The following is a 144,179-nucleotide window of genomic DNA, read 5'->3' as shown; positions in this document are numbered from 1 at the left end:
ACCAGCATTTCACCTCAGGCAACCCGACCACCAGGCCAGGGCAACGCTTGTACCCATTGTATTACTGAGGGATGCCAAGAAGTACTAGGAGTCGAACCCCAAACCTCCCGTATGCGACGCGGATGCTAGCCGAAGGAATGCCCTTCGCAAGCACTTATGAGGGTTCAGATAGCCAGTCGCGAGCAGTAACACAAAGCTGCAAAACGTCAAAAGTGCATGCTGTTGGGCGAATCGGTCGTACATGGTTAAGCAAGGGTACCTTCACCCTCACTTTGCAAAATTCACTGACCCCCCCACGCCCTCACCCTCACAATCGACAGTTTTAACATTAGAGTTGCATTTTAGCATAGCCGATAAATGCCGATGTTGCTTAGTCGCATTAGGTACAAATTATTGTTCATTGCGTCCGCTTTCAGCTGTGTACAGCCGCATGGATCTTTTAAGCTTTGCACTCCGAAGTTCTCAGTATCCAGGAATGGTCACCAGAAATAACAGAGGTACTGCGCTTATGTTGTACCGATCCATGGAAAGAGCCGGGTCAGTGCAGTAGTTCGTCCGGCAACGGCTAAAATAAACTGTGCCAATTGTGACAAATAATCTGTACCGGGCCGTGAAAAGCACTGCATGCTCTCATGTCGCCCGAAGTAGCCCCTCAGAAATGAGTGCCGGGAGAGTTGCAGCTTGAAAACTCTTCCGGCTGCCAGCCCAAGAGACAATACCTGAATTAGCCGTGCCAACCTGCCTATCGATGCACACTCCATAAGTATGGGGAGTGCGCTAAACAAGGCAAAACAAACAACAAAACCACCAGGCGAAAATCCACGCCAGTGGCCTTTCTTCTGAAATAGTAACCGCGAAAAAACGTCCCTAAGCAAGCACCCTTCGAGAGACACCGAAGGCACAAAGCATCTGTCAGCACAGCGTAGCGAGGCCGCGAACGAACGAGCGCCAGTTAGAGCGCAATCATAGTCGGGAAGCGGAGACGCGGGGGAGGTACAAAAGCCGGGCTAAGGAGGCGGGGGGTTATGAAGTAGAGAAAATTTGAAAAGAAAACTTGAAAAATACGGAGAGTGGAAAGGTGGAAGAACAACCCTCGAAAGAACAAAGCCCTGGAAGGCCAAAAACGTCGACAACTAAGGTCGTTGGAAGGAAAAAAAAAGCGCACGGAAATAAAGAAACGACAAAGAAGAACCTGCATTCGATGGTCACCCATGATAGCGAAACGTACGCCTTTTGTTTTGCAGTGAGGGTGATCGAAGGTGCGCTCACGCTGTTGTTTTTCGCGCAGTTAATTTTGAAGGATTTTATAATTATCCAAATCAGTCGATTGATACTTTTTCTGATTATGGAGAAGGTTCCAAATGCCCCAGGCAGTCGCCTCCAAGGGGCTCTTGATCAAAAGTTGGTCAAGCACTTGAGGATACGTAGGTTGTTTTTAATCTCATTTTGAGACCAAGTAACCTTTTGTAGACAATCAAAATTGAGTTTTAGCGTTCAAGAACATTTTCATCCAATAGAATTCGCTTAAACTTATGAACAGTCAAGGCGATCGAGCTCACGCTCGATGTACAGCTCTTTTCCTCATTGCTTGAATAACGCGAAAAAAAATGCTGAAGAAATGGGAACACCAAGTCACAAAACAAACTCTGCACTCTTAGTGAAGGAACGCGAATGCCTTGGCCTTCTTATGATCAGCGGATCAGCTGGGTGCGGAGGGGATTGACACCATGCTCCCAAGCACCCTGTTCTACGCATCAGCGTGTGTAGCCCCTATCGACCGCGTGTGCAGTATCACCGCGCTCGGGTGCCCGTGCAGGGGCAGAGTGATGAGGGGGGGGGGGGGGGGGTGCTGAAGAGCCTCTAGTGAACACCCCACCGAATAAGGGCCGTCGTACGATCGTTTTTAAGCGGCTTCCGCCAGGCCCGCTCGGCGAGCGGGCGAGCGGATCCGCCCCGTCCGGCTAGCGAATAGAAATTTGGTCAACTTCAACTTGCGGGCGGGCGAGCTGGTCCGGCCGGCGACCGGATTGCAGCTGCTTTTTCCGTGACGTCAGTGACGTCTCGAGGCCCTCCGCCTCGGTTCTGCCCTGCCGGGGCAAAATGGCCGTCCGTCGACTGAACTGGGGAGCGCGGCTTGGGCAGTGGCAGCGAAGTCGCGAAGCATATTATATTGCCCACATTTTGATATTACCAGTGTTCAGAGTGACTGCGAACTTCGCCGCGTTCAGCAGTGGCGAGCGACAGTTCCCCTAGTTGAATTGTGTAATCATCTACGCTGACAGAGTTGACAGAGCGCCTCTTCAAACCGACGCAACACCTGTGCAGTGGCGATGTCACAAAGTGTTTATTTCGAGCTGTCTGGGTTTGTTGCAGGCGTTTTGTAATTCCTGCTGCGAGTTATATTCCTGTGCGTGCGCAAGTTTCACAGCATAGCGACAAGTGTCTGCCTAGTGAATGTGATTATGGCCGGTGCGAGTGCTTTCCTGTCAAGTCAGCAATATGTTCACCTGCGAAAAACTCGCGACGCACGCCGTTTTCCGAATGCTGAAATGAACTTAGAGCTGTGCAGCTGGTCGCGTCCGTTGAGATGGCTGCAGGGATCGCGACCGAGGCGAGCCCACGACGTTGTTTCTGCTACATAGTCAAGTCAATTTTATTTACATCATTATGATGTGGGAAGGCTCAGGCAAAAAGCGAACGATTTTCGCTTGAGGGAGCCCGAGCTCCCTACATGGCGTGCAGCAAGGGCAAAAGTTTTAAAAAAGTACAAAATCCACACACACTACATAACAGAATATAACACAAGAAATTCAGAACAATCGATATAAACTCTTGGTACATGCTCATTATTATGCAATACATAGGTGTTAACAGAGATGCAAAAGTCATTCTTGTCACACTTTTAACGCAAAGGGAATACAGCGGCTTACAAAAAGTGATTTTTTAGTGTTTGTGTACTAGATGTCTCAAGAGAAAAACGTTCAAATATTAACTTATTTAGCAACCTTGGAACTGCATGACGCATCATCTGTAGACCATGTTCTGTACGGAAAAAGGGATTGGTTCAACGTTAGTGTTTTCGAAACGAGTATGGCGTTGAGTTTGATTCGAGGGACGACAATGCTATCAAGAAGTTGTCACTGTGAGAAATGTATTTTTTTATATCTTATAGCTAAGAAAAATTCGTATAGCTTATGAACGGGCATGTTTTTTAATTGCTTAAACTGTTCTTCGGTATGTGCGAGGTAGTCAACTTTTGCTATGTAACGTACTGCTTTCTTTTCCAGCATGTGTATCTTGTGCAGGTTAGTTTGAGTAGTAGTGCCCCAGACAAGGAAACAGTTATTAACATACGACATGAATAATGTGTTGTATATTATTAATTTAATCGATACGGGTAGATAGGAGCGAAATTTGGCGAGAATTCCGACGCACTTTCATAAATTGGTTAAAGTGGAGCTAATGTGAGGGTTCCAGCTCATGTTCTTGTTAAAGAGAATTCCTAGTGTTTTTACTGTGTCTACCACCTCTATAATAGAGTTGTCTATTTTTAGCCTAAGATATTATGTAACAACACTCTGCCGGTAATGAAAAAGTACCGCTTTTGTCTTCTTACTATTTATTATCAAGGAATTTGCTGCGCTCCACGATTTCAACTTTTCTAGTGCACAGTTTATGTTTGAAATGAGCAATGGAATGTTATTGCCCCTAAATAAGAGACTCGTATCGTCTGCATACAGAAGTTATTTTAGAAGGTTGCTGATATCTGTTATGTCGTTTATGTATACAATAAACAGCAGCAGTCCTAAAATCTTCATTGAAGAACACCAGTGGTTATAGGTTGAAGGGCTGAAACATGCTGATCTATTGTTACACATTAATATCGATGCTGTAGGTAGGACTTTAGTAGACGAGCTGCAGTGCCACGGATTCCATATCTTTCTAGCTTAAGTAGTATTTGATGGTTTAGGCGATCAAATGCCTTGGAGAAATCCACAAAAACACCTATGCACATCTTCCTGTTTTCAAGTGCGTCGGGGATTATCTCTTTTTGCATTAGTAAGGCTGTTTCAGCGGACCTGTTCGGGGAAAACCATGTTGTGACCGATTAATGAGGTTAAGGTTATTGCAGAAGTTCATGAGTCTTTTTATGAATTACTGTTTCTAAGCCCTTAGAAAAAATCGGCAAAATAGAAATAGGTAGATAGTTGGACATATCATTTTTATCGCCACTCTTGAAAAGTACAGTTACTCTGGAGATCTGCATTAATTTGGGAAAGCAACCAGTTGAAAACACCAGATTATATGTAAAGTAAGTAGGGGGGCAATAACGTTCAGCACATATTTAACTGGAATAATTTGTATGCCATCAATATCACGTGATTTGCCATTTTCAACGAGTTGAATATATTACATGCCTCGCGTTCTTCTGTCGGATCAAAATAAATGTTGTGGTTATTTCTAGGAATTGTGCTGCTCAGAGATTGAGTGTTTTGAGAACTGCTGACATCTTTAAAAAATTTGTTAAATTCTTCGGCAAGTTCTGTGCCCTGTATGCGGCGGCCCTGAAAAACGAGATCTTTGATGACTGGCGACGGTGGGGTTCTGTTTAGCAACTTGTTTAGTTTTTTCCATACGTCTGCACTATCTTTGCAGTATTCCTGTTGGGACTGATGCTGCAGGAAACGCTGCTTTTAATTTTTCAGAAAGGAATTCAGCTTATTTATATATTGCTTAAATATTTTTAAATCTAAAAGTGACCTTGTTTTGAGAAACTTTCTATATAATCTAGCCTTCTTTTTGTGTGTGCGACTTGACACGATCTTGGCCGCACGACCGTCGCAGTGTTTTCTGCTGCGACAGCAGCAGCGTCGCCAGTCTTGTGCGTCTTGGTGCACCATACAGTAGTAAGTTTTAGGATCATGGGTGCGCAGGTTGCGACAGTGTGCTAGCGGCATTATGTGGCCTGTGTGAAAAAATCGATGTGCAGTGAAAATGTCAGTTCGGGGCACCGTCATTTTGTGTGTGCGTGTGTGTGTGTGCCACAAATCAAAGGTACCAAAGTGGAATAAGCTGTCTCTGTGCTTTTGTTGGAGGCCTGTTTGCCAACTCGATTTTGTCAGTGTCGAGCACTTGTTCAGCAGCAGCGCTTAATGCTATCAGCTGCACTCGTTCATTTGATGAGTCATTATCGAAGCCTTGAGCAAGAGATGTAATCCATGCACATTTGCATGTTTATCTGCTGCCATCATTTGCCTGTGACTGCCTATGAAGATGATTATTTGCCTGCTGAGTGATAGCCCTGGTTGGCCTGCAAGAACTTGTGTGCTGGCAATGTAGTATGCTTCCGAGATTTTCCTAGCCCTCCTCGCATTTTCCGCTGGCCGAAATTTATTTGGTCATAAGTAAATTTATAATTGTACTTTCCTCACTTATCAGAGAAGTTGCCTGCAACACTTATCCGATCGCATCTGTTTCATGGTCATGACAGCAGTATTCCTGTACCTGCTCTCAAACAACAGTTACAAGCCTTTTTTAATTCTCTGATTTGTGCTATACACTGTTGCATGGTGGTTGGCTCTACAATACCAATGCTTACTCATTCCTGCGCGCCCTGCAGTATTCATGCAACTGTGGATCAGTCAAGGCTGACACCAGGTATAAATTGAACCAATTTCTTTTTTGCTTGGATTGGCCTAAATGGTTGTGGCGATTAGCATTCGCAGATTCTCCACTTTGCACTGGAACCAAGATCTGTTTCTGCCTAACGTGCACACCAGAAACCAGAGCATTGCATTCTTCGTATCACAGTGCGCTGCGTTTAAACGTAGTGTTGTGGGCTGCGGGGTGTCATCTCTGAGGCTATAAAAGTTGTAAAGGAAGCAAGCGGTTCTGTTCTTTTGTTTTCAGTCGATTTATTTGCTTTGTGAAATGAGTAGAGTGTACCAGGTAGTGAGTGGCTGAGCCGTGGTCATGATTTCGATACTAGAAAGAGAAGTGCTTTGGCAACTAGAAAGTGTGTGAGCAGGAGCAATCAGTGTGCCTGGCAGTTCTTGCGCTTAAGGTAAGAACAGTATGAAGAACCCAGTGCAACAAATGGGTATGATTTAGTCTGTGTTTGGCTTGTCCAGTCAAATCAAAACATTTGTAACACTCTTTGCGCTGTACGTTATTGTCTTGTTAGCAGAGTTGAGATTTTGTTCACTCTGCTCTGCAGATGAACACGAGAAAATAAAATTCAAGGCGGCACTTTGTTGACCAAAAGTGCAATGAGGTGAAAACCTTTAGTGCTATGTTGCTGCTTGTGTCACTGATGTGTGGTTAAGATGTTGATTAAGTACACAATTGTTTGCGAATCTTAAATGCTGGAGACGCTGGAGGGCGTTTCAGGGGCATCCGTCTGCTTCGACGCCTGTCGACAAACACTCTCCAGCGTCCTTACGCTAGACCTATATTAGTGTCGGCAGAGAAAAAAGGAGTGCTACATATGAGTTGGCAGGAAGTAGCGTGGTCGTCTGCTCGCTCGGCTTTAGATCGCAAGGATTGTGGTTCCAATCCCGCCGTGCACGATTTTTTCTCTCTGATGATGTCCGCGGTGCGACATGACATGAGACCAGTCATGAACTGAGACCAGACAAGGTCATGGCTGCATGTATGAGTCATTGAAGGCTTTCGCCTCAATACTTACAATAATGGGCTGTATGCATTTTCACCCTGCCCAATGTGTGATCAGCGAGTTTCTGTCGTAGTGAGGCGTACATGCATTCAAAAAGTGTAGTCCCCAGAAAAGATGACTCTAATTCCTGTCCATATTCATGTGTCCTGTACTACCGAGGCATGACTGTATAGATGAAGTTATGGATAATTATTTAGTTCCCATGATGTCAGCAGCAATAAATTTCTGCATGCCCTATGTGACACAAGAATTAAAGTCATCTTTGAAAACTTTGAAAGCTGATAGAAGAATGCGTTTTGTGGCATAGGGATCTTGTGGTTGAAGAAAAATATTTGCCTTCACCTGACATCGCTTTTAAAGAACGCATTGCAAAATGAGCCTTGTAGAGGTGGTAAAACTGCATTAGGAACACAGATGATCGGAAAGAACACAACCAATGCACAAGGTGGCAGTTCTAGCTCTGTTGGCCGCCAGTCACCCAGGAGTGTTAACATATATTTCTTGTACTCTGTACAGACAGTTTCCTGCCTCAGCACAGTTTGCCCTCTAGATGCGTCCTACCAATGATCACCCAGCACCTGTCGCCCTATTTCTGCTATTGGTGCGTGCTGCAACCATAAATTATATTATGTACTATTTCTCTGCTAAATTGTTTTTCTCCATTAAGTTGTTTCGTCAGAATTGGCACGCGTTTAGAAAGCATCCCTGTAATAGTCAACATGCTCTCGTTCTTCGTGACATGCACTTGCAACTTGACTGCAACTTTCCTCTTGATTTTTTTTCTGGGTTTTGAAAAAGCATGTGATAGGATCCCTCATTATGTGTATGCTGATTCAGTCATGCTTTAACTTGCATCTAATCACTCTGAATTGGATCCATTTGTTGCCAGTCAGGCGTCGATAATTTGCCCGTACTAATTCTTACTCATCTGCTTTTTTTCTGCAATTTCGGGCATCGCGCAATGCCTTGCCTTTGGCCCTCAGCTTTTTTATTACATATATTACAACCTCCCCTTGAATGTTTCGTCTAACAAGTCTTGATTGGTAACACTGTGGTCTGCCATCTTTCTATTAATACCAGTGTTTCAATTCTGCAGAGCATTCTTTTGCATGCACTTGAATAGTGCACTTCCAAATGTTACGAAGAAAGTGTGCACTAACACTTTTTATTGTCAGCACAACTAAACTGTGCGTACTTATAAGGACTTGCTGAGCAGGGAATATTCACTGCATACTCGTTCAATTACTCGCCATTTAATAATGCGCACTGTGTAACGTGCTCTCACCTATCAGTCCTTGTACAATCACTCACAGCCCAGGACGTTTACCCATGTCCTTAGCATTATCATCTTCTAAATCTCTTTCAAAACTCCCGTGTAGCTTCAAGTTGGGCATTGTAACTCTATATGCCAGAAATAAAGCTTCAGAAATCAAGCTTCCTGGGATGAGTTCAAACCTGAGCCGCTTGTTTCATTTTCTCGGACTATTTTTCGAGGTCCAGTGTCACAGCACTAAATGCGCATCTTTAAATCTCTTAATCTCATGCCGAAACTGCATATTTTTTTGCTCCTTACCAACACACCACCAGCTAATCTGTTCCAATTCATTGTTCCTTCTGCACTGGTCGCACTAACACTCTTAGCTCATGCCACTGCATCTCAAGATTCATTTTTGTTCACGCCAAGAAAAACTGCAATTGTCTTACACCCAAAAAGGCTGTGCGACTTACTGCTCTTCGAAGTGGTCACTACAGAAGTGATGCTATAAATGACGTACTCTTCGAGCTCCTACCTGGCACATAATTTCAAAGCCCGCCACTCAAGTATGTCATTTAGCACCACTAAGGTGTGATACAACCTAAAAATGGTGTGCAGTCGCTCGGTCACCTCGGCAAACCAATACAATGCGGTCTTATGCATAACGTGGTCATCAAGACCTTTCTTCGTAATTTATTTCAAGCAATATCGGGGCAGATGTACACAATATTAGCATTTGGGCTAACCTGCACACTGCACAAGCTAGCTCTATCTACCTACATTCGCACACTGCAAAGGTAAACATGCATTAGCGCGCCCATATGTGTTAACCAGTCTTTCCTTTTTGCTTGTCTGTTCTGTTCAGCTAAGCAACGCACAGACCTCGTAATGTGGCTCAGTGAAGTTTGTACATGTGTATGTTTAGGCATGTAACTTTTATATATTCGCGTATAATGAGGATAATACTAACTGAGCAGTTGGTTCATATTAAACTTAAAAGCGGTCATCATTAGGCTGCAGCACGTGCACTGACATCGCACAGTATACAGACCTCTGGAATTTCGCCTCCATCGAAATTCGACCGCAGCGGCCAGGATCGAACCAGAGTCCTTCGGGTCAGCAGCGAAGTGCCATAACCACTGAACCACCGCTGCGGCCATGGAGAACGTATGCATGTATGCCCGAAACATACCTGAATAGTTTATTCCATCCGGCGCCATCATACATCTCGTTCTTGAAATCCTATACAAAGCATTCCATCCCAGCAGCAGCCAGGATTTGCAATGTAAACCTTCAAAATCGGTTCTTGCATTCCCTTAACCTGTTAGCCGGTGCACTTTCTCCTGTATCTAATTATGTATACATTACTACGGAAGGCACATGTAGGCTTTTCTGCAGTACTGAGCAACCGCTTTGTTTTTAATTCATGGGACAGTTAAGAATAATCCTTTGTGGCCGCAAGCACTATACGCCACCTTGTTTCTGTAGATGTCAACATTGATTGCCCCTCAAAAGAACTCCCCACACTTGCTTACAATGCTGCATACCCGTTTGCACAATGTTCGTAGAAATGCAGGTCAGGAAGCACTGGTAAGAAGAACTGGCCTGCCTGCTATCACTGCAGAATAAAAACCGAGCACTTTATCTCTGTGATGCACACCGTTGCTACTTTAAAGCATCGCAGTGGTATTTCTCTTCCGGCTTTCGCAATGGCCCGAAAAACATGACCAACAGAAATCCGTATTGTTGCTTAGTCATTTTTCTGCGAGATTGCATGCACTTGCAGTTACCATTGCTCTTCCATGTTCCCTAAAAGTTGGGAACCTTGTGATGTCCTCATATATAGATGCATTCATATTTGACAACAACGTAATAAATATGGTGAATTTTTCATGCATGCATAATACACACATACACATTTTGTTTATTCGGAGGCAGCAGTGTGTTTGTTGTCATTTGGCAACACATACGATGATGCAGATAGAATTGAACTGTGGCAGGAGTAAACAGGGACACAAGAAGAATGATACGCAGGTGATACTGGATTTCCAACAGCTGAAGAACCAAGCTGGGCAAAAGTGATCTGTGACAGAGTATTATTAATGGTCATGAACAAGCAGTCCACATCAGCAGGAGCAGATGCCTTTTCTACAGATGCAACAACCAATGTTGCCTAGGTGACCTTGACGTCAGAACCGATAGTATGGACAAAGCCCCCGTGCAATTCCCTTCTAAGAACGCGCAGGCATCTGCTGTACACTACTACTTCTGCAGGACAGTCCAGCAGACAATGTTCGTGGCATCGTTTTGGACAGTTAGCAGTATCAATGAGGTGTTTGTTGTGGTTTGTCTCTTTTGGTGTTCCATGCTAGCTATGCGGATATGTCCCTAGAAGAAATATTTTTGTTTGCATTGAGTTCGCTTCCAAAGTAAGTCAATAAGCAATGTTCAGTTTATATTTTTGGTTGTCAGATGTTATCGCTGGACACTACACAATTTACTTAGTATGTGAATCAGAAACATAAAATTTCGATCACAGAAATTGCAGCATATTCAGATGTTTATTATGTGCCAAGCATTTATTTTTAATTTGTGTCATGACCATTCCACTCAGAGGTCACCCTGAGAAGAAAAATGCATGTCACAAGGCCACCCTCCTCAAAGCTAACAAAGCATTGCCGGATATACACCATTACTTTTTTACTTGCAGTTATGCCGTATGCAGGCAGCCAACTTCAGTGTTAATGTACTTCACTCAGGATCTTGATTTGCTTTTGGAAACAATGGAACTGACTATACGCATGTACTTGATTGCATAGAAGTTCACCAGCTAAAAATAATGAGTCATATTCGCTATCACACAGCAGCGCAGAGAACCGTGTGGAACAAACCCATGGATACAGACAAAGTGCAGGAACCAGTGTGTATAGATATGTAGTGTATGCTGTACGTACTGGTTCTTACTTCAGAACGCTGGCCCCCCGTGACATACTTGCCAGTTACCGCCTAGCAGCTGTTGCCCCATTTTCATCAGTATATATGTTCAGTGTTCAAATGAATGCGCTTTAATTAGCATTCAACAGTGCAACACTGCATACAATAATTGCCACTAGGTGTCAGCAGTTCACCCATGATGGCTGTCACTCATCCTGCTTTTCGATTATAACCTCAGGAATGCCTTTAGGTACGGTCCCTACGCCTTTTCGCACATCTCTCCTATTAAGAGGACGGTGCTTGTGATTGGTTCCCTCAGCTCATCCACCAATAACTCTTCCCTCTTGAGGCTCTTTACTGGTACATGTTCCTCTGTAATCTCATTTTCCACCTGTCTTATAGTTGCCCTCTGAGCTTCTCCCGATAAATGCAGGCTTCAACTGTTTTTTCAGTTATTTCATTACCTTTTGCCATTGTATGACCGTTGCAGCATTCCTTTTTGAGAGTTTGACATTCTTTGTTTTAAATGTTCCTTGTAGGCGGTGTTGGCATTGCGCGCATCCATCTCGGCATCCATGGGATCGGTACGCGCTACTGATACCGCAGCTATGTGCTTCCGAATTCGCTCACGCTGTCATGTACAGATCGCAGCCTGCCTTAATTTCGAGTGCTACTGCATTGTACATGCATCCATCTCCTCCCCTTCCATCTCGTGCCCCACTAGTACGGAAGCCCTTCCCAGCGGTTCAACACGCGGGCACAGCGGGAAATCAAGGCATCAAGAGGTATATCCACGAGTCGGTCCGCTTTGACACCAGTTCGCCGCGTGACGCCACCGTTTAGAGTGCAATGTGCTTCGTCCTGTTGCCGGAGAAAGTGTGGTTTTCGTTGAATATTTCATTGTCATCTCGCGCTTGCAATCTCAACGCAAATCGCACCGCCCTCGTGGTATACGCAGCAGCGCCTGCGCATGTTTTGCCACGGCTGCCTGTATAGCAGACAAATTTTTTCTGCGCTTTGCGCATGGAGCAGTACTCTGCGTGCGGAAATGAGGTTCTTGGTGACGATTCAGGAAAGCGGGGAAGCAACGCTCTCTCTGATGATATAATAACTACGCTGCAGCTGGACGATTGTGTCGGCCGCGAAGAATTGTGCGACTAATTGCCAGTTCGCCCTGTTTGTGTTGGCCATGTAACCACGCAAAATCCCTACACAAGAGCTATTCGTCTGGTAACTGACGAGAGCCGCCGACAACAGCAAGAACTTCAACACGCACGCCGTGGCGATGCCGAGGCTAGCCTAGGTGCAGATCGCAGAGGAACGCAACAAAGTACCACGTGACCACGTTCTCGCGTTGCTCGCGCCGGCTAGGCTGCCATCAGCCGGAGAAGGCTATTGGACAGACGGCAATGTCGGGCGCGCCAATCGGCATGCTGGGACCATCCGCTTCGCTCGCAAGCGCCAAAGTGATCGTACAACGCCTTTCCGCCTCACGTCCGCCCGGCGGCCGAAAACTGGCGGCCCGCTCGCCAAGCGGGCCTGGCGGAAGCCGCTCCAAAACGATCGTACGACGGCTGTAAGGAGGACCGTCCATAGAGCGCGTCAAAAAGAGCAGTCGTCCAACAAAAGAATTTGTACCCGGGCAGCTAAAATACAATTCTTGTTTAGTCGTCCTGCCTGCGTCCATGCGTGTTCTAAAATCATCTGCGGCCGAAACGGGACACTTAAGCTACGATAAGCACGAACTTTGTGTCACACCCTCACTTTTAGCACGCCCATCCTTTCCTCCCTCATTCTCACCTCAACTACTGAAGCCCTGATGAGGGTCCCCATGCCTGGCCGGAACGTTGTGTTATGTTGGGTTTAATGACAAATAAGCATCCAAGGCTATCATATGCCAAGCTCAAGGTGTAGAAAAATTGCTTTCTGGAGAATTTTATAATTATGTGTAAGAAAAAACAACGGCTGTGTACAGGGTCTAGAATGTTAGTTCGTAATACCTAGTGAAAACAAAGAAATTTTATAAAACGTTAAAAGTAAAGCTTTATAGAAGGTCGGGTAACCTCATCGTCCATCCTTGGCTGGGCAGGCATATCTAGGCTCCCAACTAATCAAATAAAACCCTCAGCCTTCCTCTCAAGGAAGAGAAAATGACTGACGAAATCAAGAAAAGCGCTGAGCTAGAAGTGAGCATTTTTCAAGAAAACCTGCTTCTTTTTATACCATAACACATGGTTTATGATTTATGAGGGTATAATGTCCCAAAGCGACTCAGGCTGTGAGGGACGTCGTAGTTCTCGGCCTTTTGGCTAAGATCATCCGTAGTAGTTTGAAGGACTCGGTTAATTTCGTCCACCTAGAGTTCTTTAAGATGCATTGAAATCTAATATTACACGGGCTTCTAGCATTTCGCTTCCGTCGAAATGCAACCGTCGCGGCAGGGATCGAACCCCCGTCATCCGGGTAAGTAGACGAGCGTCATAATCACTGAGGCACCGCAGCAGCTCCTAAAAACATAAGGCATGTCAAGAACTGCATAATCACCTAATAGCACGGTTGGGTGAAAGGGGATTGTAAAATTGAGTAGTTTTGAGGCTTTAGCACTTACAGTAGGCATTCCCAGCATTTTTCCGTTGTGTTTTTGGTTGCTTGTCTGTCTGCTGGTCTGTCTCTCAGAAGCCGGTTTTGTTGCAGGCTGTTCAACGGACCACCGGGTGGTGGGCAACCTGCCCACGATCCGGTGAGCTTATATACATATTGCCATAGTCCCAATCAATCCAGTTGCGCCATACCGCGGTCGAACTGTTTTAGATGGGACTTGCCATGCCTTGCGCTCTCGAGGGGCTAGAGGTTTTCTTCTTCCTCGCTCGAGCTCCCTGCTGTCTTGCACGCCTAGCACGTCAAATTAAACCTGGTTTTGAGTGCTTTGACCGTTTATCGGTGACATTTGGTGGAGGTGCCGGGTAACGATCCATTTACGCTGACTTCTAGGACACTCTTGACGTCAGTTCTCAACGCGTGGCTACGACACCAGTCCACAAAGCGAGCCGCCGCCTGTGAGGCCTACAACCAGAGTTCGACCAACTCGCAAGATTAGCAAGGGCCATGACGTCCGCATCGGCTAGCCAGACAAGTCAGCATTCCGGGAATGCCCCCCCCCCCCCCCCCCGTTCGTCCTTCACACGCCTCGGTCGCTTCCATCATTCCACGGTGAGAGGTTTGAGGACGTCGAAGACTGGTTGGCCAGCTTTGATTGTGTGGCGGGCTTCAACGAGTGGGACGGCGAGGGCAAATTGCGGAACGTGTGCTTCGCACTACAGGACTCGGCCAAGACGTGGTATGAGAACCACGAAGCTTCCTTCACTAACTGGGAGATCTTTCGCCGAGAGCGCTTAGCCACGTTCAACACCAGCGAACGAAAGGAGAAGCCTGAAATCGCCTTGCAATCGAGGGCGCAGCAGCCGAATGAGAGCGTCGCCATGTTCATCGAGGACATGACGCGACTCTTCAATCGCGCCGACCCTGCTATGCCCGTGGACAAAAAGGTACGCCACCGAATGCGCGGCGTCAAAGGGCAATTGTTTACCGGACTGGTACGTGACCCGCCAAGAACGGTGGCCGACTTTGCCAAGGAGGCAACAAGCATGGAGTGTTCTCTGCAAGAACGGGGACCGCACTACGGCCGCCATGCTAGTGTAGCAGCCGCTCACCACTGCACGCCCCCGTCGTTAACCACTGAGGAGCTTCGAGAGCTTATGAGGAGCCTGGTGCGCGAAGAACTCGAGAAACTTCGCTTCGAAGCTCCACAGGCCAGCGTCGCTGCTATACCGGACGTGGTTCGAGATGAAGTCCGGCGAGCTGTTCAGTCGCCACCAGCCCCGCAGCCAGCGCCCTATGTGATGACATACAGTCAAGCACTACAAAGTCGTCCTGGGCCAGTGAGTCAAGCCTTTTCTCTCGTCACTCCTGTGCCTTCACTGCGGTACCCAACTGCAGCTGTACCCGTCGGACCGCAGGAGCCCCTGTCCACCATGAGCAAAGTGCGCGTTTGGCGTACGCCAAACAATAGGCCGCTCTGCTACCACTGTGGGTAGCGAGCCCGGCCACATCCTCCGCCACTGCCCCTACCGCAGAATGGGCTTAAGGGGGTTTTCACCTGACGCACCTCGACCACGCTACGGAGAGCGGCCGCGGGACATCGAGCAGTATCTGTCCGATTACGTGCAGCCAACGACCTCGCGGCGACGCCAGTCCCGGTCGCCATCCCCAAGGCGGTTTTCTTCGCCAAGCCGCCCGTCTTTCTCTAGACAGTTCAGAGGCGCGTCCTCGCATCGGGAAAACCGAAGACGGCGTCCCCCGGGGGTAGGGCCGCCACTTTTGGATCAAGTCAAGAGCCTCCACCCGACGATTCGCGGCAACGATCCGACCGACGACGACGTCACCCGACGACCTCAACGACAACGACATGCTGTGACCGACTGGTGTCTGCCGAAATCCCAGTAATCGCTGATAATCGCAATGTGACCGCACTTGTGGATACCGGCGCTGACTTTTCTGTAATGAGCAGTCGGATAGCTAAGGCGCTCAGAAAGGTGCTGACCCCTTGGTCTGGACCCCAGATCCGCACCGCCGGCGGCCATGTGGTTACGCCAATTGGCGTTTGCACGTCACGAATCCAGATCCGCGGTGCTACTTTCCCTTGTTGCTTTGCTGTGCTACCGGAGTGCTCCAAAGACCTGATACTTGGTTTGGATTCCTTTCGGGAGTACGGTGCTGTCATCAACCTTCAGGAGCTTGTCGTGTCATTTTCCACTCAACCCCCTATTGACGGCGATCCCGAGCCACGCGGGACTAAGTTACGCGTCTTTGACGACCACGTATTAATCCCGTCAAGAGCTAGCATGTTTGTTACCGTAGATTACGACAACATCACTAGTACTCATGGCATCGCTGAAACCAGCATGTCGCTGCTCCTTGGTCGGCATGTCTGTGTTGCTCGCCGAATTGTCGAGCTGAACAATGGCCGAACCGAGCTCTTGGTAACCAATTTTGGCTGTGAACCTCAGTGTTTGCCTGGGAAACAGTTATTGCGTATTTTGAAGAACTCAGCGAATTCGCGGGACAGTACGCTTTGTACGAAGCCTCGGCATCAGTGGAGGCACCGACCACTCCCATAAAACCTGACGTGAACCCGAACCTCCCGTCTAATCAGAAACGCTGCCTCGAAAGCGTTATCCAGTCTTTTTGTGATTACTTCGCCTCGACCTCTAAGGTTAGGCAGACGCCGCTCACTAAGCACCGAATTATAGTCGACGCCAACCAGCGGCCGTTATGTCAGCTGCCTTACCCAATCTCTTCAAAGGAGCGTGATGCCATTCGCCGCCAAGTTCAAGAAATGCTCCAGGACGACGTGATAAAGCCGTCAACGAGCCCGTGGGCATCGCCTGTTGTTCTAGTAGCAAAGAAAGATAGAACCTTACGGTTCTGCGTTCATTACCGACGTTTAAACAAAGTCACAAAAAAAAGATGTTTATCCTCTGCCGCGCATTGATGACTCCCTCGATCGGCTGCGCCACGCCAAGTACTCCTCATTGCTAGATTTACTCAGCGGCTATTGGCAAATCGAGGTGGACGAACGCGACCGGGAAAAGACCGCCTTTATTACACCGGACGGTCTGTACGAGTTCCGGGTGCTCCCTCTCGGTCTGTGCTCGGCTCCTGCAACCTTCCAGCGGATGATGGATACCGTTCGTGCCGATCTGAAATGGCAGTCCTGTCTCGTGTACTTGGATGACGTTGTCATCTTCTCTGACACGTTCGAAGAGCACCTGAGACGCCTGCGCGCTGTGTTCGAAGCAATTCTGTCGGTCGGTGTTTCCCTGAAGCCCGAAAAGTGTCACTTCGCTTTCGAAGAGTTGAAGTTTTTGGGCCACACCGTGAGTGCTAAAGGGGCTAGCCCCAAACCCCGATAAGAGACCCGCCGTGGCTGCTTTTCCTGTGCGAAGTGTGCGCGGCTTTCTGGGTCTCTGCGCCTATTATCGGCGTTTTGTGCAGAACTTCTCCCAGGTCGCTGAGCCCCTCACCCACCTCACGAAAGATTCCAAACCGTTCTTCTGGGGTCTGGAACAACAGAAGGCCTTTAAAGACCTCCGAAATTGTCTCCAAAGTACGCCCATCCTTGGACACTTCGACGAGTCAGCCGCCACTGAGCTGCATACGGACGCCAGCAACATCGGCCTCGGTGCGGTCCTTGTGCAGTGGCAGGATGGTATCGAACGCGTAATCGCATACGCGAGTCGCACCTTGTCACGATCTGAGGCAAACTATTCCACTACCAAAAAAGAATGCCTGGCCATTGTGTGCGCAGTGACCAAATTTCGCCCGTACTTATATGGCCGCCTTTTAAGGGTCGTCAGTGACCACGACTCGCTGTGTTGGCTGGCGAACCTCAAAGATCCCTCGGGACGGCTTGCACGCTGGAGCCTCCGCCTTCAAGAGTTCGATGTCACCATGTCACCATCAAGTCCGGTAGGAAGCACAGTGATTCCGACTGTCTGTCTCGTGCTCCTATCGAGGACAACCGAGCTGATCCCGACGACGATTCTATTTTTCTCGGCGCCATCTCCAAGTCCATTCTCACTCAACACCGAAGGGACGACAGTGAACTACGGCCTCTCACTGAGTATCTTGAAGGAAGTGCTGCGTCGCCCCCGCGAATCTTCTCAAGTGGACTGTCGTCATTCTGTTTGCGCGATGGCGTTCTGTATAAGAAAAACTACAACCCGACGCAAGCTGCCTATTTGCTCGTCGTACCTGCGGCCTAGCGCGACGAAGTTCTGCAGGCGTGCCATGATGACCCATCTTCTGGTCACATGGGTTTTTCCCGCTCTTTGGCCCGGATACGCCAAAAGTACTTCTGGCCCAGGGTTGCTTCAATTGTCCAGCGTTACGTCAGAGCTTGCCGCGAGTGCCAACGTCGCAAGGCGCCGCCGACAAAGCCAGCTGGACTACTTTAACCTTTTAATCCGCCACAAGCCTCCTTCCACCAAGTCGGCATGGACTTGCTCGGCCCATTTCCGGAGTCCTCGCTGGGTAACCGCTACATTGTGGTCGCCACCAACTACCTGAGCCGCTACTGTGAAACTAAAGCTCTCCCTCGTGGTACCGCTGACGAAATTGCGAATTTTCTCGTTCACAATATTGTGCTTCGACATGGTGCACCTTCCATCGTTTTAACTGAAGGGGAACGGCGTTCACCTCGGCACTTACGCAGGAGGTTATGCGCCTGAGCGGCACCAGTCACACCAACACAACCGCTTACCACCCTCAAACGAACGGCCTCACCGAACGGCTCAACAAGACGATCGCCGACATGATTTCCATATATGTTGACGCAGACCTCCGCAACTGGGACGCCATACTCCCTTAAGTCACATTTGCCTATAGCACTGCTCTACAAGAAACGAAACGCTTCACTCCATTTCGTTTAGTGTATGGTTGCGAAGCCACAACCATGCTGGACGCCATGTTGCTCCCGACTAGTAGTACCTCATCTGTTATGGGTGCTGCCCAATTCGTTCGTCACGCCGAGGCCGCCCGCCAACTCGCCCGACAGCGCATCCGGCACCAGCAAGCCCTCGACGCTCGCCTCTATAACCTCCACCACCGAGATTTTGGTTACCGGCCCAGCGAACAAGTCTGGGCTTGGAGCCCAATACGCATTCGTGGGCGCTCCGAAAAGCTTCTGCGCCGATATTTTGTCCCCTACGAGGTACTCCCCCAGGTCAATGAGGTGAACTATGAAGTTCATTCCCAGGGTACAGTTCGCTCCTCTAGACGGCCGGCCCCCGAAGTCGTTCATGTCGCACGGATGAAGCCGTACCACGCCCGCTAGCCCTTCAGGCGTGTCCACACCAGCCGCCGGACACATGTGCCGTCCCTTCCCTTCCTGCTTCTCATTGTTGCGGCACCGAGTCGTTGCCCTTCAGAGAGGGGGAGTAATGCCACACTCCCAATCAATCCAGTGGCGCCATACCGCGGCCGAACTGTTTTAGATGGGACTTGCCATGCCTTGCGCTCTCGAGGGGCTAGAGGTTTTTGTCTTCTTCCTCGCTCGAGCTCCCTGCTGTCTTGCACGCCTAGCACGTCTAATTAAACCTGGTTTTGAGTGCTTCGACCGTTTATCGGTGACAATATAGCAACGTGCCCAGCATGCCAGGTGGCAGCTCAATCGCGAGAGGCAGCTTGGTAGGAGCAACCCGAGTCGCAACCCAGTACAGCCAACCCAAAGTCCCACCGATGATAGCACCTGCCACTGCACCACTGCACCAGGAGTGGTATAAGTACACCTCAGGACCTCCGAATGTAAAGGAGAGAATGACCAAAATGAACATAAACTCGCTATCGCTATGCGAACAACTGTCATCCTTGAACACGGGATCTAAACACCAGAACCGCAGTGAAAACTGAATTGGTAGCGCGCCTAATTCGCATATGGCCTAACAACGCAAATCAGCCATCATTTTTTCCTTAATTTGTCGAGTTTTGGGCATCAGAATAAACTAACTTACATAAGGTTTATCGCCACATTTTTCACATGCAGATTTGCTCTGTTGTGTCAGCAGGAAACTGTAAGGTGTGTGTGCCCGGTGCAAATACGAATGGAAATTACTTTAATAAAACGTTCCTGCCGCCTACAGGTCTTCCATTCACCCAGGACGGGCTATACAAAAGTGCAGCTTGTTAACTTTGATCTCCCATGAAGCCTTCCATTGCGCTCTGTTCATTTTGTACAAACTTCATGCAGTGTTTATGAGGTATGCATACTAGTTTTATTTTACCATTACGGTCATTTGCGGGAGCAGCCTCACTGCTCTCGTTGCCCAGCAGAACTTTATTGTAAATCCTGTTTAACAGCTTATTAGATTATGTATTATGTCTCCTATTATGGGTTGAACTGCATTTTTTAAAATTTAGTGTGTAATTACCCTGACGGAGTCAGTGCAGATTATACTTTTTTCAATGTTCTTTAATTTTGCTACAGCTGCAGCTATGGCGTAACATTCTGCCATGAAAACTAATGCGCACTGATGCGGCCTGACTACTTTCTTCAAGTTTCCATCAGTTACCACACTCCAAAAGTAGAGTGCTGTTTTAGAACCATATGTGTAGAAATCTGTGTACATCTCGTATTTTTCACTTACTACAAAAAGCTCTTGCTATATACATTCATGTGGGGATTGTTTCTTGTGAATGTTTGTGAACTTAAAATCCCAGAGTAGGAAAATTTGACGAAGGTGGCAGCGGGTATGGTGTCCTTGCAATAACGGGAAGTGCGGCCAGTATGTTTATTTCTTGGCATTTTTTCATGAAAGCGGAGGAGGGGTGGTTTGACTGCTAGAGGTTTGCTGGTAAATAGGGATAAAAACGAAAATTAGTTGTTTGGGAATAGGAAAGGGCGCAGTCTCTGTTTCACATCTCGGCGGACACCTGAACCGCTCCGTAAGGGAAGCATAAAGGAGGGACTGACAGGAGAAAGGAAGAAAGGTGATCTGGTGCGCGTTTAGTAACTATGGTGTAACAGATACTTCGGTAGAGACCGTAGTATCAGTACGTTTGCACAGGTAAGCATTGTTCTACTGTCTGTGTGGAGCGGTTCATTTGTTTCTACATAGACTATTTAAGGGGGATGCTCTGTATGCACCACTTGAGGGACGAAAACCTAGGTTTTGTAGTGGAACCAGCCTTTTAAGGTATGGTCACCTCGCAGACCTGTACACTGCGCATCCGTAGACTAAGAAACAGCGTACTACGGAGCGATAGATGTGCAGAAGGCACATCCTATCAGACCCCCAGCGTTTTTTGTGAGAGTACTCTAAGTATATTGAGGGGTTGGGCCGCCTTATTTTTGAGAATGTGTGTGTGCAGTAGGAATGTGAACTTTCTGGGAAAAGTTAGTCCTAAAAATTTTTGTTACTTTACTGGAGATACGGTTTCATTCAAGTGGAGGGTGGGATCAATCAGTCTGCAAACCCCATTGGAGCGAGAAAAGAACAGCTGTTTTTTTTTTTTGGGGGGGGGGGGGGGGTACTTATCCATTTCTGTCTGCCTAAATTGCTAGTTTATTTAATCTGACTTTTATTTGTCTTTTACAAGTTGATAAGCTAGAGGATGTGCATGCAGTTTTAAGGTTATGGACATAGCCTGAATACATATTGTACTGTGCAATTATTCTGAATAATCAATTTATTTTTACTGCGAAGAGTGTAGTATTAAAATGCACCCCTGAGGCACACCATTCTCCTCAGTGAAATTCTTCGAAAGGGTAGACCGATACGAACTTCATATGAACGACTTGACTGAAATTCGCTCAATCACTTCAGTATTCTCCCACGCACCCAGCAATCTCCAACTAGCAAGTATGGATCCGATAACTGCTCTTAAAGGTTATCTAACTCATGGAGCGTTACGGCGGTTCAAGATATACGGTACAAAGTGTACTTGTTTTGTAAGCAACCAAAGTGGCTGTTACCGCTTCTAGTCTAGTTTGCAGTTTAAGCGCACGAGCTTCGACATCCGGTTTTATTACCATGGCCAAGCGTGCTCAGAACCTCCTCGCGACCTCTCGGTAATGGCGGCAGACTGCATATTTCATAGGCGCATCTGTGTGCCGAGGACCTAAATTGGTTTCTTGTAGACATAAAGCAGCCGGAGAGATTGAGTTGAAGATGTATTTTATGATATTAGTGCCATTTAATGGTCCTCTGCAGTTCGATTGTTTTATGAAACCCATCATTAACGTTAAGTGTCTATGAAATGGAATCCAGATTAACTTGATTTTGGGCCTGTGACTCGCAGCCTCCGTTTTCTTGACCAATCTAATGAATCCCGCCGCCCCTCCGATGTGGACTGCACAGGGCTGCCTTGGGTCGTGTCCATCGCCTCTGCAGATGCGATGGACATGTCCGATGGGCATGACCCATGGACGCGACCGATGGAAGTTCGTTTTTTGCGGGGAAGGAGAACGTGTTTTTCGGCGCAAATTGCTTTCTCGCTTCTTAGAATAAAATGCTTTCTCTAGCTTTTAGTGGGATTATTTCTTTTTCCTTGTTGCAGGACAAACACGCCTATGAGGACCCAGCGTGGTCTCCTTCGCGGTTTGCGTAGCGTGGCGCACGTCACACTCCTCAGAAGGGTGATCCTTCGTAGCGCATTTCGTGCAACTTTTGCGGCCGCAGCAATTCTGTAAGCCGTGATCAAGCGTCTGGCAGTTGAAACATCTGCGGGCATTTCGTATGTAGTGTGTGACGTTTACTTTCAAGTATCCTACTTCGATGGTTTCAGGAAACGTGCTGGTGTTAAATGTGAGAAGGAGGTGTTTTGTGCCTGTTCCTTTGGTGTAATTCCGGATCTTGATCAACTTCTATGACGTTTTGGTCGGTGAGCCCTTGAAGCATATCTGCTTCTGCTGGGTTTGGTTTAGGTTTATAGTTTATGGGGGTTTAACGTCTCAATGCGTCTCAGGTTGTGCTATTAGGGACACCTAAGCGAAGGGTTCAGGAAATTTCAACCACTTGGGGTTCTTTAACGTGCACTGACATCGCGCGGTACAGGTGCCTGTAGTGTTTCGCATAGAAAAAACTGCGATTGGCCATTTCTTATTTCTTGTAGCCTGGGCACGAGACATCTCTTAAGCGCTTCGACACATGGAACTGGGATGTGATTCTGGCATATCTTCTTTCTCCTCGACTATGGACGGCATGGGATTTGGAGAAAGTTACCTTCTTTTTTGGGGAAAAAGTCAGCTGCTTCGCACCGGCCTGTTTTGAGAGTGCGATCATTTTTGTTTATGGGGTGAGCCATGAAGAGTATATTTTATTCGCTCACGGTGCCAGCCGCTCCCAATGCAGCCTTACAAAGGGACGGGACAGCAGCAACCTGCAAGCAAGCCCTGCCCACGCCATCTGTACACCCCAACTATAAGCTAATATGGCGTAACACAGGGTAGTTAGCCCCGCATGATTAACCCTAGCTTCCAGGAAACAAAAAAAAACAAGAATGGAGCAGGAGACACAGGTGTTATAAGAAAGGGATAAAAAATTGAAACATAGAGGTAAGAGTAAGAAAAGGCCCCTGCCGAATTCCACCAGTTGGGTCAGGCAGGGAATGTCGTCTACAGGAAGCTGGGGCCAAAATGTTGTGTTGCCTCCGCCGGGAGGTCCAAATACCACGGTGTAAGAATAACATACTGAGGTGTTGACACTCTCCCACGTCGCGCGCGAGAGTGCCGCCTGCCCGCGGCCACAATATGTTCGGCGGGAGGGCGAAGGGTTGCCATGGAAACCGGTCGCTAACTTAGAGGGCGCTGCGAAAGGCGGGCCCACGCTGGGCGGCTCGGTCCGGCGTGGCGCGGCACTGCGCATGTGTTTTTGGCACATATCGGAGCTTGCGGCTGCGCTGCTGTGCGGTTTTAGCAAGTTCTTTTATTTTGCACCAAGACCTTGTGTTTGGCTATCGTCGGCAGAGTAGCCCACAGGAGGTGAGTGCTGCGCTGAGTGCTGCGCAACTGGAAGAAAGTGCTTCGTGCCGAACTGCAATTCAGGCTACGGAAATGTGCGGAGTGTGTGCCATTATTCAAAGCTGCGCCCGACAGTGTTCTTTTGGAGAAGTGGCGCCGTGCGATTCCTAGGGCAGACCGGACGTTAATGCCCACTGACCATGTCTGCGCAAAGCATTTTGCAGAGGACGCGATATTCCGGGCATATTACGCGGAGCTCGATGGAAGAGTGCTACTTTACGCGGAAAAGAAGCCCGTGCTTTCCAGAGGTGCAGTTCCTACATTATTTCCGAACTTTCCCAAGTATTTCAAGTGGCCAAAGAGACATAAAAAGCCACCTCGGAAGAGGAAACCTCCTGCGCAAGTATTCAAGCTACGTCAACCGAAAGTAAACGAAAATGGTGCGATGCAGCCTCTCCAAGATTCCTTGCCTGCTGCGATGCCTGCAGGTCCGGAAACAGCCCGATGGTGCTTCACAAAATACACCACATCGCCGTTTAGCCTCCAGTTGAAAGGAGCTTATTGAAAATTATGACCGTCCTATGAAAATTTGCATCGGAATAAAAATACTGTTTTCTCAAGCTTTCGTGTTGGGTTATGGTCTATGATCCGATGCACCCTTTGATCCCGTCTGGTACACTTCCAGCGTGATAAAGTTTTTACCTAAAACTTGAGTCGCAAATAGCCGCACTATACTAGTGCTCTGCATCTTGAAAATTAGCCCATTGAACGAAACAATGTTTTAACGGTCTTCATATCGAGTGAAGAAGCAACGATAAGCGTGAAGCAAAAACTGTCCGGTGCAATAATTTTCTGCCCTTGTGAGCGAAAAAGGGCACCAGGATGCCAAGTTATGTTTTTTTATGATTATATCTATGATCAGATAGATTGAAACATCAATTGAGTGAGGAGGCGAAACATGAATGAGCTTCGAGTGTTGCTCGACGTAGGCCATATCATTAACTGCTTTACACAAGATAATTTCATGCAAACAAAATTTAAGACTGCCACACTACTGATTTTAATTTCCAGCAACGAATTTCTTTCGCGTTTTGAATTCAATTCACGCCACCAAAGCGAAAAGGGAGCTTGGGCAGCGGAATCTCAAGGCGCCAGAACCCCTCAACTGGGCCTGTTGACATCGGCGCCATCTGTCGGCTTGCAGCCGAACTGCAAAGCGCGCTCCGCCGCGACCGAACATAATCGGGACGCTCCAGTGGGCGCAGTGTCAACACCTCAGTATTCTTGCACCGTGCCAAATACTCGACATTGGCTCAATCACCAGGATCCCCCTTTTCCCCGCACACATTACTGTTACGCATCGCAAAAGTTGGGTGCTGAGGTCCGTGGGGTCGCTCATCACACACAAACATCATTTTTAAGATGCCCCCTGCTGGGTTGTGTCCAAACGTATTGCGCAGGTCCCGGATGTACGTGGAAGCGTCATGGATGAACAGCAGGAACGAAGGCGAGACGAATTCTCCAGGGGAGCGCAGGGGAACGCCATGGACTTATTCAGCAGAACAGTAGCCCACGTCAGCCTTCTTTGCTGAGCAGATGCCAAGAAAGAAGAGAAGGCGGTCGGAATAGCGATTCCTTGGCTGATAAGTGGTGTGGGAAGCCTTCAGTTGTTGGTGGAGTCGTTCCACTATATGCCAATCGCTGAAGGATTGTGGGAGGTCATAAGGACGCTTTGGAGGCCCGGAAGTTGGCAAGAGAGGTCAACAGCGCCGATTGAAACTGGCAGCCTCGGTCGGTGGTGATGACAGAGGGGCACTCAAAACGGGACACCCAGCCTGACATGAAGGCTGTAGCAACTGTTTGTGCCTTAGAGTGAGTAATGGGCAACGTCTCGGGGCAGCAAAGAAGTGAGGCCTCTTACCTGTGAGCAGGTAAGAGGCCCGACGTGATCACTAGTGGCGACCAACAGGGTCTATGAAGACATAGGTAAACCTCGCCTCAGGAGGCTGCAAAGGAGAGGCAGGCGTGATAGTATGCTCCAGAAGGTTAAACTAGGAAGGCAGTATGCCGGTGAACTTTGACGCGCTAGCATTGAAGGCAAGTTCGTGCTCAGCGACGAAAGTCGGGATTGATGCTTGGCCAAAAGAAGCGAGCGATGTCTAGCTTCTTCCTCGCACAAATGCCAGAGTGGCTCATGTGAAAGAGTTGGTCCAAAATTGCGCGACGGAAAGCCAAAGGCATGAAGGACCGCGGCACGGCAGTGTATGTCTCGAATGCCATTAACGTGAGGGGAGACAGAAGCGGATTATCTGCTAAGGACAGGGACGTGGATGAGGAGCGAAAGCGATGCTGCTCTGGGTCGTTGCGCTGGGCGGCTGCTAGCTGCTGCATGTCCACTGGTGATTGGCACGCCAGGGCACCGTCAGCTGCTGCGGCATTTTCCGGCCCATTAACGTGACAGATCCGCTGTAACCTCAGAAATAAAGCAGAGTTGGCGGATACCACCTGCATACAGGTGCTGCGATTCCGTTGGAAGGCAAACGTCAAGGCCTTGTGGTCTGTGACATGAAAGTCTCGGCCGTCCAGGAAATGAAGTAACTGCTTGATGGCGACCTACAACACTAGAATTTTTCAACCTAGTGTGCTGTATTTATCTTCAATTGGTAGAGCTGAGTGATGAATTGACTAGTCGATATCACCAACAGATAAATCAGCGAGGGACCCCACATGGTTTATAGGACAGCAGGTGGAGGCGCAGTTCATCGCAGTTGCGCAGTTCATCCCTTGCGCAATTCATCGTAGCTAAGCAGAGAGCTCTTACTTCGGCAACTATTCGAGGATTCTTAGCCAGGAGCTTCTGGAGGTGTCGTCCTCGATGTCTTTTGTGATGGGGAGAATTTTCTACGCTTCGGACATCGACGGGCTGAAACGGTTGCAAATGCCCACAACGTTCTCAATGTAACGAGTCAATGCCTCGCCGCGTTGCTGAGAGCAACCGCGGATGTCCAGCGCAAAGCTATCTAACGGCAGACCGGCGAATGCCTCAGCGAAGGTTGCTTTGAACGACGGCCCAGTAGGTAGGATCTCAGGAACCACTGAATCGCAACATCCGCCAAGAAGCAGGTACAATCGACAGGTTGACGGCGTCGTCCCATTTCTTGTAGCGGCTGACGCGGTCATACATGGAGAGGCAAAAATCATGTTCTGTGTGGCCGCGGGTGATAGGAAGGCCGGGTTTTCAAGTAGTAGCGTAACTGCTGAAGGTAGAGGGAAGGGAGGGGCTGGATGGACAGCGGGGGGCGGGGGGGGGGGGGTCATTGGGCATTCTGGACGCCGGAAGAAAGGTTCCACAAGGTTCAAGGATGGGGATGAAGCGACACATCTACTAAATTTAAGGGCACTGGGTTAAGGCCAGAAGGCTGCGACAAGGCGGCGTTCAAAGCAGCGGCAGCGCGACGTCGAGATAGTTCGAACGGCGGAGGTTGTTTGCATCTGCTGACATGACACATACCTACGAAAAATGGCTGGAATTATGGCAAAGTTAAGGGGAAAGTAAGTGTAATGAACGTATGCTAAAGGAAAACAAAGGTAATGAAATGTAAAAGATCACATATTTCATCCTGAATAAGTAAACAAGATCATTGAGAATTTAGAACAAGTGTGAGTACAGTTAATGCAATGTGCCGGTTTCGGTAACAAAGTCATGAAGACGGTAAAAAAAGGGCTCAACGCAGAACCCCTGGCGATCGCACCGAAGGAGACAACAACGGGAACTCCACCAAGCAGGTCTTGCGCATTGGACACAACCGCCCTCTACCTTTATTGCGGACGCCTGCACTGGGCCCGCGCTAGTCTGCGGCATTACATTTATCACTTTTATTGCGTGAGAAAACTGCAGCTATAGCAGACACCAAAAATAGCTGTTAAGTACTTGCGAGGACAATTTTGTAGGCTAGCTCGTGCAATACTGGAATTGGTGTTTTAAGCGAGTATGAGTGCACGGGAACAAATGAACTTGAGAGGACAGAGCGCTAACAACTAATGGTTTTTAATGACAGACAACTTGATTTTATACAGCAGCTCTTATTAGCAAAATGAAAGAGAAGTCACGTACAGACAGACATCGTTGAACGCAGATCCCATCATCCCTCGAGGTAGATCGCATAGTTATTGCTAATGCTGAGCAAACCACTTATTTTTTTAAAGAAAAACGGAGATTTATGACGCACGCGTGTTAGCAGCTTTTTCAATCGCATCAGCTTCTATTATCTCTCTTGCTAGTTATGTCTTGCACCTGCGGTGTTCCCATGGGCAGGAGTGGAATTGCTGCATGTTCGAGTATGATCAATAACTTTGCTGCACGATTTGTTTTTAACCTCTTTTGAGCGCTCCCATAGCCTCTCATTAAGGCGCTGCCCAGTCTAGTCAATGTAGCGCTTACCACAGGCCAGCGGTATTGGATATACGACGCTTCTCGAGCACCTCACGAAGCGCTGTTGATGACTCTTTGAACAAGCGATGGTCGTGTGTTGCGCATTCAGTGATTTTTTGGCGCAAAAAAAAAAAACACCGTGGCGCCACATCCCTGTAGAACATTACACATGCCTGCGAAAATTATTTGCTATCACAGCCCAGCAAACGCTGAAACATTCGCGCTGCACTCGTAATCACCCTGCGATTTTTTTTCTCGGCTCCCACAGTGGCCCCGGTTCATTCGTATAGCTGACAGAACAGCCCAAGAACAATTAATCCTGCAGTAATTAATCAAAGGCCTGGCACAATTCCTCTATGCCAGGTGTCGAGATGTTTCAAGGAAGAACTAAGTAATTCTCAAAAGTATTTTCTGAGGAAAAAAATATGTTTTTTTTCAGCACAGAATTACTAGTGTTGGAAGACACCTGAAAACCGGTGAATCATCTTAATGAACTGGTTAACTAATTCTTAATGATTACCTTTCTATTAGAGTTAGGCGTTTAGATGCAATTAGAGACATTTAGCTGTTCGTTAATGATATAGCCATTGCAGTTTTAGAATTTCGAAAACGCGCTTACCCTTGGCTCTGTAGCTTGACAAAATCTGTGCTTTTCGACTAGTTACGTGCACTGTAAAGGTTGCTTTGCCTGCATGGTTTTCGAAAGCACATGTATTTACGGCCGATTTTGCCGAAATTTGTTGGTCCATAGCACCGAGAAAAATCGCATATCCGAAATTCTATAAACTGATATGGCTATTGCTAACGACCGGCTACAAATCTCTAATTATAAGCAGTTGCCTTGTTTTGATAGTTAAATAGTTAATTATCAGAAATCACTCAGCCAGCATACTACTTGAGCAGATTCACCGGTTTTCTGGTGTCCGCCAAAACTGGCAATACGATCTCGCAAAAAACCATATTTTTACCCCTAAAAGCCTATTTCTTGAAAATTGCTTAGTCTTCCCTGAAACACACGGTAAATAGGCCTCATCTAAGCCCCGACTCCGCCGCGGCACGGCAAAGCAGCCCATTTCCAGGCCCGGATCGAGCCCGTTCAGTGCTCTAGTTGGCCGTACGTTGACGTTGGGTCCAAAGTATTGCGATCACCTCTCTGCAAAGGACACTGGTTCGCATCAAACAGATTAGAAATTGCGCTCACACCAAAGAGAGATACGAATTCGAAATTTATTTTAACAAAAACAGGACAGCACACTTGCGGAAGGTTTCGCGCTGGGAGTGCCTTTAGGTCTGCTCCCATCATATTGGCAGGGTAACCAGAAGCTTCATTTCCGGTGGCCTTTCTCGCGCTCATGTAGCTCTTCCGCACAAAGCTTCGCGTGAGTATTTCGTTAGACGCCAGTCTCCCGCAAGTTTCCAAGAAGCTCTTCAGCTTCAGCTTTGTGGTTCTTGGTGTTTGCATTGGCTGCAATCCTCGTGCCCTATAGGAAATTAAACAGCGAATTAATTATTGTTGGACCGCGAGATTCCTGGCCTAATTGCATACCTCTTCCTTGGAATCAGACAGTTCAGGTCCTGGTTTCCGCCACAACCTTACCAGCGCATCGCTGCACAGTTTAGGTTGCTCGTTCTCACGGAACATTTCCCCTGCAGTGGCGCAAGAGCAGTGAAATGTATAACATACGCTGCAACTCTTCACGGCTGCTCGCACAGTACAGTTGCACTGGCCATATGTGAGAAATACTATCGCCACTCCACGTCCTAAGCCTAAAAGCAGTACGTCTTTAGTCCGACCATTTAAGGAGAAGTGCCAGAATATACACCTCATCAACAGAGCGGAACTCCTGGACACTGATGCGCATAATATTTATACATACTACCACTCGAAATGATCCCTCGCGGCATCCCTCTCTGCATGGATGCATACTGCTTCCTACTATGGCCGAAACATAACCCGTCGCTGAGGACACCACAATGAGTAGAAAAAAAAACACGTCTAAATCATCCTTTACATTCTATAGGTCCTGCCTCCCAATTTTTAAATGAATTGTTTCAGAACATAAACGTGATCGACCAACAATCTTGGACTTCTCACCTCACACCACAGAGTAAACTTGCATGTCCAACATTCTTCGACAAGAATTTTGAATCTTGGAAATTGTAAAGTACTTTCATGTAAATATTCGAAGGTCACGGGTGATTCTTCTGATGCATAGAATTTTTTTTACTACTTTTGCATAAGTCGCATCGAGCGATAGGAAGCCAATGGGGAAGATTTTTTCGCGGCCGCAAAAACGTTGTTACCGAAAAAATGCAAGACTGCCGACGGGACATCGGTGGATATATAGATTGTTGTAGTGAAATCCTGCAACTTATGAATATATTGCGTTCACAAACTCTTTTCATTTGAAAAATGGTTTTGTTCCAGAATTGCTGGGTATGAGTGGACATCAGGTCATCAGGACATGAATGGAAACGAAAAAGCCCACACAATTTCTCCCGATGATGTAGATCTGGGACTTCCCACCCTCTTGCCTGAATTTTACAATCCACATGAACACCGCAAGTGTCTACGGAAGGAAAGTACCGCCGTTTTCCAACAGATTTGGCGTAACAATTGTATCACTCTTCCACGTTGCTCTCCTAGCTCAACACGTGAATAAGCCTTATGTCGCGATGCATTAAACTCAGGTGCTAATGAGCCTCCAGTACACACATTGCACACTGGGTCGCCCCAGCTTCCCTTACAGACCCATCAACCGTGCAGGTCCTACCACTGATACACATGTCATATGAGTGTCCCCCACAAACCAGCTCATATTGATCACGTTTCAACCCATGCTTTAAAAATCACATCCTACATCTCGTTAAGATGGCTCGCACCCCCAGTCACGTAATCCCTAGCACATTTACAATCGCTTCTCTCCGATCACGTCAAAGTTGTGTTGAAAGAGGGTAGTAGTAGAAGAATAATGGCAAAGCCCTGAAGCGTTCTGAATAATTTTTTTTTATCCCTGAAAGCTGAAGTTTTACTAAGATAGATATTTGTCCTATGCTTTGAGGGTTACTTTTAAGGACTCATTAAGAGCCCGGATATGTCAAATGTTGAGTTGCAGAGGAGTTCCGGAAGAACATGTCATTGGCTGGGTAGGTAAAAACATCTTGGTGTATTGGTCAGAAGCGTAGAGTGCGACCAATTAGTTTCCAAGCCTGCCATGGTCATACGTGCTAATGCGTTTGCGCTGGTTGAACTATGTCAAGAAACCTGCCGTTCATAACTACTTGAAATTAAGACTTTGGATAGGTACAAATGTCATTTGTCCGGGTCACTCTTGTGAAGTTCTATAGGCTCCTGCAGTGGGGGCTTACCGACAAATGTCATTTGTCGGTAAGCCACACTGCAGCAGCTTATAGAACTTCGCAAGAGTGACCCGGCATCGTGGTGAGCAAGCAAACCAAGTTCATAATGAATTACTTATAAGCGAGAGTATTTATGCGTGGGATCAGCTAAATAACTCAAGCGTGTAGACTTGTTTCAATATTCGAAACTTTAGGATAATCGGTCGAATACCGTAGTGAAGTATTCTATATTTTATTCGGTGCGAATGTTGAGCATTTGAAGTCTAAGCAGATAAGTCAAGCTTGGAGCGATAAACGATTCTGGGACGATTGATTCCTGTAGTTTGGTTCAGCGTACCTCCTCCGGGATGGCACCATGGTGCGCGCCATCTAAATGAACACTTCCTAGGTGTACGCGCATCTGCCCATTCAAGCAGCAGCCGCAGGCTCGAGCGCGGCGCCCAGATCTGTTCCTGCCAGGTTTCTGCGCATGCGCTAACCGTGGTGCGCACGAGACGGAACCAGCACGACAACGTGCATTAATCGGTGATGTACCATTTATGTTATTATGGAAAAAAATACTATGGGAAAATTGCTTGCTAGCACTATTTTCGGTTCGTTTTCTCCACCTGGTTGCTTGCTTCATCGGATTCGCGTCGTTGATTTCGGTAATTCTATTAATTTGTGTGTGCTGCAAACATAGCAGATTATACTGCAACATCGCAAGACCAACGCACACGAATTGTGAGCTACAGTCCAACCGAAGCGAAAATAGGAGAAGGCTCTCTTTGAGCCCGCCATACGATGGGTTGAGACGCGTGTGGTGTATGTACGGGCCGTTTGCAAGTCAACTCGCAGGCTTTAAAAGCTGTAAGAAAAATGCACATGTCAATTATGCAGGTTGCATGACACTCCACGGTGCAGAAAAACACAAATATATAACAACTGAAGCGTTAAAAAGGTTCGAGCGCGCCTGAAACCGGCTCCAGCACTTATCTGCGATAGCCAGTCTACTACAACAGAATAGTATCACTTCCCGCTCTCAAACAGCTGACATTGAATCACCTGCAATCTTACCACAGTCACCGCATACATGTTTACACAGATGGATCAGTTCCCTCGACCAGTTAGGCGGTGTCGGTGGTGATACCGGTCAGATCCATCTTCATGAAAGTGAAGACGACCTATCCAACATCTTCAACTGGTGCGGAACTCGCAGCCTTACGGGCTGCGGTAGAGTTCATCAGTCAGGAACCTCCACATGACTGGATGGTTTTCACTGACTCTAAAGCAGCCCTTCAAGCCCTGCAAGCTGCGCTACGCCGCGGGTCGGAGGAACGACTTGTTGCTGAGATCCGTCTACTGTACCACGGCACCGTTTCCAAAGGTCATGAGATCATTTTTCAATGGCTGCCAGGACACTGTGGTATTAACGGCAAACACCAGGCCGATGCAGCTGCGCGTTCGGCTCACAACGACGGACTTCCAGTGAGGATCCCAATATCAAGACCTGACGCAGCGTGTCGGCTTCGCCCTTTGGCGCTGGAGCTCACACTTCTAGCATAGAACACGGGAGAGTTGTCCAACCTCCGCCTCAAGGCACTGAACCCTGGACTGCGCCTTCGTCTTCCACGTAACTTAGCACGTCGCGATGCAACATTGTTATGCCGTTTATGGATCGGCGTTGCTTTTACCAACCACTATGCTTTCCGGATGGGGATGGCCGACAGTCCTGCCTGTGAAAGCTGCGGTTGTGAGGAGACCATCGCTCATCTTCTCTGTGAGTGCCCTGCATTTGCGAGTGCAAGACATACACTGTGTTGTGCCCTGGACCGCCTCGATCCTCGCCCATTAACAGAGCAAAAGATCCTCGGTCCGTGGCCACAGCAGTCGACTGCCCTCAAGGCATACAAGACACTCTTTGCCTACTTGAGAGCGACTGGATTGAGTGACAAATTGTGACAGCGTTGTGCGTGAGTGTGCGTGTGCGTGTGCGTGTGTGCGTGTGCGTGTGCGTGTGTGCGTGCGTGTGCGTGCGTGCGTGTGTTATGCCTTTTTCCCCTTCTCTCTTCCTCCTTTTAGCCCCCTAATCCCTCTTCCCCAGTGCAGGGTAGCCAACCGGAATCACTTTGTGGTTAACATCCCTGTCTTTCCCTCCTTCTCTTTATCTATCTATCTACCAGTCTACTGCAGCATATTAACCATGACAACGCGCGTTTCTCTCGGGATTGCCTATTTCGGTGTTCCCGTCATGGGCATACGCAGCACGCGCAGGTCTTGCAAAGATGCAGTGCAATAAGTCATGACGTATCACAAATTAGTGAACGAACGATGCCAGCATATACTGTCGCTGCTGCGAAACAGACAAGCAGTGAAAGAAAATTGGAACCAGAAGTACCAAGCAGACAATTTTACCAGGCTACTTTGCGTTTCTTTGGCAACGCCTCTCACCCATTGGACGAGGCGCGACTCCCCTGACTTAGTGGGGCGTCTCTGAGCTGACTCTAGCTGCTACAGCCAGATTTTACCGCATGAAATTCCTTAATCAAGCGCCGTAGCTCGAGAAACATGGAGACCGGTGCCCCTTTTCGTTGTTTGATGCGGGATGGCGCTGGACGCGCATGCCTAGCAGATTTATATGGAGTCCTCGCTTAAAAAGCAACAGCGGCGCAGTGATGCAGTCGCTGTTAATACGAGCAGTCGGAGGTCCCACGCACCACAAATATACTTCGGTTCCGCCCTTAGGTCGAATGCCTCAATTTGCGATGGACATATTTACAGAAAGTGGATACAGCATAAATGAGTGTGAGAAAGTTTTTTTTTATATGTGCCTTGTGCGCCTTCTGTGTTGTACATATGTACCTTGTGTGTTCGAAAATTAAAGGTTTTTGAAAGCGCCTACTGTGGTGTGCAACCAAAATTAAAGTACTGCAGTCCTCCACTGGAAGAACCGACACAGAGACTGACACAGATGTGCTGCAAGGTTGCATAGTACCCTAGTGCCTTTGAGCAGCCTTTATTGTTTTGGCTTATGGGTTATGCGCTTTAACGTCCCAAAGCGACTGGGACTATGAGGGACGCCGTAGTGAAGGGCTCCGGGAATTTCGACCACCTGGGGTTCACTAACGTGCGCTGACATCGCACAGCACACGGGGCTCTATAGAATTTCGCCTTCATCGAAATTCGTGAGCCTTTATTGTTCGTGATCCCCTCTTTTCTGCTGCTTATTATAAAAAAAAGCACCCCTTTGGTTTTCTGTGGCAACTTGCACTACTCGGTGCGAGCGCAGTACAGGCTTTAAAAGCAAGACTTTACTCCATATAAGAACATTGGAACATTTCTATCAAGATGTTCATAATAGTATCGTACAACGTTCTACGAATGCCTCACAATCAAACTCGATGCCCATGAAAGCTGGACATGCAAAAAATTGGCCCTATTTATTTCATGTTTTTTTACAACATTTTCAAAAATGTAATCATTATTGCATGAACGTTGGGATTTATCTTTCTATATTTGTCGTACTATTCCATTGACGTATGAATTTTCTACTCTTCCAGAAACCGTGCGTTTACTTATCTATTGAATTTCATCTGCTCCTCGAAGAGCCCTATCGGCAGCATTTTAATAAAAACCGAATACCTTAAATACTTTCCAAGAACCAACCTCCTCTTGGGATGAATTACGTCTGAACAATGTGACTATGTGATCTCTGATTCTCATGATATTCCTAAAATGCTTTTGGCAAATTGGCAAGTAGTCAGGTTCAATTGCAGACTCCTCTACTAGTATGCTTCTTCCTTAGCTACGTGTCAAAAAACATAGGAATAGTTTAGTGGCATACTCTTAGCGCAGCGTTTTTTATTCGTCTCCCGTTATTTAGTGTACAGTCAAAGACAGAAGTTTGCGGGAAGCATATTCACGAAAAAAAAATCTGCGTTTTCTATTAGCTGAAACAAGCATGTCTCGTCACGCTTCTATGCTTTTCCTTGACCTATTGTGCATAACCACTCCGTAATATATTGTTTCTGTCAATCCATATCCAACAAACTTGTCTACAACGATAAATTGCACCGTCACTACACGAGGTCTGTCAGCCAGTGCAATTGGAGCGACGGTAAAAAGTAAACCTTAGTACATGCAGAAGGCAAGTATACCTGTCATGGCACTGAAGATCACTCCAATTATGACAGTTGCGAAAACAGCGAAAAAGCTGCTCCACAAGGGCGACAGACGAAAGAATGACATGTCCCTTGACCTGCAAACAGAATAAGAAAAGAGGGAATGAAAAGTTTGTGTGACAGACAGCTAGAGCTCGGTTCTTGCAGGTTTGCATTTCTCTGACGGCGGTCATGCGGCTGCATGCTTCCATTTCGTCAGAACACTGCGGAAAAAGTTTCACAAGAGTCATAACGAGCAGTGACTGTTGAGAAATGACCTGGAAACCTTGTTGCTCTTCTTGGACAACGTGCATGAGTGTCTGAAAAGTAACATGCAGCACGCGTAAGAGAAAGAAATGCGCTGATTCGTACGCGCCGCTGATAGGGCAAACGTCAAAAGTGTTCTACAGGTCATCCGTACGGGCCACGTGCGCCCTTATTTACGTGCGCATTCGCTGGCACAGCTTGCTGCGATTCAAGTTTTTATCCGCACTCGTGCTCAGTTTTATTTTTCGAGCACTATGCACAGCTATCTCGGAAAACTATCCGCAGCCTAAAAGAGCACTTCTAACATCGAAGATGCATATTCAATAAGGTTTTGTTTTTTGAAACGATCACATTTTCGGTCGCCATGATTCCCTGCAGCTAAAAAAGAAAAGGGGGTACTCTAGGAGCTGATTGCAGTGAGTGAATTCATGCTCTATGCGAAGAAACCGCACGACCAGTAGGAAGGCTGTTCGCGCTTCTTTTCTCAAGGAAGACTACATGGATAAGAAAGAGGCAAGACGCTACCTGGATTATACGGACAACCAACATCGAGCTTAGCTTTATTTAGGACGCTAAATGTGCCGCATGACATAAAAGGTGATGCCATTAATGTACGTTATTACGTGAGCTTAGCTTTATGTCGACGTCGTTCCGGTGCGTGCGCACATAAAATTAGATTAGACATCGCGTGCCCCGCTGAGTAAACGGTCAAAGCACGGGCAGTTTACAATAAAGTAACAACTATTATTGCCACTGTGTGACTTTCAAGCATATTCTTCATGCGAAATATGCAGTAATTTCTCCAACTCCCTGGTTTCCAGACCTAACAAGAATTTTGGAAAACTCGTGAGATGCACTTAGGAGAGAATAAAGAACTAAGGCATTCCGGGAGGCTGACATGGACTGACGTTCATTTCATGATATTTTGTTCGCCCTTCGCTAATTTTTAAACATATTTCAGTAACATATTCAGCTCCACCGTAGCTACGTAAGTCATTTTTGCCGTAACAGTGGCACTGCTTCCTAACGAACAGCAGATATCAGTGTTTGATAGTTTCATAGAAGGTCGCAGACTTCAGAATATCTTTTCAATAAGAACCACGGTAGAAAGACGGCAGGAAGATCAGATTTTTACAACACAAAGCAAGATGAACAAGGGTCGAGGAGGAGCCTCAGTTCGCTAGCCAACGTTTCGACAAGAGTGCTTGTCTTTGTCAGGAGAGACGAGAAAACACCAGATTCTCTCTGCCCAGAAGAAGACAAGTCTCCTTCTCGAAACTTTCACAATGAGAAAGGCAAATTTAGGCATTCATTACTAATTAAAAATTCCATTAGTGCGGCCATATGGCAACATCACAATCTGGGTTTCCTCTAAATATATTGCTCTGTAAGCCAGACTTACCCCATGTGTGGTGGAGCGTAAACTGTGCTTGAAACTGAAGAAATAGCAGTAAGATTACTCGGGCAGTAGTCCAGGGAAACCGGCATTCTCGGTGGCTTCTCTCCGGTTCGAATGTTTTCCGCCATATTCCAAAGCAGATACACTGTCGTAATCAGGGCTGCCACACCAGCGCCCTGGACAAACATTTAGCGTTGAGCTATGTTATACGATATTGACAGCCAGTCAATTCAAGTTAATTTGCAGTGGCAACGAGCGTTCAAATGTTTTAAGAGAGGTACTCGTCACAATACGTATGCCGCTTGTGATTTAGAAGAGGTAACAACTGGGCTGACGTGGAGATGCCCCAGTAGAGCTCTCAAATTAACTGCCTCGACTTTATGCTTAGGCATAAAACATCTGATAACTATTTTTCTGTTTCCGCGGTTAAACGTAGATGTATTACCTTAAATGTGTTAAGTACGGTGAAGGTTTCTTTAGCGGCAAAATAAGAAGGCACTGAAAGTGGCTTGTGTCAAGCATGCGTACCTTAGAATGGACGAAAGGAAACAGCACAGCCAAGACGCACAGGCCTACAAACGGCGCCGTGACAGCGCTGTATATCATGAGTATGATCTGCAGAAAAAGCATGTTGTTGGGTATTAAAGCAAAGGCTACTAATGCAAATTTAAACAGCATTCCCCTGGCATAATCAAGACCATACCGTGAACCAAGGCAAACCTCCCTTTCAAGTTGCTACTCGTCTTTATTGCCCAATACAGTTCGGGCTCCGTCTCACCAACACCAGATGGAAGAGAAATGGTCACTTCCATGCTAACCGTCGTGCACGCCTAAAGCGCAGAAAGTAAAGGAAATAAACTTGGTGTTTTGCTTAAACATTTCACGTTAGCTTATGCAGGTCAGTTATGTAAATTCCCCGCTTAGCCACAGAATGGAGGAATTTGAAGATCTATCTGAGCTTCAGGGATCTAAATGCGATATTACAACTTACAATTTTGCAGCCCGGTTTTTTGCAAGCTCATTCTTCGGCCAGGAGTATCACCTGCTTCAGCGAAAAGCATTACGAAATGCTAGCGGATCTCAGTTTAATTATGGTGATCTTGCAGATCCAACTCGTTGATTGAAAAGTACACGTCGGAGTATGTTACACTGAAAGTAGTGCCATTGGACCGCCTTAAACGCCTAAAATCGAGAATGCCCCAGGGTGCATTAAAATCTGCGATCCAGAGCAGGCCTCCGTGTTCCTGAAGCCGCAAGAAACCTATCGCCATCCAATCATAACTCGGGATATGGATCCAGTTCGCCCATTTAACACGCTGTTCGGTTTGGCGAAGAAATAAAATTTGTTCCGGATTGACCATCGGATTTTGTCACTAGCCACGGGTTCATAGTGCACAAGTGCTCAGCAAAAACAGCGACCGGGTTTTTGCAACAAAGGACTTTGGAGGCAGTCAGGTAGAAAAAATTACAGAAGGAACCAGCATTTATAAAGAGCCAGCGGAAAAGAATCCACTAGAAAAAATGAAGCTTTGAAATAACTAACAAAGAAGCCATATTATTCCGCATAAGGGACTCAATCTTGCTTGCACAATACATTGTGAAAAATTTAATTCGTGCGCGCCCACTTGAAAACCGAGACAATATAGGCAAAACAGCTGGCTTTTCGTAACCGCAATAAAACTCAAAACACACCGCTGCTCTACAAATAATTTGAATCCATTTGACAAATTCGAATACTGGCGTTTCATTCCTTCGTGATGAAAGCAACGTAAACGCAATCACTTTACGGGTAAATTAGACCTCAAATAGAAATAATTCATATATTGAATGTAGCCGAATTTGAGTCTCGCGTTACGGCTGCGTCACTACGTCACTACTCCATCCAGTGTTTTTTTTTTTAATGCCGCGTATTTTGCCCAAAGGCATAAAGGGAATGGCTCTATACATAGAAAGAGAACTATTAAAAAACGTGCTCTCGGGATCTAAAGGCCTTTGCCGACTGAACTATTAACAAGTCAAGCATATTTATCGATCTGATCTGAGGACCTTGCAAAAAGCGTTGTTTTCTATGTGAAAGAGCTCATTCAGCTGTTGCAGCAAAAATGTTAATTATAAACTAAATGGCTGTATTTTCTATGCCATCTGCCACCCACTTTTACTCGGAATACCGTCCCCGATTGCAGTAGAACATCCGTTGTCTTGAATGTCCATCAAGATAGTGGAAACGCTTTAAATGCCTCTATCTGTGAAGACAGCGGTCCAACGAAAAAGGCAAAACATTCCGACAAGAAAGTCGTGCGCACGAAAAACGCACAGAAGGCATCAAAAATATCACTGCCTATACGGTCTTCCACCAGCATTGGTACTTACCCTGGTTAAGGATCCCAGATGTATGCACACTGTACTGTAAATTGTCATTATAATGCCTAAGGTCAGGGCTGCAAGGGAAGGAGAGAAAAATGTGAGAAAAATCGCTTTGAGGGAATATAGAAAAAAACTAAATAGCTAAATAAAGAGCATTGTAACAATTAGAGCATACTGCATAATCGCGACCTTAAACCACATCACGTAAATTCCGCTAGTTCTGACCGTTCAAACCAGCCGTGTCTTGGAGACTCATCATGGCTTTTGTTACACTCGACGACATCTACTCGGTTTTAGCACCTTCGTTTTGTTCTTGCCCAACAATGCAATTGATGATATGAGAGAGCGGCCGCGGAGGAAGTAGCAAGACAAAGTGACCGTCTTTGAAATGGTCGCTCTCCTTGCACTGTACTTAAATTGGTCACTATGCAAGCTATACTGATGGCGCTTTTGCGTGCTGGCCTGGCTAATTAAAGCTGAGCCTTTAAATTTCTAACTCCAATGACAGATAGCTTAATATTACTGATTATGTTGTTCTTTAGGATCTTATTTGAGAGGAACGTTGTCCCATAAAAGATAAAAATAAAAGCAACTTCAGGAGACTTGCCAGTGCTCGTAACGCCTCTCCTGCACCCTATTCTTTGATGACCACGAAGTATACTATTGACGTCTGCAGTTGTACTACTGATCTCTGAAACGCGAACCTTCTTGACTTTCCTCTTTAATTTTTCTTTGCACCAAAGACCTCGGGTTTCTAAAAAGGGTCCAATACTCTTGACTCTTTTAAAACCACAATATGATTTCAGAGTGTGTACACATTTCACTTGTTTAGTAGGTGCTACATTTTTGACGTCGAAAGATTAGTTCGTATGACAAAATAATATCAAAACTATCATTTTTTGAGATTTATTGCCATTAGGCGCTATAATAAAAGCAAGCTGAACAGTTTTCAGAAGAATGACAACGCATATTATGATGGTAGGAGGGTTAATGACGAAGAGGTGTGATTTTTTGCAACATCACTAAGGGTATTTAAGCATACTGGTTACCTCAACTTACCTGTGACACGTGTGATCAACAAAGTGTGTTGTTCCGCTTTCTTGTACCGACGGGATATGACATCGACATATAAGACGGCAGCCTGAGAGTTCACAGCTGACGATACTGTGCTGAAAAAGAAACATTTTTCGACAGCATCAAATCGCTGTAGTCATACTTGCGAAGCTTTGAGTAGACAGTAACAAGACAGATGGAAGCCTCGTTGGAATATGCACGAAAGAAGAAAACAGTTCTCGAAAGCAAGAAGAGCATGATTAATTATTTTGCTTTTCTGGTACTTGGCGTTAACGAAGGAGATAATAGAGTGAATATTTGGTATGGGAGATATAGTGACAAAGTCGGACAGAACATGCCACCGATTAAATGCAAACTGAGACTATCGCAAGCCACCAGCTGAGATTTGCGAACTTAATTGCGGAGCATACTGGGCGTCGCCTAGTTAACATCTCTGCCTTTCTGTTCGCCTTCTCCCTCTCTCCTTTAGTTAGGTGTAGACTACCCTGGAGTGTGCACTTCAGGAAACTACGAAACACCTGCCTTTAGTTTTCTTCGTTTCAAAGACCTGTAGTCGCATTTGAATACTTCTAAAATGGAAAATTAGTTGTGGATTTGTTAAAATGATTCGGATTATGAGGGTTTAACTCCTCAAAGCGGCTCAGACTGATTTCGGCCAGCTGGGATTCTATAACGCGCGCTGACATCGCACACAACACGGGCATGTAGCATTCCGCCTCCATAGAAATGCGACCACCGCGGCCGGGATCGAACCCACGTCTTTTGGACCAGCAGCCGAGTGCCATAACCACTGAGCCCCTGCGGCGGCACATTTCTTGAAATGCTGGGAATGTTGCGCTGATAGAGCGAAGAGTTCAAGGCAGACATGACTCCAGTAACTCTCCTTGCTGGAGGTGGGAAGCACCAGGCATGATATAGAAAGGTAAATATTAGTTCCAGCTTTTTATTCGACATTTTAAAGACGCAAATACAAACACCAACGAACGAAGTGGAATTCACGCAATAAAGGTGTGCCTTTGGTAATCCTCGATTCTAAACTATTTTCAAAAAGAGCAGCTCGAACCACGGAGTTCTGAAATTCTGCAACCTGCATACATTGAAAAGGTCTAACAGCATCGTGCAGAAAACGTACCGTCAGGGCGGATTGTAAAGAGAACAGCGCCTGTGATGAAAACAAAATATTTTACTTCTGTATTTCCAGCTGCAGTGTTCAACTAAACTGATTAATGTTTCTGGGTAAAGGATCTAACGAAGTACATATTTACGAACTTGTTTTAAATGAACACCTTGTTGGTAAGTAGAAAAGTACAACATTATCATGTTCGCGTTTCATTCCTGCATTCCTATACTTCGCTTAATTCTGGCGTGTTGCGGTGGGGGCTATAGACTGCGTTTCTCATTTCTTATATTTATTTTCCCAAAGTGCTCATTTCACTCCATAAATCGTGATCTGAATATACATCGGGCCAGGATTCTTCCTGTTCACCAAACGAGAATGAAGAAAAGAGAATTGAAGCTTATATGACCATTTTTGGTACAATAATCAGGCCACTTTTATAGGAGCGCCTCCAGCTTTTTATATTCTGGTCACGTACTTCAGTTGTGATTTTGAAAACAATCAGCGGCAGTGAGTGTATAAAGTTTCCATTTAAATTCATAAGGCCTATGGTGCAGTTACCTTGTCGCGGCGGTGACTACACCAGCCATGAAAAGGCCAACGAATCCTGGTATATCTACGAGGTAATTGTTGATATAATACGGCAGGATCTGAAAAGAAAGAAGAAGCTCAGAAAACTCCAGTGTCAAAACTGAACAGAGCACACTGCGCTGAGAGTGAGATTTAACTAGAATACAGTTAAATACGAAACACATAATCACAGTCATAAGTCAACAGGCGCACCGTTAAGAATGCCACATGCTACGTCTAGAGGAAGCCAACTTGTAGTGACAGCTTAAAGGTGAATTTTGATGGAAGTCCTTACTAAAATTGAGCTGAAAACCAGTTTTATAATTTATAATACCTGCCAAAATATGAACCTGAATACCCCTGCACGCCAAGCATTATTCATTTATTATTTATATACGGACACACAACAAACCATGGTTAGGTCCAAGCAGGAAGGACGCTTTACACAGCAATGAAAAGTAAACACGATTAGAAAATCTTAGCATAATTCACAATATATACGGCAGTTACAACATAAGAGTGTTTGTAGCATGGTAATAAAACCTCGAAACTTACAAGGAGCTTTGAGGTATAACACAAAAACAGACAATAATAACATGGCAACTTTCAAGAAACGGGGCACTTGAAGCAAGCGAGGAGCTTGCAACTCAATAAAAACTTGCTTCTGTTCAGGCGCTACGAGGCGTATCAAAATTCGGCACCTGATGCTCTCGTCTATGGAGAGATAATCAGGCCTCGTCAAACAGTTCCAGTCAGTAATGCCGCGAGGAAGAAAAAAAGAAAGCTATCAGAAGTATGTTCTTGCTGAGCATGGCGATATTTAAGCAGTGTGTTAGCTTTTAGTGCTTGTAGCAGCACTGTAAGAAGTGTGTAAAATTACAGGTGTTTTTACAGAAATATATTGTTGCCTAGCAGAAAGAATTTGTTACTGGAAATACCAGATACTTGATCAAGCACCAAAACATAGATTTTCGGTTCGTGACCACAGTGGTCTAGTCACGTGCGTTTCTAGTAAGAAATAAGCAACGAATAACGCAGCTGAACACCTTTAAAATTCCAGTTTATTTTTTAAAGCCTAGAGTTTAGTAAACTAACACGAAGCGCCAAATTTTTCGCACAAGTAGTCCTCTGTGGCGCTAAATTTGATGCGGAGCTGCACTTCTGAAGATGGCTGCCAAATGAAGAGCGGTGGATGTTTTGCTGCGTCAATTGGTTCGCTTTGTTTGGTGGGTGACTGAAAAAAAACATTCTCTGCCACTTGATACATACAGTATTTTTGCTTTGTGTCACCTGAGGCGGTCTATAAACTGTATTGTAGATGTTGCATACGATGGAGGTAGATTACTGTAGCGAAATGTTAAGGCATGGGCACATAGCTCGCATCTCACAAAATGACGGGAAAGCCCGAGCCATGTGTAACTTTCATCCTCCACCTTGCGGTTTCAAGCTGCCTATGCTCCTTAAACTGTTCATAGTGAATGTGCATCTTTGACACGCAATTAAAAGGAACGGGACGAGCGCTAACGCGGGATTCCCTTTCCGCCACGGACGCCGCCTTAGTGGCAAGCGTCGTGTGTTTAGTTCCATCGTGCCAGCTTCCACATCGGGCCGCGGCTTCACTGTCGCAACCACGAAGCCTTTATTTTTCCTTGCTTTCAAGATTTTGTCTAAATACTATCTGAAATCTTTGCAATGTGTTTAAACTCAGTGTTTGCGTTAAAGTTGAGATCTGCCAGGGGCCGAGTTCTCGTTTGGGCTTCGGCTCGCGGGATTGGCTGGCGCGCCTGCTGTCTTCATGCAGCGGGCGCACCGGCCAATCGCGCGTGCCGAGACCTGTCTCGGGAGATTCAGGCCCCTGCATCAGCTTGTCGTTCCGAATGGAGCTGCACCGCATCTTGCTCACGTCGGGCTACGGCTGAGCGGAGGCCGTTCTGCTCAGGCTATCCTCGAACTAACTTTCGCGAGAAGACAAAGCTGTGGTCTGGACGCTTGCTTCGCTGTCGAAAAGCAACGTCGACCTGGAAGCAGATCGTTCCAGCTTCCCGCTTTGCGGTTGCTGCGTGGCTGCACTCCCCCGTGTCTTGCGGTGGGGCATGCCTTCGCCTCAATATGCTCGGCGGCCTGGCCGCCGCCGCTGTATCGGCTTAAGCGTCAAAGACACGGCTTCTATGGCTGTGAAATATTACCTAAAAATTTTAATGTTGAATATGCTGTTTGCTCTCTTTGCCGGCTAGTGAGAACTACCATATTAGGTTATATCACGTATTACGGACTATTCTGGACGGTGACATGCGTGTTATGTTGGGCACGGGCCGTCGGTCACCCGTACGATTCGGCTCTCATCGGAGGCTGGCGCATGAATAAATTACGAGCAGACTGAAGGCGCAGGTTAATAGACTGCTTGTAAAGGGCTAAGCTTAGGTAATGAGCGAATGCGTAGCTCTGCTGACGTAATCAGTCGCGTCGTCTGTCGCCGACGCTTGCATTCAACCTGGTGCGAGTTAGCGCTGCTTGACGCTCGAAACCAGGCGTGCAGATGTCGATCTGTGCTATTTTGATTGGTGCGCATCTTTGCAGCATCTCGAAAGAAGCAAATAGAGCGTGTAATTTAACTGCATAGCCTGTTTGGTGAAGAGCGCGTAGCAAGCAGCGTGGAGGGCGTGCATTGGACGTGAATTTATCCATGTGTTAACATCGATGTCCGCCATAACTTTCTAATGAGAATCCGCTGAGAACGTTGCAGGCCTTATTAAACCCTTTTTTCTTTCACTCAATGATGAACCAACTAGCCCGGTTTAACACTCATAATCAGTGCTCAGTGCTCGTTAGTTCAATTATGAAGTGTGTCGCGGGCATGCCCCACGTGTGTACCGGATAACCTCGTCAACTCGATGTGATATGTACGTCGCTGTGAGACATTAACTTTGCACCGGGCCTCTACTAGAATTGACCGGGATCACAGCCTGCTGGAATACAAGTAGATTGTAGTGCTCAGAACAGGTGCTTTTCTCCTGGCTTAACTATATTTATAAAACAACTTGCATAACGGCATTTATAGCGCCGAGTTAACTCTGGTGGTGACGAGCAAATCAGAGAAGGGAATTACTCCATCGATAAATTAATGTTGCAATTCCCTTACGTATTTTCAATTTAGCACGCCTATAGTAGTTAAAAGAATTAAAGATGAAGCTGGCTACTGTTAATACTCTATAGCGGGATCGGGAAATTCCTGCAAAGAATTGCTACTTGGTTGTACAGAGGGAGAAGTTCTTAGGCATTCACGTTTTTTTTTTTTTTAAGCGAGACGGAGCGAGCAATGCCTGCGGCTCGTCTACCTCACCGTCATCCCCTTTGCGCCGCATTGGTTATTCCACTTTTAGTACGACGTTCTTGCGGACTGGTTGGTTCATTTTCGGGGAAGGTCAGGAACAGCCCAAAATGACGAGTACAAGGAAACGAACACTACCCAACGGGCGCAGACTGCCAACTGTTCATCTGCCCGTGGTGTCGTGTACGCTTCTTTACCTTCTGTCGTCGTCCTTTTTTGCGGTTGCTAACCTTCCTTAGTTATTTTATCGTCGGGCATGATGAAGCAGTAAACCATGAGGCCTCTGAGCAAAGTAATCGCAGCTTGGTGTGATAGCGCAGTCGCCCAATTGTTTGGAAGGAACTTGTTACTTTAAGTAGTGCGTCCACAAAGCCTTGGCGTACGCAAGGAGCTTGCGGCGACGGTAGTGCGCATGTGCAGAACGCAAGAGCAAGGTGATTTTTTTAACCTTTACAGGCTTGTATCTTAAATACTGAGAAATCCGCCGCTGCTTTCTGTTGTGGTGCATTTTGCAGCAAAGTGGACATTATATATAGCCCCAGTCAAAAGTATAAAGCTCAAGGGGTTTGGTTTTAAGCTGTTTATTGGGGCTCCGAAGGTCATCTAGCAGTCCAAAGCTTGGGAGGGTTGAGGACGCGAAGCCATTCCTCTTTCGAAAAGTTACAGTCGCTGAGGGTGCATAACAAGGGGTTCACCAGGCCTCACAAACTCACAAACCCCTTGGGTTGTATTTTTGGACGATGGGTGTACCTCATCTGGATCAATAATTAGACGGTTAATCAACCTCTTGCTTCGCAACCACAGCAACACTACAACCACATCAGCCGTGATAGCGTCTGTACATGGCGTAGTTGGCATAATTTTGGCGTCACAAACACTGCTGTGTGACCGCATTTGCGTAATCACAATTAGGTTTGGTTTTATGAGGCTTAACGTCCCAGAGAGGCTCAAGCTATGAGGGACGCTGCAGTGCAGGGCTCCGGATAAATTATACCACCTGGGGTTATTTAACGTGCGCTGACATCGCACAGTACACGGGTCTCTAACATTTCGCCTCCATCAAGATCCGACCACCGCGACCGGGATCGTACCCGCGTCTTTCGGGCCAGCAGCCGAACGCCATGCCCGCTAAGCCACCGCGGCGGCTAAGCATGTTAGCTCTACCTCCATAACGAAAGCATATGCCAAATTTTCTAAACGTCCCCTATTTGAGCCTGCCCCAGACACCGTCAGGAATGCTAACACAATTCAAATGAACCGTCTACGTCAACAGAAACGCAACGAGTATGGTAGTCCCAATTTGGCGCAGAGTACTGCTCTACCATCCTGCATGATCAGCTGATGCACAGCGATGAACGAGCAGACTGACCTTTTATCGTGAGGTAAGTGACAACGAACTTGACCGCCTAGCATCAAGTTGCGATCGGCTGCGGAGACCGCTGCATGCGCTTACGCCGACGGTGCAGCTCGCATTACCCCACACCACGCGCGTGCGCTGTCTGCACCCGCTCTCTTCTGGCGGGGATACAAAGAGAACGAGCCGGATGAGCATGTGCACGTTAGCTGCACAAGCAACTTCCTTCCAACACGCAACCTCCATTGAACTTTAAATCTCGGGTACGAAAACTTCTGTCTCAAGAAAAGAGTGGCTAGGATGCTGCTCCTTGAGTTTCGCCAAACGCGCAGCATGTGATCGTGATGCTGATCAAACTATTTCCACCGATTAAACTATTTTCACCCTACTCCCCACCCCTGGCACGCAGGCCTAGAGGAGGGGGGTCGGAACCTCCGCTACTAAAGACTGGCGAATATACATTGGTTCATCGCGGCTTCGGCCGCCAGGAGCACAGCTCGTTGCTGGTCGGCGGTGACGTATGTACGTCGCTCCCCAGCAGGGCGTCCCTGGCTGCTCTGCATTTAATATTGTCCCCAGCCTCTGGGGATCCGGGGCATTCCCAAATTATGTCATCGAGGGTCGTCCTCGCTCCGCAGGTTTTACATTTACCGCCTTTCCTATCGCCTACTTGGGCGCGAAACAACCAGACGGCGTTTGCAAAATTTTCGGCCTGCAAGCGTCGTCAGGCGACGGCCTCTTTATTGCTTAAGCTTGGATCCGGTGGCGGGAACAGACGTCTGCCTAACCTATAGTTCTCCACAATTTCCGTGTATGCTTGGTAACGTTCATCCATTCCCTGGCAGTCTGGCGGCTCTTTGGTTACCCGGAAGTAGAGATCTCGGGCTAACGCATGGGGCGCCTCGCTACCGGGGATGGATGTGTGGGATGGGACCCAAATTAAGGCGACCGTGCGATCGATTTGGGCTGCGGAAAGGATGCGGGGAATTTCCGGCGAGACCCTGCCCTACTGATTCTTAGCTACACCAAAACGACAACGCGCAGTAGACTATCTGACATGACATTGCTTTTCAACTGAAAGCCACCCTTTCGAATTATTCACGACACGACTTAAGCCGCCGCGGTGGCTGAGTCATTATGGCGCTTGGCTGCTGGCCCAAAAGACGCGGGTTCGATCCCAGCTGCGGCAGTCGAATTTCAAGGGAGGCGAAATTCAAAGAGGCCCGTGTACTGTGCGATGTCAGTGCACGTTAAAGAACACCAGGTGGTCGAAATTTCCGGAGCCCTTCACTACGCCGTCCCTAATAGCCTGAGTCGCTTTGCGATGTTAAAGCAGCATAAACCAAACCTATTCACGACTTAAAACACGACAACAATTGTTATTGTGTAAATAGTTTGTGTATATTACCTCTCCCTCTATCCTCTCTTCCTGTCGTCACACCTTTTTCATTTCATTTCTCCATTCTGCCTTCTATCCTTTGCTTCCGCTGCCCAAGCTTAGGTGCTTCAGTATCGATGGCAGATGCCGGGGATAGCAAAAATATTTTCCTTCCTTTTTATTATTGTTTTAATAAAACCGCTTACTACTACATGACAGAGAATAAAAGGGAGCAAATCTAGCTTTTTTCTTGCAGTCTTCCACTAACGCGTTCTGAACGCATAGCATTCAAGGCGCCTCCGGTAGCTCCGCATTCACAGAAGACCGTCGGATGCTCATTAGTAGAAAAGTGTTTTACACTGGTCCTGTCTTCTCACCTGACGCGTCTGTAAACCAGGTCACTGCCGGAATTGCCGCTAATATTTTGCGACGTTGTGTGCACATGTTTTCAAGTTCTATTTCATTGATGGCCAAGAATTAAATGGTCTTGGGAACCTACTGCTCCAAACACGAGCGAACTTCTTCGTGTTAACCGTTTCAGACACAGCTCGCTACTTCAGTGCAAACATTACTCTTCTTGAATATTATGCGCTTGTAATGAGCCAATTATCTTGTTTTGCAACAAGAAGCATGTACTGTTCATTCTGTACTCTCGACCACATAAGTAGACGGGATGTGGATAGGTGGGTTTATTTCGAAGAAGCCACGCAAGCCAATCAAATGAAATGTCTCAAAGTCTGCAGGAACGAGAGTGCTCCATAAGCTGGAAACACTACCAGACGGCTGTGACACGAGACAGGGCAACAGTAATTTTTTTTACAGAATATGAATCTTGTAAATTTCTGAGGCCGAGTACATATATGAACACGATTGTGTACAGAACACCACGGTGGTCGCAAAATTGTAGTGTTCGGCCGCCTGTGCTATACATAACGATTCTTTTCATGGGAACGTTTTATTATTGCCACCTTCCGTCCAAAATGGCCGATCCTGATGAGGCACGAAAAATACAGTAGAATTCTTACATCGTACCCACCACACTTTTGATATTTCGCGGCCCAAAAAAACAGAGTTCGTAAGAGTGGGCAATCTTGCAGAACACTGCATTGTTCTCTGGGCGATACAGAAATACATCAAATTGCCTTTGATGCAATTAAAGCTATTAGTGCTAGGCTGCGGCACGCATGGTCTAACCTCTTCATAAGGTGTAGACTAGCAGAACTCCAGCTTATAATGAGCTGTGATTCATTGCGTAAGCAGTGTCCTGAACGGGCACTCCTGCTACATTACCTCCGCTGACCTAGATAGAGGAAAATGCGCAGTTGTATCTCAACATGCTAATGATTGCAAATGAACTTGCGCTCCAGAAGCTGCACTTTGTACGGTCATATTGTCACGAAGGGGTGACTGCTGTCCGCAGAACAGAAACGCGGCGAAAATGGTGTCTGAAAAAAACTCCTTATTTGGGCTGACTTGCGCCCACAATGGACTGGATCACTCGGCGGCGGCGTAGCAACAAGCGGGTTCGGCGGTCGTCGAAGAGAATTCCCGCTGTTTTGTTCGCTGGGAAGTTCTTCATGAGGGCATGATTCTGTAAATGGAAGGAAGACAGTCCTCGCTTGAATGAGTTGGGGGTGAAGAAACTTTGCCTTCCAGGTACTCGACAAGACGTTTTAGGTCGGAGTCCGAGCGTTGCTGCTGGGCAAAAGAGGTGGGCCTGATGGGTCCCAGGATGGCGTCCTCATCGTCGTCCGGCAGCGGCCAATCTGCAGGGTCTCGTCAGAGGCAGTCGACGTCTTGTAAACGACGGTGACGTCAAACTCCTGGAGGCGCAGACTCCATCGAGCAAAAGTGGCCAGAGGGGTCCTTCAAACTGGCAAGCCAGCACAGCGCGTGGTGATCGCTGACCACCTTGAACGGTCGTCCGTATAGGTAGGGGCGGAATTTCGACGTAGCCCAGATGATGGCAAGGCACTCCTTTTCAGTTGTCGAATAATTAGCCTCGGCCTTGGAAAGGGAACGGCTAGCGTATGCGATGATACAGCCTGTCACTTTTTTGAACGAGAACGGCGCCAAGGCCCACGCTGCTTGCGTCGGTATATGAACTTCAGTATCAGCGTTTTCATCAAAATGCACGCGGATCGGTGCGGACTGCAAACGACGCTGAAATTCCTTGAAGGCTTCTGCTTGCGGCGCTTCCCATTTAAATGGCACGTTTGCCTTCATCAGTTGGGTCAGGGTCTTGGCGATGTGCGAAAGTTTTTCACAAATTGTCGGTAATATGCGCACAGTCCGAAGAATCTGCGCACTGCTTTCATATTGGCCGGTGGTGGAAACTATTCAATAGCACCTGTTTTACGTGGGTCTAAGCGCGCTCTCTCATTGCTAACGATGTTGCCTACAAAGAACAGCTCTTCATCGGCTAAGTGGCACTTCTCTGATTTCAAAGTTAGGCCAGACGGCTTGATGGCGTCTAGTACTGTTCGAAGTCTTTGGAGGGGCTCTTCAATGTTCGAGGCGAAGACAACGACGTCACCTAAATATACCAGACAAATTTGCCACTTCAGGCCTGCCAGCACTGTATTCATTACTCGCCGAAACGTCGCTGTGCGGCACACAGACCAAATGGCATCAACTTGAACTCGAAGAGCCCATCCGGAGTGATGAATGCGGTCTTCTCGCAATGTCTTTCATCGACCTCAATTTGCCAGTAGCTGCTCTTGAGGTTCATCGATGATAAATGCATTGCAGAGCCGGTCCAGTGTGTCGTCGATGCGGGGGAGGGCTTAGACGTCCTTCGTTGTTATGTTGTTCAAACAGCGGTAATCAATGCAGAATCGAAGTGCGCCGTCTCTCTTTCTCAGTAGGACAACCAGTGCCGCCCATGGGCTGTTTGAAGTCTGGATGAAATTGTCGTGAAGCATTTCTTCCACTTGGTCCCGGATGGCTTGTTCTCGCGGCGACACACGGTAGGGGCCTTGACGGAGAGGCCGAGCGTGCTGGTCGGTTGTTTTAATGCGAAGCTTGGCAACTGGCCTTTCTCGGACCTTCGGCGATGAAGAAAAACACCCGTTGTAGCGTCGAAGCAGATTGCGGATCTGGTCTTGTCTCTTCCGGGGCAGGGCTAGGTTGATGTCGAAAGTGGACGAGTTCATTTGGTAAGGCGAATCTTCTGCGGAGGGGCCGGAGAGGGCGAAGGACTCACGTAAGTCGGATATTTCATCGAAGAAAGCAATCGTCGTTCCTTTGTCAATGTGCCGGTATTCTTCGCTGAAGTTAGTCAGCAGTACTTCGGCCTGGCCATTGCGGAGATGTGCGATGCCTCTTGCGACACTGATTCCTCGCTCTAGAAGCGACGTCGTGTTCTCTTCGATGATGGCTTCAGCGTTAATGGCTTTCGTGTCACCTACGGTACCGATGACACTTGAATAAGGTCGGACGCTCACTTCTTCCTTCAGGACACTAAGGGAAACGTGATTTTCTATAGTTCTAATCGAAGGGATGGCCTCGTTCGTCGAAAGCGTGATCAGCTTGGATCGCAGGTCGATGATTGCCTGATGCTCATTCGTGGCTAGAACGTGTCATCGAAGCTTTTCTCTGTAGCGGCGTCGTTTTGAAGGCGGTTTGCATTGTGGTCGAGGTTTTCATTGAACGCGGCGTCGGCATGTCGGGGGCGGCGTCTTCGTGCGGCATGGTTGTTGGAGGATTTTTGGTGTTTCGCTCGGGAGCAACCTCACCTCCAGAGGTTGCGTCTTAGTTTCCCCTACGTGGGCTGGGAGACCTTCCTCGTACTGCAGCTACGTAGCTGAGGCGTGAGTCCGCAAAGCGCAAGGCTTGCGGCGATGGTGAGGGCGAAAGGCGGTTCGGTGCGTACTCCTCTCGACGCTGGTACTCGTAGATTTCTTGCGGACGTTGGCCGAAGCGTGGCCGTGGGGAGTCAATGACAAATCCGCGAAGGCCTATACGTCGGTACAGGCAGTGACAAAGAATATGGACAGCCTCACCCCTATGAAAGCTCAACGGTCGGTTGTCGAATGTCCTCCAGGCGCTGCATTTCCTGAGGCTTGAGCTTCGTTCGTAGGCTGGGCGGTCGAGGGCAGGGAGGCGGCGTTCTGGAACAAGTGGCTCATCTCGTAGAGGACCTAGGGGGTATCGTTGGGGATGCGGAGTGTGTACTGTAGCAGCGTAGGTGATGGCCTGAGGTTCTGTGGCCGCCGGAATGCTAAGTGCCTGTTGCACTGCTTCCCGCACCACATCCATGAGTCGCTGCTTGGGGCTGTGCGGAGGATGGCAGCAGTCGTCGTAGCTCCTCACGGATGATTTCGCGGATAACTTCCCGCAAGTTATGGCCGATGGTAGTCGTCGTGTCCGAACGGATTGCACAGAAGAAGGGCTGTTATACTGCCGATCCCGAACGTCGAGAGTCTTCTCGATAGTGCAGGCTTCTTGGATGAATTCATCGACTGCTTTTGGCGGCTGGTGGACGAGGCTGGCAGAGAGTTGTTCTTTTACGCCGCACATTAAGAACTGAACTTTCTTTTCCTCGGTAATTTTGGGGTCGGGGCGGCGAAAGACGCGCTTCATCTCTTCGACTTAACCGCTGATGGGCTCATTCGGAGTCGTTCGGCTCTTTCTTTCCTCACGACACTGGCGAATACGTTCACTAGTTCTCTCTTGAATAGCTCGCATGTCGTTAGGGATGACTCGTGATTTTCGTGCCATGTACGTGCTGAGTCCTTCAGTGAGCAGAACACGTGTTCAATTTTTGCCGCATCATCCCACTTGTTGAATGGTGCTACGCGCTCAAATTGGTCCATCCATTCTTTAGGGTCTTCGCCTAGGGATCGATTGAAACTTGGTGGCATCCGCGGCTGCTGCAGTGTGATCGCTGTCGGCATCTTTGGCGAGGTTGCGGTGGTCGTAGCAGCGTCTTATCGCTGTCCGGTGCGGTCCGGCAGTGTCCCGAACTCGAGCTGCTCTCCCTGGAGACGTGGGCTGGCTCGTCCTGGGGTGCGAAGCGGAGAGGGCTGGCGTCACGACTTGAAGGGGGTGTCTGGTACATAGACGGCTACCCCGCACTTACTTCCACCAGGCGTCATGAAGTGATGACTTGTGGGAGTTTCGGAGTGCCGTACCCTTCCCGGGCCGGCGGGGCGCGCCGTGGAGAAGCAGGAAAGCGGAAGCTTTCCGCCTTCCCCACTGGCGAGTAGCCAGATGGTCTGCTCGAGAGTGCTGCGCCGCTTCCTTCCTAAAAAAAAAAGCCGGTCGAAAGCGCGCACCGCCAGGCGCCGCCGTAGCGGTCGCTGATTGGCCGAACGTGACAACGGGCAAGTGCGCCGAGATCGGCGGGTATCCGTCGTGGCCGGGTGGAGACTTCAGCGAGCCGCGACAGCGAGAGCACGTCAGGTAATTACCTCCCTTCTTCCCTCTTTGTTGTCGCCATTTTGCCCCGTCAGCCGCACGACCAAGCCAGACGGCAAGGGTCACAGATCAAGATTCAAGCAGCCAGCGACTTGGGAGAACCCAATAAACGTTTGGCCCCGGGCAAAGCGTCCTGTTCCGTGCTGTGTTTATTTCGCCTTTCTGCTGCGCCGCCGTGAGAACGGCCGCGCGTGGTGTGCGATACCGGGAGCTCGGAGTTCACGGCCTAGACCTCAAAGGAGGCTCGACGGCTTAGTAAGAACCCCCACAGACTTCAGTCCGGAGAGCAGAAAGGCTGGGAAATTGGTGTCTAAACAAAACTCTTATTCGGGCTGAGTTGCACCCACAATGGAATCAATCACTCGGCGGCGGTGTAGCAACAAGCGTGCTTGGCGGTTGTCGAAGAGAATGCCCGCCGCTGCCCACCGTGCTCAATTTAAAGCTGATAGCGAATTTTTCAGATAAAGCATGCAAAGTTACTACAACATTCTGGAGGAACGTAGAATCAGCTCTGCCTGGATGCGATCAATCGAGATAAATCTGGTCGCGTCTTGCATCGCAAACAAAGCGGTAAACCGGCGTGCCGGAAACTTTCAGGAATGAACAAACACTGGAAAAATTCGCTGAAATATTAACCATAATATCCTTGTTTTGCACGAAGTCTGAGGGTTTTCAATGGCGCAAGAGTATCTAGACACAAGATGTGCAAGAAATTGGTACGATATTATTTCAGGACGATGTAGAAGTTTATGAAAACGAATGGGTATCGGAAAAAATTTCTCTTGGTCAAGTTGGCATAAAAAATGCCATGCTCTGGTCAACTGTTCACCGAAATCAGACAGACCGTAATGAACTGATTTTATTTAAAAAGGTGAATTTTTGTTGTCAGTGAAGTCAACCGTCTGTTTGAAAGACTTGAGCGCGAAGCTGACTGCAGTGCTTGTCTATTTGAGGAAAGCATGCTCAACGCCTGTTCTCGTATCTTGGCACTGAATAAGCGCGTGCAGAACGCAGTATTCCTTCGCTCCCTTGAGTATTGCCGATAAATTATAGATGCCTTATAGATCATCAACGACATCCCAACCTGGGTATGTCATACAGATGACAGAACCTATAGAGTCGAGCCCACCTACAACGGTCGCAGATATAACAAACACGCGCTTATTAGGAACGATTGCGGTTCAACCATAAAGGTATGAATTCGGGCAATCGTAATTTGTCTCATATACAAAGAACAACTTTAGCCGCACCACACGGTTATAGGGGGCACCGTAAAATTGCCCCTTATGTTAAAAAACTCCCTTCAAGCTTAACTCAGAGATCGAAGATTAGCTGAGCTCCCACGAGACCACCCCGTAAAGAACACATCACACCAAAAATGGAAAAAAAAAATCGGTAGAGACACTTAATCCTGCTCACGCGTGGAATGCGAAAGCTTTATTTTTTGAGCTGCTGAGAACAGTAAGGAGTGGTCTATAATTGTACAGTAGTGAGCAATACGAGAGGGAGAAAGTTGGTGCATTCATTTGATTGCTGGATAAATAGGAGTGACAAGCGCATATTTGTTTTCTAACTAGTTTTAGTTTTGGCATATAATATCCACAAGTGATTGATATTTAGTGGAGAAATAACCAGAAAATTCTCAATTTTGTGGGAAGAGTTTGTTCACTCTCATATTGCTCACGACTGTACATACTTCCACGTTTTTCTCGAACAGTTTACCTCTATATACCACGAAATAAACACAACTAAACGACTAATATGGTGGAAATTCGCTCTACCAAGTGTCACTCCCGTGCCATGAATTTTTAGCACTTCGTCTATATGTAAATGTAGCAGCTGCGGTCGGCATTCCATCCCGCGACCTAGAGATTAGCAGTCAGACGACGGGGCCACTGAGACGCCGCGGTTAATCGCCACTGTAAGCAGGTATGAAGGAAGGTATGTGCTGCCTCACACAAGGCAAACCAATAGCCACCAGGAAAGATTAAAAAAATGAATAGAAGGGACAAGGAAAGATGCGAGAAAGAAAATGGGATAACGAAAGAGCCGAGAGGAAAAGGCAACCCTGTTTTTCCCCCGGTCGGCTCAGCGTGACGGTGCTGTCTATGGGAAGCAGAGGCCAAACCAGAGCATTACCTCCACCTAGGGAATTTGCTGAACGTTTAACTCTTCTAAACCTAGTCATACAAAGCGAAAGCGGGCGATACCAGCGGCGTGGTCAGATGTCGCTTGCTGACGACGTTTCAAGGTCCCCTGCGTAACATTCAGTTCGCAGGACGCCTTTACTGGCTCATCCATGGCGTCTGCTGCCGTTCTCACGGCAGCAACGTTCCTTCTATACTCACCGAAGAATCTGTAAGAATTGCAAGGCTATGACGTAAGATAAGATTACAAACTGGTGCACGCTGTGGCAAATGTCACTAAATACAGAAAAATGCAAATTAATGACTGTCAGCCGAAAGAAAACTCTCTTTATACTTACTCGCTTAATAACAGTGCTGTCACTGTCACCCCCTTGTACAAATATCTCGGTATTCATATTACAGCAAACTTATCATAGAAGGCGCATATAAAACATGTTACAGCAAAAGCATCTAGCACACTTGGTTACCTAAAACGAAACCTACGTGAAGCCCCTTCAGCCACTCGTTAAATAGCGTACAGAACCTTTGTTCGTCCTCAGCTCGAATTCGCTTCCGCCATCTGGTCGCCACATCAGGAATATTTAATAAATTCTCTCGAATCTGTTCAAAACCGTGCTGCGCGTTTCATCGCGAAAGATTACAGTAGGCATTCTAGCGTAACTGCTATAAAGAAATCACTATCACTCCCATCTCTTGAATCTAGAAGGACGATAGCTCTGCTTTGCTTACTGCACAAAATCACTCACAGTGAACACGCAACTACATTACCCCTTTCCCGCCCATTTCGCACATCTCGCCGCTTATATAACGCACACAGTTTCACACGTGTTTTTGGCAACACAAATGCATTTAACAAATCTGCATTGCCTCTGGCAATAGCAGCTTGGAACGATCTTCCAAGCCACATTGTTGAAATTAATAATCTAGACACGTTTAGAGAAACATTAAAAAAAATTGATTCCATAGTAATGCGCACACGTTTCATTTGCACCATGCGACTTGGCTGTCATTCTCTATCCTTGCAAGCAGTTTATAAATATACATGCGTTTGCAGTTCTTTGCAGGAATTCGAAGAGCCATGCGCGTTTCTGATCGTCCAGAGTGTTGTTCTTTTTCGTTTGCTTGATGTTGTTCGGCGTCTTTCGATTCAATTTTCTGTTTCTTTTGATTCTTTGATTTGTTGTTAGCTATGTTTTTGCTCCTGTTTTCGCTATATGTTGTTTGTCTTACCCCCCTCACGCAATACTCCAGTTGGAGCCTGTGAGGTATGTGTATAAATAAATAAATAAAAAAATGAACGCGGCGACGATAGCACGCCCCAGCTGGAGCGTAGTGACGTCATGGCGGTCACGTGATGCGGCTCGGCGACGTCACATGGTTCTATATGAAGTACATGCCGAACAAGGTATGGAAGGGCGTAGTAAAGCTTTCGCTTTGAAGATCCAAATGCTCGGCGTCGGCTGAGCCACCAGGATCCACTTTTAGCTCGGACATGGCCAAACGCTACGCGCGACCAAATCTGGTTGGCCCGTGCACACATCTGCTCTGGTATGTTCTAAAACCCTAGAATGAAGTCTTACTTGGTCAATACTCTTGATCGCCCCTGACAGGCTTGGATCGCATCCACGGAACCAGATAGTGAGCGACAGGCCCAACAGAAAGCCGACAACGTAAACAAGGAGCAGGAGGAGTGTGCCGGTGACAACGATCCTGCAAGAAATAGTTCCGGCTTTTGAGGGCTAAAAATATTAGCTGCGTTTTAACATTTGCGTTAAAGAGGAGCTGTTTTGTAGCGATAGTTAGATTACGGTAGCATTTCGAGCCTTTAGTGTGGCGGCGCCGCCACCCCGTGGCTGCGCCGCCGCCCTATGTTTGCGCTGCCACCCCTTGGCATCGCCGCCCCGTTGTCACGTGGTTGGTCACGTGGTGCGGAGCAGCTGCCGGCGGCGCGGCGCTCCGGCGAAACCGAGCTGCCACAGCTGTGCGCATGCGCCGTGTCAAGCGGGACAAATTGAAGAAGGAACGCCCAGCGAAACGGAACGGCGAAAGACTGACTTAGCAATTCAACTGAGCAAGTCCCACTCGGCCAGCTGTAGCTATCGCTGCACACTAGGTTTAACCAGAGCTAAACCACCGCCAATTTTTTCTGAACAACCGACGCTGCAAGCACAGACGTCTGGCAAGTGCTGAATGCAACACTGATTCCTGGCTCCTACCGTCTGCCACATCTCTTGCAGTGACCGTGAAATGATATCTCCGCCGCAGCGGGCGCAGTCCGGTGGAGGCGAAATGCAAAAACTAAGGGCCGGGTCACTCAAGTCACCTCAAGATGGAATGTCATATCATTAGATTTCACATTTTGCGCAGCTTCTGTTGCAAATTCTGTGCATATTGCGTCAGTTTATCTGCAATTTTCGCCGCATCAACCACCGTATTTCAACTGCTAGCTGCAAGTAGCAAGCACCGACTATGCTGTGATGGTGCAGACATTTTCATATACCTCATTTTTTATTTTTTTACTTCGATTCTCTATAAAGGCTGTTGTCTGGAAACTAAGTTGCTGACAATCCGGTGGGCAGGTTGTGATTACGTCACAATGTGTCGTGAGCACGGACTGTTGGGCGAGTTGGTGCATTGCAAACAGGTACAAGCGCACAAAAACACAAAGACACGAAGAAGCACGAGCGCTCGTGGTGTCTCAGTCTCCTTCTTCGCGTCTGTTTTTGTGCGCTTGTACGTGTTTACAATGTGTCGTGACCTCTTACGACCAATCAGCGAATTTCGTGGCAATGGGCATCGGTGGTGTTTTGGTATCCACTCTCATGCTACTACATTAAAAAAAAAACGCCTGTATGCTGTGCGATGCCAGCACACATTAAACAATTCCGGAGAACCCTTCACCACGGCGTCCCTCACAGCCCACCTGCACCTTCGAGTTTATGAACCCCACATACCTAATTCCTTCCTCCGTCCTTATTCCTTAATGAAATGAGTCCAGCTGCTGAGAATTACTAACTACTGGCTCAGAATTACTAGTAGGCCGCAAGTAACAGCCGGACTGCGAAAGGAAGCGGAGTTTCAGTTGCGTATCTCATGCGCTGCTCTGGCCTCTGGTGGCCAAGCGCGACCCCGTAGCTCCAAAACACCTGTGCATCACAGGAAAGAAGCCTATTAATCCAACAGCTGTTTTCTTCCTTTACGAAATCTATATTGTCTAAGTGCAGGTTCACTTAAAAGTGCTCCTACTATCTTGAACACCTTGTTTTAGAGACCATCACCATGATCCTCATCATCAGCCTAACTACGCCCACTGCAGGACAGATGCCTCTCTGTTATCTAATTAACGATGTCCTATGCCAGCTGCTGCCACCTTGCCCCCGCAGTGCTAACTAGCCTCATCTGCCCACCCCACTTTCGGCCGTCCCTTGCTGAAGATAGGTATCTTATCAATGAAGACTTTTCCAGCAAATGGCAGCGTTGTAATAACATGACGCTGCCGTAATATTACGGCAAGCATTCTGCAAATATAGATCTCAGTGAAGACTGTTCACTTTAGAAAGCTTGGTCGCTTTAAGCAATAGTTGTTACCTTAGTATAGAACAAGTCCGAGAATAAAAAAAAAATAGGTGCACTGAAACAGCACCACTGTATCCACTGCACGAGTATTCAAAAGTATCTGCTTTTATTGAAAAAGTGGGTGCTTTGGAAAGAGTAATGGAGGAACTTACGCACCTCTCTGCTCCCGTAGAGAGATTGTACGAAACTCTAAACCCATATAAGCCGCATGGGTAAATTATTCGCAGCGCTTTTCTCCACAGTGCTCTTCGGCCAGCGTTCGCGCGTTGAAATTGATGTTAAGGGTGGCTGTATAAGCAAAGCGCAAGTTTTGGGGGGATCCAGAAACGTCAGCGAGACTTTTATTTCCACTTGCAACCTCATGCCATGCGAGGTCTCATTCTTACGGCAGACGTAGGCATAAGGAAACCTGAAGACATTCACAGGTGAAAGGTCCAGCTTGACTAAGTGCATACTGGCCTAAAAGGCGAGGAAAAAGTGTTCCGAGTTAGAGAGCAGGATTGCGCCTGAAGGCTATTCTGCTAAGCGGCGTTCGAACTGCGCATGCCTTAATGTAGTGGTGCGTGAATTGATACCACTAGAAGTCTCATTATTTCGCTATAAATAGAAAAGTACGGACAGAGATAGGAAGGACATAATTTTATAGGTGATCATACGATGCGATGCCACAAATCTGTGTGAGTAATGTTGGCTGTATATTTAGCTTTTACATTGATTGCCTACCCACGGCGTCTTTGGATTCGATTTCACAGTATCTTTTTCAGTCCGCTGCTGCACGAGCTTCTGGTGAGTCCAGGTTTCTGTAGGGTGGAAGTAGGTGTAGGGAATGTGGGTGATTGGGTAGTGGTTGGAGCCCTGCTGGAGGGAAAATGTGATGATTGGCTGGGTTGGTGAGTGTTGGGTGGAGGCTCGCACGAGAAAAGGTGCCCCGATGCGCTCTGATCTCCTAGGGACGCTAAGGTCGAGGCTTCGCACACGTACATTTACGTATAGGCAACGGCTTTTTTGGAAGAAAAAGGCCTTTCTGCTAACGCAATACATGTTAGTATGCGTGCCGGCTATCTTCTTAGTCTTGAACACAAAACTGACAAAGTGTAAATCACCTGCCGTGCCTATTGGCTGTACAGGTTAACTTCGTTTCATTTAATTCCCATCCACAGCGTCACCTTTATACCGGAAACCAATTTTTTTATTTTAAGCACACTCTCTATCCGTAAAGGAGAGCTCTAGATATCTAATACAGCGAGACTTCGCCTAATGGCGCGAAAGGGGTCCTGCTGAAGGAGGGGCCAGTTCTGACATTTGCGCTTCGTAATACCTTCGAGCGTCGTTGAGGGTCCGAGAAGCGAGAAGCCTCTGCACGACCATTTGATCCAGGCACATCCGGTAAAGAGCCAGGGCAGCCGTTCCCCACACGTACGACCAGATGTTTTCATCGCTTCTGAAGTCAAAACTGTAGCTGCAAAGAGAAAACACCGTTTCCAGCACTTTCATACCGTGTCCTCAGTGCGATGCCTTTATGGCGGGCCCTTTGTGGGTTCTACAGCGACAGCTGTTAAAGGCCTGCTCCCTGTGCTTAGCGTCGCAGTAGTAGTAGCAGCAGTCGGCGAAACCGAAGGGTGGTAACAACGCGGAAGTAGAACGAGGAGGATCAACGTGAAAACGGAAGGTTCGGTAAAGGCGGAGGAATGCGCTAGCGGAAGAGGGTTACCGCAGGAATCGCCGGTACAGTGGCTACCAAAGAATTACGTGAACGAGTGTTCCATACAAGGTGTGTGGCAAGAGCACAGAACTGCGTAACCGGACGTTAGTTACAAGGGGAACAATCCGGAGGGAGGTTACCATAGAAGGAGGAGGGTATGGTATGGCGGAAGCGAATGAATGTTCATAGAAGGATCCGAAGGGAGGCTACCATGGTGGGACGAGGGAGAGTAGGTGTGGGCAGAATGATGTCTCCGTCTTGGGAGGCAGCTGCGAAATACGTCACCCAAGGAGGGGCTGGGCTGGTGTGGCGGATGGCAGACCGCACCGAACAAATTACGGAACTATCTGGAAAAAATGGAAATTCTGGCATTGTAATCTGCCCCTTCACCGGCGATGCTTTAAAATAGGCCAAAAATTTCAGCGAATAGTTCTTGAAACCAGTTTTCATGCTTGCAAACGGTGTTACACCGGTCTCAGAAATGTTCGTTGCCGGTGAGGAGAAAAAACTTGATGATATTGTAACAGTTGTTACACTGAAAAGGAACTGCAGCGGCTGAACGAGGGCACCAGAGAAACGGACCTACACTTCAGCGTCGTCTACTTCTAAAGGCTGCGATCTCTTTCTTCTACTTCCAATCCTCGTGTCACTGCCCCCTCTTCAGGAGCATCGCCCCGATGCGGTGTTACGGTCAGACCGAATAGCGGGGAGAAAAAGTGTTCAAGAGGTACACCACGAGTCTGAATTCACGGAATATGACTACATGCAGCCGGAAAGTCACTCGGGGGGTCGCTCGTAGTCCGGCTTCATTCGCACCACATGCACAACGTCGCTGCGCTTGCCGTTGTGCGATGAACGAGCTGGCGAGGCTGGTGCAACTTCGTACGTGACGTCGCTGAGGCGGCGGACAACAAGGTAAGGGCCGAAGTAGCGGCGCAGTAACTTTTCGGACAGCCCGTGACGACGAACAGGCGTCCAAACCCACACATAGTCGCCTGGGTGGTAGGTAACGTAGCGGCGTCCAAGGTTGTAGCGGTCCGCATCGATCTGCTGCTGACGGTGAATGCGGTGTCTGGCCAGTTGCCGTGCTTCTTCCGCGCGCTGAACATAGGTGGCGACGTCGACAACAAGTTCACTCTCACTGTCAGGGGGGTCCACGGGTAGCATAGCATCGAGGGGGGTGGTAACCTGTCGACCGAAGACTAATTCGAACGGAGTGAACTGCGTCGTCTCTTGCTGCGCGGTATTATACGCGAATGTTGCGTATGGGAGAATTTCGTCCCATGTCTTGTGCTCGATATCAATATACATGGAAAGCATGTCGGTCAAGGTCCTGTTGAGGCGTCCTACCAAGCCGTTTGTCTGTGGGTGGTAGGCTGTTGTACGTCTATGGCTGGTGTGCGTGAGCTTGAGTACAGCCTGAGTGAAGCGGGCCGTAAATGCAGCTCCACGGTCAGTAATGATAGCTGCAGGAGCGCCATGACGCAGGACGATGTTGTGGACGAAGAAGTCGGCGACTTCAGCAGCAGTACCGTTTACAAGTGACGTGGTCTCAGCGTATCGGGTCAAATAATCTGTCGCGACCGCAATCCACCGGTTTCCTCTGGTCGACTTCAGAAAAGGGCCGAGGAGGTTTATGCTAATTTGCTGAAAAGGGGTCTTTGGTGGTGCTATGGGCTGCAGAAAGCCGGCTGGCTTCAGAGGAGGAGATTTGCGCCGTTGGCAATCCCGGCATGTTCTTACGTATCTACGCACGGATGGGAGTAGATTGGGCCAGTAATACTTAAGCCGAATCTTTGCCAGTGTACGACTAACCCCCAAGTGGCCGGCGGATGGTTCATCATGATAAGCGCTTAAGATTTCGGAGCGTAACTGGGATGGCACAACAAGCAGAAACGTCTCTTTGTTGCTGTCAAAGTTGCGCTTGTAGAGGACTCCACGCCGCAGAATGAAGGTCTGTAGTCCACGGCGAAACACACGAGGTACATGAGAATTCACCCTCCAGATACTTAACGAGTGGCGCCAACTCAGAATCTGCTCGTTGAAGCTGCGCCATACGGGAGATGCTAATAGCACAAATAACAGGGCAACCTTCGGGGATGTCTTGCGTAGCCGGTTCCACGGGCACTCGTGATAAACAGTCCGCGTCCTGGTGCTGCCGACCCGATTTATAGACGACCGTAACGTCGTACTCCTGTAAACGGAGGCTCCATCTGGCCAACCGGCCAGAAGGGCCTTGAATGCTGGCCAGCCAGCATAGCGAGTGATGATCGCTGACAACACGAAACGGTCGGCCGTAGATGTAAGGTCGAAACTTACTCAGAGCCCAGATGACGGCAAGGCACTCTTTTTCGGTCGTCCAATAGTTCCGTTCCGATCGAGAAAGTGTGCGGCTCGCGTAGGCGATTACTCGCTCTGCGCCATCCTGCCGCTGTACGAGGATCGCTCCGAGGCCGACACTGCTGCCGTCAGTGTGGACATCAGTCTCTGCATTCTCGTCAAAATGAGCTAGTATTGGTGAACTTTGAAGGCGGCAGCGGAGTTCCTCGAAGGCTGCGTCTTGGGCACTTCCCCATACGAAGGGTGTGTCATCTCGAGTTAAGGCAGTCAATGGCTCAGCTAGGCGAGAAAAATCTTTAACAAAGCGGCGGTAATACGAGCAGAGGCCCAAAAAACGTCTGAGGGCCTTCTTGTCGGTTGGGCGTGGGAAACTGGAGACGGCGGAAGACTTGTCGGGGTCTGGAAGAACACTTTGTGCGCTGACATGTCCTAAGAAACGGAGCTCCTCGAAGGCGAAATGGTATTTCTCTGGCTTGATCGTTAGTTGTGCAGACTGAAGAGCTTGAAGGACAATGCGCAATCGCTGCAAGTGTTGTTCGAAGCTAGACGAAAAGATGACCACGCCGTCCAGGTACACAAGGCACGTCTGCCACTTCAAACCAGCTAAAACAGTGTCCATCATGCGTTGAAATGTGGCCGGAGCGGAGCAAAGTCCAAACGGGAGCACCTTAAATTCGTACAGACCGTCGGGTGTCACGAAAGCCGTTTTCTCGCGGTCTCGCTCGTCCACCTCGATCTGCCAATATCCGCTTTCAGATCTAAAGAAGAGAAGAACCTGGCGTCCCGGAGTCGGTCAAGGGCATCATCGATCCTCGGGGGTGGGTATACGTCCTTTTTGGTAACATTATTCAGTTTCCTGTAATCAACACAGAATCGCAACGTGTTGTCTTTCTTTTTCACCAGGACCACCGGCGACGCCCACGGACTTGTTGACGGCTGTATAACGTCGTCTGCAAGCATTTCATCGACTTGCGTCCTAATAGCTTCGCGCTCTTTAGGCAAAACGCGGTATGGACGCTGACAAACTGGTGGCGTGCCCGAATCGGTGACAATGCGATGCTTGGCTACCAGCGTACGTCCGACCTTGGAGCTCGCCGCGAAGCAATCTTTAAAATCAACTAGCAGCGACGACAGAAGGTTCTTCTGATGAGGTGACAACTCCGGGCTGATTTTAACCTTGTGAAGGGCGTTACTTGGTGCGGCATCGTCGTGAAGATTCACCTGTACGGGGCACAGATTCGGCAACCTATCCACGTCGTCGAGGAAGGCGACGGCCGTTCCCTTGGCGAGGTGCTGAATTTCGTTCGTGAAATGCGTCAGAAAAACTGTCGCACAGCCGTCATTCAGTTCAACAACACCGCGCGCGATAGCCACACCCTTCTCGAGCAACAGCGAAGGGCGACTGTCCGCAATACCTTCATAGTCGTGAAACGAGTCGTTCCTCACTAAAACCAGCACACTGGACCGTGGTGGCAGCATTACGTCGTCTTCGACTATACGCAGAGCGTTGACTCCTGGGCCTTCTGTGTTACTGTGCGCCACGGCTTGCTTCGTCGAAAATGTGACTCGCGCCTCGTGTAGATCGATCACAGCACCGTTTGTCTGTAGAAAGTCGAGGCCCAGGATCAAATCTCTCGAACACTCGCTCAACACGACGAATTCACCCACGTAGACGAAACCACGGATGCCGACTCGGGCTGTGCACCTTCCGGCCGGGCTAATGAGGTGACCTCCAGCCGTGCGAATGCTAGGGCCTAACCATGGTGTCCAAACTATGCTCAATTCCTGGGCGAGGGTATGGCTCATCACGGAATAGTCAGCCCCAGTATCAAGTAAAGCGATGGTGTCAGTTCCGTCAATCGTCACACGCAAATCAGAAGTAGCGCGTCGGATGCTGTCGCTACCCTGCCCCGGTGAGGAATCAGCGTATCGGTATATCGGCGGAGGAGGATCTTCAGTTTCCCCGACAGCAGCGGCCTTGCCTCCGGAGACCGCTGGAATTAGTTTTCCCGGCGTGGACTGGGGGAACGCCGCTCAGGGTAGCCGGCGTCTCGGCGAGGGCTTGGGGAACGGTAACGCAGCGGAGATGACGACCTAGGATCGTAGCGACCGTATGTCCCAGGCCTCTGATGGGCCGACAGATGAGCTTCAATTTCGAATGGTCGTTCGCCATTCCGGGGGCAAGGGTCGTCGGGCGCGAAACCACGCAGACCCACTCGGCGGTACGGGCAGGCCCTGTAAAGATGTCCCCCCTCACCACAGTGGTAGCAAAGGGGCCGCCGGTCCGGTGCACGCCACACTTCACACTTCCGTGGCCGCTGATAAGCTGGTCAAGCAGGCACACGGGAAAGACCAGACTGCTGCGCTGCGTGAGTCGCGGTATTCACGTCGTAGCCTGGCGTTGGGGCCCGGCAGAGGACAGATGCATAGGTTGGTCTGACCTCAGCCTGTCTTGGGATCTCAGGCAGTTGTTGCTGCTGTGCTGCTAGGCGCACGTCGTCCCGGACGACTTCAGACAGCGATGTAACAGACGGCGCGCTGGGAGGCAGCTGGAGGGCTTGTAATTCCTCCCTGACGATCGACCTGATTAGGTCCCGTAAAACGGCCGCATCACTCCCTAGCGGCATCGAAGAAACAGCGGGCCCAAGCGTGCTTACATCCCGATTGTATTGCCGGGCTCGTTGCAGGAGCGTCGTCTCCATGGTAGTCGCTTCCGTGAGGAATTCGGCAACAGTACGCGGTGGACTGCGCACAAGACCGGCGAAAAGTTCCTGCTTGACCCCGCGCATGAGGTGGCGAAGCTTCGTCTCCTCCGCCTTGGATGGGTCAGCATGCTTGAAGAGGCGCGTCATGTCCTCTACATACATGCGGACGCTTTCGTTAGTCCGCTGGTTACGGGAGCGAAGCGCAGCTTCAGCTTTCTCCCGGCGGTCTGCGTTGGGGAATGTAGCTATGAGATTTTGGCGAAATGTCTCCCAGGTGGACAGGTTGCTCTCGTGGATCTCGTACCATGTCCTAGCGGAGTCCTCGAGTGCAAAATACACATTATGGAGCTTACGGTCGTCGCTCCAAACGTTGTAGCGGGCGACCCGCTCGAAGGTGTCCAGCCAGTCTTCCGCATCTTCGTACACGTCGCCGTGAAAAGATGCTGGTGTTCGCGGCGTGTGGTAGAGGATGGGCGCCGGGAACCTACTGTCTGTGGCCATTTCCGGTGGGACCGTCGGTCGAGGCTGCGTCTTCCTCGTCGGGTTGTCAAGAGGCCCGAACTCAGGTGTCTCACCGCGGAGGCGGCGGCTTGGGCGCCGATGGACCGGTGTGAGTGCCGTCTTTATCTCGTAGGCGTACGCAGGTCCGGAAGCGTACCCAGCACTGCTCCACCAGATGTGTAACAGTTGTTACACTGAAAAGGAACTTCAGCGGCTGAACGAGGGCACTAGAGAAATGGACCTACACTTCAGCGTCGTCTATTTCTAGAGGCTGCGATCTCTTTCTTCTTCTACTTCCAATCCTCGTGTCAATATTGCACTTTCAGAATCGAGGATATTTTCATTATTGCTAAATCTTGATACAAAAAAAATCCTGTGCTCCTGATAATATTCTAAACACATTTCTAAAGCAATGCGCCAAGTGGATTTTGAAATATTTACTGATAATTTACATAAAATCATTAAAAACAGGCCAGGTACAGAATGACTGGAAAACAGCCAAAGTTGTTCCTGTCTACAAATCAGGCTGTCGCTCCAGCACCTTAAGTTTTTGCCCGGTATCATTGGCTTGCACTGCATCCATAATGCTTGAGCACATCATTCATAAGCATATTCTGAACCTAGCGAAAAATGCCAAATATTCACTGCCAATCAACACGGCTTTAGGAAGGGTTTGTGTACTGCCACACAACTACTGGAAACTATTCATCACTTTGCATCCATTGTCAACAAAAGTGGGCAAGTAGATAATGTTTCTCTACCTATCTAACGCTTTTGACTGTACATCTCATCCTAAATTAACACACAAACTTAACTTTCTAGGAACAAATGCAATTGCTAACTGGATAAATTGATATCTGTCAGGTCTACACCAATTTGTACAGCATGAAGGTCAGTTCTTGAACTATGTAGATATTTCTTTGAGGATACCCCAGAGTACCATTGTAGCACCTCTACGTTTCTCTTATACACAAGAAATATATCGCATAACAGAGACGCTAGGTTTCGCAAGTTTGCCGATGACTGCATTATTTATAAAAAAATTAACCACAGCGACCACATCCTTCTAAAAATGGATTGATTAATTTAGGAGACTGGTGTGAAGACTATATGATGACCATTAATATACAGAAATATGTAGGTTTATGAGCGAAGAGGAAGAATCTAAAAAATTATGTTATAGAATTGATCAAACAGAATGAAAATTGGTGAACGAATAAATATACCTTGGCGTTGTACTGTCTTCCGACCGAAAGCGGAGCAAGAAGGTCTCCTACATAAGAAATAAAGCTCTTACCGCGCTTTTCTCCCTCAAACGATCTATTTCGTCTGCATCATGTGCTACTAAGTAACTGGCTTACACATCCTTGGTTCGTTCTGTACTTGAATACAGCATTATCTGCTGGTTCCCTTACACAAGGGAATTTATAACAAGTATAGAAGAAACGACTCTCAAAGCTATCTCATTATTAATCAAGCTTGTCTTCCCACTATCCGTAGTCGCGCCCGATTCTTACGCCTGAAGTTTCTTCACCTACTTTTCAGTTTAGCCCTTAGAGTAGACGTAGACCACTACCTGTCGCCTTCATTAACAGGAAGCACGTGTACAAAACATGGTAAACATTTAACGGAATTTATATTTCATTGTGACACATTGAGGTATTCTTATCTCCCGCAAGCTGTCAGGGAATGGAACGCACTAACAAATCATATAGTCAGCAGCCAGTCAATAAATGAATTTTTGTCGAGAGTGAGTAGATTATTGTAATGTGTTTTCTCATAGCATTTTAATTACTGTAATTTTAATTGTTTGCACTTTGCCAGAAACCCTTCTTTCGTTTCGCAGTTTGCCTTGCGTCAATTTGGTATTCGACTTTATTTCAAACATGAATGCTCTCTGGAATGTGAGCTCGTGAGTGGAAAAGACTAGCACAGTGATGTCACTGCAGAAACGCAAATTGCACCGCGCTCGTGGCGCTGCGCCATGCTTTGCGAACACACCTGACACTTTTGTTATCGGCGTGTTCGTAACCGCAGTGGCGAGCGTTGCTATCTGCCACTCCTGTGGCGCGGCACTAGCGCTAATCTTTTTTTTACTAGCGACTGTGCTGTCGACTTGGCACTCGAAATGCTGTCTCGTTGTGTGGCGGCTCCGCCCTTCTCAACTTGTTTAAGTTCCTATGCCTGGATTTGTCCCTGTATTTTCTTACGCGTCAATTTCGCCCTTTCCTGTAACGGCATCTGATGGAGTTAACAGTGTGATCTTACAGGTGTAGCAGTAACGTTCCTAGGAGTTCTTATTTTTCTGCGTGCTGAACAACGTCAGCTGCAAGGCGCTGTAAAGAAAACAGAGGGACGCCTAACTCCGTTATGTGTCTACAGCGAGATAACATTAGCAGCTACTGATTCCTTTCCCGGAACTTACGTCACTTCCGGCCTGATGATGTTGCTTATAGTCTGGTGACTTCAGTGCACATCTGGTGGTGTCATTTTCTTTCAACCAATTGGAATGATGTCGTGTGGTGACGCCACTTTCATTCGGCATATTGGTGAATATTATTATAGGCGACGCATTTTGGCCCCATGGGGCTTCTAACGCTATCGTATTAAAGCTGACAGACGCTGAGATGGTTGATGAGATGAACTGCGTAAGGAGAACGCGCTTTTCGGAGCAAGCCTTTCCGTTGGATTTTTCTCCCTTTTGAAGCACCTCATTGCCCAAAGATTCGCATCAATTATTTCATTTATTTTTGCTGGCTGTATGGCTGGCTAACAATAATAATAATAATAATTGGTTTTTTGGGGAAAGGAAATGGCGCAGTATCTGTCTCATATATCTTTGGACACCTGAACCGCGCCGTAAGGGAAGGGATAAAGGAGGGAGTGAAAGAAGAAAGGAAGAATAGGTGCCGTAGTGGAGGGCTCCGGCATAATTTAGACCACCTGGGGATCTTTAACGTGCACTGACATCGCACAGCACACGGGCGCTTTAGCGTTTTTCCTCCATAAAAACGCAGCCGCCACGGTCGGGTTCGAACCCGGGAACTCCGGATCAGTAGTCGAGCGCCCTAACCACTGAGCCACCGCGGCGGGGCGGCTAACAATGTGCCGCTTTACGTTTGAGAGCATTTATTCTTCGCTTTTCTTAGGGGGCTTTATGGTTCACAAATTTTTTTATGGTTTTGCATTTTTTCCTTTTTACACATTCAGCTTTACTTGGCTCCCGCTTTCCCGCTCTCTGCACTCGCCGCCTTCTTGATGTACCACTACGCCCACCTCTCCGCCTCCGCTGGTGTAAATTTTTTCTCTTGCCATCTCCTGATTTACGTCGGGGCGCGGCAGTCGCGCTCAGTTAGCTGCAGGCGCCGGAGGCTTCACTCGGCGGCCACGCAGAGACACACGCAGGCGTTTTCGCTTACTACCTACGCAGTAGAAGCAACATGCCAGCTGGGAATCTAATTGAAAACTGGAGGATTATGATCCTAACGTACAATCTAGTAGGTAACAGCACTGACACGACGCTCTACTTCTTACCGCCACACTGCAGTCTGGGCACGCTTTGAAGGTCCGTGAAGTACGGTGCTGTGCCAATGTGTTTCAGGGTACTTTTTCTCACTACACTAACAGTATGAAAAAATTGCGGTCGAATCTGCGCTATGTCTCCATTACTGCGCTCCAGATATGCATGCGTGATGTCACGTGTTTTCTTGTCATAAACACACAACGAGCATGGAAGCAACGATGACGCAGAGTCTATGACATGTCTGCCTAGAGCCATCGCTTATTCTCGGCGCACCTGCTTTTCTTTTTTTTTATTCGAGGTGGTGTTACGGGTTGCAGGTGAGCAGGAGAGAGACTGAGACGCCGGCGTTGGCATAAGCACAAATTTCATGCACGGAGCAAGAAAACCAAGAGCGCGAGCACTGACAAGAGCCCATGCAAGGGTTCCCACAAGCACCCTCCCCAACACAACAGAAAAGACACTGCGCGCTCTAAAGAAAAAATAGCCATTTTTTTGCTCTATTTAAACATGAGCGTTAGAAAGAATAAGTTGCTCTCAGTTATTTAACTAGGTGTTGCGTGTAAGCGAACCTTGAGAGCGTTCACCAGCGCCACCCTCGTTCATAGCGGCGGAAACTCAAATCTCGCTTACATGCAGAACATATATACCCATGAAAGCAGCAGACTGGACAGCCGTCACCGTAGCTCAGTTGGTAGTGCACCGGTATTCGGAGTTCATGGGTTCGTATCCCACCGGCGGCGTGGTTTGTTTTTTCGGCTGATTTTTTAGTAATTATCTTTAAGCGACAGATTAATCTAAGTGTTATTCTCCCATTTGTTGGCACGACAAATTAGAAAAAAATAGAAACATTACCGTTATGCCCCATGGTTTTGGTGACTGTTGGCTTCCTTCACTTATTATATATATATATATATATATATATATATATATATATATATATATATATATATATATATATATATATATATATATATATATATATATATATATATATATATATATAGACACAGCATTTCGGGAATGGCATTCCCTTCGTCAAAAAAGGCTTACAATAAAACAGTTTTGTCAATGTAATGACAGCGAACGAGCGAGAAGGTATAATCGCCCTCGAAGCAGACTTGTGAATGAGAGCAAGAGGCGGTATAATGGGCCGCGCAACAGCTCTCGCAAGGGCTGCGGCTGAAAAAAACAAGCACATAAAAACGGGAGGTGAAAAAAGTAAAGGAGTAGAAAAAAGAACGCTTTAGAAGAGTGTGAGAAAAAGAAAGGAAGCGTTCCATTATAAATCCATTCTAAATAGGGTTTTTCACCCCCACTACTACTGCCTTTTCTTTCCATTTTCATACCGATACCACGTTAAAGCGTTGTTTTTTGCCTTCCGAAAATCGGGCAATACTCTGCATTAAGGCATTCCATGATCCAGTTCCACAATAAGGAAATATAGCTTTTCTCAAGGTTAGCTGTGCTGGCATTCTCGAGGGACACGCATTCGCTACTTCGGAGGTTAGTTGCTTGTTTTTCAGTTTAGTCTTTGTCTCGGTATGAGGTTTGTTGAAAATCGCTATCGCGTCCCGTTTTTCTGTGCTTCCCGTCTGTATCCGTTTCTTGCGCAGCTGAAGAATGAAAACGAATCTGCATTCCCAAAACACGACATGCTTCGTGCACCTATAAAGCTTGAACAACGCGCAAGAAAGTACTTACTCTGCTGCGTATTTCTTGACGTCCAGATCGGCTAATGGCTGGATTGTTGAATTCGGGGAAAAGGAGTCGATCAATATTTTGCCGATAATGGTCGTTGGTGCGATCAAGATGAACAAGAACTGCATGCAGTCGGTAAACACTACGCCACGAAGCCCGCCCTGAAAAGAGCAAAAGAAAAAGACATGCGATCTAAATTGAAAGTAAACCTTCCGGCCTAATTCCTCCGATTTTAAATTTTAAATAACATTTTCGACCGGTTCTTCATTTCGGGATCCAAAATGAGCGCTTTGACAGTTTTTAGCACACAATGCAAAGGATAGAAATCAGCCGCCATTTTGCGAATGCAGACAACACGCAAGCATGGTAGCATTTCTGATTTCCTTTAACATTTTCTCTTGGCCCCCGGGATCTGTTGAAACGTGTGTGAAACGTGCATAGCCGTTGATGTAGAAGCGCTACTTCTAAGTCTTTTTCTTCCACAAGCACATGACAGATTTATTCAGTTACAATATATATTAGCTCATGGAGACTTAGGCACGAGTGAGAGCTTCGAAAGCAGTCTCCTTGGCACGCAGAGTGCACTCAGGTTACATCTGTCGGGGTTTTTTGCTAGCATCCGCCTTCATGATCAGTGGTCCTATCTAAGGAGTGATAAAGCGACACAAGTGTAAACGTATATAAGCTTTTTTCTGACCTTGGCGTAGCTCTGGGAGCAGTCTTACTTTTATACAGGACAGCTCGCCGTGCCTCGCAGCCATTGCAACTCTTAAAAATCAAAGGTTGATATTTTGTAGGTTCTCTTCAAGATCCAAGCCCTGGCACTTGCCACTGACTAATAGGCACCAAACTAAAGATTCGTTCTTCGAAGGCATTAATGGCGAGTTCCCCTTACGCTGCCTGGCAAAATCTCCTCTCTCGCTCCTATGCCCTAATCTTTCAAGCACAATTAGCTAAATTACTCGTTTCTTAAATATTGCCTTCGCCTTGGCCTGATATATCCCAGGCCTCTTTGTTCAACTTGTGGTGGCTAGACTTTTAAAAGGCTTTCAGTGAATTATAAAGCGCTCTATGACTTCCCTGCTATCAGTGCGACAACAAAAATATCGTCTTATGATCAGGTATTTGAAGGTTTAACTTCCTACAGGTCCATTGTTATGCCGTTTAAAAGGATTTACCGTCAATTTAAATGGCGTAGAAAAAGCTTCAACTTTGCCTTACGCGCCCTATAAATGTAACGTTATACACCAGAACATTTTCTGGAGCTCTTACTTTGCTTTAATATCGTCGCTTGTTTCTTATCGCTGTGTGGACGCATGGATCGATGAAATATCAGGAAAAAGAGAGGTAAAAATACAGCCTTTAAACGCCTTCTAGCATTCATATCCAGGCATGTCATAACGCAAATACAGGTCAGGAACGTAACCTTTGCTTGAGTTGCACTCGCAGAAAAAGAAGTGTTTTTTGAAAGATTATGTATTAGGTGAAAATATTATTTTGTCAATATTTTTGTTCAACTTTTCTCCAGTTTTGTGACCGTGCGTTCGAAATACTAAATTTATAAATTGCTAGCATTTGTGTCACAATAAGCAGATGCGAGGGCGCTTGGTTCGTTATATCACATGTACCTTTCGTGGTTCGTGTGCGTGGCTATTGCACTTCAAGGAAAGCGCATGCATTCTGCTGGCACAATTTTCGCTATTTTATCTGAACACTTGATCCCGTTAAACCCACTTTTCCGTGCACTTTATCGAATGTGTGCTGCCCTTTTTTGTAAGCTACACTGCAACAGCTGAAGGTTATGATATGCCTGATATGCCGTTATGATATGCGTGGATGTCTGTCTAGCATTACTCATTGATTTACCATATATGCTGGATTAAGCTTTTTTGTTATTTTGTTTTGTTCCACCGGTTATGTTAAGCCTCGAATGCACCACCTGTTCTCTTTTCGTGTGAATTATAATGTATATTCCAGGTTATGCTTCTTGTTTTGTACTTGTGCTTTGTTCTGTATTTATGTATTGCACTTTTTTTATTTGCATTACGGTGTATCAATGGTCCCCCTATGTAATACCCTCAACTGAGGGCCTTTAGGGGTTCATTGAATAAATAAATAAATATGTACTTTATGGGTTTGGAAGATTACGCCGCCTTCGCGATTTTACCCAAAAGGAAGACCAGAGGCGCGGTATACGTAGTGAATATCACTTATGACCACTGCGCACACTATCACAGCACCACAAAAGCCACCGTCCGACAACAGAGGCGGTAGTTGCGAGATATGTAACCAGACTTACATTCCTCACCCGATTACACATCGCATTCGGTAGACAGTTTATTTAGAAGGGATAGGCAACGCTATAGTATACATTCTTGTGTGCCCTGCGGTATTGTTCTACTGGCTGCAGGAGGCTGATCGCGACAGTTTTATTCATCCATCCAGTGTGCCCTCAAATGCCACAGCAGATGAGTTGGTAGAGCGCCGTACGCGAAATCCAAGGTCGTGGGTACGGATCCCACCATCGACACGTGATTGTTTGTACTCCTAATGTTTTATTAATTATATTTCAGCAATGAAACTATCGCACTGTTATTTCTGATTAATTCACAGCACAAGTAAATAAATACAAACATTCCTCTATGTTTTCCTTGGTTTTGGTGACTGCTGGCTTGCTTCATATGGATGTCATTACGAGCCCCTCGCTTCCGTTCCCTGAACAATGGCACCTGTTCTGGAATTATTGATCTTGATGTCATACACTCTAAACACGAATTAGCATACACAGAACTAAAAAAGGGAGCAAACTGTCTCTTGCGCCCTCCCTTTCAGGGTCTGCATATGGTACCCAAGTCCGGAGGCAGATTTCTACCACTAAAATGCGAAATACTTACGATTGACAGAGGGAAGAAACTCCCTCTTCAGAACACAAAAAGTACCAACAGTTGCGAAGATTTTAATCGAGGTTTTAATCCCCTGTATTCGCAAACTTCAAGACACCTGTTGCTGCGTTTAAAAGCTTCCTCCTTTTTCTAACATCATGAGGTTCCTGTGCAGTGCAGTTGGAATATGCCACCGTTGGCAAGAATAAGCATTCCGTTTTCTGGCGATTGAAATCACCCAAATTTGGATAGCGCACTCTCTTCCTAAAAGGAACTGCCCTAGAGGACAGCTTACACCTCTTTCACTCCCATAGGCTCATCCGTGTTTTGAGTGTGGGCAGCAAAAAAGAGTTCTCACAGAGAATCCGCTCTTACCGTCGGATCACGTGACACTCGTGTTAATACAGAATATGCTACTCCGCCGCTATGGACGAGAGTGATGCTAGTGAAAGTTCTCAAGGTTTGGTTACCCGCAAACTAAATAACCTCGCAATGAAAAGATTGGACAGCAGCCGCCGTAGGTCACCTAGTAGAGTGCGGTATGTGGAATTCGGAGGTCGTGGATTATGTTATCGTTCAGCCTTAAAACAGTTACGCTATTATTTGTCGCTTATTAACAGCAGAAATTAGGACAAAAATGAGAGAATCATTCCACTAGCTCTCTTTGGTGCCTGTTTTGGAGTAGCCGAAATAAGTAATTCAGGTAAACAGCGCGAACTCCGACTGCAACAAGATGACACATATGGACGAGCGCTGGCTTTGAACTAAGATCTTGTTGCTTGGATCGCGGAAACAAGTGCTTCCAAACAGCGATAACAAAACATGACAAGGAAGCACACTCGAAGGTTTAAACAGTCAGCTGGTAACAATAACAGCTGCGTCACTTCCCTTAAGCTATAGCCCTGGTGACGTTGCTGGCATTGACAAAGACCGGCTCCTAAGCCATGGGTTGTTAGCAGCTTACTGCTGTTCTTCCTCGTCACTTGAAGCAAATTTACGGTCGCTGTCTCTGCAGTGTGTAGTCTTGGGCCCGTTGCCCGCATTCGGCACACTGTTGTGCTGCTTTTTCTTGTATGCATTTAAGCGTCTTCCATCTGGCCCGCGTACTGCTTACCGCAAGATAGTAAGATGTTGTAGACAGACCCTAGTCCCTTTTTTTTACAGATTTTGCCAAACTTTTCTAAAGCAGCATTAATGTGCCCTCGATTGTCTGTCTTTTACGTCTGCGCAGCAAATGTGAATACAGGCAGCCACAGCTACTTTTTATTTTTTCTTCTCGTTTATTCGGAACAGCCAATCCCTCATTTGTATTTCTGGTTTTCCTTGGTGACTTTAAGCTTGCAAGAATTAATTCTGCTATTGGGGCATGCAGCTGCTTATGATATCCTGTCTTCACAGAGTGTTAGCTTTATTTGTTGAAGCTTTCTTGGACGGTCGCTTCCGCCTGGCGATCGAGTCCTCGAAAAACCAAGCGGTTCACCACACAGGCCTCTAGGCACGGAGTCCCCTATTCCCTCACGGGTCTACGTACCCGAGTTCGGAAGGTAGGGGTGCCTCCTATGTCGGTGGACATTAAAGTTAGTTATATTGATTTTAATGGCGCAAAAGCAACTATGGCTATGATGCGCCAAACACAAGGTTAGGTTCTTGTTAAATGTTACACTTTTTATACCTAGAGTTTGTTTAAAACATTGGCTTCATTAAGAAACTTAAAAATACTTGAAAGATCAACCAGTGCTTGATCGCCTAAAAGCAACTTGGGGTGCAATGGGATGTATTCATTGTAGAGTGTTGTAAAATATTTTTTTCTCAGTTGTTCCAGTTTTCTACATGAAATTAAAATGTGGTTTACAGTGAGTACATCGCCGCACATTTCGCAGAGAGGTTTGTCTTGTTTTGTCAGTAAAAAGTTGTGTGTAAGGTGTGTGTGCCCAATGCGTAGCCGACATAAAATAACTTCAGTAAAACGTTCTTGATGTCTACATGATTTCCATTCTCCTAAAACGGGTTTTATAGAATGCAGTTTGTTGTTTGCCTGTTCTTCCCATGCAGCCTGCCACTTAATTCTGAGTTTACTGTGCACTAATTTCAAAAAATCCCTGTGTGGTATGTTATCTTGTTTTATTTGATCAATTCGAGCTTGTGCTGCGCATGCATCTGCTCTCTCATTACCTAAAATTCCAACATGGCTGGGCACCCAGCAGAATATAATGTTATGATTTTGTTTTTTTATTTTAATTATGTTATGTATGATTTTTCCTATAATGGGTTAAGCGGCGTTTCTACAGTGCAGCGCTTTGAGCATACTCAGTGAATCGGTGTAAATGACGCTATTTTTAATGTTTTCTTTTACTATTTGGTCTACGGCTACAAAGACTGCATAACTCTCGGCAGTAAAAACCGATGCATACTGTGGCAGTCGTATCATTTTTTCATTTTTGTCTTTAATTACTGCACTTCCAACATGACTTTCTGTTTTTGACCCATCAGTGTAAAATTCAGTGAAGGTGTCATATTTTTCTTGCAGTTCAAAGAATTCTTGTAGTATGAGCTGATGTGGCATTTCCTTTTTATGTAAGTGTGTCAGTGTGAAGTCGCACACTGAAGGCAGGCTGTACCATGGTGGTAAATTTTCATATTTTTGTGCAATATTCGGCAGGGCATCCAGTACTCCTAACTCTTCACATTTATCTTCAAAGCGCATTATTAGTGGCCGGATGGATTGTGGTTTATTGTTAAATAATCTTTTGGATGGGTACTTGGTAACAATGGGATGGCAGAGATGTTTAGGAAGAGTACGGGTTTTTAGGACGTATGCGCATGTCAGTGTGACTCTTCTATCCTCTAGTGCAGGCTCATTAGCTTCAATGTAAAGACTGTTTACCGGGGATGTTCTATATGCTCCAGTTGATAGTCGCAGACCAAGATTATGAACAGGGTCCAGTCTTTTCAAGTAGGATGCTCTTGCTGAACCGTATACTATGCACCCATAGTCCAGCTTGGAGCGATAGATGTGTAATAGGCATGTTCTATCGGACCCCCACCGTTTTCGCGAGAGCACCTTTAATACATTGAGGGCTTGGGATGCTTTCTTTTTAAGGTTGTTAATGTGTGGTAGAAATGTGAGTTTCTTGTCAAAAGTGAGTCCTAAAAATTTATGTTCTGGTTTAATTGGTAGTGTGGCTTGATTCAAGTATAGGTTGGGATTGAATTGTAGGCCTCGTCGCAATGAGAACAGAACAGCTACTGTTTTTTGAGGAGAGAACTTGAACCCATTTATCTCTGCCCAAGCAGCCAGTTTATTTAGTGTGATTTGTATTTGTTTCTCGCAGGACGATATGCTGGAGGAAGTGCATGCTATCTGTAGGTCATCTACATAAACCGAATACATTATGGACTTGGGTATTACTTTGGCTAACGAATTCATTTTTACTACGAAGAGTGTCGTGCTTAGAATGCAACCTTGGGGTACGCCATTCTCTTGGGTGAAAGTCATGGAGAGAGTTGTTCCTAGGCGGACCCTAAATGTGCGGTTAGCCAGGAAGTCGTTCAAGCAGTTCAGCATCCTGCCTCGGATACCTAGCTCTGCTAGGTCGCGGAGGATGCCGAACTTCCACGTGGTATTGTATGCCTTCTCCATGTCGAAGAATACCCCGATACACTGCTGCTTGTGGATGAACGCCTCCCGTATGGTGTTCTCTAGACGGACAAGGTGATCGGTGGTTGAGCATGCTTTTCTGAATCCACATTGATGAACATCTAATAGTTGCCGAGATTCGAGTACAAAGGTGAGTCTAATGTTTATTACACTTTCAAAAGATTTAGCAATGCAGCTGGTGAGGGCTGTTGGTCTGTAATTGTCAGGACTTGTTGGTGATTTTCCGGGTTTCAGAAAAGGTACTATTACTGCTTTCTTCCACTCCTCAGGTATTCTGCCAGTCATCCATATTTTATTGAAGAATTTTAACAGTGCCTGTACGGCTGTATCAGAGAGATGGGCAAGCATATTGTAATGCACATTGTCTGGGCCTGGTGCTGTCTTTTTACCGGAAGATAATACACTATTTAATTCCTGGAGCGTAATGGGCTGGTTGTAGTCTTCCTGCATGCCTGTTCCGAATGGAAGTTTTTGTTTTTCAGTTATAGCTTTGTGTTTCTGGAATGTGTTTGTGTAGTGGGATGACCTTGAGACTTCAGCAAAGTGCTCGCCCAATAAATTGGCCTGTTCTTCCAACGATGTTTGTGTACCGGGAGTTGTCAAAAGTGGAAGTGTGAAGGAAGTACGGTCACCAGTGAATTTACGGACTTTGTCCCACATTTTCTTTGATGGTATTGAACTATTTATAGGACACATATTTCTGCCAGGAGGTTTTCTTAGCATTCCTGCGCACGTACCGCGCTCTCGCCTTGGCCCTCTTAAAAGTGAGTAAGTTCTCTGCAGTGGGGTACCGACGCAGGGTGCCCCATGCTTTATTTTGCTGTTTTTTTGCAAATGTACATTCTTGTGTCCACCACACTTTGTGTTTCTTCTGTACGAGTCCTGTTGTTTGTGGTATAGCGAGTGTTGCAGCAGATATTATGCATGTAGTAAACCTGTCATTAATTTCATCTATGCTGAGGTCTTCAGAAAATTCTTTATCTAGAGTGGCACTTTCTGTAAAAAGTGACCAGTCGGCGAGGTGAAGTTTCCAGCGCCGTGGTCTTGTGGGGATGACTGCAGTAGACGATGAGAGGCTGATGATAATAGGTAGGTGATCACTTCCCAGAGGGTCATTTAAAACATCCCATTTAGAAATCGGTAAAAAGCGATGGTGATGCGAAAGCTAAATCGAGAAAGCTCATTTTTGCCGAGCTTGGGCGACAATAAGTTGCTTTTCCTGTATTTAAAAGACAGATGTTATTTGAGAGGATAAAATCTTCGATTGTTTGCCCCCTAGAGTCGCAGCGCTCGCTTCCCCAAAAAGGAGTGAGCGTTAAAATCCCAAACCACCAGATATGGCTCTGGAAGTTCATCTATCAATTCTTCTAGATCATGGACTGTTAATGTAAAATGTGGAGGAATGTATACGGAACAGATTGTTAGTGTTTTAAGCTGACGATGCTGACTGCAACCGCCTCTAGTTTTGTATTGAGGTTTATTTCTCGAGCAGGGACGCCGCTTTGGACGACAATTGCGACGCCTCCTGAGAGTCGATTTGCCTGCTCGCGATCGCGTCTAAAAGTTTGATAATGTTTCAGGATATGCACATGTTGTGGACCAAGATTGGTCTCCTGAAGACATAAAACTATGGGTAACATTGACCCTAAAATATGTGTTATGTCACTATAATTCCGCATAAGTCCTCTGCAATTCCATTGAATTAAAAAAGCCATGCTTGTGTTTTTAAAAGAAAATGAAAGGAGTTTTACTTATGTGGTGGGCCCGTTATGAGGGGCCTGTCTTTTTTTCGCTCAACAGAGCTGTTCCGCCGCTGTAATGGAGGCGGAGTGGGTGTTGTATCCATCACCTCAACAGAGGTGCTGGAGGACCGCGCAGCCGCGGTTGTGTTAGTTTCAGGCCGCTCCCGACGGGGGGAGGTCCTGCGGGATGCCGACCCATGGACCGGCGGTCCCTGCTTTGGCAGTGACAGGGCAGCTTTCGCTGACCCTGCCTGGGGCGTGGATGGCCCTGCCATAGGCTCGGTGGGAGCGGCCTTGGCAGGTGCCGGAGTGCTGTGCGGTGCTACGCCCCTGCGCACCACATCAGCGAAGTTTTGTTTTGCTGTGAAGCAGAATGTGTTTGTAAGCGCAAAACGCCTTCTCGCTTCTTTAAAAGAAATATTTTCTTTGGTCTTTATGGTGATAATTTCTTTTTCTTTCTTCCAGGACGGACACGCCCTGGAGTATGCAGCATGTTCTCCTTCACAGTTTGCACAGCACAGGGCTGCGTCACATACATCAGACTGGTGATCGTTAGAGGCACATTTTGCGCAAGTTTTACGACCGCGGCAGCTCTGTGAGCCGTGGCCGAACCTTTGGCAGTTGAAACACCTGCGAGGGTTTGGTATGTATGGTCGTACATTGATTTTCAAATATCCCACGTCGATTGTGTCGGGCAGGGTGCTGGTGTTGAACGTCAGGATCATGTGTTTTGTGTATATTTCCTTGTTGTCCTTCCGGATTTTGATTCGGTGGACATCTATGACATCTTGGTCGATGAGCCCTTCGAGCATTTCTTTTTCAGTTATGTGAAGAAAATGATTTTCCGATATTACGCCTCGGACAGTGTTTAGTGAGCGATGAGGAGTCACGGAGACCGGGATTTCCCCTATGGACGTTAGGTTGGAGAGCTTAGAATGTTGGACATTGTCACACAGTTCGAGCAATAAGTCGCCGCTGGCCATTTTTGACAGCTTATAGCCAATGCCTAAGGTTTCAGTCAAGCACTTTGACACAAGGAAGGGGGATATTATTCTTGCCTGTTTATCTTGTTCACTGTGGATCACATGATATTTGGGGAAAGTTACTTTTCTTTTTTGAAAGAAGTTGTCTGCCTCGTTCCGCCCTCTTTTGAGAGAGCGATCAGGTTTTGAAAGTTGGGGAGCCATAAAAAAACTTTGTTTTTCGGTCATGGTGCCAGCCACCCACCACGGAGTCCAACAAGGGGACGGGACAGGAACTTGATAGCAAGTCCTGCCCACGCCAGCTGTACACCTCAACTATAACCAAATATGACGCAACTCAGGGTAGTTGGTCACACAGGGTTAACCCTAGCCGCCAGGAAAAAGGGAAAAACCAAGGAAGAAGGAGGAGACAGGAGAGTTGTAAGAAAGATGATAGGAAAGTAAAAGATGGAGGGGAGGATAAGGAAAAGACGACTGCCGATTTCCCCCGGTCGGGTCAGGCCGGAGGTGCCGTCTACAGGAAGCTGGGGCCAAAGTGGTGTGTTGCCTCCGCCAAGGGGCCTTAAGGGTCCAAACGCTCGGCATCGGCTCAACCACCAGGATCCTCTTTTCCCCGGACACGGCGATGCCACGCACGGCGAGGCGCGGGTGCTCGGGTCCGTGGTGATGCACAGTTCACCATCATCCCCTTGCGGAGATGTCTCTGCGGATGCTCGGGAACCCGCGGTGTCGCCACTCACCGTCGCGACGCCTGCAAGCTGCAGGCGCCCCCCTGCGGGGGCGGTGGACATTAAAGTTTTCCTTTTCTTTCTCTGTTGTTGCCCTACTTGCCAGCGGCCCGTTTAACCAGTTTAGCATGCCACAATGCACAGAGAAGCATTGGCTTCATGCTTAGCGGTTCATAAGTCAACCAGTGTGATTTGGCATCAACCGCGTATACTAAGTAAGAAAATTTCATCACTGGTTTGGTTTATGGGGCTTTAACGTCCCAAACGACTCAAGCTATGAGGGTCGCCGTAGTGAAGGGCTCCGGAAATTTCGAGCACCTGAGGTTCATTAACGTGCATAGTGCATGGCCTCTCTGCATGTTGAGAAATTTCGCTAGTCGTTTCGAGCGGCCAAGAAAATTAACAAAAATACCTCGAACCTCTGCCATGAATGCCTGGAAACCAGGAATATCGCCATCTGACAGGACAACAATATTCACAAATCTAAAGTATTGTACTAGCCTTGATCATATTCTTATTGATGTTCTATTCTTGAGCTCACGGCAGGTTGCTAAGCAAAGGCGCTTTGCATGCCCCAGCGCAGCCGCCTTGTTTCGGCAAGCAAATCTCTTCATCCAAAGTAGGTGAAATGCACCTTAGGTGCATTTGTGAGTGCTAAAATCCTCTCCCATGGGCCTTTTTTGACTTCGGAATGCCTTCCAATGAATTCTTCAATTCGTAGAACACGTAGCGCAGCAATAAATAATGCAGATCTTTTGCATCGAATTAGCAGGCCATGGGCCGTTCACTCTTGAGCACATCTAAACACTGGACCGCGTCGTCTTTTTTCACCTGACACGAGTCCTTTAAGTTTAGAAAGTTTAAAATGTCCTTTTTAAAGGAGATGACCGATTTGTACCACTTTTAGATATGATCACAGAAAAGGGTGTCTACGGCACTAAAGAAATAATGTGAACCCGCCCTTTTACGTTTATCTATGGATTCTCTTACTGTTTATATAGAAACATTGTACAAACTTTTTACTCTTAGCTTTAATATTTCACCAGGAAACTGCAAGTCTGAATGAGGACATATTTGCTTTCCGACCCTTTATTACATATGAATGTGACGCTAGCACTACCAATCCACCCGAAGTTTCAGCCAAGTAAGGCAGTTGTCCTAACTGGAAGGGACTCAAGATGCGACTTGGCAACTAAACTAAGAATCAACTCCTTCGGGCAAACAGAATAAGCGTGAGAATCATTTCGCGACGCGTCAGCAAGGCGTGCACACCATTCCACTATCTAGCTGTAAGCAATGCGGAGGCCAAGCTGGAAGATGCTTAAACAAACGTCTTAAAGAACGTCGCAACAACGCGCCCAATGCGGGGAAGAGTTGTTGTTGTATGGGGTTTTATGGCGCATAAGCAACTATGGCTATCATGCGCCAAACACAAGGTTAGATGATGCTATGTCAAGTGTACAGAGGTTACATTATAATAGATTTAAAACACTGGCTTTCTTTAAAAACTTACAAACAAGTGAAAATTCGACGAGTGTTTGCTCGCCTAAAAGCAATGCGGGATGAAATGGAATGTGTTCATTGTAAAATACCGTAAAAACTTTTTGTCTAAGTTCTTCGAGATGCGAACAAGAAATTAAAATGTGATTTACTGTGAGCTCTTCACCACACATTTCACACACAGGTTTGTCTTTTTTTGTTAATAAGAAGTTATGGGTGATGTGTGTGTGACCTATGCGTAAACGACATAAAATTACTTCGATAAAACGCTCTTTATGGCGGCATGATTTCCATTCTTTTATAATGGGCTTTATGGTATGCAGCTTGTTGTGTCCTTCATGTTCCCAAGAAGCTTGCCACTTGTCTCTTAGTCTGCTATGCACTAACTTTATGTAATCCCTAGGAGGCAAATTCACATGTTTTATTTCCATGGTTCTGGTTTGTGCAGCACACATGTCGGCTCTCTCATTGTCCTGAATGCCAACGTGACTGGGAACCCAGCACAATTTTATAACATGTTTTTGTGTTGTGACCTTTACTATATTATGTATGATGCTTCCAATCAGTGGCTCCGTGGCATTTTTAGAGTTTAATGCTGTAAGGACGCTCAGTGAATCTGTATAGATGATGCTGTTTTTGATGTTTTCATTTGTTATTTTCTGCACCGCAACACTAATAGCATAACACTCCGCGGTGAAAACTGTAGCACATGAGGGAAGTCGTACTGCATTTTCATTTTTTCCTTGTATTACTGCGCTTCCTACATGAGCATGAGTTTTTGACCCGTCAGTATAAAATGGAGTGTAATTTCTGTATTTTTCCTGTAGTGCTAGATATTCTTGTATTATCTGGTCGTGTGGTGTACAAGTTTTCCTGAGGCGTGTTAGTGTGATGTCACACACTGTGGGAAGAGTGTACCACGGTGGTAGCGCTTCGCATCTTGGGGCAATATTTTTAATTTCATTTAATATGTTTAGTGCTTGGCATTTTTCTTCGAAGCGCAAGAGCAACGGCTTAATTGCGTGAGGCTTGTTGTTGAAGAGTATTCTGGATGGGCATTTCGTGACGATTGAGTAACAGAGATGTTTGGGGTGAGAAAGGATTTTGAGGATGTATGTACAAGTTAGTGCAGTTCTTCGATCTTCTAAGGAAGGTTCATTCGTTTCCACATACAGACTTGCTATTGGTGAAGTTCTGTAAGCACCAGAAGACAACCTTAAACCAAGATTGTGGATAGGATCTAGTCGTTTTATGTAGGACGGTCTTGCTGAGCCATATACTATGCACCCATAGTCTAACTTAGAGCGAACCAGAGAACGATATATATGTAATAGGCATGCCCTATCAGATCCCCAGCGTTTTCTTGACAGTAGTTTTAGCACATTGAGGGCTTGGGAAGCTTTTTTCTTTAAGGTGTTTATATGTGGCAAGAAAGTGAGCTTTTTATCGAAAGTTATCCCTAGAAATTTATGCTCTTGTTTGACAGGTAATTGGGTTTGGTTTAGATATATTGTGGGGTTGGCCTGTAGGCCTCGTCTCAAAGAGAACAGAACCGCTACTGTTTTCTGAGGGGAAAATCTAAATCCGTTTCTATCTGCCCAGGTAGCCAGTTTATTTATTGTTATTTGTATCTGTCGCTCACAGGTGGGTATGCTGGATGACGTGCATGCTATTTGGAGGTCGTCTACGTAAACAGAGTACATTATGGATTTTGGGATTACTTTTCCTATTGAGTTCATTTTGATGATGAATAAGGTCGTGCTGAGGATGCACCCCTGGGGTACGCCAGTTTCTTGTGTAAAAGTGTTGGAGAAGGTTGCACCTAGGCGGACTCGGAACGTGCGGTTGGTTAGGAAGTCATTCAAACAGCTCAGCATCCTGCCGCGGATACCTAGGTCCGCTAGGTCACGGAGGATACCGAACCTCCACGTGGTATCGTAAGCCTTCTCCATGTCGAAGAAGACCCCGATACAGTGCTGGTTGTGGATGAACGCTTCCCGAACTGTGTCCTCAAAGCGAACGATGTGATCGGTTGTGGAACATGTCTTTTTAAAACCGCACTGGTGTATATCTAAAAGTTGCCGGGACTGAAGTATGAAGGTTAGTCTGATGTTTAGAATGCTTTCGAATGATTTTGCTATACAGCTAGTGAGTGTTATTGGCCTGTAACTGGTGGGAGTAGTTGGTGGCTTGCCAGGTTTTAGGAAGGGTACTATGATTGCTTCTTTCCATGCTTGGGGGATTTCTCCACTCATCCATATTTTATTGAAAAATTTTAGGAGAGCCTCTATGGCAGTCTCAGAGAGGTTAGCAAGCATGGCATAATGTATATTGTCTGGGCCTGGTGCTGTCATTTTACCGGATGTTAGTACTGTGTTTATTTCCTGCATTGTAATAACCTGATTGTAGTCTTCGTGTATGCATGTTCTAAAGGGAAGTTTTTGTTTTTCTACTATTGTTTTGTGCTTTTGAAATGTTTGTGTATAGTTGGATGAGCTTGAAACTGGAAAAATGCTCACCCAATATGTTGGCCTGTTCTTCTAATGTTGTTTGAGTACCGGGTGTTGTCAAAAGCGGAAGTGTGAAGGAAGTATGGTCACCAGTGAATTTACGAACTTTGTCCCACATTTTCTTTGATGGTATTGAACTATTTATAGAGGACACATATTTCTGCCAGGAGGTTTTCTCAGCATTCCTGCGCACGTACCGCGATCTCACCTTGGCCCTTTTAAAAATGAGTAAGTTCTCTGCAGTGGGGTACCGGCGCAAGGTGCCCCATGCTTTATTTTGCTGTTTTTTTGCAAATGTACATTCTTCTGTCCACCATACTTTGTGTTTCTTCTGTACGAGTCCTGTTGTTTGTGGTATAGCGAGTGTTGCAGCAGATATTATGCACGTAGTAAATCTTTCATTAATTTCATCTATGCTGAGGTCTTCAGAAAATTCTTTATCTAGAGTGGCACTTTCTGTAAAAAGTGACCAGTCGGCGAGGTGAAATTTCCAGCGCCGTGGTCTTGTGGGGATGAGTGGAGTGGAAGACGAGAGCCTGATGACAGTGGGTAGGTGATCACTTCCCAGAGGATCATTTAAAACATCCCATTTAAAATCGGTAAAAAGAGACGGTGATGTGAAAGCTAAATCAAGGAAGCTCATTTTTGCTGAGCTTGGGCAACAATATGTGGCCTTTCCTGTGTTTAAAAGACAGACATTATTTAAGAGTAGAAAATCTTCGATTATTTTGCCCCTAGAGTCACAGCGTTCGCTTCCCCAAAACGGGGAGTGAGCGTTAAAATCGCCAACTACCAGATATGGCTCCGGCAATTCATTGATCAGGCCTTCTAAATCTTGTATTGTTAATGTGATGTGTGGGGAGAGATATAAAGAGCAAATTGTTATTGTTTTGTAGGTAACGACGCTAACTGCAACTGCCCCAAGTTTTGTGTAAAGTTTGATTTCTTGAGCAGGGACGCCGCTTTGAAGGACAATCGCGACGCCTCCCGAGAGTCGATTTGCCTGCTCGCGATCGCGTCTAAAAATGTTATAATGTTTAAGGATATGCACATGTTGTGGACCAAGATTGGTCTCCTGAAGACATAAAACTGTGGGTAGCATTGACCCTAAAATATGTGTTACGTCGCTGTAGTTCCGCATAATTCCTCTACAATTCCACTGAATTAAGAAAGCCATGTTAATTTTTGGGGTGAGAACGCTAAGGCGTTTACTTATGCTCAGGGCCCGTTATGAGGGGTCTGTCTTTTTTTCGCTCAAGAGAGCTGTTCCGCCGCTGCAAAGCGGGCGGACTGGGAGTTGTATCCATCACCTCGCCAGAGGTGCTGGAGGACCGCGCAGCCGCGGTTGTGTTAGTTTCAGGCCTCCCCTGACGGGGGGAAGTCCTGCGGGATGCCGACCCATGGACCGGCGCTCCCTGCTGTGAAAATGGCAGGGCAGCTTTCGCTGACCCTGCCTGGGGCGTGGATGGCCCTGCCATAGGCTCGGTGGAAGTGGCCTCGGCAGGTGCCGGAGTGCTGTGTGGTGCTACGCCCCTGCGCACCACATCAGCGAAGTTTGGTTTCGCTGTGAACGAGAATGTGTTGTTTAGTGCAAAACGCCTCCTGGCTTCTTTAAATGAAATGTTTTCTTTGGTCTTTATGGTGATAATTTCTTTCTCCTTTTTCCAGGACGGACACGCCCTGGAGTACGCAGCGTGGTCTCCTTCGCAATTTGCGCAGCGCAGTGCTGCGTCACATTCCTCTGAATTGTGGTCCTTAGAAGCGCATTTCGCACAGGCTTTGCGGCCGCGGCAACTCTGAGAGCCGTGCCCGAATCTTTGACAGTTGAAGCATCTGCGTGGGTTAGGAATGTAGTGCCTGACATTAACTTTAAGGTATCCGACTTCGATGGTTTCAGGTAATGTGCTTGTGCTGAATGTGAGTACCAGGTGTTTAGTATCTATTTCTTTGTTGTCTTTGCGGATTTTAATTCGATAGACATCTGTGACATTTTGGTCGCTGAGACCTTCTAGCATTTATTTTTCTGTTAGATGAATGAAGTCGTTTTCTGAAATGACACCACGGACGGTATTGAGGGATCTGTGGGCTGTTATGGAGACTGGGATGTCTCCAATAGAGAGAATGTCTGGGATCTTGGAGTTTTGGGTATGGTCACGGATTTCTAGTAATAAGTCGCCACTGGCCATTTTCGATAGCTTATATCCGGGGCCCAGTGCATCTGTTAGGCACTTTGACACAAGAAAGGGTGATAGTATTCTTGCCTGTTTTCCTTCTACTGTACTATGTATGACATGGAACTTTGGGAAGGTTGTTTTCTTTTTCGGGAAAAAGTCTGTTGCTTCGTTCCGCCCTCTTTTCAGAGAGCGATCAGGTTTTGAAAGGGGGGGAGCCATAAAGAAAATTTAGTTATTCGGTCATGGTGCCAGCCACCCACCACGGAGTCCAACAAGGGGACGGGACAGGAACTTGAAAGCAAGTCCTGCCCACGCCAGCTGTACACCTCAACTATAACCAAATATGACTCAACTCAGGGTAGTTGGTCACACAGGGTTAACCCTAGCCGCCAGGAAAAAGGAAAAAACCAAGGAAGGAGGAGGAGACAGGAGAGTTGTAAGAAAGATGATAGGAAAGTAAAAGATGGAGGGGAGGATAAGGAAAAGACGACTGCCGATTTCCCCCGGTCGGGTCAGGCCGGAGGTGCCGTCTACAGGAAGCTGGGGCCAAAGTGGTGTGTTGCCTCCGCCGAGGGGCCTTAAGGGTCCAAACGCTCGGCATCGGCTCAACCACCAGGATCCCCTTTTCCCCGGACACGGCGATGCCACGCACGGCGAGGCGCGGGTGCTCGGGTCCGTGGTGATGCACAGTTCACCATCATCCCCTTGCGGGGATGTCCCTGCGGATGCTCGGGAACCCGCGGTGTCGCCAATCACCGTCGCGACGCCTGCAAGCTGCAGGCGCCCCCCTGCGGGGTAATGCGGGGAAGAGGTACATCGGTATACAATGCAGAGTCTGGCAGTAAACCTTGTAAGGCCTACTTTCCGTAAACAAGAGTGACACGCAACAATAACAATAAGCTAGCAACAGAAATCATTGGTGCCCTACAAATCGTGTGGCTAAAGCACGCTTGGGTTAGTATGCCTTGTTTAGCCATGCAAGGTAAAGCAACCAGATGTTTGGTTGCCGGAAACTTACACCGGTATTGTCTCCGCCAGTTGACTGACTGCATGTATATTTGAACGTGATTCGTTGTCACGTTTCCTTTTTGATTTTTGGAGGCAGATATTCAGTTTTTTTTATTCCGCGGTCCAAGAAATAAAATTTTAGCTGAAACTGAGTGCTCGTTCGATTGCGTCTTCACTTTGTGCCCGTCCTAGTAAGCTCCGATTGCCGCAAAGAACCAAGTTTCCCCAGCTTCTGCCCTAGCATAATCAGTAATTTTATGGCGAAAGTAAAATTGAGACGAACACACTTACCAGAGCCGTGTAAAGAGTCGCTGACAAGCCGATGATGACGTTGGACCAGAACAGAGGCGTTTTCAATGCTGAAATTGTCGAAAAGTTGTAACCTTCATTACCAAGCCGCCAGTAGCAAACAAAAGCAGCTACGAAAATGAAGAAAATGCAAAATATAGGAATGCTCAGTTTTTTTACATTTAGTTGTGCGAAAGCAATATTCTAATCCACAAATCTCGAGAAAGATCTTGCGATGTTCATGGGTTTGAACCAAATAAAATAAATAAAGAGAAATAAATCAAATATATTTCCGCGCGAGGGATTTCAACCCGCTGCGGCGAGAACAGATGAGCTTCGCTGGCCACTGCGCGAGAGCACTTGGCTATTGCCGCAGTCGAACAAGCCTTGTGTTAAACTCCAACACATTTTTTGCTGTGCATTGCACATCGTACTCTTCATCAACTAATACTACCATTAAACTAATATTGATGCTTTGAGCTATGTGGGGGCAATGACCGAGAGATGTGCGCTTCATGCGTTGGCGTGGACAATGTTGTGGCATTAGATGGCTCAGTGAAATTTAGGTCCTCGGCTTCTGAGCCGCAGTTGCCGTTTTCTAGCCCGGGCACGGCTGCCGCGTTTGGATCAAGGCAAAATGCAAAATGTGCCCATTAGCTGTTCGGTTTCACTGAATATTGAAGATCACCAGGAGGCAGAAATTATTTTCCGAGCCCTCCACAAAAACATCTCTTTCACCCTTTTTTCTTTCACTCCCGCCTTCATCCTTTCCCTTACGATGCGGTTCGGGTGCCTAGAGAGATGCGAGACAATTACTGCGACATTTTCTTTCCCCAAAAAGCAATTTTCAATTTCACTTCTTTTGAAATAAGCGTTGGCGTTCAGAACACTGCTGCATAAACACGGCACAGGAGCATAGGCCGCAGGCGTACATTGGGTAAATTGGCACTGACGATTAAAAAGTTCAAGACGAATAACTGGGATCCTGGTTCAGGGGACACATCAATCACGATTTCAGGTGCGTGGCGGTAGCGTCCACCTGCAAAAAAAGCTGCTTTCCCACAATATTTCGTGCTTAGCAATATGAAACCACCAGCCATTTTTTTCTTCTGCACGAAATGTACTTGTCATTTCTTGTCTGGAAAGCCATATGTAGCTCTAGATAAGTGCAAGATTACTGTCAGACAAATATTTTATTGTTTTATTGTACCTTTTCCCCCACTGTAAGAAAGAACATCTGTGTCCATTTCAAAGCCCTTCCTTACATCATATACATTCACAACACAGTAGTAGTAGTAGTAGTAGTAGTAGTAGTAGTAGTAGTAGTAGTAGTAGTAGTAGTAGTAGTAGTAGTAGTAGTAGTAGTAGTAGTAGTAGTAGTAGTAGTAGTAGTAGTAGTAGTAGTAGTAGTAGTAGTAGTAGTAGTAGTAGTAGTAGTAGTAGTAGTAGTAGTAGTAGTAGTAGTAGTAGTAGTAGTAGTAGTAGTAGTAGTAGTAGTAGTAGTAGTAGTAGTAGTAGTAGTAGTAGTAGTAGTAGTAGTAGTAGTAGTAGTAGTAGTAGTAGTAGTAGTAGTAGTAGTAGTAGTAGTAGTAGTAGTAGTAGTAGTAGTAGTAGTAGTAGTAGTAGTAGTAGTAGTAGTAGTAGTAGTAGTAGTAGTAGTAGTAGTAGTAGTAGTAGTAGTAGTAGTAGTAGTAGTAGTAGTAGTAGTAGTAGTAGTAGTAGTAGTAGTAGTAGTAGTAGTAGTAGTAGTAGTAGTAGTAGTAGTAGTAGTAGTAGTAGTAGTAGTAGTAGTAGTAGTAGTAGTAGTAGTAGTAGTAGTAGTAGTAGTAGTAGTAGTAGTAGTAGTAGTAGTAGTAGTAGTAGTAGTAGTAGTAGTAGTAGTAGTAGTAGTAGTAGTAGTAGTAGTAGTAGTAGTAGTAGTAGTAGTAGTAGTAGTAGTAGTAGTAGTAGTAGTAGTAGTAGTAGTAGTAGTAGTAGTAGTAGTAGTAGTAGTAGTAGTAGTAGTAGTAGTAGTAGTAGTAGTAGTAGTAGTAGTAGTAGTAGTAGTAGTAGTAGTAGTAGTAGTAGTAGTAGTAGTAGTAGTAGTAGTAGTAGTAGTAGTAGTAGTAGTAGTAGTAGTAGTAGTAGTAGTAGTAGTAGTAGTAGTAGTAGTAGTAGTAGTAGTAGTAGTAGTAGTAGTAGTAGTAGTAGTAGTAGTAGTAGTAGTAGTAGTAGTAGTAGTAGTAGTAGTAGTAGTAGTAGTAGTAGTAGTAGTAGTAGTAGTAGTAGTAGTAGTAGTAGTAGTAGTAGTAGTAGTAGTAGTAGTAAGTGATTTAATAAAATAATAATAAAACGGAAGGGAAAGATTTTTGCTAGCCCCAGCATTTGCCATCGATTCTGAAGCACCTGAGCTGGGGCAGCGGAAATAAATGACAGCAAGCAGAATAGAGGAATGAAAGAGGAGAGCGGACAGGAAGAGAGGATAGGGGGAGAAGTAATAGGTACAAACTATTTACACAATAAGAAATATGTACAGGCTACGCGCGTGATTAGTTCATGGTGAAGCAACACAACAGTGCTAAAATTCGGTTTATCCATACCTGTGACAAGTGTGAGTGATGCTGCGAAAATGGATAACGCACCAACGCTTTGCTGCAAAGAAGAGTATGTCAATCATATCAGCAGATACGGAAGTACCAAACAGCATCAACACAGCGTGTTAATGTGTTAGGCTGACATCATATCCGAGGGTCTCTATGCATATTACATTTGAAAAGAATGAGCAGGCAAGCAAAGGGAATTGAGGGGCTGGTTATGGCATATATACGAAGGAAGCCAACGGCGATGGAAAAAAAAAAGAGGGGCATAGCTGAATGTTCACTTTTTATGTTGTTCGGAAATGGGAAATTAAGAGTGCGATGACTCTCATGGTGAAAGATAACTGATAAGTAGAAGAAAAAGCCACCACATGGCGGCGGTGAGACCCGAACACAGGACCTCCGAATTGTGCGTCCGGTGCTCTGCAAACTGAGCTACGGCTAAGTTTGCAGAACACCGGACGCGAAATTCGCAGGTCGTCATTTCTGAACACACCGACGGCATGTAGTTGTTGTCATTGTGTTATGTCATTATGCTGACCTTGCAAAGCTCAATAGCCGTCGTACAAACAAAAATTATGGCTATATGTTTCACTCACCGTTAGAAAAATATATATCGCGCACGCTGTCAGCGAAATGAAGCTGTTGAAGCGCATACGAATGTACTGTAAAAAAAAACAAGAGAAGATAAATTAATAGAACGGCAAACAACAGCAAGCGTTGAGTACAAAAAATGCGTCGCGGTTGACTGCACCTGGATGCATAATTACCCAATGAGTGGGTGAGTTCGGCACCGAACACTTTCTACTATCAGGACGCCAAACCCTGTTACATCTTTGATTAATTACATCCTCCGGTAAATTCTGACCTCAACTGGCAGTCCTCGCAAGCGATATGTTACGTTTTCTTGTGGCTATCGCTGCCACCATTTCATATTTTCGTGTGAGCACAACTCAACACAGCTTCATTATATTTACTGTAGGCTATGTCGATGTTTCCGCCTGCCGTCACAGACAGGCGTCCACATGATGCTAACCTTGACACTGTCTGTTTTGCCTCCTTGCTGTATTTGTACGCATTTTTCTTTATTTTTGCCTTCGCAGGGTATTTTATTAGCACGTTCAATAGGTAAAAAACGCTTCCGATACCCGCATCCTGCGTAATCCGAAAAGCCACAAGCCGATATCTGTCAGTTCAATCATAGATGCATGCGAGTGATTCGCTACTAGGATGACGAGATCGCCATTTGTTTTTATCAGCAACATTGCATTCAATTACATGCTCTGAGTTTACTTTTTTGAAATTAGGCAAGTGCAGCTGGTCAAGCTTCTCCAGCAAAACGAGAACTATGTATTCCCGCGTACTCCCATTCTCAGAAACAGAGAAGATAAAAAGGTGCATCAACTTAAGTAAAACAATAAAAAAATGAAAACAAATGTGTTACAAATCTGCTCCTTGACAGTGTCTGGCAGAGAAGTTAAGCAAAGAGGCTCGTTGAAAGAGCCGAGAAAGCGTTTCATCGTTTTGTGAAAGTGCACATATGCTGTTTGGAAACAAAAAATGCAAACAAGAAATGCGGACTGACTGCTTGCCGACTCGGACGCACATTTATGTATACTGTAAACAAAAATGACTTATGGGTGTCTATGACAAAAATTTATGGAAAATTTGGTCTGTCGATGGCCTTTTATGATCTATACTTGCCCAAAGAAGAGCTTATTTTCAGCTATTGAAAAATCTGTGCCCCTAAATCGAGATAGTTTCAGAACCATATAACTGTTTTCATCGGTCGATAGGAAAGCATATCCGCCTGAATCTACAGCCAAGGAAGGCCATCAAAAAGTATATAGCTATTTGGGCCACTTGCCTATGTTCAGCCATGGCGCATTTTACGCACGTGCCCGCGGCTTTCAAGAGTTCTGGGACATTTCCGGATCGCGCTATCTATATTCGAGACTTAGTGACGCAACCTTCATTGCTCCATGCCATCTTAAAGCTGCATGCTTTGAACATAGCCTATTTTCGCCATAATCTTCACGCCTTCTAAGGTAGCCATAGCATCCTCGAAGAAGGATTCACACCCGCATACCGTGACAGCGCTAAGCGGTTTGCTCTCCCTTTCTGTAGGCTATTCTTGCTGTGTACTCTTGCGGGCCTACAAACAAGCATCAGCTGGCTTTCCCACTGTAACCTCTGCGATACGAAATGGATCTATTCTAAGCCTCATTTAAGGCGCATAAGCAGAGATTTTAGGGACTCTAATCATCAAAGCCGCTTTTGCCTCTAACAGAAAAAAACGTGCTGCATAGCGTCAATAACTTGGGAGGATGTGAACGTAGTACTTGAATGCTGGCAGATTGATCCTAAGAACCTGTCTCTGCATATTTGATACTTGGAGAAAATAGGGGCACTTTTGTTCCCACTTTCTGAAGTAGTTGTTTAGCCACTTTTTCTTCTTCCTGTCAATGTGTACAGCCATGCAGTTCTTGGCAATGTGTTGAATAACCTGCGCCCAAAAGTATCTCGCATAAAAGGCTGTCAAGGATTTCTAAAACACTCATAACCCATGGTGGAGGACTCCTTTCCCTAATAAAGTGAGCGCGAGCAGATTATTTTGCAACAGTGGTTTCTTTCATTATATCTTAACGAGGTCTTAACGTCCATGCGAAAACTAGCTTCAAAAAATTTCAATACCCTCATGCAGCTTAAGGGAAACCTGTAGGGTTCTGCCACTTCCCTGTTAACAGTAAATTTAAGAATCGATAATTAATTTTCATAATTATTTGTAGTTCACTCTGCTAGCATAGTTAATATTCTCTTACGTGCAATCCAAAATCTCGCATGAACTTCTTTGGCTAAAAAAAAGACATCTGCACTGGGCATAAGCAAATGAATCAGTAAGGTACAAGCTTCGTCTGAATTTATTTGTAAGCAGCTAGTGTGCTGTGTTGGGTTTAATAGCGAATGATCAGTTAAGGCTATCATGCGCCAAGCTGATGGTATAGGGAAATCTTTCTTGAGGAGATTTTTACTAAAATCTAAATTACTAAAATGTAATGTACCTAGTACATTGGTTTAGTTTGGTTTAAGGAGGTTTAACGTCCCAAAGCGACTCAGGCTATGAGAGGCGCCGTAGTGAAGGGCTCCGGAAATTTCGACCGCCTGGGGTTCTTTAACGTGCACTGACATCGCACAGTACACGGGCCTCTAGAATTTCGGTACCTGGTACATTGTAATGACCTAGTAAATGTACCTAGTAATGAGATAGAATTGAGAGAAGAATAACGAGAACGAGAGAATTTGATAGAAATGTGAAACATTTTTGGTCGTGCATATAACTTAAAATAGTTAGCACAACCTCGTCATGACAAAGAAAAAATTGTAGACATATGGGTCCTATTGAAAGCTTTAAAGAGGGTCACGTACCACCAGCAGCCATCCTTGCGTGGGCAAGGATCTCGAGGTTCCAAACCAATCAAATAAAAACCTCAGCCTTTTTCTCAGGAATCAGAAAGTGGCTGAGGGGCATAAGGCGGAGCACTTGGTGATGATTTACATATTTTGAAGACAGCCTGCTTCGACTGGTTTATGTTTTATGGGGGTTTAACGTCCCAAAGTGACTCAGGCTATGAGAGACGCCGTAGTGAAGGGCTCCGGAAATTTCGACCACCTGGGGTTCTTTAACGGGCACTTACATCGCACAGTACACGGGACTCTAGAATTTCGCCTCCATCGAAATTCGACCGCCGCGGCCGGGATCAAACCTGCGTCTTTCGGGTCAGCGGCCGAGCGCCATAACCACTCAGCCACCGCGGCGGACCCCTGCTTCTATTAAAAGTCTTAAAAAAAACCGTGTCCACAGTTGCATTGTCACCTAAGAGCAGCACTGGATGAAAAGGCATGCATTGATTATAAATCGTTGAAAAGCCCTTTTCTTAGATTTTCTCGTTTCGACCATGAAATTAGTGTGATTCATTGTAAGTTCATCTCCACATGTAAAAGCTGGCGTGCCTTTTTTCATCAGCAGAAAATTGTTTGTAAGGTATATATGGCCTGTACAGAGCCGGCAGATAATGACATCCTTGAAATGATCCTGGTTCACACATGACTTCCATTCGCCAAAAAGTGGCTTTTTTCAATTCAATTCAATTCCATTTATTTCCCAGAAAATTCTGGCTGGCTGCCTGGACTTAAAGCTGTAGGTATACAGCTTGACGAGGTCCAGGCAGCCGTTACAAGGAACAGGGGCAGACTCAGTTCAAAATCGTTACATGTACAGAAAAAAAGGAGCAGATACAGTTGAAAATCTCTACATACACAAAATGAAAAAGCAAACACATAGTTAGGTTACAGTTTTCACAAAAACAGGACAGTCAAAAAGCACAAAAGCATCATTATTGAAAATACGGAAGTGCAAAAAACAAATTTGCAAAAACATACAAGGGAACAGCTGTACTTTGGCGCGAAGAAGTCAGGGATTATTTCTGAAGAAATAATTCACGCAATGCTTTCTTAGTAGGGAGCAGCAAGTGCAGCTTGTTATTTATTGCATTGTTCCAAGAAGATTGCCATTTTTCTCTTGCTTTGAGATGTACTAAGTTTATGCAATCTTTGGAGGGAATATTCACGTTCTTAATTTGCTTGCCACAAGCATGAACAGCACACAAATCTGCTCTTTCGATGCCTTGTATGCCGGCATGACTTGGTACCCAGCTAAATCTTATGTTTGTCCTTGAGCTGCTGTAATGTGTATGAGGTCGCCAAGAAGCGGAATTGTTGCATTTCTAGAGTGAAGGGTAGTAAGCACACTTAGCGAGTTTGTGTAAATAATACTGTTGGCGAGGTTATCATTTACTATTTTTTGTACGGCTAAACCGATGGCGTAACATTCAACAGTGAAGATGAATGCACACTTCGGAAGTGTTACTATTTTATTTCACTTCCGTCGTACCACTGCGCTTCCTACGTAAACGTCTGTTTTTGAACCATCTGTATAAGAAACACTGCAAGTACTGCACCATTCCTCGAGCGTAAAAAATTCTTGTATTATTTCTTGTCGTGGAATGTGTTTTTTGCGGAATTGTGCAGGAGTTGGATCACAGATTGCAAGGAAATTGTATCATGGCGCCAGTGGGCCTTACCTTTGAGCAAAGCTTGGCAATGTGTATAGTACGCCGAGGTTTTGGCAAATCAAATTTCAAGAGCAGTTAGGCCGGGTAGCTTGCGGTATGTTTTTAAACAATGTTCTAGATGGGCACTTCGTGATTACTTGATGACATATGTGTTCAGGGGTAGTGAACGGATGTTTAGAACGTGCGAGCGCGTGAGCATCGTTCTTCTGTCTGCAAGTGATGGTTTGTTACTTTCTACATAAAGGCGGTTTATGGGCGACATCCTGTAGGCACCAGTCGAAGGACCCAAACCTATATTACGTGTTGGTCCCAGTCGTTTAAGGTACGATGGTCTCGCTGACCCATACACAATACATTCATTATCCGGGATAAAGCGTATTACAGTGCGATCAATTTTTAAGAGACATGTGCTATCAGCCTCCCCAGTGTTCTCTCGACAGAACTTTGAGGATGTTCACGGATCGAGATGCTTTCTTTTTAACCCGTTTATGTGAGGCAAAGAAAGTGAGTTTTATGTCAGATGTTATGCCTATAAATGTATGTTCATTTTTTTACGGGCAACTATTTATTTCAAGTGTAGGTATGATCGGCCTGTACGCCTCGTTTCAATGAGCAAATAACGGCCACGGTTTTCTGTGGAGTAAACTGGAAACCAGTTCTGTGTGCCCATGTTGTCAGTTTATTATTTGTTAATTGAATTTGTCTTTGTCGTGTTGATATGTTGAAGGATGTGCAAGCATTGTAAAGGCCGTCTACATAGACTGAATACATAACGGATCTTGGGATTATTTTTTACTAGGAGAGGCCATTTTACAACAAAGAGTTTGTGCTTAAAATACATCCTAAAGATGCTCCATTTTCAAGGATGAATTTCTTCGAAAGGATGGAACCTAAGCATACACGGAAGGAGCGGTTAGATAAGTCTTTTAGGCAGCTCTACATTCTGTCTCAGATACCCCGCTCAGCTAAGTCACGAAGAGTCCCTAATCTCCAGGTTGTGCCATACGCCTTCGCTAAATCGAAAAATACAGCCAGACACCCAGCATTTACAGCAAGACAGTGTTGTTTGTGCACGAAAGCTTCACATGCAGTATTTTCAAGACGAACTAAATGATCTATAGAGGGGCATACTTTCTTAAAACCACACTGACGAATCTAGAGTAATTCACAGGATTAAAGGACAAAAGTTCATCTTATATCCAGGTCAATTTCAAAGGATTTGCAGAGGAAGCGGGTAATGGCTATGGGTCTATAACTGCTAAGAGAAGGTAGTTTCACAGGTTTAAGAAACGATACAATATTAGCTTTTTTTCAGGCTTCTGGTATTTTTCGTGATACGCAAACGTTGTTAAAGAATCTTAAAAGTACTTCTACGGGAGGCTTGGAAAGATGGGCAATCATTTCATAGTGTGTTTGGTCGGTTCCTGGAGCAGTTTTCTTGCCGGCAGACAGTACAGTATTGATTTCCTGGAGTGTAATAAGACTATTATATTTTTGATTTGCACTTTCACATGTTGAGAGTTTGTTTTGCGGCTATGTTTTTGCATTTAAAAATTTACAGGGGATAGTGTGAAGAACTTGAAACCGCAGCGAAGCGCTCCCCCATTATGTCTGCCTGTTCCCCATGCATGTTTGTGTATCATGTGTTGCTAAAATAGGAACTGTTAAAGTTAAGTAGCTACCATTTAGTTTTAGAACTTCCTCCCACATTTTCCTCAGTGTGGTTGAGCTAGTTATGGAAGAGACATGAGCTTGCATTATGTGGTGTGTTGGGGTTTGTGGTGCATAGGCAGCTAAGCACATCATGCGCCAAGCTCAATTTATACAATAAAGTTTTCTGTAGAATGTTTAGAAAATATGAAATATCATCGATTGCATAGATGGCCTAAAAATTGTAGTGCCTAGTAAAAAAATTAGAAAAAAATTTGAAAATAGCTGGCGGTAAAAGCCTCATAGAAGGTCAGGTAGCCTCAGCAGCTATCCTTGGCTGGGCAAGGATCCTGAGGCTCCCAGCCAATCAGAGAAAAAGCCTCAGCCTTCTTCTCAGGAATGAGAAAGTGGCTGAGGTGTATTATGTATTAAACCGAGCCAGTGGTTCAAAATTTAGTTTTTAAGGTACGCCTGCTTCTTTCAAAAGCTTAAAAACAGAAGGTATGTTAACAATGGCATAATCATCTAAGAGTAGTGTTGGATCGAAAGGAAAGCATTCATTATAAAATTGAGAACAATACTTTTTTTCAGTTTTTCGATCTCACACAGGAAAATAAAATGTGGTTAACCGAGAGTTCATTTCCGCATTCTTCGCGAACAGGTGTTGTGTGTTGTGTGTTGGGTTTTATGGCACATAGGCAGCTAAGGCCATCATGCGCCAAACTCAAGGTGTAGAATTGGCTTTCTGTAGAATGTTTACGAATATCAAAAAATGCCGATGGCGTAGATGACCTAAAAACATTGTGCTGCCTAGTAAAAGAAGAGAAGAAATTTGGAAATCGCTAATGGTAAAAGCCTTAAAGAAGGTCAGGCAGCCTTAGCGGCTATCCTTGGCTAGGCAAGGATCCTGAGGGTCCCAACCAATCAAATAAAAAGCCTCAGCCTACTTCTCAGGAATGAGAAAGTGGCTGAGGTGTATCATGTATTAAAGGGAACCAGTGGTTCAAAAATTACAGTTTTTCGAGGACGCCCGCTGCTTTTAAAAAGCTAAAAACGGAGGGTATGTTAACAATGGCATTATCAGCTAAGAGCAATGTTGGGTGAAAAGGAATGTATTCATGATAAAATTGAGTGAAGTACTTTTTTCTTAGTTTTTCTAGTTTCACACATGAGAATAAAATGTGGTTAACAGTAAGTTCTTCTCCGCATTCCTCACAACCTGGTTTATCTTGTTTTGTTAGCAGGAAGTTGTGCGTGAGGTGCGTGTGGCCAATTCGCAGACGGCATAAAACCACTTCTTTAAAACGTTCCTGGTGCACACATGACTTAAATTCACCCAAAACTGGTTTTACAAAGTGCAGTTTATTATTCACTTCGCTGTTCCAACGCGACTGCCATTTTTGTCTTAATTTCTGTTGAACTAATTTCATACAGTCATTAAAGGGTATATCTACTTTTTTTATTTCCTTGCCCCGAGCTTGAGCGGCACACAAATCTGCTCTCTCATTTCCTTTTATTCCGACGTGGCTCGGGACCCAGCAGAGTTTAATGTTCTGTCCTCGAGCTGTTGCTGTTACAATGTTGTGTATGATGTCCCCAAGTATGGGAGTGGTTGCGTTTCTAGAGTGGAGGGCTGTAAGTACACTTAAAGAGTCTGTGTAAATAATAGTGTTTTTGAGGTTCTCGTTTAGTATTTTTTTTGTTGCCACACATACTGCGTAACATTCTGCGCTGAAGATGGATGCGCACTGTGGAAGTCGCATTGCTGTCTCCGAATTTCCTCGCACCACTGCGCTTCCTACGTAAACATTCGTTTTTGAACCGTCAGTGTAAAAGTCCGTAAAACTACTGTATTTTTCTTCGAGTGCAAGGAATTCCTGTACTATATGTTGTTTTGTAGTTTGTTTTTTTTTGGAACTGCGTAAGGGTAAAATCACAGATTGCCGGAAAATTGTGCCATGGAGGCAGTGGAGCTCGTCTTCGAGCAATGGCAGGTAATGTGTCCAGTACTCCGAGGTTTTGACACATCTCTTCAAAACGCAAGAGGAGTGGCCTGATAGCTTGTGGTTTGTTGTTAAAAAGTGTTCTTGATGGGCACTTTGTGACTATGGGGTAACATAGGTGTTTGGGAAGCGAACGGATTTTTAAAACGTACGAGCACGTGAGCATGGTTCTTCGGTCCTCGAGTGACGGTTCGTTGGTTTCTACATAAAGACTGTTAATGGGTGATGTCCTGTAAGCACCAGTGGAGAGACGCAAACCCAAGTTATGCACTGTATCTAGTCGTTTAAGGTATGATGGTCTCGCTGACCCATACACTATACATCCATAATCAAGGGTAGAGCGTACTAAAGAGCGGTACATTTTTAGTAGACATGTCCTGTCGGCACCCCAATGTTTTCGTGACAGTACTTTGAGTATGTTGAGGGATCGGGAGGCTTTTTTTTTTCAGTGCATTTATATGAGGCAGGAAAGTGAGCTTTTTGTCAAAGGTTACGCCTAGGAATTTGTGCTCATTTTTCACCGGTAGCTGTGTTTTGTTCAGGTGTATAAATGGGTCAGCCTGTAAGCCTCGCTTAATAGAGAAAAGAATGGCCACGGTTTTCTGTGTGGAAAACCGGAAACCGTTCTCGTCTGCCCAGGTCACCAGTTTATCCATTGTCAGCTGTATTTGTCTCTCGCATGTTACCAGGTTTGAAGATGTGCAGGCTATTTGCAGATCGTCAACATAGACGGAATACATAATGGCCTTCGGTATTACTTTGGCTATGGAATTTACTTTAATAACAAACAATGTCGTGCTCAAAATACACCCTTGAGGAACCCCGTTCTCTTGAACGAAGCCCCTGGACACGGTTGATCCTAGGCGCACTTGAAATGAGCGGTCGGAAAGGAAGTCCTTCAGGCAGTTCAACATCCTGCCACGGATGCCAAGATCTGCTAAGTCACGAAGGATGCCGAACCTCCAGGTGGTGTCGTATGCTTTCTCGAGGTCAAAAAAGACGGCAAGACAGTGCTGTCTGTGTATAAAAGCCTCTCGGACAGTATTTTCCAGGCGAGTTAAGTGGTCTGTTGTTGAGCATGCTTTCTTAAAACCGCACTGATGGATGTCAATAAGCTCAAGAGATTCAATCAGAAAAGTTAGTCTTTTATTCAGCACACTTTCGAATGATTTGGCAAGGCAGCTGGTAAGGGCTATCGGCCTGTAACTAGTACGGGATGTTGGTTGTTTTCCAGATTTCAGGAATGGTACAATAACTGCTTTCTTCCAGTCTTTCGGCAATCTTCCGAGCACCAACACTTGGTTAAAAAACTTCAAGAGCGCCTCCACAGATGGCTGGGAAAGATGTGCTAGCATTTCGTAATGTATATTGTCAGGGCCAGGTGCTGTCTTTTTTCCGGCCGAGAGAACTTCGTTTATTTCTTGGAGTGTTATTAAACCATTGTACGGTTCTTTTGTGCAGCCCGTTGTTGGAAGTCTATGTTTCTCCACTGCATGTTTATGCTTTAAAAATGTTTCTGTGTAGTGTGAAGAACTAAAAATGTTTGAGAAATGTTCTCCCAAGATGTTTGCCTGTTTCTCTATATTTGTCTGTGTACCTGGAGCTGTTAAGAAAGGAATTGTGTAAGGAGAAAAGCTTCTGTTAAACTTGTGGACTTGTTCCCACATTTTTTTGGACGTAACTGAACTATTTATGCATGATACGTAGCTTCTCCATGATGTTCTTTCGGCATTTCGGCGGATGTACCGAGCTTTTGCTCTCGTCTTTTTAAAGTTGATGAGGTTATCTTGAGTTGGGTATCTTCGAAAAACTCCCCAAGCTTTATTTTGCTTCTTTTTTGCTTCCCGGCATTCCTGCGTGTACCATACCTTGTTGTTTTGTCGTACTATTCCTGACGATTGCGGAATAGCTTGGCACGCAGCATCAATAATGCAGCTTGTAAGAATTTCATTCAGTTCGTCAACGTTAAGACTGTTTGAAAATAATTTCTCCAGGCTAGCCTTTTCTCTAAATAGTTGCCAGTCGGCTAGGTGTAGTTTCCAACGGCGTGGTTTACTAGGGATGACTGATGGTGGCGATGAAAAGTTAATCACTACCGGAAGATGATCGCTTCCGTACGGGTTATCGAGAACATCCCACTTAAAATCGGTAAAAACGGAAGAAGAGCTAAAAGATAAATCTATGCAACTCATTTTTCCTGAGGCTGGAGAGCAATATGTGGGTTTGCCTGTATTGAGTAGGCAAACATTATTGCACAGAATAAAATCTTCTAATATACGGCCCCTAGTGTCTGTCTGTTCACTCCCCCAGAAAGGGGAGTGTGCATTAAAATCCCCAACTACCAGATATGGCTCTGGTAGCTGATTAAAAAGTGATTCTAGGTCATGAAGTGTTACTGTGAGGTGTGGCTGAAGGTATACTGAACATAAGGTAATTGTTTTAAAGCTAATGACGGTGACTGCAATGGCTTCATAATTCGTCTGCAGCTGGATTTCACGTGTTGCAACACCGCTCTTAACAACGACAGCAACACCTCCAGAGAGCCTATCTGCCTGCTCACGGTCACGGCGAAAGACTTTATAATTCTTAAAAATATTTTTTTGTAAAGGTCCCAAATTGGTCTCCTGAAGGCACAGTGCTACAGGAGACATAGAGCGTAGGAGATCTGTTACATCGCTGTAGTTATTTAAAATTCCACGGCAGTTCCAGTGGATAAGGAACGCCATGATTATTTTAAGGAGGAGTGTTTTGAGACCTCAGGTCCCTCCTTGTTGAGGGCCTGTTATCGTGGTTTTTTCTTTTTTCCGGTCAAGAGAGCCCCGTCGCCGTTGCGACCGAGGCGAGCTTTGACTTGTATCCATCGCCTCCATGGAGGCGCTGGAGTTCCGCGGGGAAACCGCGGGCAGGGGGGTGGTAGACTTCTCCCGAACGCGGGAAGCCTTGCGGGCTGCCGACTTGGAGGACGGCCGGCCCGTTGTTGGGGGTGGCATAGCAGCTCTCGCTGCATCTGCCAGGGGCGCGGATGGCCCTGCCTCAGCCTCACTAGGTGTGAACTGGGCAGGTGCCTGAGACCGGTGTGATGCGCCGCGCCCGCGCACCACATCGGCGAAGTTTGTGTGGGGTGTTAAGGAGAAAGTGCCTTGCGACATTGCATAACGCTTCCTTGCCTCTTTAAAAGTGATATTATCTTTTGTCTTTATTGTAATGATTTCCTTTTCTTTTTTCCAGGCAGGACAAGACCTTGAGTAAGCAGCGTGCTCGCCTTCGCAGTTTGCACAGCGTGGCGCGGCGTCGCAGCCGTCTGATTGGTGGTCATTGGAGGCACATTTAGCACAGGTGTTGCGGCCGCGGCTGCTCTGGGAGCCGTGACCGAACTTCTGGCATTTGAAACAGCGTCTAGGGTTGGGGATATAAGGGCGAACGGAGATTTTTGCATAGCCTACCTCGATTGACTCGGGTAGGGTGCATGAGGCAAACGTCAGGACCAGGTGTTTTGTCGGAATCTCTTTGTTGTCTTTGCGGATTGTAATTCTGTGGACGTTGGTAACATTCTGAGGGTTCAGTCCTTCAAGCATCTCTTCCTCTGTTAGGTGCAGGAAATCATTATCTGAGATGACACCACGTACTGTGTTCAATGATCTGTGCGGTGTAACAGAGACAGGAATATCGCCAAAAGTTTCAATGTTTGCAAGCTTTGAAATCTGAGTTATGTCGAGCAGTTCGAGGAGGAGGTCACCACAAGCCAACTTTGTGACATTGTACTGAGGGCCCAGGGATTCTGTAAGAACTCTTGAAACAAGGAACGGGGATATTTGTCTGGCTGGCTTTTCTGTTTCTTTACTGTGGACGATGTGGTACTTCGGAAAAGTTGTCTTCTTTTTGCTGAAAAACTGTGTTGTGACATCGGTCCGTCCTCTTTTCAGAGGGCGATCATTATTAAGCAGGGAGGAAGCCATAAAAAATTTTGTTCTTCGGCCTTGGTGCCAGCCGCCCACCATGGAGCCCAACTAGGGGACAGGACAGGAACTTGAAAACAAGTCCTGCCCACGCCAGCTGTACACCATTGCTATAACCGAATATGACGAAACCCAGGATAGTTCGCCACACAGGGTTAACCCTAGCCGCCAGGAAAAAGGAAAAAACCAAGGAAGGAGGAGGAGACAGGAGAGTTGTAAGAAAGATGATAGGAAAGTAAAAGATGGAGGGGAGGATAAGGAAAAGACGACTGCCGATTTCCCCCGGTCGGGTCAGGCCGGAGGTGCCGTCTACAGGAAGCTGGGGCCAAAGTGGTGTGTTGCCTCCGCCGAGGGGCCTTAAGGGTCCAAACGCTCGGCATCGGCTCAACCACCAGGATCCCCTTTTCCCCGGACACGGCGATGCCACGCACGGCGAGGCGCGGGTGCTCGGGTCCGTGGTGATGCACAGTTCACCATCATCCCCTTGCGGGGATGTCCCTGCGGTTGCTCGGGAACCCGCGGTGTCGCCACTCACCGTCGCGACGCCTGCAAGCTGCAGGCGCCCCCCTGCGGGGACTTCGCGAACAGGTTTGTCTTGTTTTCTTAGCAAGAAGCTGTGCGTAAGGTGCGTGTGGCCTATTCGGAGGCGGCATAAGATCACTTCCTTGAAACGTTCCTGGAGCACACATGACTTAAATATACCTAAAACCGTCTTTACCAAGAGTAGTTTATTGTTCACTTCACTGTTCTAAGCTGACTGCCTTTTTTTCCTTAATTTCTGCTGTACTGATTTCATGCACTCTTTAAAGGGTATACTTACTTTTTTATTTAGTTGCAATGAGCTTTACAAGCCTACCGGTCTGCTCTCTCGTTGCATTTTATTCCGACATGACTCTGGACCCAGCAGTTTTATGTTTTGTCCTCTAGTTGTGGCTGTTACTATGTTGTGTATGATGTCATCAAGTATAGGAGTGATTGCGTTTCTAGGGTGGACTGCTGTAAGTACACTTAAGGATACTGTAGAAGCTTGGGCAAAAAAAAATACTTTTAAGGAGTCTGTGTAAATAACACGTTTGGCGAGGTTCTCGTTTACTACTTTTTCTATGGCCACACAGTCTGCGTAACTTTTTTCAGTGAAGATGGATGCGCAATGGGGAAGTCGTATTGTTTTCTCCGAATTCCCTCGTACCACTGCGCTTCCTACGTATACAAACATTCATTTTTGAACCATCAGTGTAAAAGTACGCAAACCTACCGTATTTCTCTTACAGTGCAAGGAATTATTGTAGTATATGTTGGTATGGAGTTTGTTTTTTACAGAACTATGTAAGAGGGAAGTCACATATTGCAGGAAAATTGTACCATGGAGGCAGTGGATCTCATCTCGTATTCGAGCAATGACAGGTAATGTGTACAGTACGCCGAGGTTTTGCACATCTCTTCAAAAACGCAGGAGGAGTAACCTTATAGCTAGCGGTTTGTTGTTAAACAGTGTTCTTGATGGACACTTTGTGACTGTAGGGTACCGTAGGTGTTTGGGCATTGAACGGATCTTTATAATGTAGGAGCATGTGAGCATCGTTCTTCTGTCTGTAAGGGATGGTTCGCTGCTTTCTACATAAAGACTGTTTATGGGTGACGTTCTGTATGCACCAGAGGAAAGACACAAACCTAAATTATATACTAGATCCAGTCGTTTAAGGTATAATGGTCTCGCACTGTACATCCATACTGTACATCCACTGTACATCTCATGCACTGTACATCCATAATCAAGGGTAGAGCGCACTACAGAGCGTTAAATTTGTAAAAGACATGTCCTGTCGGCACCTCAATGTTTTCCTGACAGTATTTTGAGTATGCTAAGGAATCGGGAGGCTTTCTCTTTCAGTGCATGTATATGAGGCAGGAAAGTGAATTTTTTGTCAAAGGTTATGCCTAGGTATTTGTTTTAATTTTTTACAGGTAGCTGTGTTTTGTTACGGTGTATGAATGGGTCGGCATGTAGGCCTCGTTTGATCGAGAAAATAATGGCCACTGTTTTCTGTGCGGAAAACTGGAAATCGTTTTCGTTGACCATGTCAATAGTGTATTCATTGCCAACTGTATTTGTCTTTCGCATGTTACCAGCTTTGAGGATGTGCAGGCTATTTGCAGATCGTCAACATAGACCGAATGCATAGTGGATTCAGGATTACTTTGGCTATTGAGTCCACTTTTATAAGAAAGAGCGTTGTGCTTAAAATACACCCCTGAGGTGCTGCATTTTCTTGAAAGAAAATCCTTAAGACGGTTGAGCCTAGGCGCACGTGAAAGGTATGGTTGGATAAGAAATCATTCAGGCAGTTTACCATCCTGCCACGGATGCCATGCTCTGCTAGGTCAAGAAGGATCATGAACCTGCAGGTTGTGTCGAATGCCTTCTTGGGGTCAAAAAAGGCGGCAAGAATGTGCTGTTTGGATATAAAAGCCTCTCGGACAGTATTTTCTAGGCCAGTTAACTGGTATGCTGTTGAGCATGCTTTCATAAAACCGCACTGATAGATGTCAGTAAGTCCGCGAGGTTCACGGAGAAAAGTTAGTCTTGTATTCAGTACACTTTCGAAAGATATGGGGAGGCAGCTGGTAAGTGCTATTCGCTTGTAACTACTGGGGTATGTCGGTTGCTTTTCATGTTTCAGAAATGGTACAATGACTGCTTTCTTCCAGCCGTCCGGTAGTTTTCCGAGTACCCATATTTTCTTAAACTCCAAAAGTGCTACCCCATACGGTTAGGAAAAATGTGCCAGCATTTCGTAATGTATATTATCAGAGCCAGGTGCTGTCTTTTTTTCCGGCCGAGAGAACTTTGTTAATTTCTTGTATTGTTACTAAACCGTTGTACACTACGTTTGTGCAACCATTTGTTGAATGTCTATATTTCTAGACTGCATGTTTATACTTCAAAATTGACTGTGTAGTGTGAAGAACGTGAAGAACTTGGAAGAAGAAGACGAAGACCTAGTGGGTGGATACGTGTCTGCTTCTAGGTCTGTGTTTTCGCTTTTCGCTGTCTTCTCTTGTGTGGCGTGGGTCGGACAGTGCCCTCCGTGAGACCGAATGCTGACGACGCCCCTGCGGAGAAATTCCCGGCACGGCGGGCGCATTCTCAAGTGAGAAAACCCAACCGGAACCCTCAGGGGCAAGCTAGGCTTAGCTCGGCGCTGCCGAGCGAGGCCGCGCTACGCGTCTGCATGGATTCTGCGTTGTCGACGACGGCTACGCGGATGCCCGCTGTGTTGCCACCTGACGCAGCCTCCACGTCCACGCAATCGTCAGCGCCTCTGGGCCTCCAGCCTGCGCCGTCTTCCGATGCTACGACTTTGGCCTGTGACATGGACTGCTCTACCGCCTCCGTGCCCGTGGCACTCCCTCAAGAAACTGTGCCCGTCGCGCCAGTTCAGTATTCCCACCAAGGGCCGTCACCAGCGTCTGAGCCTCCTCCACAGATGCCTGCCGTGAGTCAAGGCTCTCTTCCGCTTGCTGCGAACTCGTTCCGCGTTACCATCAAGCCTACATTGCGCTTTGATATGACTGCCATCCCTGCCCGGAATGTTCAAGCCACAATTGACCATGCCCTTGGCTCTTCGAACTACGGCGGGTTTGTCGTCCATCGCCCATCGAACACCATCACGGTAAACTTGTCATCCTTGATGGACGCCCAGAAACTTTGCGCAGTTACGCGGATCCCCCTGGATGACAGCAAGCATGTCCTGGTGCAAATATATTTTGCATCTGGTCCTGACACACTCCGCTGCATGGTTTATCATGTCGACAGCACGAGCCCTCCCGAGGAGGTGCGCGCAAATATTCGCTGCTCAACTCATGTTGTACTGCAAGCACGGCCTATGGGTCGCCGGGGCTCATACCTGCTCATCCTGCAAGGCCCGTTGACTCTCCCGAAGTACCTTACCTACTACGGTGCGATCGTCAAACCACAGCCCTTCCGACCTCGTCGTATTTTTTGCTATCACTGCCACAAAGAAGGACATATGCAAAATACCTGCCCTAATCCAGCAGCTGTGGCCGACATGAAAGAACCAACAGCTCATTGTGCCCTGTGCAAATCGCCGGACCATGACATTCGCTCCCCCGCTTGTCCAAAGAAGTAGCAAGCGAAGAAGTTTCACAAGTCGCCTGCAAAAATGGATGTTCCTACAAGTAATCGCTTTGCAGCTCTCGCATGTGACGACAACGACTTCCCTGAACTTCCTTTATCTGAGCCTGCTGCTCACCATACGTCTCCTCGCCAGCGTACATATGCACAAGCGGCTCACCTTCCCGGATCAAATGGTACGCCCAAGCGTCCAGTGCATCCATCACATGTGGATACTACAGATGAAGACACAGCTTTAGACAATGCAATCGCGGGGGCTCGCCGCCGACTAGACGAACTCACCCAGCGCCGGGAACAGCGTCGTTCTCAATCCTCTCGAAGAATTCTCATAATTCGGGAGCAATCATCACAGGAATCACTTAGGGTAAGCACTGGCCCACAATCAGGTGCCGACCACCTGTTAGCCGTGGCTACCCAGACAGTGGAAAAGATATTAGCGCTGATGAAGCAGGTGACATCCCTCATCGTGGAAGCTCTTCGGCCTCGTCATGGATAGCGCATCATCATCGGTGGTGGTGCAGTGGAACTGTCGAGGTTTCGCTAATAAGGCCTCTGAAGTGAACATCCGCCTTCGCGACGGAAAGCTGAGGGCATGGGCGTTCCTACTGCAAGAGCATAATGCACTCCCACGCCTTTCAGGTTTCTGCGCATACCATTCACCATCTATCCCTGATCGCCGTTGCACCACCTCCTCCCTCAGCCCAGGTAAATCTGCAATTTATATTCACAGTTCAGTTCCGCACACACCGCTCGACCTTTCGCGGTGGTGCAACACACGTCAAGAGGTTGTCGCCCTTCTCGTAAAACCTGCACGCACACCCCTTATTCTAGTTTCTTTTTATAGTCGTCCTGGCTCCGCATCTCCCAATCTGGGATGGGTTCGTTTTCTACGTTCTACCAACTCGGGTATCCCTATTCTAGTTGGTGGTGACTGCGCACACACTGCGTGGGGTTACCCATCGGATTCCTCAAGGGGTTCACACATCCAAGGGAGCTTTTTAGATCATTCCTTTCAACTTTTAAACCACCCGAATACTTCTACCCGCCCACGAGGTGGCCCGTATTCACCTGATTTGACTTGGTGGTTAGGCCCCGGTAACCCTCATTGGGCTGTTGATTCTGATACTTGGGGTAGCGATCACAGCCCTATTTTTATCTCCCTCACGCCTACGCGTCTACGGAAAATACGCTGCACTGTACGAATAACATCATGGGATTCTGTACGCGCAGACAATCATTTATCTACATTCAACCCCTCTTCTGCATTGTCTACTCTATCTGCTGTTCTCGCTACTCACACTATTACCACTACTGTAAATGAAGACGACCCAAACCCGTGGGCTGTGGGCTCTGTGGGCTCTTCTGTGGGCTCTTCGTCGCCAGGCGGATCTTTACGCTACTCGTCACCCCGATGACCCTTCGGCTCTTCCTACTTTTCACCGCGCTACCGCACGGGCGCGGCGCTATGCAAAGCGGCTAGGCAGGCAACGCTGGGCTGCATGGTGTGCCCGCCTGTCCTCTACGCAGGGCAATCGACATCTTTGGAGAGTGTTTCACGCCATGGAGCGCCCTTCTCAGGTTGCAGATTACACAGAGAGCATTCGCCTCACGCTAAATGTGGATGAGGACACATTTGCACAACAAGCGGCCCGTCAATTTTTTCCAAACCATGACTGCACCGCTACGTCTCCACCTGACTTATCGGTAACAGAGCCCCCCGATGGGATTACTTCTGACCTCACCATGGCAGAGCTGCTGGCCTCCATTGACCGTTTAAAAACTACTACTACTCCCGGGCACGACGGCATACCTAACTCCTTATTCCGTAACTTGGAAGGGAGGGCTTTGGAAACCCTACTTGATACTTTTAACGAAGTGTGGCTTTCTGGCGTCATGCCGGGAGACTGGAAGCATTCTATTGTGGTTCCAATCCCCAAGTCAGGTCAGCCTCCAGTATCTCTCTCGGCCCTTCGTCCAATTTCCCTTACCCCTACCATCTGCAAGCTTTATGAAAACATTCTAGCCGCACGCTTATCATGGTGGCTGGAATTCCATGATTGTTACCCAGATTCCCAAATTGGTTTCCGCCCACAAATCGGAACGGAGGACGGTTTATGGGGGTGTAACGTCCCAAAGCGACTCAGGCTATGAGAGACGCCGTAGTGAAGGGCTCCGGAAATTTCGACCACCTGGGGTTCTTTAACGTGCACTGACATCGCACAGTACACGGGCCTCTAGAATTTCGCCTCCATCGAAATTCGACCGCCGCGGCCGGGATCGAACCCGCGTCTTACGGGCCAGCAGCCGAGCGCCATAACCACTAAGCCACCGTGGCGGCTTGGAACGGAGGACGGCCTTGCTACTTTGGCTGCTGACGTGCTTGACCACTCTCCACAGAGTCACCTTGTACGAACCGTAATCGCTACAGACATTACAAAGGCATATGATAACATCCTTCACTCTGCCATTCTTGCCTCCCTTCAAACTCTTGGTCTCCCTCACCGGTTCCTCCTCTTCATTCACGCCTTTTTAGCAAATCGAACCTTCAGCGTGCGTGTCCACGGAAAGCCCTTTGGTAATTTCACTTCCAATAGAGGAGTGCCGCAGGGCTCCGTTCTCGCCCCTCATTATTTAATGTGGCTTTAATTCCTCTTGTTCGAGCCCTAGAGACCATCCCTTCTATCCGCGTGCTTGCATATGCCGATGATATCACCTTGTAGTGCTGTCATCCAGATGCGTCTATTCATCAGTCGGTCCTTCAACACGCGCTGGATGTATTGACATCTCGCCTCCCACCTTTGGGTCTAACACTCTCTCCTACTAAATCATGTTTCATTTAATAATTGGTTTTTGGGGAAAGGAAATGGCGCAGTATCTGTCTCATATATCGTTGGACACCTGAACCGCGCCGTAAGGGAAGGGATAAGGAAGGGAGTGAAAGAAGAGAGGAAGAAGGAGGTGCCTTAGTGGAGGGCTCCGGAATAATTTCGACCACCTGGGGATCTTTAACGTGCACTGACATCGCACAGCACACGGGTTGTCAGTGCACGTTAAAGATCCCCAGGTGGTCGAAATTATTCCGGAGCCCTCCACTAAGGCACCTCCTTCTTCCTCTCTTCTTTCACTCCCTTCCTTATCCCTTCCCTTCGAATTGGAAATAAAGCCGCCTTACGGAAAGCTCCCCCTTTAAATTTTACGGTACATAATTATCTGATTCCTCAGGTAGAAACTGTTCGTATTCTTGGTCTTCTCCTCCATACATCTGGGACTGGCACCCCGTGGCTGACAGCCACCCGTAAATCGGCTCACGCTACTCTAGGTCTGATTCGTCGCATAGCTATGCGCTCTGGTGGCGCACGTGTTCATACGGCCCGCCAGCTTGTGCGCTCTATCCTTCAGCCACGGATAGTATATCAGGCTCACTCAATTTCAACGTCTCACCCGCAGACAGTGGGACTCCCTTGAAGCTATCAATCGTGAGGCTATGCGCGTCATAACATATCTGCCTCGTTTAACACCCATACCTGTGCTACAGGAGTTCGCCCAACTTAATACACTCAGTGAAATCATCGACCAACGGGTGGCAAATAGAGCTCGAAAACAGTCTCTCAAACTTCATCGTTTAAAGACACTTCCACCGTGGTCCTATTGCCAGCTCACTGATAATCGCCCCACTGTTTCCCCGTCGGTATCAGCAGCGTATCTGCCTGAAGGGTGCATATTATACACGGATGCATCTCATTCTGCAGAGAGGGGAGTTACTGCAGTGTATAGTCCATCTCATCCGCATCTCAGCTCTCGCGCAACGTATACTGCGGATACGTGCACTCCCCTGGCATTGGAACTTCAAGCCATTTACAATGCCATTGCTTCCCTTCCGCTCGTTCCAACATTCAATACAGTTCACATTTACACCGACTCCCGCGCCGCCCTTAAACAGCTGAAGGCTGTTCGACGAACGTTCCAGATTTCACAATCTCTTCATGTGCTCTGCGCAAAGTATCCATGTCCTGTGCGCATACACTGGATTCGCGGCCATGCCCGGGATCCACATAACATTCAAGCGGATGCTATGACTCATCTTCATACATTAGACGATCCGCCACCTTCCCCTCTTCCCCCAGATCCGTTCCTGTCCCACGTTTCCGATTCCGAAGTTCTGCGCCAGCGAACACGCGCTCTAATTCCTCCGTGTTCGCACCCTCTCCCCCGTAGTCTTACTCGGCAGGAGGAGGTATCCGTGCGCCGGATTCGGGCAGGGGCGGCTCTGACACCATCTGTCCGTCATCGGTGGCGTGCCAAAGATCTGCCACTACCTGGCAGGTGCCCTCACTGTGGCGCTGCACCGGACATATGTGATGTGCGGCACTTGTTGTGGACGTGCCCAGCGACGGCTGCTATCAGAAAACGGCTCCTCAGGGAGGTGGGCCTGCGGTGGAACCGCGAAAGTGACTTCGTGAAGTGGACAATGGACAACCGTTTTATTAACAACCTCTGCGACTACCTCAGCGCAACGGTTCTTCACTCCTTCTTTTAACTTTCAATCCCGTGCACTCCTTCCCCCTTTCCTTTTTCAACTTATGCCTCATGGCACACTTCTCGAATAAAAAAAAAGAACTTGAAATGTTTTAAAAAGATTCACCTAAGATTTCTGCTTGTTCCTCTATACTTATTTGTGTATCCGGAGCGGTCAGGAAACAAATTGTGAAAGCAGAAAATGTTCCATTAATTTTGCGACATGTTCCCATGTTTGTTTCGATGTAAATGAACTATGTACAGACGGTAAGTATTTTCCCCTGGATATTTTCTCAACTTTGCGCGGATGTGCCGTCCTTTTGCTCTCGCCTTTTTAAAATGTAAGATTTTCATGCGTTGAGTATCTTCGGAAAACTCCCCACGCTTTATTTTGTTTCTTTTTCGCTTCGTGGCGCTCTGGTGTGTGCCAGACTGTTTTATCATTCTATTCCTGACGACTGAGGAATATCTTGGCGTGCAGCAGCAATAATGCAAGTTGTAAAATTTTGTTGAGTTCGTGAACGTTAAGATCGTTCGACAATACTTCCACTAGACTGGCCTTTTCTCGGAACGGCGGGGTTTGCTTGGGATGGTTGGTGGTGGTGATGAAAAGTAATCACCACCGGAAAGTAATAACTTCCGTACTCATTATCAAGAACACCCCACAACTCGGTAAAACCGGATGGAGAACTAACAGACACAGCTCACGCCTTTCCTGAGGATGGAATGGAATATGTTGTTAAGCCCGTATTGAGCAGGCAAAAGTTGTTGCATAGAATAAAATCTTCTAAAACGCAACCTCTAGCGTCTGTCCGTCCACTGCTCCAAAACGAGGAATGCGCATTAGAATCTTCAACTACCAGATATGGCTCTGATAACTGATTAAAAAGCTTTTCTATGTCACGGAGTGCTACGGTGAGGTGTGGTTGAAGATGCACTGTGCATATGGTAATTGATTTAAAGCTAAGGACGATGACTGCGACAGCTTCATAATTTGTCTTGAGCTTGATTTAATGCGTTCCAACACCGCTCTGAACTACAACAGCAACGCCTCCAGAGAGCCTAGTCGCCTGCTCGCGGTCATGGCGAAAGACGATGCTTTTTAATCATATTTTCACGCACTGGTTCCACGTTGGTCTCCTTAAGGCACAGTGCAACAGGAGACAGAGAATTTAAGAGATCGCTTGGATCACTATAGTTATTTAGAATTCCGCGGCAGTTCCAGTGGATAACGAAGGCCATGATAATTTTAGGGGGGATATATTGAGAACCTTAGGTCCTTCCTTGTTGAGGGCCGGATATTAAGGTTTTTTTCTTTCTTGCGGTCAAGAGAGCTCCACAGCCGCAGCGGCGCAGGCGAGCTCTGACTTGTGTCCATCACCTCACTGAGGCGTTGGTGTTCCGTGGATAACCCGCGGGCAGTGGGGTTGTGGACTTCTCCCGAAAGGGGGAAGCCTTGCGGAATGCCGACTTGGTGGCCGGCGGGCCCTTATTTTGAGGTGTCATAGCAGCTCTCGCTGCATCTGCCAGGGGCGTGGATGACCCTGCCTCAGCCTCACTGTGTGTGAGCTGGGCAGGTGCCGAAGGCCGGTGTGGTGCGCCGTGCCCACGCACCACATCGGAGAAGTTTGTATGTGTGGTGAAAGAGAATATGCCCTGAGTGATTGTGTAATGCTGTCATGCCTCTTTGAATGTTATATTCTCTTTGGTCCTGATAGTAATTATTTCCTTTCACTTCTTCCATGCAGGACACGACCTTGGTTAAGCGGCGTGACTACTTTCGCAGTTTCGGCTTTACTTCTTTGGTGCAGCATCACAGTCTTCGGATTTGTGATCGTCGTCGGCACATTCGGCACTTCTATCGCGGCCGCGGCAGCTTTGGGAGCCGTGGCGAAACCTTTGGCATTTAAAGCAGCGTCTATTGCTAGAGATGTATGGTCGGACGGACATTTTTGCGTACCCTACCTCAATTTAATCGGGCCAGGGTGCAGGAAGCAAAGGTCAGGACCAGGTGTTTCGTGGGATTTTCTTTGCGTATTTTGAGTCTATATACATTGGTTACATTTTGTTCGGACAGTCCTTCCAGCATTTCTACTTCTTTCAAGTGTAAAAAGTAGTAGTCGGAGATGACACCACGCACCGTGTTTAACGATCAGCGTAGTGTTAAAGCCTTGGGATGTCACCGAAGGTTTCAATGTTTGCTAGTTTCGAGATTTCAGTGATTTCGAGAAAGTCTAGCAGGAGGTCTCCACTACCCAATTTCTCCACTTTGTACTTCAGACCTGAGGAATCTGAGGACTTTTGAGACTGAAAATGGATGTGTCTCGCTAGTTTTTCTTTTTGATCACTATGAACGATGTGGAACTTTGCGAAGGATGTTTTCCTTTTGTTAAAGAACTGGGAGGTTACATCGGTCCAACCTATCTTCAGAGGACGATCATTTAAAAGTAAGGAGGCAGCCATAGGAAAAAAAATATTCTTCGGCCATGGTGCCAGCCACCCACCACGGAGCACAACTTGAGGACGGGACACGAACTTGAAAAAAATTCCAGCCCACGCCACCTCTACATCACTGCTATAACCAAGAATGACGCAGCTGAGGTTGGTTGGCCACACAAGGTTAACCCTCGCCGCCAGGAAAAAGTAAAACCAAGATGTGAACTGGAGACAGGAAAGTCGTACGAGAGAAGATAGAAAAGTAAAAGATGGAGAGGAGGACAGGAAAACGCGAATGCCGATTTCCCCCGGTCGTGTCAGGCCATGCACCACATCAGCGAAGTTTGTTTTTCCCGTGAAAGAGAATGTGTTTCTTTGAGCGTATCGCCGTCTTGCTTCTTTGAAAGAAATGTTTTCAGTACTTTTCAGAATAATTGTATCATTTTCTGTATTCTAGGATGGGCACGCCGTGAAGTATGTAGCAAGGTCTCCTTTATGAATTGCGCACCGCGGGGTCGCACCACATTAATCGGATTGGTTTGGTTTTTGGTTTATAGGGTTTAACGTCCCAAAGCGACTCAGGCTATGAGGGACGCCGTAGTGAAGGGCTCCGGAAATTTCGACCACCTGGGGTTCTTTAGCGTGCACTGACGTCGCACAGTGCACGGGCCTCTAGAATTTCGCCACCATCGAAATTCGACCGCCGCGGCCGGGATCGAACCCGCGTCTTTCGGGCCAGCAGCCGAGTGCTGTAACCACTCAGCCACCGCGGCGGCTCATTAATCGGATTGGTCGTCCTTCGAAGAGCATTTCGCGCAAGTTTTGATTACGCGACAACTCTGTGAGCTGTGGCCGAACCTCTGGCAAATGAAGCATCTGCGTGGGTTTGGTGTATATGGTCTTACGTTTGGTTTGGTTTGGTTTGTGGGGGTTTAACGTCCCGAAACGACTCAGGCTATGAGAGACGCCGTAGTGGACGGCTCCGGAAATTTCGACCACCTGGGGTTCTTTAACGTGCACTGACATCACACAGCACTCCGGCCTCTAGAATTTCGCCTCCATCGAAATTCGGCCGCCCCGGCCGGGATCGCACCCGCGTCTTTCATTTATTTTCAGGTAGCAGACTTCAATGCTTTCAGGCATTGCGGTAGTGCTGAATATGAGGATCAGGTGTTTCGTGTCTATTTCCCTCTTATCCACCCCGATATTTATCCGCTGAACATTTATGGCATCTTGGTCGGTATGGTCTTCACGATTTTCTTCTCAGACAGGTGGATAAAATCTATTTCAGAGATGACCCCTCGGACAGTGTTTAGAGGCCGGTGTGAAGTGGCGGAGACAAGAATCTCACTTATAGGTTTAATGTTTGCAAGTTGGAGTACTGGACGATATCATACAGTTCGGGGAGTAAGTCGTCGCTGGCGATTTTTGATACCTTGTACCCAAGGCCAAAGATATCTGTCAATCACTTTGGTCCGAGGAACAGTGATATGTCTCGCTTATTTGTCTTCTGCATCACTACAGACAACATAGAATTTCAGGAATGACACCTTTATTTTCGAATAAAATAATCGTTCCGCCCTCTTTTGACAGAGCACTCGTTTTCAAAGGGGGAGCCACAAAAAAACAATGGTTTTTGGTCATGGTGCCAGCCATCCACCTTAGACCCAACTAGGGGACGGCACAGGAAATTGTTAGCGAGTCCTGCCCACTCCAGCTGTACGCCCCAACTATAACCAAATACGGCGCAACTCAGGGTAGTTGGCCACCCAAGCCTAACCATCGCCGCCAGGAAAAAAGTAAAACACGAAAAATGTATAGGTTATATACATGAGAGTCGTGAGAAAGAAAAGGATGGAGAGGAGGAAAGGAAATGCGACTGCCGATTTCCGCCGGTCGGGTCAGGCCGGAGGTGCCTTCTACAGGAAGGTGGGAGTTACGTTTCGAAGCCTCTTTCCAGCTCTCACCCGCCGTGCTCGTCCCGAGAGGCGACGGTCTGTTGAGCTTCAGGCTTTCGAAAAGGTGCTCCCCTCACCCACCGTGCTCAAGCTCGCTGACCGATGGTTGGTTGTGGTGCGCCTTCCAGGCACCCTGGAGGGCTGCTAGAACGCTCGACCAACTGTTTCCATTCGTTTATTACAACTCGATCTCCCCTCCCAAAATTCCCAAGACAAGTAAATAATTAGCCTTGCCAGACAAATAACATTCAGTTTCACCAATCAGGCGTGAGGTTCATGTCTTTGGGTGGAACCAACCATTGTGTCATGGTTTCTCCCCGCACCCGCACGTACTGCACCTATCACGACACCCCTCGCCCTCTCTTATGGTCGTCACGCAGTACGCAGTGCTCGGAGCCCGCGGCTTGCATCACGTGCCGCAATGCCAGGCGCGGAGGTTTTCGTCACAAACAACGGGTTTCTTGTTGCACGCCGCTCATCTCACGTGGGAGGTCCCGCCGCCGGAAGCTATCGCTGATCGCACTTTCAGCCGCGCGGGGAGCGCTGCATTGCCGTACGCCCGGGCAGCACACGTTGCGTCGAAGAACGCGAACTGCCACAGCGAGACGCACTTAACCACATGAGCCATGCGTGCCGACACCGCCGACGCTCCAAGGTTCGTGGGAAGCGCTGCAGGCCCCGACAAACTGCAAGACGCGCACCGCCCCATCCGCTCACAAGAAAACCCGAGCTGCAGCGATGTTCACCGGAATGCGCAGCTGTCCCAGCTGCTTGCGTCTACCCTTTAGCGCCACCGGCGCATTCGAAGGGGAACTCGCAGCCTTCTCAGGTTCCGATGACGCACATCGTGTTGAAGAGCGCGATACCTTCCCGCCAAGTGTCACCATAGCCTTCATAATTCAGCCACACCACCAACAAGCAAAACAAAGCGACGGGGAGGCATCAGGCATAATACCCCCGGTCCCTGCAAACACACACAATGACAAAGCCCAGTCACAGTTTCCGAAGCCCCTTCCCTCAGCCCCTGCTGAACGCCCTTCAGTTGGCAGCCACAAGCCTTGACATAGCATCGGCCTTAGCATTTTGGGTGCCTCTTTTGTGTGCGATCGTGAGACTAAACCTTTGCAGAGCGTGAGTCCCGCGAGTTAGGTACGCACTATGCGGGCTCGTAAGGGTGAGATGCTTGAGCGGATTATGGTCCGTCACCACCCGCACCTCTGCATCAAACAACCAAGCCTCAAGCTCAGTCAGTGCACAGATGACCGCGTAAGCCTCCTTCTCGATAGTGACCCACCGTATCTGGGTCGACCTGAGTATCTAGGTAGGTATGAGTTTCCTGCTTAGGAAGGCGACCGGGCGTTCCTTGCCTTCCTCGACGCACTGCACGAGACATGCTCCTACGGCGTAATCAGAGGCATCGGTGGCTGATGAACTCCTTGTTAGGGACTGTGGCATAAGCGAAGTTGCCCGCTCCAAGCACTCATTAATGCTCTGGAATGCCTTCTGCGCCTCGTCATCCCAAGGAAGTCGCTGAGGGGTCCGCCTTTTGGTTAGGTTATGTGTTGTGTTGGGTTTAGTGGCGCATAAGAATCTAAGGCTATCATGCGCCAAACACAAGCTATGGAAAATTGTTTTGTGCGGGATTTTATAAAAAGTCTAAAACCAGAGGTGGTGTTAAGGCATAAAGAGTTATTCGGTACTGCCTAGTGAAGATAAGGGGCATAATTTCAAAATGACTAAGGGTAAATGCTTTAAAGAAGGTCAGGTAGCCTCACCGGCCATCCTTAGCTGGGTAAGGATGTCGATGCTCCCGACCAGTGAAACATACACCTCAGCCTTCTTGTCAGGATAAGAAAATGGTTGAGTTGTGGTTATAAAAAGTTTGTTGTTATAAATCAACTATTTGCAAACGCCTGTTCTTTTTAACAACTGAAAAACCTGTGAAATGTCAACAAGTTCATCTTCCCCTAAGAGTAATGTGGGGTGGAATGGTATGTGTTCGAAGTAAAAAACTGCAAAATGGTTTTTCCTAAGTGTTTAGAGTTTTCTGTAAGAAAATAAAGTATGGCTTAGCGTTAGTTCACCTTCGCATAATTCACACGGGGGCTTCTCTTGATTTGTAAGTAGGAAATTCTGTGTGAGGAGTGTGAGTACTATACGACGACGGCAGATAATCACTTCCTTGAGACGTGCTTGGTGGGTGCAGGACTCCCGCTCACCTAAAACTAGTTTTACAAAGTGTAATCTGCCATTTGTTTCATTATCCCAAGCCGAAAAACATTTTCTCATCACTTTACACTGTATTATGTTCATGCAATCTTTAAGGAAAATATTTACTTTTTTATTTGCTTGCCACGAGCCTAAGCAACGCAGAGGTCTGCTCTTTCGTTGCCTTTTATGCCGACATGACTCGGTACCCAGCTGGGTTTAATGTTTGTTTTGCCCTTGAGCTATGGCTGTTATGTTGCGTATGATGTTGTCAAGCAGCGGAGTGATTGCATTTCTAGAGTTAAGGGCTGTAAGCACACTTACCGAGTCTGTGTAAATAATAATATTATCTATAGGCTCTTGCTTAATATTGTTTACAATAAAGTGGAAGGACTTTCCGGTTTTGAGCCCTGGATGCTGTCGCTCAGTTTGATAAGCCGCCGCTGGTCATTTTTGATGCCCTGCAGCCAAGGCATTCTTCAAGCACTTTGAGACTATAAATGGCGATATATTTCTTGCTTGTTTTACTGCTGCTTTGCTATGGACTACATGAAATGTGAGGAATGTTATATTTCTCTTCTGGAAAAAGTCCCCTGCGTCATTCCGTTTCCTTTTGTCATAGCGATCACGTTTTGAAAGAGGGGTGCCATAAAAAATTAAGGTTTTTGGTCGTGGTGATAGATAGCCACCCACCATGGGGCCCAACTAGAGGACGGGACAGGAACCTGAAAGGAAGTCCTGGCCACTCCAGCTGTACGCCCCAAATGCAGCCATAAATGACGCAGCTCAGAGTAGTTGGCCCCACAAGGTTGTCCTTCGCTGCGAGGAAAAAAAAGAAATTGGCGGTGGTTTAGCTTTGGTTAAACCTGGAGTTACGTGATAGCTACAGCTGGCCGAGTGGAACTTGGTTACGTGACAAACCACGTGATCAGCCACGTCGGCGCGCCGCCGGCAGCTGCTCCGCACCACGTGACCAACCACGTAACAGCGTGGCGGCGCCGCCACAGGGTTGCGCGCCGCCACAGGGTTGAGCGCGGCCACGCTGAAGGCTCGAAATGCTACCGTAATGTAGCTATCGCTAGAAAAATTTAGGTGGGCACTTTGTTTACCTAAAGTGCGGTGAGGTGAAAGCCTTTAGCGAGGTGTTGCTGCTGGTGAACTGATGTGTGGTTAAGATGTTAAGTACACAATTGTTTGTGAATCTTAAATGTTGGGGACGCTGGAGGGCGTCTGGGAGGCATCCGTCTGATTCGATGCTTTTCCACAGGCACTCTCCAGCGTCCTAGACAACAAGAACTACATATGCGTTGGCAGGAAGTAGCGTAGTCGTTAGCAAGCTCTGCTGCGGAACGGAAGGTTGGTGGTTCGAATCGAATCGTGAACAAAGGTTTTTTCTCATCGAGTTGAAGACCGTAACGGACGTACTGACGATATGACGTCACTTCCGTTGTCGTGACTTCTGGTTGGCGATGTAACGGACGGACAGGGTCTTGACCGGGACTATGAGCTTTAAAGGATTTCGCCTTAATAGGAAAAAGCAAGAACTGAATAGGAGACAGGAGAGTCGGGAGAAAGAAGATAGGGAAGTAAAAGATCTCTGGAGAGGACGACAGGAAAATGCTACTGCCGATTTCCTCCGGTCGGGCCATGCCAGAGGTGCCGTCTACAGGAAGCTAGGGCGAAAGTAAACGTTGCTTTCACCGAGGGGCCTTAATGGTCCAAACACTCGGCATCGGCCCAACCACCAGAAACACCTTTCCCCCAAAAACGGCTGAGCCACGCTCGGCTACGCGTGAGCGCTCAGGTACGTAGTGGCGCACTGCTCACCATCATCCCTTTGCGGGGATGTCCCTGTGGATGCTCAGGAACCCGTGGTGTCTCAGGAACCCGCAGACTCCCCTGCTGGCTAAGCAGCTAGCCCAGTTTTAACAACGAAAGCATACACACGAAAGATCAAGAACTTGTCCGACCCGCATACCTCACACGTCCTGAAACGCCACAAGGCAGTAGACATAAGCGCAATTACTTCGGTACTAGTAGCACAGTAGAATATTTGTTGACAAAGAGATCACAATTCTTTTTATCAGCTAAATAACCAAAGTGAATAACTATATTTGAAGTTATTTTAAAATAATTATCCATTTGCCAATGGTCTAGCTTGTCGTCTAAAAGCAGAACTAAGTACTTCTGCTGACTGTTATGCTCATAAATTGATTAATAATCATCTTGACGAGTGCAAGAATTCTACGTGAACGAATATAATTGAAATAGCCCATAAAAGCGCTGCCTTGTCGCTGTTTTTCTCTGGCGCCCGACAGCAGATAAACAGGTGGCTTCACTGAAGCTCGCCAGTGATTTTTATAAATGGGCTTTCCAAAAGGGGGCTTTTGACTGATAGTAATACCTACGGATGCGGACATCAAACCGGTGGATCATGACCGTTTGAGAGTGAATTAATTTTAATAACTGGCTTTTTGGCTATTACAGTATGTCACTCGATCTGTTGCAAGTAAATATCGCTAGCTCAGGGTTACATATAAGCATATCAGCTTTTAAGATTTTGAAAGCGCGAATATGCTCAATGCTGTGGCGTGTCAAATTTTTGACCATCAAGTATCCTTCCAAAACAGTGTCTCATGCAGGGACAGAAACGTGCTGCGCCTGCCACGCAACCTCATTTTTTTCGCATAGTTGTTATAAAGGCATAATTTGGGTTCAATGTGTACTGTTGATAAACGTGTAAGGTATTTTCCTGGCTGAACCGGTCAGCCACTTGGATAAATGCTTCTTCCTGTCACCGTTAGTACCATGCATTTCCTGAAAAATCTGTGCCCTTGAAGCCCTTGTGATGCAGAAAACCAAAAGTTGTGTTCGACTGTCTTGCAAAGGAAATGCAGTTCACAACAGGCAGCGAGGTGCTGGAAGTAGTAAAAGAATACGTCAACTTTCTGTAGGTAACGACAACCGATACGATCATGATTAAGAATGGGGTGCAGCGCATAAGACAGGTTCTCTGAAATCACGAATGGCATTTTATCAATGTAGCTCAAGAAAAAAGTATATAACAGCTGTATCTTAGCGGTACTCACCTGCGGGACAGAAGAATAGTGTTGTGCACTCTGTCTTTTTGGAAAGTAATAATGATAATAATAATAATAATTACTTCCCAAAAAGATAAGAGTGCGCAACACTATGCTTCTGTCCCACAGATGAGTACCTATCTTTTTAGGAAAGCAGAGCGCGTTTTCCACGAACGGCATCGTTTGCTCGTGTCAGTGTTTCTCGTCGCCTGTGTGCCTTCCTTTTCAATTTCCCAGTTTGTTTCCTGCGCTCGTGTGCGTGACGGGGCGCAAAAGGGAACCCGAAATTGGAGGACGCTTAAACTTCGCCTTTAAAAGTGGAACGCGACAGCGTGTTGCAGCACTGCCAGGAAGTCCACGGAGCGCCATCGCCCGTTCGGCGCGACGCCTTGCCCGTTAGACAAATCGCTCTGCTACGTACGGTGAAACGGACGCGCGGAGCGGCAAACCACGAAGAAGCGGTGCCAGGCACCTTGCCGAAACGCGCGGGGATCAAATTGCAGTCGTAGTTCGTCGGCACATGGTTCACGACAAAGCCGATGCCACGAACTCCAGCATAGTTTCCGCGCCGAACGAACGGGCAGCAAGCCGCAAGCTTCGTGGTGAACGCGCTTTGGATGTGCGCTGCGTTGTTCGCCGCTCACCGTGTGATTCCTGCGTGCCCGCACGGCCCCACTGCGCCTGAACGAGACGAGCGAAAGGCGCTACCGTCGTACGCCTTCTTTTGGGGCAGTGGCGTACATTGAGAGGAGGAGGGATTTTTAGCTCACGGCCAACGCCGCCGACGACATTGACTTTTCTGCTACACGGTGCCCTTAACGCTGTCGCGTTAAAGGTGCGCGCACTCCGGGTTTTCGGGCGCTGGTGGCTGCTCCGGAATTGGGTTTCGTCGGCGGCGCCCGAGAGGCGAGCTGGGCAGCGAAATGGCCGGGTGCAGCAGATTGCGGCCGGGGGCCCCCGCGGACTTTCGGAAAGACAGTGGCTTCTCGGGCGGCAAAGGAGAGAGGCGTTTGTGTCGTGTGTTGCGTCTGACCATTCTGTATATCCGTACCGTAAAATTGATAGTTTTCCTTGTTTGTCTGCTAAAGAATGCGTCTATGAGTCGTCACTGCTTCCTCAATATTCACCGTCGCACGATTCCAGTCTCTCCGATTTTTACAACACAGGAAGGATTAACGAAAAAGGTTAAGGCCAACGCAGCGAGCTCAGCATGTGTAAATGGTAGGTGTAACATTAAGAGGCTGGAATAGAGCAGAATGCCTAAGGAAACAAAAAATAGTTAACGATAACTTAGTCAATATCAATAGGAAGAAATGGGTTTGTGCAGGGCATGTAATGCAAAGGCAAGACAATCGCTAGTCCTTAAGTGTAACGGAGGGGATTCCAGGAGAAAGCAAGCGTAGCCGCGGCCGGCAGAAAGTTAGATGGGCGGATGAGATGAAGTTTGCGGGGATATCATGGCCGCAGCTGGCAAAGGACAGGGTTAATGGAGAGACAGGGATGAGGCGTTTGCCCCGCAGTGGGTGTAGTCAGGCTGATGATGATGATGCGTAAGACTGTCTAATTTTTTTCTTAGAGTTCTCAGCATCGTCCTGTGTCTAGCGCACCTGGGTGCGCATTTTTGTTTTCTTGTTGAGTGCATAGATCTCCGTAGTTACACATAGTGTCTTTGTCATTCCTTTCAGTTGTTTTATAGCGGCTAAGGTGTCTGTATAGATGTGTGGTTCTGTTCTAGACTATTTTATTTATGTCCTCTATACAGCTAAAAACGGTGCACAAAAAACGCGAAAAAACACAGGGAGAACAGGACGCACAAGAGCGCACTAACAACTGATGCGTGGTCGAAGAAACGCCTCTCAGGGAGCATGCGCCAAGAAATTCAGCACGTGTAAACAACATAAAAACTCAAATCAAAAACATGACGTAGCTGCACGATAAACATACAGAAAAAACCAAGATAAAAAAAGACAAGAACCTAAAACCATCGGGTGACCGAAGCACACAATCGGCACATGTAAAAGGCGAACACTGCCTGAAAGCGCTTACCCTTCGGCTATGAGATACCGAGGAACTTGCGTTCTTTTTCCAGCAATAACACCGATGTAGAACAGACGCACAAGTCGTTACGTGCGGCGGTTATGTTCGAGGCTTCCAATATCTCTCTACCAACTCTTTCTTCCGCGCCCGATTATACTAGTCGCAACCAAGTTGGTCACACACCCGCCCTCACAGTCCTGGCATTTATTACAGTGCTGTAGGGGAAGGTTCTAACCATGACCCGTCCTTAGCGATGCAGCGTGGTCTTGCAACCTTTCGTTCATGCATTTCCCTGTCTGGCCCAAGTAAATCTGGCCGCAGCTAAGGGGAGTGCGATACACGACACCTGTCGCACAAGGAACAAAGCTGGTCTGGTGGTTGACTCCACAGGAAGCTTTCTTCGTGTGTCCTTCGTCAACAAGCCTGCACAGCTCGGAAAGCTTATGCGGAGCGGTAAACAAGACAAGCACCAGCCCTCTAGGCAATGTTCTTAAGGTTGTGCGACACCATGTGCATGTAAGGTACCACCTCGAAGGCCTGTTTGGAAAGATTCTGTTGTTGAGTGCACAGTCCACACACTGGTTTCTTCTTGTTTCGGTAGCCCTTCAGTAATGACTCAGACACGGCACTGATTAGGTCCTACGGGAAACCCGACTCCTTCCGTCTACTAACTTGTAAGTAAAACGTTGATGATGGCCTAGCCTTGTTAGGCCAGGATATACGTAGCGAAAGCGCGGCGACATCTTGTTCGGAAAGGTTAATATATGAAACCAAAGTATTGCTTACATGCGCCTTTATTCATGATTAAACCTTGAGGCGCTGTGGCGCAGTGGTAGCGTCAGCGCCTCAAACGCCAAATGCCCTGGTTCGATTCAAAGCCTCGACACGGGGCTTTTTTTTACTCAGTGAGTGTGCGGGGGCGTCAGTGGCTCCCGCCGCCGACCACGTGGTTCGTCACGTGGTCGGTCACATGGTGCGGAGCAGCTGCTGGCGGCGCGGCGCCGTGGCTGGTCACGTGGTGCGGTGCGACTACAGTGGGAGTGCGAAACGGCGAGTTCGTGACCAATGTAGCTTTCGCTACAAAACCTTCATCGACCCTGTGTGTACACGACTTAGACAAGGCAGACCGGAGACACGAAAACGCCAAGCTCCTTTTGACTAAAGTGGAACGGGAGGATGTGAAAGGTAGAATGGCCTTCTTCAATCTCGGCATGTAGGCCCAACAGATGTGGACTACTCTAATGGTCTCCATAGTGCGGCGTATTGCATAAAGTCCCATCACAAGCAGTTCTGGGTGCTCTCGTACATATACATGATGTACGCTTAGCTCTCTGTAGCTCTGTGTTCTACCGCAGTTTTCTATAGTCGACGGGCCCGTATATGCAATACATGTTCCACGGCATATATCAGCCAGAGGTCGAATTCTCGGCGTCTCCTTACGACGCAGTTTAGTCCTCCTTTTGTCGCAATAGTCGTGAATCCTCATAGACGGGGGGCCAGCCATTGCAGATGTTTGCGTCATCACCGCATTATACAAGAATTCTGTTGGCTTAACGTACTTTCGTGTCAGATTTATTGTTGCCTCTCGCTGTTTAACTAGTTAGGTCAGTGTATTCAGGTGTGGAAATTTCTGTAGAATGGGGATGAGGTAAGTTTCTTTAAGGCCATAATGGTGCGCATCGCGTTCTCATTTACTGTTTCCACCTCCGCCCAATATCGCCTCGAAAGTTGTTGGAACTGGGCCCGGTACAGTATTCTGGGCTGAAGCACAAATTGTACAAGACCTCTTGGCGTCTGAGTTCGGGCTTCTCCACTAGACGATATGCGTTTGATTGAGTTCGAAGAAGTCAGTCCTGCTTTTTTCCATCTTATGGAGCCATTTTTTTCCTCTGACAGACTTATGATTGTCTAGGCCAAAGACTCAACTCGTCGGCCTCTTGTAAGGCCTAGTTTCTAACCTTTAACTTGACTATTAGCTGCTGATTGCTTCCTTCCATTCCTCTTTCCAATATAAAGGTAGCTGTCCTTCGGTGGTGATAGTTACAGGCCTGCTTCATGGAGGTACTCATCTAATGTATATAAGGCCTGCTGACGATGTAAAATTCTTTATCTCAAGCTTTTTATGAGCAGACCAAATCTACACATCGTCTTCGTAAATAATAAAATGCACCTCTGGCATTTTAGGTTATTTCCACGCCAATGGTATGAGTACGATATCAGACAACAAAGGTGCTAAAACTGAACCTTGTGGCACGCCTGCGTTTGAGGTGTAATTACCGATTTGTTGTTCGTTTATGCGGGCAGAAAATGTCCTCTCCTTAAGCAGATTATGGACAGCTTCTATTACCTCTAGGGGAATGCCGATACGTTCCGTGTTGTGGAGGATCTTGGCATGTAACACGTTGTCATATGCCTTCGCAAAGTCGGTAGCCATCTTAGTGCGTACAAGGTGTCCATGAGGTGACTCACGGATCAACCCTTCAGCCAATTTATTCTTGTACGGCTTAAAGATACGGCTGAAAGATTGTACGGAACGCAATATGTCGAGCATGGTATCTTTGTTCATTTTCCATCCACCATCACTGGCTGGTGGCAATCATTTTTTCATAAATTTTGCAAACTGTGACAGCGAGATAGGCCGCAAAAATTGTAGGCTTGTAGGAGGTTCCCAAGCCTTTGGTAGTAAGGCCCCCACTCAGTGTTTCCACTCGTGTGGAATTATTCCTGCTTCCCATACCTAATTTATTACATTCAATTGGCTGTCAACTGCACCTCCTATGTTCTTGAAGATGTCGTAAGGAACATCGTCGTGTCCAGGCGCGGTTTTGCCACTCGCCTTTTTGATACGAGTTCGATAACTAATTCCGTAAATGGTAATGCTACCTAAGATTTATCGGTGAATGAGCCGGATACTCTGCATGATTCGGGAAGAAAACGACAGAAGCCTTGTCTGCAAACTGTTCTTGCGTAAGCTGTAAGGCGAGTCTAATGCTATCTGCATAATGTTTCATCTGCCGCTTGTTTTACATGGCGCGGAAGGTCCTCCTGAGCCCAAACAACTGCACGAGCCGTTCCACCTCTTATGAGCCAGCTGCTTTGCTCATAAGAGCCGTCACTCGGTTCATTTCAGTTTTTCTTTGCACGTCTTCAGGATGTCGAGTAGCCTGTATGTTCGCCTGTTTTCGGCGTGCCCAAAGGGGAAGAAAGTTAAGGTCTGCATTTATCTGCATTTACTGTCGCTTTAATTGTGTGATCTCTCAGAACCGTCTAAAGGGTGGGCACATGAGTATTCGGGCTGACTGCATGAGTTTCAGTATCCTGCCGTATGCCGTCCCCATGTGTTACAGAAAATTTTCTTCCAAGTTTCTTAATTGGTCCTAAAAAGCAAATGCTAATGGGGGCGCGGTCACTACTCCACTCATCTAATTCTGCCTGCCATTGCAGTGCACCGAAGTCCTTCCATCTCGTCAGATCTGGTGAATGTGTTGTGTTGGAGGCAGTGTTGCGACACCTGGGTGATTTAGCAATACGAACTCCACTTCGGTGGAGGCACTATGATCTTGATCCCCCCTTTTAGAATCATTGTAATATCTCCAAACAATGTGCGGAGCGTTAAAATCTCCACCTATTACTATAGGGGTTCCAGGGTACGAGTTCGAAATATATTTATCCCATACCAGCTTAACTACTGTGTTTCTGGGACGAACGTACTCGGACACTAGTATTAGGGGCGTTTTGTTATGGCGCGCGAGCACCGCAAATACTTCCCGCTGAGTGTTTCGGCACTTGCTCAAGTTAAGCAGCGTTTGTAGAATGTTGGCCCTAATATAGACGGCAGAGCTTTCCCTGGCGTTTCCATCTCTGCTCTTGCTCTTTTATCTGGGATGGAAAGGCACTGGTACCCCATATATCCTGAGATTGGAGGCAATAGATTATGTTCCTGTATCAAGAACGCCCTTGCATGTAGCTTCCGGTACAATATTTTTCTCTTAATCTCTCCAACTTTATTAGAGCGCCCTTTGGAATTCCACTGTGCAATTTCTTGCTTCTTTTTAGACTTTTTATATACATACAGTATACTGCACTGATTGAGTTGTTTGCTTTTTGTCTTATGCGGGCTTTACGTCCCAAAGCGACTCAGGCTATGAGGAACGCCGTAGTGAAGGGCTTCATAAATTTCGACCATCTGGGGTTCTTTAACGTGCGCTGACATCGCACAGCACACGGGCCTAATGAATTTCGCCTCAGTTGAAATTCTACCGCCGCTGCCAAGGTCGATGACTGAGTTGAGTCAGTTGCGTAAAAGTGTCTAGTACCGCCTCCCATAATGGTGTGCTAGCAGATGGTTCACATTTCAGAACATCCACTGACCTTGCTGCCTTACTGCCTGCCGGGGTCTCTTTCTATTTTTCTGAACTTCTCTTGCGCTGTTCGGCTATACGCGCTCTCTTCTGGCGCAGCTGTGCAATTTGTTCTGCCAGCATCGCAGCTTCCTGTCTACTGCTGGCCGTCATAGAAACTATAATTGTGAGCTGACACACTACAGGTTGTTTCGTGCAAACACGTATCCAGGATGCTTGCCGGAACATATATGAAGCTGTTATTTTCTTTTACCTTCACGCACCCTGAAGCAGCAGTTCTAAACCCTTCTACACCTCAGGGTCTCCATCCAGTGGGCTACGGCTCACTCTATGGTTTCCAGAAATTAACTGGCATGTGACTTGACCTCCGCCGATATTTCAGTTCTGTCCCTCTCATGTCCTAATGAATGCGACTTCCACATATTAACCGTCATCGCCGACTCGCAGGCAGCATGCCGAGCATACACTTTGGCCATCCTGTCCGCACCGGCAAGACACAATCTACACCATTGCCACGCCATCAACCTTCAAATTATTCGCATTGCTTCGGCCCCTGGCCATGCCTCTCTCCGAGCAATGAGCGCGCGCATCCACTCGCTCGAGACCTGACCCGCCGGGCACCAGCAGAGGAACAGGCTAAAACACAAGGCCCAGCCTGGAGTGCAGAGAAGAGAGTACAGAGCTCGGGACCACTAACACGCGCGAATATAGCTGAGTACTGCAAAATACAGCGAAGAACACCTCCGTCACGGCACAGAACCCTCAACAAGGCCGACGCCATCGCCTGGCGCCAGTTCCAGACTCTCACATACCCTCAAATTTCTCACAATCACCTCCCCCCCCCCCCTGCAATACCCCGAATTTTGTCCGCAATGCAACAGTCCGAGCCCAACAATATCACTCTGTCTGAGAGTGCCCGAACCCACCAGGAAACCACGTATCCATTCCCACCCATCATTCTCCTGATAGAACGCTGCCCTTGAGCCTCGACAAACAATCGATGTTTGAGCGAGCGCGCCGGAGTGTGACAGCCATCGGGGTCCTGGACTGAGGGCTCGTACTTCATGGACGGCTATTACTAACCCCTAATAAATGTTTTATCACCGCCATATAACTGTCAAAAATACCGAGAGCATGCGACAGATCAGCGTAAAACAGTCCTCGGAGACCAGCGACTGAAAACATAAATGTTGGCCAGAACCTACTCATCTGGTTCCCAACGATAAAGCGCGTACTCGCTCCTCGTCACCGACCACTCTGTGCACTGCGCACAAACCAACCCCAGACAGATCAGATTAACATGCAGGGGATCAGCTCATAACGTCATACTTTTTAGGACCGCCCACAGATTGACACCACTCCAGCCCCGCCCCTGTTACAAATTCCTGCATAAAACTGCGCTACTTCGAGATCAAAATGGTTTGCACCACCGCCTCACTTTTCCTGCACGTACTAGAAAGCTGTTTCAGCAAGTCAGAGCTAATTTGGTCTTTAACACTTCGTGTTTTAGGCATTAATGACGATGAGTATTATGGTGAAAAGGCAGCTTTGACCAAAGATACCCACGACGCAGTATTTTTTCGATTGCACAAGACGGGGTAACAAGGCCTATTTTCTGAAGCGAAGCCGAGCACCAGGTCCGGGGAAAGCTTGTAGCCATTGAAGAACCGGTGGGTACAGCACGAGATGAAACCTCAGGAGAGTGAATTGCTGGGCCAGTTGGTTCATGTCTACTAGGCAAAAAACCAGCGAAAAAAAGGCGCTCGACTCGAAGAAGCACATATCCGGCGACTGTGTGCTCATGTGTCTCCTCTAGTCCTGCATCTTTTTGCCGCTGTTTTTTTTTTGTGCGAGGTTCTATAGCTGAAACCTCGCGCATCCCGCACACGAGGCGGTTGCTCAAACGACTAAGTCACCGCTGTGGTGGTGTTTCAAGCATTGTGGAATGCTTTGCAAAGATGGATTTCACAAAGCCTCCGATGAGTCTCCATCCGCTTACACTCAGTGCGTACAATTTCTAGGACAAATGAAAGCATGCATCCACTGCCTTAAGGCAGGCTCACCTCGAATATCGACGTCACTCCTAGCCCGTAGAGCAGCGGCACGAACACACTGGTCGCCAGCCGGATGAGCAGCAGGGATGTCAACGTGCTCCACATCATGTGCCAGCCGTAGGCGTAGAAGTGCGCCGGGAAGCCCACGAGACCCGGCGAGGAAGCGAGCGAGGCCACCGACGAGGCCGCCAGCGGAAGCATCTTCAAAGCCCGACTTCCGAGGAAGACTTCCGCCCGGATGGCTGTGCTTCCAGTGGTGGGCTTACGGAGGGAATAGTAAAGACCGAGTACCAGATTGGCTGCCACCAGGACACCGAACAGGACGCAATCCAGGACCGGTACCATCGCTTCAATCTTTTTCACGAAACTCGCTGACGTGTTCTGAGTGTCCGTCGAACTACGTCGACTTTCCAGCTGAAGCGGGCCCCGTAAACAACGAGAAAGCGAAACGCTGTTAGACACTTGCGCGCCCTTAATGATAGCTTCCAATAGCTACAAATCGCGTGAAAATTAAAGCCCAGCTGACAGAAAACAGAGGCTTAACACGACACTTGCAAAAAGGGTGTCGTATTCGAATGCGTAGTAGCAGCCACACATAAGCAGCAAGAACACCCACGCTCCGCGCAGTTCTAGCACAGTTCCTTTTCGCTATCTACAGTGCGTGCATCAACACTGCGCAAATTTCGCTAGACTGGGCTTCGACGTCAGAGATCCGCTTTAGAGCCTTGATTCGTGATCCACAAAGCACTTTGTAGGTTACCTTGATAACAGCACGCCAGTGGTGACACTGATGCTTGATTGACTCTGACGCGTGCGCGCCAGCTGCTTCGGATTTCGGAGGGTGAACGTGCACGGCTGCATTCCAGTTTAATATTTGTTGTTGTTTCTTTCTTCGGCTTTGAGTTGCTAGTAAGTTTCCACGATTTTCACAGCGGCGTAGGCAGAGCTCACTAAATTTTGAGAGCGCAGGCAAAGACAAAAACCCAGAATGCGTTTTGAAAATTCAGTTAGCTGTACTAACTCGCCCTGCAGATAAATTTCTCCTGTTCTATTCCCTTGACCTTTCTCTTTACCTGCGCTACGGTATGTGAAATTTGGTGTGCGATAGCAACTATGCCAGCAGACAACTTTCTTAAAGTGCTTGTCCTGGACAGAACGCTGCATTGCAGGAATGTTCTCGCTTCTCGGGATTCACGGATGTATACCTTCCCTTCTCCGTGTAGGAACTTGACGCCACGCTGGCTTGTTACGGACGGTCAACATCACCGGGATCCTCTGATGTGCCATACTTTGCACTTGGAAACCTGCCTGTCCTTTCAGAGTATTACAACAAATCACAGAGTCAGCGCACAGCTCCCGACGAGTGGAAGTCCAGTCGTTTAGTTCTGCTCCTGAAACCAGGCAAATTGCCTCTTGACCTGACATCATACCGTCCAACTGCACTGGCTAGCTGAGTCGGCGTAGTACTGGAAAGTATGGTGCTTACATTTCTTGATTGGTACATGGAGCGCTATTTTATATATCTGGGTATAGTGTCCGGGTTACAACGTGGATACTCTTCAGTTGACAACGTGGTCGACCTGGTATCATACGTCCAGCGCCAAAAACATTTGAAGCGCTTGACCGCAACATTGTTCCTCGATATTAAAGGGCGCATATGATAACGTAACTCATCAAGCTATATTGAACGCCCTAGAAGCTGCCGAACTGGGTCGTCACTTATTCTGCTGGATACGCAGTTATTTATCTAAAAAATCAATATTTATGTACACTGAAGATGGTTCAGCATCTTCTGATTTCACTTCGGTTGGAGTTCTACACGGCGGAGTGCAATGCCCAACGCTGCTCAACCTTACACTTGTCGGGCTTGCCGTCCTACTAGCACAGTCGCAGCAACTCTGAATCAATGCCGACATCTGTATCTGGGCATTCGAAGTTACGTGCCCACAAGTTCGAGCGAGCCTTCGAAAGGCGTCAGGACCTGCGAGGCCTTCAGATTTCAACCGAAAAGGGCTCGCTTTTTGCGTTTACACGCAAGAACATGCCTCTTTGTACTGTGGGTATAAACGGAAAGCAATACTCTACAAAATGGGCCGTCGGTTTCTGGTATTAGTCTTCGACGAAACTCTATCATGTGCCCCCTATAGTTTATACATGAAAAAGAAAACTGACAGCGATTGCTCACGTTCTCGTCTTTCTTGGGGGAAGCCATGGGCAGCATCAGTGAGGCCGATGTTGCAGCTGTATACTGCACTATTCATTAGGTTCCTTCGATGCAGCCTCCCTAAACTTGGTAGCATTCAGAAATTGAAGCTCTTTGGACCTGCCTAGGATTGCCTAAATGTGCCTCTACGGCCGCAACCGTGCTCATCGCCCAGGAGTATTCAATCACTACCTATTTAACAGTTGATGCCCGGAGGGCACATTTTCGACATGTCTCCTGGGTTGCCTCTTACAATTTTGCCAGTCTTCCTATTACCAGGCCGCGAACATCGTTTACAAACACCATTGATGCACATCGCGCCATTCTGCCGTCCCCGTTTGCACCCGCCTCAAGACCGTCCTCCCCACTTAAGAGCCTGCACAAACCCCCGGCATGAGGAAGAAGATCGATATTTCGCCAATGAACCAAAACAAGTCACTCTTTAATATTTCTATAAGCACCATGCAAATCGGGTTCACGTCTACGCCGACGACTCAATGAACCCCGTCAGTTCTCCGTGGTCATCGCCACAGGGACTACCGGAATGAGAGTTAGGTTAGCTCATCAGACTACTCCAACGGATGCCAAATTCACCGCTCTTCGTGTCGCCATTAAACACATAATTCGGCACCGCCCTCAGCAGTGGTCTATTTCCATCGATTCCAAAGCAGCCCTCTAAGGCTTACAAGCTGTTCTTCGCCGTGGAACCCATGAACAACAGGTCGCAGAAATCTGACAACTGCATCCCCCTCCCATCAATATGGGCACAGCACTGCCTACCATTGGCTACCAGGACTGCTCACCACGACGGCGATTGTGCATCTATCCTGTTTTTCAGATTAGACGCAGCGGAGAGCCTTCGCGCACTTGCGCTGGAGATCACTCTTGCCGCGTACAATTCTGGCCAATTTTCGAATTCACGTTTACAATTCCTGACCCTGATCTGAAGCTCCGGCTTTCATTCGGCCTACCACGACGAGAAGCAACTTTGCTGTGTCGCCTGTGGCTTGGTGTAGCTTTCAACAGCCATTACTCCTTCTTAATTGGTATAGCTGATAGCCCTGCATGCTCCACCTGCGAGTGTGACGAGACCACAGCCCACATTCTTCATGAATGCCCTGCCTACATAACGGAAAGGCAGTCTTCTGCCGTGTGCTGGAGGGTCTAGATCCACGCCCACTGGCGAAAATGAAGATTCTCGGCCACTGGCCGCGGCGAATATCGGCGGTGAAGGCCTCCAATTCACTGCTCCGCTTCTATAGACCTGGCCCGCACGATGGGCTGCGACTTTATCAAACGCTTGCTCACTTTGCACCTTGACTTCATTTTCCTGCTACTCTCTTTTCTCCTTCATCTTTAGATCCGCTCAACCCTTTACCCCGGCGCAGGATAGCAAATCGGTTTATTTTTCCAGTAAACCTGCCGCCCTTTCTTTTTTCTTTCTCCTCTTCCTCCTCCTTGTCCCGTCCTGTTCAATTATTCTTCAACTTTACCTGAGCTTTCAAATTTCAGTCTGTTATACTAATTAGAACAGCAAACAATTTTGTGAAGTCGAGCACACGTTGGCCTTGTGTGCTAAGTATGCACTAATTATTTTCTCCATCCGCACAATGTTTTTTTTAAATATGTAAATATCGTTTCGCTTCCCTCACGGCAACTTCAAGGCGGAATTACGAGAAACTGATAAACCTCGAACAGAAAGCTGCATAGTAAGCTAGGCCCATTTTTTTCTTACACACGTTCTTTTTGCAAGGAGCTGTGGTTTCCAGGCTGTACCCCTAACCTGGGATTGTGGAAAACCTCACAAAAGGATGTGCTTTCGGGACTAGACCGTGAATGTCACTCTTAGTTGTAAGGCACCAGTACAGATGAAACGTGAAGAAAGACAACATAACCCAGTAAAGTTCATTACTGTTGCTTTTTATGAGACAAGTGTAGCTTACCCGATGCGGCTTCTCGCGGCTAATTTTTAAAGTGGTAGCACATAATCTGTTGTCGAGGCAAAACCCTGGCGTTCTCTCTTACCAAATCCAGAAATTTGTCGAAAACGTTTGTTTTGACGTAAACAAGGCTACGTGACATTAAGGAACCAATCACATTATGACGCCCAAGTTCAAAATCCATTACCACCGGAGAATCATAGAGACTGCGGGAGTACCGGCATTGCTTGCGGAAAGGGCAAGCGTAGCAGTAAGTCTAGGGTGTCAGTTAATCTCAAAACATAATAAATAAAATATAAATAATTAAAACACTTTATATCCACGAGTGAGGTTAAAACCCATGGTGTCGCGAACATATCACCTTCAGATCAGATCAGCCATCGCAGCAGCCGAACATCTGCTAGTCTCTGGCACTGTGCTTTGCGTGTTTCCTGTTCACCAGCTTCCATCCGTGTGCAATGGATTCAGGAGGCGCCACTTTCGCATTGCCCTCTTAATGTTCGTTAAGCGGCCCCGTTATTTTCTAACGACAGTTCTTCATCTCGGCAACTGGTACCAGTCGACAGAGCATGTGCAGCCTGCAGTGTCTTTCCAGGAGGTCGGCTTGCGTGCCTTCACCAAAATAATTATTTTATTGCGATAGTATTACAATCATTGTCGGGGAAAGATGCGTCATCACTCACATAACTCCCTGAACCAAAAATGGCATCACCAGATGGAAGGTAACAACAATACTCTTTGATGTATCTTCATTGCGTTCGTGTCACCAACTTTAGGTATCTTTGTCGAGACATGTATAAGCTTGATGGCCCGAAGAGTTCTCTGGTTGCGTGTAGCGGTCCGAAAACAAAATGACACAAAGCAAGAAGCAAAGGCATCAACCTCTTCTAATGATATATATCATATTTACAATACATAATGACATCAGTTGCCCCTGTGCATTTTTTAATTCCTACATTTGCATCACGCAATTTTTTCCTGCCCAAAGTATTGTCAGCGTCAGATAAAACACGGACAAGAAAATTGTAACGATACCAACAAAAGAGAGAATTTACTGGACGGATAGTGAATACCAGAGCAATTGACTAGCAATACATGGGCGCGAAGACTGCTGCGTGGAAATGTTAATGGGCGATGTCCGTGCTTCCTCTCCAGCAGCTAAAGTTATTGTGTTTTTATTTTTGGGGGGCCCTGCAATTTCTTCGTAATAACTGGTGCTTCGTTATAGCAGTACGCGACCTTGTGTGCAACTGCGGCAAGCCAACGTGTACACCTGTCGTTGTGTATACCGAGGAAATTACCGCCGGCGTTTAATCCGCTGATGAAAATTGAGGTTGCCTTCAACACACGCCCTATTCCCGAGTGACGCTTGAAATTGCCATAATTTGTTGAGCCGCAGCGATGAGGATAATTGCGTTTTCATAATTAAAAACTAATATGACTCCTATTCACGGTCGGCTACCAATCTATAATTGCAACAAGGTGCCTATCTCTAATAGATAAGTGGTTAGCTATATAAAATTTAATCACCCAGTTTCCTAGCTAACATGATTCACACTTTTCTGACGTCCTTAAAAAGTGATATTTCTGTCACAAAAGCGAACATTTTACCTTAAAAAGGCTACTTATAAGAATGAGCAGCGATCTTTACTAAAACACCTGGTATAAGCCAATAACCGTGTTGTTGATATACATATCAAGAACTCAAATCTAATAAAAAGCAAGCAATTTAAATTTGAATATTTGAGTATTGAGATTTTAGCATGTACAGAGCAAGGCTTGTACTTATTGACAATAGCCTTTAAATATAGGAGGTTTCAGTAGGTTTAAAATGATTGAGCAGTAAAACAATATGAAACTCTCATTTAAAATATAATAAAGAATGACGTCTTAATTCAATCAGATTAATTCGTGACTTCAGACCTTGAATTTTGCAGTTATATTAAATGCAGTGAAATCAACATTCACAATGTGAACTAATATGCTTATCTGTAAGTAGGAGCGCGGCAGACTGATGAAAGCGGGGACGAACAAAGTCACTGTGGCGCAGAATTCGCCTTGAAAACTTTTCATGTGTCCTGGAGCCCTAAATCGTTGATTCTCTACCTTATAGTAGGCAGCTTCCTGTGTAGGTGAGGTTATGTATTCATTCAAATAAATTCTGTTCAAAGTCATTTTGGGATGAGCCCTAATGAGCTTTTCTCCAAACGTCCTCAGCTAATCCACATTTAATGCAGGCCATTTGAGAAATTTGAAGATATTCTATGTGAAGTTGTCACGTAGCAGTTTGGGTAGGGAACTCGAGGCCTAGATGGCAGAGGAGCGCCAACTCCGCGAAGCAGCAGCAGCATCTAGAGGCGGCAGGAAAGGAACTTCAGTTTCTTCCTCAAAGCCACCAGCACGGCGCAGGAGCTTTGTGCCGGGCAGCCTCCGATCGGCGATTGTTGCAAACGTGGAATTACTATCGCTCCCGGAAAAAGCACCGACCCGATGCTTGAACGAGAAAATAAGGAGAAGAAAAAAACTTGGGTAAAGCGCGATGTTTACCCACTAAATGTCTCGCGAAAGATAAGACTTCATAAGCACGACATGGACGATCTCAGGTCTCTGCTGCCGTAAAGTAGTTCTGAAAAACCCTTCCGGAAGGACTTCATAAGTGATTCACAAGGGTAGAAAATTGGGCGAGACGGTAACGATGATCCATGCTATGTGGCCGTAGCACGAAACGGGACAAGGCACAAAGATAGACGCACACAACACAGGCCCCAACTTCCGACTGGTAGAAACCTAGGCGACCAAGACGAACGTCATCCGTGAGGGGAAACAGGCGCATGCACCCGGAAAAAATAACGAAAATCAGATGAACGAGGAACTACGGACATTCACGACTCGGCGATTCTTTAAGAAGGCCAGCTCTCTTTTGGACAGGGAGATAGACGGCTTGCTTACACAATTATCTTCCAGGGCAGCGATACGAGCTGCTTCAATAATCTCACGTGTTAACTGATCCCAGTGTCTGGCAACGATCGAGCACTTATCTAAAAATGGCACGCAACCGAAATTCTTACAGTCCAAAACCATATTACTGCCAGTAAAAGCGCAAGTTGTTTTTGTGTTCACGAAGTCTCTCATTAGAGCAACGACCAGACTGACCAACATACCGCTTACCACAAGAGAGTGGGATGTCATAAACATTGCCTTCAGTACATGTCACGAATTTGTTTCCGGGATTAATGGCGCATGGGAGCTTTTGGGGACGTATATCGACGGGCAAAGTTTTTTTGGATAGCGCACTTAATTTTTCAGGGGCTGCAAAAACCACGTGAACATTAGCTTTTGTCTCAATTTTCTTGTGATTGTGGGGCAGGCATTGGATGTAGGGAATGACGGCAAATTTGCCTTTGTTTCTTTTTTCTGAAGGCACGGGTGGTAGTTGATCTTCCTGGCTCTTCATCATTCAGAATGCCTTCAGCGACAGAAACACAAATATCAGCTGGGTAGCCTGCTTCATAGAACTTTGCAAGTTGTTCGTGAAAGCTCTAGCTGATGATGTGGAAGCATTAATTTTCCAGAGCATTCCTCAAGCATAAATTAATAATGCCACTATTTACGAGTTTAGAACGGGCAGATGTGTAGGGGAGTAGAGGTTGTTAGCGAGAGGTGAATAGCTTCAACACACGTGGTTGTCCAGGAATTTAAAACGGATATCAAGAAAGCGGATCTCGTTGTCAGTTGGTATTTCGTTAGTCAATAGCAGCGGTGAAAAACACTCTTGTAAATTAGCTAAAATACTGGATGCAACCTGCTCAAAGCGCGATGGCGTATACTCAAACAGAAAAAAGAAATCGCCAACAAAACGAAAGCTCCTGACCACATGTGGGCTGGTAAGCCTCTCTTGGAGGCTCCTGTCAAGATGTGCCATATACAGGACACTTAGTACTGGGGCCAGACAAGACCCAATGCATATTCCTTGTTTCTGAATGTGTGCAGCGCCTTACCAATTTAGGAAAGTGGAGCGGAGATAAAAAGTGTAACAATTCTAAAAAAAGGTTTCTGTCAGTTGGAGGTTAACGCCTGTGTTGTGTGCGTCTTTCTTTGTCCCTTGTCTCGTTTTGCGCTACACCCACATAGCGTGGTTCTTGAGTGACTTCGCTTAGTTGATGGAGCACGCTGTAGGGCCCGAAATGCTGCTTTAGTGTTCATCTCAAAGACCTTGGTGTCAAATTGGTGTCCATTCCGTCCGCACGTCACCAGTCCGTGGCTGCAGTTGTAACGCCGGGCGTCACGGCCTTATTGGTGATGGATGCGTAGCCTGACAATTTCTCGGGGTTCTGCTCAATGAAGATACGTCCCTTTGCGCCTACGTCGTGGTTGTGGCCATCATGGGCCAGCATTGCTTCCATCACTCTCGATACTTCGCGGCCATAAAGCAACAGAACGGTGTCTTCTGCGTGGTTTATTTCTGGGCAATGTTGTACGCGAGAGTAATATATGACAAGACATCGTCCCAAGGCCGGTGCTTAACTTCAACGTACTTGGAAAGCATAACCACTAGAGTTGTGTTAAGACGCTCGGTCAGGCCATTCTTCTGGGAATGGCAGGTGGTTGTTTTCCTGTAAGTGGTGCCAATCAGTAGCACAATGGTTTTTAGGAGCTTGGCATTGAAAGCCGCGGTGCCTCTGTTCGTGATCAGTGTCGAAGCGCCGTGCCTCAGTACGATACGTTCGACGAAAAATTTTGCAGCCTCGGCTCCTGTGTCGCGCAGGAGTGCTTTGATCTCAGCGTAGCGCGTAAGATAATCAGTGGCCACGATTATCGACCTGTTGCGAGAGGATAAGTTAAAAAACAGCCGAGAAGGGTCATACCAACATGTCAAACAGGACTCTAGGCACTTTTGCAGGATCTAAAAGTGCAGCTGACTGGACGGGCATTTTCTGTCGTTGACAATCGTGACACGTGCGCACGTAGTGTCGCACTGCCACCGCATGCTTACCACAATGGCTCTGTTTGATTCGAGCCAGAGGTCGGACATAGGCTAGGCGACTGGGGATGGGCTCTTCATGCCACGCCTCGAAGATTTCTTAGTATATGGGGGTTTAACGTCTCAGAGAGACAAAGGCTATGAGAGACGCCGTAGTGAAGGGCTCCGGGAATATCGACCACCTGGGGTTCTTTAACGTGCACTGACATCCCACAGTACACAGGCCTCTAGAAATTCGCCTCCATCGAAATTCGACCGCCGCGGCCGGGATCGAACCTGCGTCTTTCGGGCCAGCAGCCGAGCGCCATAACCACTCAGCCACCGGGGCGGCTCCCAAGATTTCTTCTCAATGAGGCCCTGGGACGACGAGGAGGTAGTGTCTTCGCGTTGGAGCAGTCACTTTTAGTCTGAAAGCACTATTCAGGCGAAAGCTTCACTACGCCATGTGAAGCCGATTTCGCCATGCATTTCCGGTTGACCTTCAAGTGAGCCAGAGATCAAGTGTTGCTATAGGTCCACTATGGTGTCGCACCACTTGACCATTGACGTTGACCTTTGCCCTTTTGATTCGCTGGTAGAGAGCGGTAGAATAGGCCGCAGCGTACTTGGGTCACCAAACTTTCGCGATCAACGATTAATTTAAATGCCACCTTCCAGGGTGGGCGCGCTGCTTGTGCCTATCCAGTGTGCCTAACGAACTCAACGTTACAGGCGCCAAGCCGCGTCTACTTGCCCGACACATCACAGATTTCACTCGCTATTCAGGTTCAGCAGTAGTTAAACCGAAGCTACTTTTTTAATAGGTAAACCCCAAACAAGGTCTTGCGATGTTTCTAGGTTTGTGCCAAGTTAAAAAACGAAATAAATATAACCCAAATAAATATCCACAACTGGGTTTCGAACCCGTGGAGGTGCGAAGAGAGCAGCTCCGCTGGCCACTGGGCGAGAGCACCAGGCTATTGCCGCAGCCGAACACGCCTCCTCTTGTTATTGTTGGCGTTGTTGCCTAAAAAGCTACGGCACATGCCCATGGTAGGAGATTGAGCAGGGTTTGGTGCAGATGCAAAGAAGAGAAAACTAATCCACGTTTATCTAAACCAGCTTATAAATAAAAATCAATGAATGTGTAAAAATACTCGAATTTTGAGAGACCTTGAGGAAATCGGAATGCAAATCGAGGAAAGGAATCGGTGAGAGTTGTGGGAAGCCTGCTAGATTCCCGCCGTGGCGTCTGCGTGGCATCCCGCGTCGCTCTCTTTCCCTTTCTCCCGCCTCGGGCGGCGGAGAGACGGCTGGTGGCTAATCGCTGTCATTCGGCCGCAGCTCCACCCCCGGCTTCCCAAGGGCCTTTGCCATTGGTGACTTTTGGCGGGAATTCGGGACCCGTTTGGGTGGTCGCGCGGCGCGCGACCGTCCGAGCGGGGCCCAGAGAGAGAGACCCCATCCGAGACAGCGTAAGGTGCGTACGTTGCTGTTCGTCCGGGCTGGCCTCTGCCGTTCGGACCAGTTCATACTCGAACTCGCCACCGTGAGTACTCGATCCGCCGCGGCTCGAGCCTGTCCAAGGGTCCAACGACCTCTGACAGGCGCACCTTGCGTTGACTGCCCACTCTCTCTCGCAAACGGGCCAACGGCCGACACGAGAGAGATCACAGCACTGCCGCGGGGACAATCTCCTGCAGCGGCGTGCTAGCGGCGCGCATTTCTCTTGTTGCCCCGAGCACGCACCGGAGCCTTGCTCTGAGCGCGCCCAGGGACGGGGTGACTGTTGAGTGTGTGTGTTTACCGCTGGAGGACGGCGTCAATAAACGTCTCCTTTGTGAACTTGGAGGCCTGTTGCTTGCGGCGAGCCGCTCTCCTCTCTGCAGAGGTTGAACGCCGCAGCAGCGGTGCCCCAGGGTGCGTGTGGTGACGGCTGATCGGGGCCCTTGGCTCGCGCGAAGCTCGAACCCGCGGTGGGTAGTGGCCTGTGCCTACTGAGAAAAAGCTCAAACCCGCGGTGGGTAGTGGCCTGTGCCTATTGAGAAACCCACAGGGTTGAGTTACTAAATTTTAAGAAAAAAATCAAAAATGAAATAATTTTAGGAGAAAAGTAAGGGCAACGAAAAGTTAACACAAAAATTTCAAGGTTTCGATAATATAATTGTGCAGAAGCTGAGACACCTGCTTAAGGCCATGCCCTTGGACGGTTGCACAAAAAGGGAGGAGGGCGGGAAGAGTAAACGGCAGTCCGAATTTAGCGAGAGGAATTACCAAAAGCAATTCTCTGCGGTGCATCCTGTTAAACTGCAGCATACTGTGAATTGCACATCGTCCTCAGCTAATACTACTATAAAACTAAAGTTGGTCCACCAGATGGCGCCGTCCACATACCACGGCTGCGTCCCGAGCTTCGCTTTTTCGGTCCGTATATACCTCCGGACCACGTTTTTTTCACCCGTCATCAGATCCTATTCCTGACGTTCCAAGGAATCCGCCGGTACCTTTCTTATCAAAGTCGGTAATCGGCCGATTCTCTAGGACAATCTACGAAATCAAAGCGGCGCCATGTCGCGCCAAGCCTACGGACGCCAGTTCAGCCCTCCGGAATGCCTGGCCAAGCCCTGCCTATGCTAGCTGTCTGCATCAGACGCGCCCGCTGCGCCTCCGCCGCCGCTTGCTCGGAGCCTCTCACCTAAACTACCAACGCTGCCGCCGGCCACGTAACCGCTTTCTACAGAATCGGCTCCTGCCTGTACAGAATCGGCTCCCCTCTTTTGCCTTGGCGTCATTCATGGCGCCGAGCCCAGCCTCTCCACCGCCGATCTCATCAAGTATCTCGAGACGTATACACTACTGGCATTACCTTCCGCGGTACTGTCATCCCCCAAACTGTCTATTTTCGCCACGCCGCGTTTCCCAGCTTGCCGCACAAACCCGCTGTCTTGATACAGGCCACCACGCACATCAATGCCCAAGTGTCACCCCTAAGTGTCCTAAGTGCACCGCTTCCTTCCCCCTGCCTCCCGCTGTTTACAAATGTACGTAACCCGCAACCCTGATTCCGGCACTGTCAGACTAACAAGCACGCTACCTCCGCTCTTACCTGCCCCTAATATCAGCAGAAAAATAAGTAGTGTGCAAAGAACGCCTACCAACAGCGCGTCACCCTCCGCCAGGCCGCTCAGCAACCTCCTCCGCAGCACCCTCTGCTGTGCGCCTCAGGTCCTCTCACTGAAGACACGGTGTACTCCTCTCCCGGCGATACGCGGCAGTAGCACGAACACCCTCCCGGCCTTAACGAAAACTGCAATTCTGATCACCACCTCCTCAGTCTGCAACCCGTCCGATTTTTACGCCATTTTACTCTCTCCTATAGTGTCCACGGTCTCTAGTCTCCTCTGTTTCTCCGCCTCCGTCCTCTATTAAAGAGCGCTTCTGCGACCTCGAGCTCCGTGTGTTTAATCTCGAGCTGGACTTTCGCCCTCCTCAAACACTACCTAGACTCCATCGATCGCCGCCTGGATGATATCGATGCTCGTATGGATCACCTTCTCACCACGGCTGATTCTAAATTTCTAACATAGAGACCTTTGCCGATTGTCTCGCCTATCAATCTGCACTTGACCGACGCCTCAAACAGCATGAGGAGGCTATCACCCAGCTCGACATGAAATTCAATCACCTTGACACGCATGCCATTG

At 47.1% G+C, this 144,179-nt stretch overlaps 1 protein-coding gene across 1 annotated transcript; it reads right to left on the bottom strand.

The window, feature by feature from the left end:
* Positions 1-29,064: 29,064 nt before the first annotated feature.
* LOC144096628 (sodium-coupled monocarboxylate transporter 1-like) lies at positions 29,065-131,831 on the bottom strand. The gene is made up of 15 exons (XM_077629451.1): positions 131,382-131,831; positions 92,426-92,491; positions 91,830-91,881; positions 89,254-89,321; positions 71,781-71,938; positions 60,627-60,767; positions 57,313-57,442; positions 42,096-42,184; positions 40,403-40,512; positions 39,350-39,417; positions 37,508-37,594; positions 36,983-37,155; positions 35,311-35,411; positions 29,361-29,461; positions 29,065-29,295 (listed from the first exon to the last, which is right to left on the bottom strand). Exons 1-15 carry the CDS (start codon positions 131,715-131,717, stop codon positions 29,206-29,208), a joined length of 1,770 nt encoding a protein of 589 aa, XP_077485577.1. The 5' UTR covers positions 131,718-131,831; the 3' UTR covers positions 29,065-29,205.
* Between the last annotated feature and the right edge of the window lie 12,348 nt (positions 131,832-144,179).

This window comes from Amblyomma americanum, chromosome 7 (assembly GCF_052857255.1).
Source record: "Amblyomma americanum isolate KBUSLIRL-KWMA chromosome 7, ASM5285725v1, whole genome shotgun sequence".
NCBI lineage: Eukaryota > Metazoa > Arthropoda > Arachnida > Ixodida > Ixodidae > Amblyomma > Amblyomma americanum.
This window is presented reverse-complemented; position numbering and strand designations above follow the sequence as displayed.

Bases quoted from the DNA above. Each gene is read 5' to 3' on its own strand.
- LOC144096628 (XM_077629451.1), bottom strand. From the start codon at position 131,717: ATGGTACCGGTCCTGGATTGCGTCCTGTTCGGTGTCCTGGTGGCAGCC. The intron at 91,882-92,425 runs GTGAGTGAAACA...TCTTCTTTGCAG, and splicing joins CGATATATATTTTTCTAACG to CAAAGCGTTGGTGCGTTATC. The intron at 57,443-60,626 runs GTATTACGAAGC...TATTTCTTGCAG, and splicing joins ACCCTCAACGACGCTCGAAG to GATCGTTGTCACCGGCACAC.